Here is a 144179-nt window from a genome sequence, read left to right as displayed (position 1 = left end):
TATAAAAATCACCCAACTCTCCGGAATGATGTCCATTAAACAATATGAACACCTCGAGAGGCTTTTTCTCTTAGTAAATGCATGTATTTTTGGCAAAAATCATATTTGCAATTGGATTTCATCAAATTTTGCACCATCTCCTTTCTCTAGCCTCTATTGTAGAATGAGTTAACTGAGAATCGGTCAGCGAGCTTGTTCTGAGGGAGGGTTAACTTGAGCTCTGTTCACATGGGCATTTAATGTGTCAATTTTTTTTTTCTTTGGCGCAAACAGAATTGACATCCAAAATGAATCCGTTGCTTAACTCGTGTAAATGAAAGCACATGGGCCAATTAGACCATTATGGGGTTTATCTGGGATCTGTTACATGCAAGTTCTCAAAATAAAAATAAAATTCTGCATGATGCAATTTGATCAATAAACAGACACAATAAAAGGAGGACCATGGGTGTGAAGCTCTGGTCAGAATGAGCTCAGATAACTCATTCTGCAGACTGAAGTTGAATCTGCAACACAGGCTGTAGAAGAAAAACACTGCTACATTTTTAATGAATCCCAGTTGCAAAAGTTATTTTTAGCCAAAAATACATTAGATTTAAAAAGCTTTTCCAATGGGCGCAAGGATGTGAATATATACACACACTCATTAGTCCGGAGCCCTCTTGAGCTGTCTACGGAGACATGCAGGTCATAGACAGTTGAATAAAATGATAAAGATCCGACGCTTTCATTCCAGAGACATTATGTATGTAAATGAGCTGTTAGATCTATGGGCCGAACATAGATCTCCCTGAGAATCTGTCTCCAGAGCTTGTTTTATATGAAAGGAGTCGTTTCCCAGTGTGAGACATGTAATGACTGAGTCTGCTCTCCTGATCTACGTGTCTCATACTGGTAACGCTCCCTTTCATTTACAATAAGCGCTGGAGACATTCTCTGGAAGATCTATGTCCCGCCCATAGAGCTTGACAGCTTATTTACATATTAATAAAAACATTGATTTCTCTGGAACAATACATCGAAATGCAGATATCATTTTATTCATCTTCCCATGACCATCATGCCCATATAGACGGCTTAACAAATAAAGCAGCACTCTGTAGCGCTAAGTATGCAAATATGAAATCTATTAAATCTGAATAGCATTACTGCTGTAGAAAATAGAAATTGAGAAATCTTAGCGCATAAGTTGGCCGATTCATGTGTACCTGACCACTCCGCCTCTAGGCCACAGGCGGTTTTAATTACAGCAGGTTCTTACCTTCCCATATACATGCAGACGTTGGCCTCTAAAAGAGGAAACATTGGTAGGTCCTGGTATCGAGAAACACCTTATCGTGGCTACAAGTTACACATGAATTGGCCAATTTATTTGCTAAGATTTCTCTATTTCTATTTTCTAAAGCAGTAATGCTTCAGATTTAATATATTTCATGTTTGCATACTATAGCGCTACAGAGTGCTACTTTATATGTTCGTTTTACATGGAGATGGCTACTCTTAGTAAGCACCTGTACACACCAGTTTTCTGTTTTAAATGTGCAGGCCAGTTTTTTTTCGTTCCTAAGACGGCTTAGGAGGGCTGATCCTACTGACAGATTCCCTTTAAGGGTAGTAGAGGGGATACTTAAAAGTAAAATCCAGGAGGCTCATGTGCAAGCCTTGCCTACCTTTCAGTTGAAGCCTTTTCTGGGTTGTCGGACATCTTTATTTCTTTCCCTTAAGCTGGTTGCCCAAGTTCATACTATAGCCACTGATACCTCTTGCTTTGCAGGTGGCTGGAGTACTATCATACAGCACTTACTGTGTCCCAAGATCACAGACTGCATTGTGAGTGTGGGGACTGTTTTTGTGTGTATCATGTGATGCAACTCATCTCCTCTGCCTCCTGCTGTTTCTCCCTGTCAGCCCTTACAAGCAGGTGGCAGGGAAAAAAAAAACAGACTGGAGCTGAACCACAATAGTGCTGTATGTGTTTAGGCTACAGAGCATCCTCAGTATGAACATCTAATGTAGGTCAGGGGAGACCTGTTATTCTGCAGATATCTAGGAGGGTATGTAAAATATAAGGCAGAACCAATATCCTCAACTTTAATGGATGTGCATCTGCACAAGGAAGGTGGGACGAGGAGACATCAGTGAACATTATACAGAGAATTCCCCAGTGACCGAAAACGATAAGCTGAACTGCAGTCCTTGGCAGCAGCCACTACACCATATCATATGGAGCTGTCCCCGATCAGGTCACACCTGGATGCTGTTGGGGGGGGAGGGGTTTAAAAAAATAGTGGATGTGCCAGGTGACAAACCCAACAATTCATGAGCAGGTTAATATCACAGCGCTGAACCCCTTTTAACTGTATGCCACACCAGCCAGAGCCCCTTTGGCCTCCCATCTGAAAATGCTGAATTTTATGCCAGGGCATTTCAAGTCTGCCAACTTGAAACCACCAATTAGTATTCACCATATAATAAAGTCCAAAATTAAGTCTATAGGATAACAGACCAAGCTGGCCCATGAAGCCAACAAGCTTAAAGCCACTATGGCTTCCAAAAACCTCATGTATCGACAATTCTTGAGTCTCTCCCCTTTCTCAAACATTTAACTCCCTCCACCTTCCACCACCGTGCAAATACCGCTTCAGTTCTCCAGCGAGTTCTAGAATATGAACACACCGCTTAAGCAGGGCTTCTCCGGTGAAGATAGGCGAGAACTTAAGGATCGATTGAGGTCTGGCTGCTGGGACGATCAGCAATACGAGAGCTTTGGATCCCATTGGAATTGAGAGCTGCACTCAAGCTTTCTCAACAGACCCATAAGAGAATTAATGGAGTGGTGGTAGAGGATGCACGGCCACGCCATAATAATTGGAATAGACGTTGCCCAATTCTGCTGTTCTGTGCGGGTCCAAGTCGTCAAATCTATAGGTTATCACTAGTGATGAGTGAGCACTAAAATGCTCCGGTCGAGCACATTGGAATACTCGGGTGCTCGACCCGAGCAACAAGCCCAATGTAAGTCTATGGGAAACTCAAGCATTTTTCTGGTGGTCCCTCCCGGCGGTCTGCAGGTGGTCAAAAATTGCCCACATCGACGGGAACGGTGCTCAATTAAACGTCAAGTAGGCAGAATATATAGGCAGACAGGCAGGGTATATAGGAGAGTGCATGAAAAACATAGGAGGGCACTTGGAACACACTAGTGCCCTCCGATTTTCATGCACCCCTCTTTAAAAAAGCCGGCCGGCAATTCATCAGCGGTATACACCGGTACCTGACAATTTAGAACAGAAAAGAGAATAGAGCATCACACATAGATTAGATAGAAACATGTCAGTCACATATAATAAGTACAGTGACAGTGTTGATTACTGTACTTGTCATTTAGTGTTAAAATAAAGGATTAAAAAAAAAAAAAAAAAAAACTGGCGTGAGGTTCCCCGTAATTTTAGCCTTTAGTGGAGGTTAAGCAGATGGCTGGGGCAGATGTTTGAAGCCTGGGAAGGGGGCAATACCCACGGAGCTTCCCAGGATACTAATATCAGCCCCCAGCGGAATACCTAGCCTTTACTAGCTATTAAAATGGGGGACCCCCCAAAAAAAGTGACATGGGGTCCCCTCTATTTTAATAGTTAGCAAAGGCTAGGCAGACAGCAGGGGGCTGATATTAATAGCCCAGGAAGGGTGCGATGAATATTGGCCCCCTCCCAGGCTAGAAACACCAGCCGTCAGCCGCCCCAGAAATGGCGCATCGCTGACGGCTGGTGTTTCTAGCCTGGGAGGGGGCCAATATTCATGGTACCCTTCCTGGGCTATTAATATCAGCCCCCAGCTGTCTGCCTAGCCTTTGATAAGTATTAAAATAGGGGAGACCCCCACGTCTTTTTTTTGGGGGGGGGGTCCCCCATTTTAATAGCTAGTAAAGGCTAGGTATTCCGCTGGGGGCTGATATTAGCAGCCTGGGAAGCTCCGTGGGTATTACCCCCTTCCCAGGCTTCAAACATCTGCCCCAGCCATCTGCTTAACCTCCGCTAGAGACTAAAATTACGGGGAACCGCACGCCAATTTTTTTTTTTTTTTAATAAATCCTTTATTTTAACACTAAATGACAAGTACAGTAAGCAACACTATCACTGTACTTATTATATATGTGACTGACATGTTTCTATGTATCTAATCTATGTGTGATGCTCTAATCTTTGTTCTAAATTGTCTGGTACCAGTGTATGCTGCTGCTGAATTGCCGGACAGCTTTTTTTAAAGAGACTGGTGCATGAATACACTATTATTTTTTTAATAAATCCTTTATTTTAACACTAAACAAGTACAGTAACCAACACTGTCACTGTACTTATATATGTGACTGACATGTTTCTATCTAATCTATGTGATGCTCTATTCCTTCTGTTCTAAATTGTCGGGTACCGGTGTATGCCGCTGCTGAATTGCCGGCTTTTCATGTTTCACTGCGAGCACTGTTCCCATCGATTTGGGTAACCACTGTAATACCACAACCACCATGGCTGCGGCATTACAGTGAGTGGCAGACAATCCCTGCATGATTGGTGCTCTAAAGAGCGCCAAATATGCAGGACGGGGACCCGAGCTCTCGCCCGAGCATCTCGAAAGTACTCGGCGAGCTCCGAGTATCTCGAGTACTGAGATGCTCGGGCGAGTACGCTCGCTCATCACTAGTTATCACCCATCACCCCAGAGCTGATGGGGTGAGATGTGAACAAACCCATATCCCAGATATTCTCTACTCACCGATAGCCCCTTACCTCTAATGATTATTTTTACCATATGGGTAGAAGAAGCCAAAAAAAAGGTGAAGAACCTCATTAAAACCTTGGATTTTTCTTTCAGCCCCCAACTTCCAAAATATATTCAAAAAGCTCAATAAAAACCACAGAAACTTTTAATAAAATGTATTTGGGCATTTTACATCAAATCTTTTCTTGCAAGTTTTAAACACAAGTTAGAAAAAGAGAGAACAATTTATTCCTATAAATAATGGACAAAACTGAAAATTAAGTCACAATATAAAAAACCTGCAGCAATAACCCAAATTGAATTCTAAACAAAACCTGAAAAAAAAATAAAAATGGTGTCCGAACTTTAAACTACCATAGAAAAGATAATGGCAGATAACTATGAAATAAGGCTTTGTGGAGAGTCTTTTTTGCTGAGTTTTGAAAGCAGAAAATCAAAAGTTTGAGGAGTTTGGAAAGTTTCTGCTCCAAAGACCCCATGTGCACAGACTAAGGGGGATTCTGATGCCAAAAATGTTTGTGTGATCTCCTTATCCAATTATTCATAGGTTGGTTTAGGTCTTCTCCCATAGAATATTTAGAGCATGGTCAGCACTAAATTTGTGCATTGATGGAAAGTTTTTGCACTACAAATATCATCCCAGAGTCATACATCATGTCCATCCAAGAAGTGAATAGTTATGGAAAATAAAAAAAAGTAAGGTCTTATTGTCGATTCTAAAACAAGGAAACCATGACCAAGTACCACATCATTCATAGGCTCTAAAAGGAAGGCACCACAGCCTTTTTTTGGCATGTTCTAGTTTATAAGCATCAGATTTTGGCTTTTCAGCTCTTTAAAGAAAAGTTTTGGTGCCATAATGCACATAAGATTGTCAAGCATGAAAGCGAGGATAAAAAACAAAAACATGCGTGTAGTGGTTCAAGGTACAACTATACAAAGTGGAAAGTCTTCAGTTTGGCTTGAAAATGGGGGAAAAAAAAAAAGTTGGATGGACCAGAGTTTAAGGCGATGTGGTAGAAGTTCTAGTATGGCAGTCCCGTTCCTACAAGCTATTCTTCATCTCCTCCGTACATATCTGCTAATTTCCGGAAGCGAGGACCCCATTCTTTGAGACAGTCGTAATCATGGTCGGCACCCGAACTGGAAGAGTTTATGGAACTAAGAGAAGGGGCTTCTGAACCGCTTCCTTCGTAGTCGAACACGAGGAGGGAGTCATAGGGTGGAGCGGTGGGGTCGTTGTCAGCCGCATGGAGGTTCTGTAAGAGAAAATAAAAGAAGTCAGTTTAGTTTGTATCATGGCAGCAGATTTAGTAGCAAACAATCTAACAATAGAAGAGCAGAGTCCTCCAGAACATTAGGCCGGAATGTTCCGTCAGCTTGTTTAGAGGTAATTTCTGCCTTTAATGAGCTGGAGAATCCATTAAGCAGCTTCCCGTATAAGCAGCTATGGAAGCTCACTAATGTCCACTCATGGGAAAATGATGACTAGGCAATTTAACCCTAGCCAGTTGACCTGGCTAGCCAGCCAGTAGAGCCCTTCTCATTAACCCTAGCCAGTAGAGCCCTTCTCATTACCCATTTGAACCTCCACACCTTAACGTACCTCATCAATGAAATTTCCAATTTCATCAGGGTTTGAGGGACGGGGTCTGTACTGTGGAGCAGGCATCAGGGTAGGCACCACATCATTCCTCATAATGTCAGGTCGTGCATCTAGCCCACGGTGGAGCTGACTCAGATCATAATCCTAAATATAAAAACCGTCAAATTACTCTGCACAAGTTTTGTGATGGCAGACATTACTTCATTTTTGGTCACAGTAGACCTCACCTGATCTTCCTCTCCTCCTCCCTCTTCACCATAATAGAAGATATTGTCCCTCGTCTCATCCTCCGGAAGCAGCAAAGGTTCCTTCACCACCTTCTTTCTCCTCAAGAACAGCAATAGCAGCAGGATGAGAACTTGGGAGAGAAATGAAGATATTAATGAAGCCACCTAAGCAGCCAGGATGGGGTAAGCAATCATAGCGAAAGCCACCAACAAAACTAGCAACCCTGAATATTATAGGGTATATTATGGGAAACATTTCTGGGTCTTTGTACACATTGCACTGGTTGACCATTTTTATTTAGTGTATATAAATTTATTACTTTTGCACTTGGCAAATTAGAACCAAGATGGTTTTGAAGACTTTTTTGCAAAGGTGCAAGTCAAGAGAACTTACTCAGAAGTGCCAAAACGGATCCCAGAATGACCAGTATGATTGGCAGATTGAAACCAGCAGCAATCTTATCTTGACATGACACTGTGCTGCCTTCACAGTTGCACACTGTGGCATTGACGACCGTGACTTGAGCTCGCCTCTGAGCGTCAAACAAGCGGATGTACAGACTGTGGTCTCCAACCTTCAGCTCTTCTTTGGGCTGGAGTAACAAAACATCTGAAAAAAAATAAAAAATAAATAGTATGCAATGTGAAGAAAAACTATCTGGATAGATTGTAGTCTAAAAGTGGCCACACACATTAGCCAATAATTTTCTATCCCCAACACCACATCCCGTCACTGGGGTAAGAGTTGTACACTCACAAAAACAATGGTTGTGCCAAAATCTGTGTACGACCACTTTCTAGCATCCATAATACCATGTGGTGACCCCAGGAGCTGCAGATGTTGCATGTGGAATATGAATGCTAAAAAAACCTGTATTACAGCACCATTACTTCATTCACTTGCCTATTCCCTTAATCTCAGCTGTCCAGGTCATCTCGGTGCCATGTGTGAGCTCCACCTCATACGGGTAGGTGTTCGGGGGAATGTCGGCATCGGTCACCATGAACTCGTACGGCTCTGGGTTGCGGCTGCATATGGTGAAAGCACGAGGACTGGGGACGGGGCCATTATCATTGACATCGAGCACTTGCAGAACAAGGGTACCGGTGCCAGTAGCAAATGGAATCCCTGAAGAGAGACAATATATTACCATTGGGAAACACCAAAAAGTCCAAATCATGAACCCAGTGTGAACAGAGATCAACAAAAATTCCACTTACCGTCATCAATCACCATCACAATGATCGTGTAATTGTTGTTCTTGACAAATTCCGACTCTCTATCCAGGTTGCCATTTCCAGTGACAATGCCGGTTTCCTCATTTACACTGACCCACCGAGCGGGATCATTACCAATTCTGTACCTGCATTGCAAGATTTAACCAATATGAGAACAGATGTAATATATTCTAGTTATAGGCGGTCAGGACTGCCAACATCAACCCACCATGTCAGCAGCTGCCACCCAGTCTGACCTACCGAAGCTTTTGGTTCTGCTGCTTGTCCGGATCCTGGGCCACCAGAGCCGTGATCTTCTGCCCACGTGGCAAGTCCTCTGACACCTCGGCCAAGCTGACCTGTGGGACGAAGAATGGCGCCTCGTTCACGTCCTCCACGTTCACAGTCACGGTAGCAGTGGAGGTCGGCAGAGTGACGGAAAAGCGTTCTTCATTCTCCACAGTGATCTGCAGCACAAACTGTTTCCTGGTCTCAAAATCCAAACCCTTCAAGAAAAAAAAAAAAAGAGGGGTTAAGAAAGAAAACCCAACAACTGGACGGCCACTATATGTGGAGGAACGCCATTGAAGAGCACCTTGTGCAATTGCTATGAAGTGAATAGAAGCAAGTTACCCTACACTGCCTCCTAACCCCAAAAGGCTTTATTACTAGGCTGCATTTACCATGTTGGCACACCTGGACCGCCAGGTACTCTGTCAGTGGAAAACTGGGTAATGAATGGCTTTCAGAAAAGACACCATCAGCCACTACCTCTTCCAAAAGAGAAGGCGGTTATATTGTAGTAGGCTTACTGGGAATCTGTCCGTAAAGGTGCCCATATAATGTTTATTCAATGGGGAGATTGATGCAAGGTACTGCCAGGACTGGGCATTGAAATTCAACATGCCCAGTCCTCCTTTCTGCCCCGACATGAGTGGGGGAAAGATTAGGAGGTCCACCATACATATTACATAGCTGCTCAGGCCTGCTGAAATTGGAGGATTAAGACAACTTTGCGCTAAAGTGCATGGCCTCCTTAAAGGATTTGTCTGGTGCTGCTCCCTTCTGCATCGGGAGACAGGAACAAGGACATAGTGTCTACAGACCCGTGCATTAAAAAAAAAAAATAAATCCATTTTCTTCAAAAAACAGAATCACCCTTTATTCGTGTCTAGTATTGCATTTCAGCGCTACCGAATGGGCTGAGCCACAAAACTTTTGGCAGCGCCTTCTTTTTATGCAAGGAACCATCCTGTACGCTCCTCCTTAAATGGGACCGGACCACTCTTGAAATTTTATCCAACAGCTTCATTTTGCCCATACTCACACAGAGGACCATGATCAAATTACTCATCCCTACAATTTTTTTTTTTTTTTTTTAAATGTGACTACAACACTTTAATAAAGTTCCATAACACGATTACATCTGCACATTATATTGCAATGTTGCATTATCTGAAGAGATTCCGGAACAGATTAAGAGAAAAAAAATCTTCTTGATTGAATAGAAGTAGTATTGAATGACAGAAGTCAGCTGTTCATCCTGCCGGACATAGATGATCATATAATGCAATCAGCTAAGGATTCTGTGAAAGGGCAGCTTGTGTTCAATACAAGCAGTTACACATTTTGTCCACCAGGGGGCAGGATTTTAACAGAACTGCAGACAGTTTTGTGCAGTTAACTTTAGTTCCCCCCCCCCCCCCTTTTTGTTTTAATAAACATCAGCTGGGATCAGACTGCAAGGTCACAGGCGCTGGATGGTCAGGTGGGAGTCAGAGGATACAGACAAGCTACTGTTTTATTTCATCATCTGCATGGAAAAAAAAATTAAGACACCAAACATCTCACTGTTTTGGGTTACATTCCTCAAACAATTAGCCTTATAACCTCCCGGCAGTGTTCCCATACAGGAGTTCAGGCACCAACCTTGGCTGTAGTCAGGATGCCTTCATTTGTGTCTTTGTCTGTGGTAATTGAGAAAAATCCACCTTCGTTCCCCTTGATCTTGTACACGGCACGCCACGCAGGAGAATGCATTTCGTCCTCATCCGTTACAGACAACCGCTTCACTTCAAACCCGACTTCGTTTTCTGGCACAAGGGCTTCATACTGCACAGAAGATGTATGTATTTTTGCACCATGAATAAAAAGGATGACGCATTAGTTTAGAATGCGATTAGGTGCCCCAAGTTTAATGGATGCATACATCTGCCTGACGCAGACTGGCCGAGGGTCTCCTGGACCTGAACTTCAGTCTCGTCTATATTGCTTATGAGGTCGTCGAATTCGAGGCAGAAGAACCATGGCCGTTCTGTGCGTGGCGGGCCGAGATTGGATCTCAAAACATGAATGTGTGAATTTGGCTTAAGGGCAAGTGCATTCATGCAGTTTAAGGAGCAAGATCTCTGCACCCCCCCCCCCCCCCCCCACCATCTAGACATTGTAGAAGTGGTGCACAGCACAGAAGAGGAGACAGGAGAGTTCTAATGGTGCCAGGAGTAACCCTCTTGTTGCCTCATATCAGCAGAATGGGGTCAAGGGTTAAGAAGTGCCTGTCTGTCCAGTAAATTTATGAAATTGTGTAATGCTGCACTCTTAAAAGTTAAACTACAAGGGACAGGGGGCTCCTGGGACAGTGAGGGCCCCCCCTACCCCTTTACCCTAAATTGGAGGAGATTGGGAGTCACATTCTCGCTGGTGGGAACCCTGCACACACAATGTATAGGTTACACAGTGGACAAATAAGAGTTAAAGTTAATAGAAACTTACAGTCAAAGGATCGAAAACTGGGGCGTTATCGTTGGCGTCCAAGATTTTGATAACTGCTTTTGCAGTGGCGGACAGACCCGTGCCCTCCATGTCAGCCGCTTGCACAGTCAGTGTATACTCTGGGATTTTCTAGAGATACAGAATTGGGGGTTAGCCAGTTGACAAATTGTGTCAATTCTAACAGTATGCAAGGGAGAAGGCGCCCACCTCTCTGTCCAGTCCGGTCCCAATCACACTGATGACACCAGTCTCACTATTGATGGTAAAGAGTCCAGCTGATGGGTCCTCGGGCTCCTGCTTTAGTATGGAATAACCAAGAATTGCGTTTGCCGTTTCTGGGTCATCGTCATCTGTTGCAGTGACGTTCATTACGGGCGTTCCTAAGGAAAGATATTTAAAGCCAGTTAATTTTCCCAACATTAGCCAAAAAATAAAAATTTGGCAGAAATCCGCCTCACCTGGTGGAACGCCTTCTTTCACTGAACCTCTGAACACTTGTTCTGTAAACACAGGTTTGTTGTCATTCTGATCAATAACCTCGATGATGATGTCCATGGGCTCCTCCACAGATTGGCCGTTCGCAGACACCGCGTGAGACTTAAGCTGTGTCGGAAATAAAACTGGTTAAATAAACCGAACATAGCGTCTGCAGATCGGGCAGGTTTATTTTAATGGTGGCGGAACTAGTCACTGTCAAACTCCTCGGGCAGCTGCTCATCTCTAATCGGAAGGAAGAATTGGGTATGTTTCATTGTGACTTGTAGGATTGCTGCTTCCAATAGGTGGCGCTATAGAGTACAAGACCTTTTTTTCTCTGAAGAGGCAATTTGCATATTAAACTTTTTAAAAACTTGTGCATCAGTGAAGATCGGACTGCTGGGACCCCCACAGATCTTGAGGAATAAGGCTCAAAGAATACAGTAGTGCCCACACATGCCACCTTTGTTCATCTTTGACTGTCAATCCCAAAGAATAAATGGAGCAGAGGAGCACATATACCACACCATCAGAGTACAGCAGTAGCCGCAAACGTACATCTCCGATCCATCTATTCTGTATGGAAGTGGCATGGTCTCGTCCCTACACTTACAGGGCATTTCAGAGAACTGTTCTTTGGATCAGTAGGTGTCAGTGTGGAGGGTGTGACTGTTGAAAATAACCTATTTATTGGCCTTCAGCTCGATCTCAAGCCATGGCAACCTGATGAACGATCTTTAGGCTTGCATAAGATTAATCTTCCTAGATAGGTCCACCAGGGTCTTCGCAATTATCTTGATGGTATACGATTGGGTCGCTGGTCTCCCTCTACAGATCGTTTTTTCTATTCTGGCAAAGCAGACAAGTTGTAACTTGGCGATCCTTGCTTCCAGTGACAGGTTTTGCTTGATTTGTTCCAAAATAGTTTGTTCTTGCCATCCATAGTATTGAGAATATCCTTCTCCAGCACCACATTTCAAAGACATCAATTCTTCTTTCGTCTTGTTTCTTTATCACCCAGGTTTCACATCCATATGTTACTACAGAAAAGACCAAACTATGTATAAGTCTCGTGTCTTTGCCACCAGTGAAATGCTCCTCAATTTGAAGACCTTCTCCAATGACCTAATAGTTTTTTTTGCCCATAGCTATTCTCCTATTAACTTCTGGTTTCGTTGCTGCGTCGAGTGATCGATCCCAGTAGGTTGAAGACCTTTACAACTTCCAGTTAGTCGTCGGCATTATGTTCTATTCCACCTTTACTTGTTGGACCACCAAGTATCAACTATTTGCACCAAACTAGTACTCAGCGATAGTCTCAACTGTGAGATTTATAAGGATCATTGGTCATAATGTACATAGGCAACCAAAATTAAAAAAAAAAAAAAAAAGAAAGGGAACAGGCCAAGTCCAAATACTTACAATGTATGTTGCAAGTTTTTCACGGTCCAAAGGTTTAGTCACCAACAGCCAGCCAGTCTCCTTCTCAATGGTGAAAACTCCCTCCGGTGGGGTATCGGCACCCTGTCCGGTAATGCTGTAGTAAATCTTCGTAACCTTGTTGGATTTAATCTAGAAGTAAAAAAAAAAAAAAAAAAAAAAAAAGTTATAAAACCACAAAAGTTTCTTAAATTCATCCATCAGCAGTCCCAAGTGCACAGCTCAGGAACTAGCATGCCATAAGCTGGGAATATGGAGACGTGTCCTTACCTGAACCAGTTTTTTGGGAAAAGGACCCCGGTCATTCTCAGACAGATGGATGGGTGGAATGACCCAATCCCTTTTCCTCCTCTTTAGGCCAGTTTGTTTCTCAGGGAAAGTCAGTAATGGTAGTTTGCTGTTGCGGTGAGATTTCTTCAAAATAAAAGATCAGAGATTATAAAAGGAATCCCGGCATGAAGCCCACACAATCTCATCAGCCGCCACTCACCTCTTTATGCCGCTGCAGCCTTTTTATAATAACCGCTGTGGAATATTTGTTTCCATGGGCATCCCATGTATTGATGAGAAACTTGATGTCTTGGCCATTAAGCTTTACATGTCGTTTTGTAATTAGTTCTCCGTCTGCGCGCACCAAGAATCGGGGATCTCCAACATCAAATTTACCATGTTTCCGAGCAGTGCAGTCCACAAACTTTACTGCAAGAGACAAAAAAGTTGCTATATGAGAACCATTTCCTTCTGACACAATATGCACGCTGAACTGAGCGGTGGCCAGACATTTCTGGTGGCATCTCAAGAACAAAATGGGTTTGGCATTAATTTCCTTGACACCATCTAGATTGGGATTGACCCTCTGTATAGGGGAATGTCCATCTCTTGACCTGCCCAAAGTCAAGAATGAAGGTCAATCCAGCACTGCAGCCTTTCCGTACGCATTTCATGTAAACAATGGTACAGCGGTCTCAGGGAGCACCAAAGGAATACTGGACAAGTAAATGGATAACCGACCTTTATTCTTCCTCCAATGCCACTGCCACAACGCGTTTCGACAGTCTAAATCAGGTGGGGTCCCCACTGATGTAGACTGCTTAGACCGCCGAAACACGTTGTGGCAGTGGCATTGGAGGAAGAATAAAGGTCTGTTATCCATTTACTTGCCCAGTATTCCTTTGGCGCTCCCTGAGACCGCTGCACCATTGTTTACATGTGAAATATCTCCATAAGGAGCCTAAGCGGCAGGAGCAGCCGGGCAAATTTGGAGGTTTGAAGACCTGCGGTTACCCAGCCACCGGGAAAAACGACTGAGGACCTGCGATGACGTGGTAGCCGGTCCGGCGGGATCGTGTAACCATCCGAGGAGCACGGAGTTGCGACAAACACAGACAGGACGGCATTACAAACAGTGAGAGGCGACCCGGAGCCCTTCTAACTACACGCTTAATCTTGGTTGTGTAGACGTACACAACCATTATAGGTGAGTGCACTGGCACTTTTAATTTATACAAACAGCCCTGTGTGTCTACACATGCGCCCTTTCCCTTTTTCTGTATGCATTGGCACAAAGGACAGATGGGGCACAGGTGCCATATTAGCCAACACCCTGGCACTGGCTTTGCTAGGCAGGAAGCGAGTCTAGGTTTAGTCTACACCTTCTATGAACAAATCTGTATAGGTGGCAAAATGCACAAGTGCAAAGTAGCCGCCCCATAAAATCACATCAAGTGTGTAAAGGAGGTGACGGAGAATGGAAAACTAATCACGAGTTTGCGTTTGAGGGATACCCGTGCAAGAACTATGACAGGGGTCCCCAAATTGCATATATAGCATGCATACCCAAGTAGGAAAGATCTATAATAATAAACAGCTCAGGCAGGGGCACCCTCTATGCCCATAGCATTAATCCGCTTTTCGATGGGCTGCGAGTCAGATGGACACCGGAAGCAGAGCAGGATTTTCTACCTCAATGAGTTATCCCCCTTGCCCAAAAACATCCTGAAAGTGATTCGTTGTTGATCCTATTAAAAGCCTATGGAAGGGGTGCAATGGCCCGAGGCTCAAGCTCTGCTTAATTGCATGACTGTGTGAAGGGAGTAAGGAGCTGTTTGCACTACAAACATGGGAGAGGGTCTTCAATAAATCCACTAACCAAGAGACGGTTCTGTGGATGCTGGGCTTTGTAGGCCAATAGCAAAAGTACAGGACTAGAAATTTTATTTTTTTTTTTAAGTATTTTTTATTTCAACGAACATAAAGCAGTTGTCAGGGTGTAGCTGAAACCAGTCCCAACACATTAAGAGATGAAAATTCTGCTTTTGATGCAAAATCGTCACATGTTCCAGGCCGGTACAGACATGAACTTGTATTAAAGCTTAGGAGACACAGCGGTCCAAAGAGAATTTTCCTTCGGGGGCGTTTATGATCTTTCATCAGACTCCACGGTAAAACCAATCTTCCGAACGAAGTACAAGTGACAATGGCGGAAGACATGCAGGCAGTCCATGTAACACTGCCACTACTGTGAACATCCCATAGGACACCTCAGGCCATCAATCTGACTCGTGCCCCGAGTAATGAGCCGTTGAAAGGAAAACACATCATACCTGGAGGCCATCTTTGGCTAGGACGGGGGTTCAGCCGCGTTCAGACTAGAATTGTCTGTCTGTTGTAAACTTGCAAATTTTAAACTTTGCAACTTGAACAGTAAAAAGTAATAAGTTCTGCTCCATCAGTGGATCCAGAATAAGTCAACTCATCAGGTCTTAGCACATCAGCTGAAGGCCATGTTCACACGATCAGTATAAGCCAAAATCAGGAGTGGGTGAAAAATGCAGAAGTGGCGCACATACTTTTCCTCTGGTTGTTCCACTTTTGATTTTGAATTACAAATCTTGAACATGGCCAAGAGGTAATATACTTTCCATAGTTAAAAGATTGTGAATCTTCTCAAATTCCAGTCAGGACCAAATCGCTCATTATGGAATTAGGAAGCGGAGATGTGCCGCATTTTGATGGGGTCCTTAACATGGCCGTTTTAGCCGACCCTTTGATCAGTGACCAGGAATAATAATAATTTTTAATTATATAGCGCCAACATATTCCACAGCACTTTACAATTAAGCGGGGACATGTACAAACAATAAAGGCAGTAAGGCAAACATTGGAAAAGAGAAGGGCGACCCAATAAAACAGCCTGCCAAAGTAGACCAATTAAGGCTAGGCTTTAATATGCATTTACGTCTGACCATTAGGATTTTGTAGGACATGCGAGACAACATCAAACCATTCAATTTGAAGGAGTCTGGATGTTTCCAGTCCACCCATCCCATGAAGAAAGGAGAGGGGAGAAAAAAATAATTTGAATGCGTGATAAGAAAGTGACCCCCACAGCGCTGACTTTGAAGTGTGAATACAGAATTCATTCTACACCAAGCACGAGATCAGGGGAGACCGGAGGATTCGACTCATCATCCAGAACTTCTGAAAGCCGGAGTGTCTGGAAGGCCAAACCTTGTGTCTAATGTGGATGGGGGGGGGGAAGGGGTTTGTCCCTCTAACTGCAGGGTGAAGGACGATCAGACATGCTCAATGTCAACATGTCCCATCCTTATATAGACAGTGTCTGGCAGCAGCTTTTTCAGCTTTACAGATTAATACCAGCCAAACTAAATGCGCAGGTTAAAAAATAAATAAAAAAAATAATGAAAAGACAACTATCCACCCCCCACACTCATACACATGCATGCTCAGCTTGGCTGAGTGGTTGTGTTCTCAATGTGGGGAGAAGAGTGAACCCAAAAATCATCAGGCATGTTGAAACCTAAACATTATAAGATACAACTGGCCGATCAGTTGTCCTGACTAATTGTCCATGTAATGTGTACAACGCCGCTGCACTGGAGACATCACAGAGTGTAATCATGGATGACAGGGAGACTTCGTATCCATAACTCTGCTGAAGATTAATAAATATTCGGCCTGTCCACAGCTGATAACAGGGAACAATAGAACTCAATTTCTGACAGTCCAATGTTAAGCAACTTAATGCCCAATAGATCTAACTAGAGAATATTTAGAGTCCAATCTACTGTCCTGCGTGTGATGTAGAGAAGTTATCATGCAGTTATTTAAGACTTTTGTTCTGCATCCAGATTTCCAGGCTAGATCTGCTGACCGCTTCCCTGCGGGCAGACATGTGACAAGGCCGAGTACAGAGCAAGTGGGCCAACAATGAGGGGTTTTATCCTGAGTCCCCCTCCGTAGCAGCAGTAACATAACTAGTGCCCAGTGTTACAGAACCTCAGCTCTGCCCCCTCATTGCCAAGTACAGACTAAACAGCACAGGATGTCCCGTTCTACTAATAGGCAGACTAAGTGGCAGTCTTTACTGCAGCTCTCCCATTCTATTCATGATCAGAAGGAAGAGCTACAAGCCCATACCCAAAAAGATCATGCAACTGTAGGAGGGCAAGAATATAGAGTTCACAGATCCTCCTGAATACCCATTATGGAACTGACTACCGATTTGGTGCGTCCATCGGCTACTTGCCAGCAAGTCTTAATTGCATTTTAATATCTAAAAATTAAACAGGCATGATACCTGGCAAAAGTCACATCAGATGTAGAAGTGGGGGGCACCGGTTGACCCCTTATTAGTTTCCAATTCTAGAAAATTGATGGCCTTCCCAATAATCGATCAGCTGTGTAAGATTTCTAGTGGATAGGACAAAGCTGCAGGCGGCGCGGAAGGGAACGGCAGCACCTACCCATCTGTGCGCAATAGGACCCATTCAAAAACAGATGATAGGAAGGGATGCCAAGAGTCAGACAACTGCTGACAAGTCCCAAGACTAGAGACTGGAATGTTTGAAAATTCACTTATTGCCCAAAAAAACATAAATAACCCCACTATCATTACTGTAACACTGTAGGATTCTAGTTGCAGTAGAAGTCCCCCATTACTCACTGATGACCAGTTCAAGACCAGTATTAATGATCTCCTCCCCCACAGTTCCCAGGAGTCTACAAAGTAAAACAAACTATTCAGTCCTGTCCTGGGCAGAGCAGCGGGTGGACGGCCATTCACATCACACTTCATTGAGAAGAGGAGGTCACATCCTGCCGACAGGTCTCATTGCATCAGATTAAGCACACCGATAAATATGGCAGCCAGGAAACACAAAAAGGCATGGAAGGATTTACACAGGGGCCGCAGAGCTGAACGATCGCCGATTGGAGGTCAATTAATAGGGAGTTTAAACTGGATTTACATGGATTGTCAGGAGAGAGAGCTGGGCTAAGGTTTGCTTTTTAGTGTTCTCTAGGGGCCGCTTTTCTTCTAGGACATCGGTCAAGGGTACAATTGGGAAGCCCCCTACAAACACTTGCTGGCCAATACTACAAAAATTGGTGTTTGGACTTGAGTATAAAAACTTTGATGGAAGGGTTTTAATATATTGCAGTCATACAGCAATGTGCACTTACAATTGCTCATTTTCACTTTCTACCCAGCAAATTATGCTCTATGTAGAAACAGGAAGTCTCTTGTCCCAAAATTTATCATCCCCTTTTCAACTCTTGACCCAGCTGCCTCCCTCCTGCCAGGGACTTTTGCAGTGACTCATGACCTCATCTTACCACATAGGGCTTAGAAGGATTCAGCTAGTCAGTTTTTAATCACTTGATGTCACACAATGGAAAAGAGAATTAACTGGGTAGAAAGGCAAAATGAGCAATTGTAAGTACACAGTGCTGTATAATATGATGACTGCAATATATTAAAGAGAATAAAAAAATAAATGTTGATGGAGGAGTGCTTAAGTCATTTCATAATTAGGACTCAGGATTTATCAAACATGCCCAAAAGATTACGATCCGCCAGAACGCTTGTACAAAAGGTCCCACCAGGAACATGGCGGACCAAGCACACAAGTCGTGTGCTTTAACAAAGCACCAAAAGGGAAGTTAGTTAATGGCACCATACATGCGCTTAAGAGTTGAATAGTTTTTTTTTTAAATTTTTACTTTGGTGAGTTTGATGGCTTCAAAATTTTTTAAAAATGGGCAGAGCTTAGAAAAGGGGGAGGGGTGGGGAAAACAGGATTTAGTGGCCCATCAGATTCACTATACTGTAGATCTGTGCCATAAAATAGCGCAACTTACACCAGAAACCTACTCCAGTCCATGACTGGAGTACACAGGGAATGTCTCTTCATAAATTTAACACATTTGTCTCCAGAAGTCTCTGGACCAAGACTGGCATATAAAGTGTTATCCAACATTTTTTAATGGATTTCTTGATCCAGAAGACATTAGGACAAAGTCCACTACGAGAGCATTTCTCCAAAAGTGAGGACTACCCAAAAGAGCATGTCAATACAGTACTCAAATATGAGGTGGGTGTGGGATTAGTTCTTCCACCTTCTTTCTTCTTGTAGTTGGTCATTTATAGTTGAAAGACCATTGCAAGTGAACTGGAAAAAGACTTTCCAGATTAAGCCCAAAATCAAGAATGTAGAATAAATGGAAACTGAAGTGTCCAAGAACCAGATAAATGTACTCACCAGTTATGGCCGCGTACATCTAAATTCCACCTACCATTAGTGAAGGATATTTAGTGCTGGTAGACCAGGACATGAGCGGCTGCCTAATATACAGGTAACTTACAGACCTCCAGGGCTGGTAAATGGAAAAAGAAAACCCACAGATGGTTAAGGATAGAAATGTGTTAAATATTCATAAACCTGCTTCTACGTCGGCTCTAGAGCTTTTCAATTTTTCCATTAGTTCCATGACATATTATAGGGGTTACTCAGAGATGTCAAAGTCTTGCAGCCATAAATACAGTTACAGGAAAAGACTCATGTCACCGATTCTGCCTCAATCATGGCAGACAGCAAGTCCAGATCTAAAAGTCATTTATTAGATCAGGTAAAGGTTGTTTATTTGTACTAGACATTTAAAGGGGATGTCCAGAACAAAGTCTTAATTAAAGGCCTTAAAATACCCTGCAGATGGGACCTGGATCCCAACCAGTCGCTCAAAACACCGCTCAGTAGTGGGCAGCTCAGTGAGCATAGATTGAATAGTTTCAGGATCCCCCCAATAAATCTATAGGAAAAAAAAAAAAAAAGTTAAAAATGACCAAGTTGTACAACTTATATTGAGGACATGTCTAAAATAGTAACATGTGCGCCCCAAGTGCACTCAGTTTTCGAAAACCCTATAGAGGAGATTGGTGAACCACACGTGCATGGTGACCGCTTCCATTGAGTGGCATGAGAGGTGACCCGTTTGAGAAAGATTGAGGTCCCATCTATCAGATTTATGGCATATTCTGAGGCTGTGCTGTCCCTTTAATATACTTCAGTTAATGAAGTAGTCACCAACCTGAAGAAATCCTCCCAGTAGGTTCAATTTTCAGATTGTGCACTATACAGGACAGCTTTTCCGGTGCTACCATGTCATCACTGCTGTGTGTGAAGGGGGCTGGCTGGCAGCTTGCTTGTTTCAATAGCCAAGTCAGTCACCCTGGCCCTGACAGAAGGGGTCTGGCTTGGCCATCACAGCCAACATCCTTAATTAATCATCATTGGTTCGATTTGTGGTAATTTAGTCACAGCAGAAATTCCATATTTTAGGCCAAGGATATAACTTGCATGCTTCAGCAAGGGCTGAGAAGCTCATTTAGCTGAACTTGAGCATGGCAGGGTAAAGACATTGTAGGACGAAGCTCTGCCTGCATGGAAAGGAATGTGTTTGGGTTATGCTACAATGCATCTTTCAGGTCATCAGTTAACTATTCCAAAGCAGAAAGAGAGCACATACTATGCAGAAACTGGAGGAGGTCACATTCAGATGAGTTCCGGGTGCAAAGAATACCAAAAGACCAAGCCCCGTGCCACTCGCTCCAAAGGGCCTGTACTTGGCATTAAGACTGGGATGGAGCGTTGCTTTAATTCCGATTTAGAACTTGGAAATCACCGTTCATCAAAAACTAAACTGTTCTCCCTGTTGCTGGTTTCATCGCTGTCCAAAAAACTAATATATCAATTCCATACTGCTTGCAAAATCTGATTTACAGCAACATGCGTCATATTGGAAATTTCTTCCAGTAATTATAGGAGACCACTTAACGGTGTCATTAAAACCCATATTTGTGCATTTTGCTAACAAAAGCAGACAAGGTCATTAGATAACATTTCCTGTAACGCTCATTCGCCACGTCAAGGTTAATACACTGCTCGTTACTGTGCAACAATTCCCCAGGTTACAGTTTAGAAGGTCTCCGCAGAAAGCTCCACAATCCGAGCCAAGAAAGGCCCTCAGCAAAGCAACACTTTCCTCCCGATCACAAACCGCTGGTGATTAACCTCCAGGACCTTTAGAAGAGGCACCAATTGTGGAGCTTTCACCAATTACAGAATTACAGAGAAGTCAGTGCCACAGTCTCAAAGGATAAACTGTAGGGTCATAACTAACCTGTATGATCAAGCAAGTCTGCCAACTGCAATAGATGCATGGTAGTCTGACATTACCCACCCTGAGGTGCTTGGTAAGGGCGGACGAATTGAGTAATTTTAGCCTCTTAAAGAATAAGTTGGCATCTAAAGTCGAGGAGGATGGCTAAAAAGGTTCTTTTAAGAATATTTTGAGAGGGGAAGAATGCACAATTGCCAACCCAAAGAAGAAGGAAAAAAAAAAAAAAAAAAAAAAAGGGAAAACATCAAACTGACCAAGTATTTGAAAATAACTTTAGGTTCCTCATCCATTGTATTGTTCTACTGATTGTTTTCAATAGTCTTTCCTCATGGTAGATTCTGCTGGCTGTGGTCAATGACCCATTGTTTAAAAAAAAAAACCAATGGGTCATTGATCACAATTTTGGAAAATGCACGTGTGCATTAGCAGCACTGAGAAGACTGACACCCCCTCCCCATCTTTTGTATTGAAGCATTTAATGAGTGTGTGCAAAGGCCATTGTGAAGGGAGGAGTAGGGGACCTGTGACATTGCTTGTGTGATCAGCTGTGCATAGAGGTGCTACCTGTCATTGTAATCCTGCCTCTGATGATAATGAGGCTGCTGAAAACTCTTGAAATGACCGGAAATATTTAAGCGAGGGGGGAGCAGAATCAGTCTATTGCAATTGGTGGATCCTGTGATATCAGCTGTGTATAGAAGAGTTCAGTGTTTTAACCCTACCTCTGCTGAAAACTCAAATCAGAAAGAAGTCTATAAAAGCACTAGTGAAAGATGGAAGTTTACCAATTTTGTTTCTTGGGTATATTTTTACACTTTTTTTTTTTAAATACATGCAGTGCAAAAACCTAAAAAAAATTCTGCTAAAGTCTGTGTGTGGGGGTGTTTAAGTCCTACAAAGCAGTCAGCAACACCTCCGCAAAGTTCTTAGACAGAATGGAGCTTCTACACTTCCTTTTACATTAAAAATAGAGGAAAATATACACTGAGAAGGTTATGATCTATTTTGCATGGCTACAGTGCTTCCTCTTTACCAGTGCATGACCTATTCTGTAATCTGGTCTCATGCCTGCTGTATGTTTGTCAGTCCCATCTCATCATATGACTGTACAGATTAAAGACGAGAGCCAAGAAAGCTTTGGTAATGAAAACAGGAAAGATGTTTTACTTCCAGTACTTGATACCGATACCTAATGCAAAGTCACAACAAGTTCATGTTTAGGCTGTGTTCACTTGCTGAAAGCTTAATTATGTTTTTGCTTTAATGTTTGGCACCAAAAATAAAATATTTGTGGAATATTAGTGACAATAAATATGGATACACTTAGTGTATGCATTCTCCAAGCAGGAAAGTATCCCAGCGATCAAATCATTTGCATACATATATGAACATTAGCATCTCCTTCGTAAGCCGGTGGACTTCTATGTAGTTGCCCTTTAAGAAGGTACACAACTTCTGTTAATGGGCCCTTTCCATTAATAACTTCGCTCTGAGGTCAGTATTGATTTGTACTAATACACACTTGTATAGACGTGGTATACAGGACAAAAAGTAGCCAATTGCAAAAAAAAAATATGTGACTTGTGATTTTACTGCAGCATTTACGGAGCACCTGGGCAATATGGCGACATTAATTTCATCTATTAAAACAGAATAAAAAAAATGATATCTCCCTGGATCCAGCGCACACCTTCATCCCTGCAGTAATAGCCATCCCATAGCGAGATCCAGCATGTCGGCTGTTTTTCCATCGCCTGTCAGGCCTGAGCGTCTTAGGTAGGGTAGAGTGGGCTTTACCAGCTGTAATGAGGCCCAAATGATTGTTTGCGGAGGACGTTGGCCAACTGTCTAAACACATTAGGATTAACACCGCAGCATAAGTCAGCGCAAGAGAAAATAAAGCCTGACAAGTGACATAGCAGATGTATGGACGATTACCACATTGCTTCTCAAAAAGGTACCCAAAGTTGTCAGGGTGCACCCAATATTCAGTAATCCGAACATACCCATTCATAGAAGGAAATTGCATGTAAATTAGTTTCCAAAATATGCATCCTACACAAGCAAGAGGTGACCTGATAAGCACAGCCATGCATAATGCAAAAAGTCAAACGTGTCTGCCAGGAATTGACAGTTTTAGGACCACCTATGTCTCCAGGAGTGCGATTTTTGGGGAGCTGGGGCCAGGCAAGTTCAGTTCATAGCAATTAAGTTTCCAGTCTGAGATGTTGCACAAGTGGCAAATATAGAAAAATCAGATGAGCACCCAACTATGATGATTGGGATGCCATGTTCTACCATGAGAGAAAAGGTTCATTGCCCTCACCATTCTCTACAGAAATGCCAAAACAAATAGGACCCTTGTTCTCCAGACCTTTGCAGATCCCTGCAAATTGGACTGGACCACAGCACTGAAAAAAAGTCACATGTGAACATATACTAAAAATGGGTTTTCTGGTTCCAGTGTGATTAAAGAAAAACCTGGACTTTATTTACCCTCACCAGGTCCAGTGCTTAGTCTCTGCCATGCTGATGTTAACAAGAGCCACTTGTGCCATCTAGTTGGGCAGAACCACTGAACTCACCAGTTGGCTCTAGCGGAAGTGAAGGCAGAGCTGCAGGCAATATATGACACCAGGAGCATCAGTGCTGGACCTGGGGAGGGCGAGTAACGCAATTATGCTTACTTACACAGCGCCATCATATTCTACAGCACTTTAATGGGGCTTAATCTAAATTCCCTATCAGTATGTCTTTGGAGTGTGTAAGGAAACCAACAAACACAGGGAGAACATCCTTGCAGATGTTGCACTTTTGTGGGATTTGAACCCGGGACCACAGTGCTACAAAGCAACAGTGCTAACCACTGAGCCACCATGCTTAAGCAAATTGCAGCTGTGGAACAAAACCTCTTTATTAGCATTAGATGAAGACATGCATCTTGTAGACTGCGCCCTCAGCAGGGTCCTCTCTCCTCTTGTACCAGTCGGTGACTCGTTTTGTTCCAATTTGTACTTTTTTTTTTTTTTAAAAGGTATACCTCTCTTTCACATAAAGCGCCATGAAATAAATGGTGCTATAGAATAGAGACATTAAAAATATTGCAAACTTATTTAAAAAGTGCACCCATGCAGGAAACACTGCAAGCATCCCAGGCATTCTAACACTTAATGGAACATGCTGGGAGTTGTAGTTTATGAATAGCTGGTAGAGCCTTAGTTTCCGACTTGGGTGTCAATGCTTGCAGTGAGCTTTAGGTTTCATTCCAAAAAAATAAATATATATATATATATATATATATATATATATATATATATATATATATATATATATATATATATATATATATATATATATATATATATATATATATATATATATATATATATATATATATATATATTAGCTTATTAATGGACAATACAAAACTTTTGATTACAGATGCCCTTTACCCCCTTCAACATACCAGGCAGTATATACACACACACACACATGCACAGTTGTAAACATGCATCCCTCATTACAAATATGGAGATCACCCAGCTGCACGATAGTAACTAGATACCCGATCTGGTGCGTGTTTGAACAGGTGAAGCCTTAGGGATGGGGAGGGGGTGTTCTCACTGCTCCGCCAACACAAAGACGACACAAACATCGAACAAAAAGGGAAGAGAAAGACCTTAATAGGGCAGGAGACCGAGCAGGCGATAGACTTGTCACATAACAGCGATAATTATTATTTCTGCTGACTAACCAAAATATAAAAAGTTGGGATCAGATTAGGAGCAGAGTTAAGGGTCCATTACAAGACCTCAGGACTTGCGTGGAGCACTTAGATGATGGACGCAGATGAGTATACAACCACAACATGCCATTAACCGTGCATCATATCTGCAAATCAATTCAGGAAATAGAAATGAAGACAACTGCACAAAGCTGACACAGCTACATCCATAGACACTGCTACTAATGGCGAAGTGGGAGCTCCCTATATATAGCTGGACAAAGCCCGGGGAGGCGCCATCAACACCTTCAGCGGTTCAGGTCTCTAGTGTTTCAAAGGACCATGTCAGAAACCAAGGTAAAAAGAATTACTGGTTGTCAAAGTCCACAACTGGTACCATCAATGATCCAATTACAAATAAGACAGAATTCAGATATCCACAAAACATGGTTCATGTATGGACCAGGATGTCCATGCAGACCGTAGGACTCCTGACCCAAACTCAGCCTCAAAAGGGGAATATATAAGGCTACAGATGACCCAAACTCAGCCTCAAAGGCTACAGAGTTTGGGTCAGGAGACCTATTGTCAGTCCTCCTTTGAATATCTAAATTCAGCCTAAGGACCAAAAGTCATAATATCTTGCACGATTGGGTTTTCTTAAGACTACAGGCAATTTAGGATACAGTCAGATCTAGACAACCATAACGAAGGAACCAAAATAGTGCCCATAATTAATAAGTCTGATTAAAGATTGGAAGAGTCGTGGCAACAGTTCCAAACTAGACCTTCTTACGTAGGCCACTTGTTCCCGAACCTCATATACAGATCAGAGTAGCAGGGTTTTGCTGTAGGTCTGGGACCACTATCATTTATGACCACAGCAGACAAACCTACAGGTCATAGATAAGAGTCACCCAGCCTGATCTTCCAGTCTACAGTCCTTCACAAATAACCTTGAAAAACGCAGACAGTAAATACTAATTTAGATGCGGGTCATAGTGTAAAGACCCCCATACATTATATAAAAGCAGTCTTTAGATGGGGAACTGCAATCCTTGGCTTAAGACCTCACTCACATGTACATGACCCCAAAAAAAAATAAAAAAATCCTGTATCAATGTTGTCCATCAGTGCAGTCATTGGGGTTTTTCATGGATACAGACATTACAGATCTCCCATACTTTGGATGACCTCTGTATGATGTCAAGGTTTAACATTGCAAAGTTTTGTTTCAGCTTTCCAAAAGTACGTCAAAGCTGCTGCCATTTTATTTTGACAATAAAAGACGCAGCACAGCAGCAATGTGTGAACGCAGCTTAAAAGGAGGACAGAGATTGTGATCATTGATCACATGCCATTTTAGCTCATAAAAGCATTTAACATGTCTGACTTTTTATGTCTTGGTCATTGGTCTGCAAAAGGACACCCAGACACTAATCAGGTGAACAAATTTGTTCCAGACAGCAGAAATCTGGGAGAAAAAGGATCAGGCTGCTGGACGTTAAGGCCAACGTACCCATTAGATAAGTCAGACAAACATGCAGATTTGAGTAGCATTGGCCTACTGTCAAACATGGGTGGGGACTACCAACGGTAAAGTAGTATCTAGACACTGGAATTGTAACTCTTTGATCTCAAAATAGACAAGACACCACAAGAGGTGCCTGCATGCATTTGTATAGGGGGCACGGATAGGACAATTTTGTAATTTCAGGTTATGAGACCACCTTCTGAAGACACAATTGTACTGTACACTAATAAATATGCAAAGTATCTTTTGGTGGTGTTACCCTTTTCGTTTTTGCAACCAGTCCTAGGAATAGGTCACAAATAGAAAAAGTGACAAATGCAGGATAAGTTTCCATTTAGGACCTGCAGCCTACGAGTTCAGGAGGCGTTTCTTACACTGAACTACTCACGCACCTGGGCAAGAAGAACAATAATGCTTTTGTTAAAACCCGTAGAAGAAGAGTTAGGTACTAGAGAAAAAAAAAATATGAAGTTTCAGTCGAGTTTCAGTTACAGGGAGATGCAGGTATAAAAGTGAACAAGTCCTGTGCAAACACAGACACAAAGGGACATCTCACAGGACAGGGTAGTGACCACCACCAGAAGCAATTTACACCACCAGGAGGATGGCCAGCACCCATGGAGAGAGGGGGATGGGAACAAGACCTATCAGGATCCAGGACAATGGCACCCTGGTGATTGCCTGGAACTATCCCAACTACTATTACCACTTCAAAAGGTCGTCACCATTCACATGGATTTAGTGTTTCTCTGTTCTAGTAACAAGATGCAGAAGGAGAGTTACAATTCTTGATCTTTTCTCCAGGTTGGGAGCTAAATGGCAACTTTTGTAGCATTTTCCTGTGGCTGCACATTACAGGAATTGCACACCATAGTTTTGCATTACATTTTTCAGTTTCATAGAAGTCAATGAGAAAAGTCTTGATTCCAAACTAATCAGTGGAATCTGACTGTTGTATGAGGATTTTGGTTTGCACAAGAGCAGCCATCAGCTAAAAACTTAAAAAAAAAAAAAAATAAAGTAACCTTACTTTATGACGCCATCTCTATTGGCAATCACATGTTAATTTATTATGCTTTGCTTATGAAGCACCATCATATTCCACAGTGCTTTAAAAAAACATCCCTGTCCCCATTGGGGCTCAAAATCTAAATTCCCTATCAGTTTGTCTTTAGAGAGTGGGAAGAAACCAACGCAAAAATGTGGCAGAACATACAAACTCCTTGCAGATGTCCTTGGTGGGATTTGAACCCAGGGCTATAAAGCAACAGTGCTAACCACCAAGCCATCATCCTACCCAAGGTAGCAGCATTGCACAGTCTTTGGTTGTGCAACACAACGATCGCCAGCTTAAAGGGGAGTTTCCCATTAAGATGACTTGCTCTAAAGCAGAACCCTGGACTATGGTTATATTGCCAGCATTTGGGCCATGAGAACCAACCCTCAGCAATCATCTGTTATTGTTAGGTTAACCACAGGTATTTCGTAACCTACAGCACCCAAGCAAATACATAATATTGCCAAAGCCTAGAGGGCCAGACTGCAGAGCCTCTCAGAGGAACAAGCCTTGATTGGTTGGGGGGGCGCCATACACATTAGTAGGCCGACTGCTGAACTAACATTGAACGTACGATCGTCTAGTGAACGATCCCACACTAAGTCCGTATTGACCATATGTTGATCTTTTCTTCAACTACCAAAGGAAAAACTTTGCACCTTCACAACTTTTTAGACCGTGAGGGTCTTATCGATCAGGTTTCAAAATAATTTAGTTCTAAAAAACAAACAAAAAAAACAAAACAAAAACAGTCATCCGGCAAACATTTGCGTCAACAGAAAGTGACGATTTTGGCAAAACCATCTAATGTCTACAGGCGAAGAGAAGGATTGGGTGCGTCGCATTACAGGCGATGTCTGGTGCAGCTTAAACCATTGCCCAAGGTGAACACATGCACACTTGGCTCGGTGGAGCATGCATGTAAATTGGGGGTGGAGGTCAGCAGACTGCTAGGGCATATCAGCAACACTTCAATGAAAGGTGCTAAATATACTTACAGAGTGTGATACCATTCACCATATTTGCTACATTGTAAACAGTGAACATTTGCAGGATTGCCCATTGTATGCAGGAGCCAGTCCCAAGTAAAATCCAGGCTGCCAGAAGAAATAAATTATATTACATTCCCAAACAATGATAAGATAAGACCTGTGCAAACAGCTCACAAGGCCAGAGACTCCTAACCTGACCCCGCTCATGCTGCAGGAATGCAGCTAAGACCCTCAGGAATCCCATATTATTTATATTAAAACACAGCAGAACCTGAAACCCGGATGTCACAACCTGCAAGAGGCAGCGGGATATAATGTATCAGGCTGGGAAATAAGACACAACAGAAACTAGGTGACAAAACATCTGTTTATAAAGGAAGGAGAGGATAAGAAAGACCTGGCAGGTAACCTGAGCCCTGGTATGCATGGAGGTGGGGAGGGGGATGGGTGTGATCTAGGCAGGTTGTGATGCCTTATAGTCAGGGAGAAGAGACAACCCACAATGCAATTCTTCAATATTTTTTTAAAAATTCTCTCAACGCTCATTACAGAAGAGACAAGGTGCAACATTCTGCACCGACTATATCAACGCTGCATACCATAAAGCAGTGCACAACAGAAATGGACAGGTCACGATCTTATATTCTGACGACAGTACTTGGAAACATGGAAGGAAATCATTAAAAACCTATTGGAGACAGGACACATGTGCTTCTGTACACTGGAGAATAGAGACTCTGCCAAGATCAATCATTAAATGGACGTCCAATTCCTTTCTTTGGTGGCAGAATATATGATACAATGCAAAAAATATAGGAGAACAAAAGTACTCCATCTGCAGGGATCATCACTTATTAAAAAGTAGTACGTGATCCCGTAGGAGTATAGCACTATGCACAGGCAGGGATGCCCGAAAACAAACAGTACAGCAAGGAAGGTGTTAACACGTTGCAACATGAGAGAAGCTGCGCCATTTATTAACTGTAACGCTGCCAGGTACCTTGCGCAAGCAGTTCCCAGGACTTTAAAGGAATCAAAACGGGAAGGGCCATATCCACCGAAAAGGTAGATAGGGGGTTAATGCCACACTAGGGTGGGAGGCATGCACAGGGCGTTGCGCCATACCTGTTCCAAGCTTTCTATCCTTCTTCAGCTCCCTGCGGTCCGCAGCAATGATATACTTGTTGGAAGAAAAGCCAGGCTGACAGGCCAGAGAGCTGGTGGTCACAAAGGTCAGCACCTAGGAAGAGAGACAGGAATGTAAGAAAACAGATCCGCATGTCTGGTGGGCTCACGTGAATTGGTCAATCTGTGCAACAAGAACCTTCATTGTATAGGTATAGAAGTAATGCAGGTAAGGTTTTACATATACTGTTTGCAAACATCTTAGCACATACAGCACAAAAGAAAACAAAGCTGCATATATATTTTATTCCAATTATATTGATTATTCAGCTAATGAATTTTTAAAGTAGATTTTGTGTAGAGGTTTTACTGCCCACATACATATTGTAACAACTCCAGAAATAAAACCCCCACAAAACACCCTGACTTTGTAGCCAATTTTTCCAGTTGTACCATAAAATATGCGTAACAGGCATTTTCTTTGAAAAGCTACCCACCCCCTTGAAGGTAGATTGTGGGTAGCAATATATCTTATCAGTTCCTCCTCAATTTTTATAATGGAGTAACAGTTTATTGAGTAGTTTAAAATACCAAAAGGGACTTATAAATATATTTGCAGAAATAAAAAATACATTTATTGACATTAAAACACCCCAAAAAATTATATTATAATATATATATATATATATATATATATATATATATATATATATATATATATATATATATATATATATATATATATATATATATATATATTTTACATACACAGTTTTGTTTTTTTAAACAATAAAAATTTGACACCCTTTTTAATTGCTGTTAACATCCCCATTATAATTTGTGATTATCACTCCACAATTCATAAGGGAAATAAGGATAACCCCATTAATAAAATGGGTGTCAAGCATTAAAAAAAACCTGCATGATTCCAGTCCAAATACTTTCTTGCAAATAAAGGGTTAAGAAAAAAAAAAAAAAAAAAAAAAAAAGACCAGAAAGTAGCAAAAAAAATTAATACAAAACAATTCGCCCCAAACTGATGAATAAGCCGTAAAGCAGCAAAGTCCCCGACAACGCGTGCGAGGACGCTGCCCGCTCACAGCTCCAGCCAAACACACCCGAAAAACACGCCCGACATTGAAGAGGGGGTAACTAACTTACCTGTAAAGTACAAAGTAAAGCCCAAGGGCGCCAGCCCGGGAAGGGTAACCCGTGTGCCCCCATGTGTGTGGTAGCGCCCGCTCTCGGCCCCGGCAGTCACACACCCGTCCGGCTCCTCACTCGCTATAACTCTGAGGCTCTGACTCCAGGCGCAGGTGAGCCCGGCAGAGCGTGACGTAGGCAGGTGAGCGTGTGGATTGGCTGACTCAAACGTCAATCATCAACGTTCGGCCCCCTTTTTTTATCCTTTGCCCCGCCCCTGGGTGTGAGGACCACGTGACCAGGGGATATCACTCAGGAGAGGAATCCCAGCAGCGCGGTTGTTTCTTCTGAGGAGATTTTTATTTTTATTTTTTTTGCTTTTTCTGAGATTTTCTTTTTTTATTTTCTTTGCACGTCAGTATTCATTCTGATTTAGTCCTCAAAGTAAACTTTTATATGGTATCTGGAAAAGTTAAGGGAGCACAAATATGGCCGCCACAGGGTCCTGAGCACCAAACAACATAGCAGGTTTTATTGTGATAAAAATTGGCTAATTAATAATTAGAAATTACCCATAATGCATCAACGATTCGTGTACCTACTGCCCCCTTACCGTCCATGTGCGCCCACCAAACTAATGACCATACAGGACACTACAGCCCCACAGATTATAGTGTGGGGCCCTCAGACTCCCAGGGACCCCCATTCACTTTCGATTTTCCCTCCTCTCCTTCGAAGAGCAATAACTTTCTTGTTTTCTGCAAACAAGCTGAAGTTTTGTTATTTTTTATCATTTTGGGGTCTGCACTTTTTATCCCATTTATTTTATTTATGCTTATAAACTTTTATATTGTTCATTATTTATTTTACTTTTTTATTAGGGGATTTGAACCTGTGATCACTTTTTTTTTTCTTTTTTTAAATACTTTTTTTTTTATTTTTATTAGGGGATTTATTGCTGTCCTCGGGAGAAGGGGCTTAAAGGAGCTTTATGTTTTTGAGAAAATTTCTGTCTGGTTTCAAAACCCCTATCCTTTACTCCCCCTCCTCAGGTCCAGCGCTGAGTCTCCTCCGGTGCTCCCGGTATCCATTATTATCTGTAATGATTACGTTAGTTCAACAATAGCAACTTGTGCCATCTTATTGGGCAGAGCTCACTGATTGACTGCAGCGGTGGTGAAGTGACGTCAGCGCTGCAGATGATAACTGACATCGGGAGCAGCGGTTGAGACCAAGGGTTTGTTTTTTTCATTAAACTGCAGCCGTTCAAAACCCCTTCATTTTACACAGACAGCGCTGCAGCCAATCAGTGAGCTCAGCAGCTCTGCCCAAGTTGGCGGCAGGAGTCGCAGAGCTCACTGTTTGACCGCAGCAATGTGACAATAACTGGCACCGTGAGCAGCGCTGTACTGTATTTATAGGATAACTTACTGATCGCTGAGGTCCAATCTCTGAGACCAACAATGATCCCGAGTATGGGGCTCTACACATTCTCTAAGGGGCTCCCAGAAAAAGTTTAGCGCAGCACTCTGCAATTTCTGGCACCGCTCCTTTCAAGACTAGCTCTGCAGAGCCTGGTTCAAGACCTCAATGGGTCCCATGGGATCTCTGGGGGTCCCATTGATCAGATCCCCACTAATTAGTGAGTTATTCCTTAGCTAAGTATCTTGAGAATAATAATGGTGCGCCTATAGGGTATCAATGCCATAAAACCAGGGGGACAACGTGCGGAATTGGGAGCCTTTGTGGGCTGCTATATGTCTATTATGAGCAGTTCTATTGGACTGACAGGTCGGCTGTTGCTGTCCGCTGTCGCTCTCTGATCACCCCCATAAATATGCAGCAAAGTGTGCTGCCTTAGGGCTCGTGCAGACGACCGTATTTTCGGTCCGAGCACGATCTGACAAAACATCTAATCGCTCCCGGACCAATGTTATTCTATGGGGCCGTGCATAGAGCCGGTCCGGGCAAAAAATCGCAGCATGCCCCAGTTGGATCTGATATTTGGATCGCACTCGGCCATAGAAGTCAATGAGTCCGTGGAAAACATTGGGCTGCACACGGGTGGCATCTGAGTGCAGTCCAATTTTCATGGACTAATATAATGGAGAAGATGGAGAAAAAAATTTTCTCCATCTTCTCATCTGAGTGAATCGGATCACACTCTGATCAGAGATTGATTAGCAAAATCGATCCGATTCTCTCAGCTGAGAGGATATACGCTCGTCTGCACCTGCCCTTAAAGGGGTTTAGCCAACTTTGGATACCCCATCACTTTTTGATCGGTGGTGGTTTAACCTCTTGAACCTCCACCAATCCTGATAAAGAAGGAGCCAAAGTATTGATTAAGCGCTGCATCCCCTTTTAAGTGCAACCATTGGCTTGCATGGGTTGTGCTGCAGTTCCCAGCATGGTGGGTGGCTTGTGTGCCACTGTGTGGAGGAAAACAGTAAAGAGGACACATTGCTAAACAGGCACTTTCCCCCCTTTTTCTCAGGTCTAACCTGAGATCATAGAACTGTGGTAGATCCTAGTGATCACTTTTTAAGGTGGGACAATGAGGAGAGGGAGATAAGTGGCTGCCCAGCTCCTCGCCAGCCGGGGCACAGTCAGCACAACTCCATGCAGGTTAGATTGTTCCCAGATGTTGCCGAATCTGGTGGGATTGACTTCAAACTCCATGACCATTCAAGGTCACCCATAATAAAATTAATACCGTGATGCGATTTCAATGGAAATGTCAGCTGTGCCTCATAGAAGGTCCACAATGGTGTTCTTTCCTCTGCAATGTCCTTATATCCTAAAGGAGAATATGGAAAGCCCCTTTAAGTAGATTTCCACATTTTAGCAATCCCTTTATGGCAGACGTGTGCACAAATCTAGAGTTTCACATCCAGCAGTTAAGAAAACGATATAAATCCATATGATCAGAAAAGGAAGTGGGAAACCTAAAGTCACGGTGTGAAAACCATTAATTAACGTTGGTCAGATTTGGGACTTTCCTGCCCTCTTACCATAGAGGTTTATATATTAATATTCATTATTACTTTTTTTTTATACTAAATTTGTATAGAAATAGAGTAAAGTGACATCCAGGAACTTGGGGTCTGGATTATTAGATGTGTTCTGGACTGTTGGACCGTCATGAAAAATTATATAACACATACATGTAATGAAAGAAAACCCGATGGATCACCCGTAACTTTATAGCGGAGGGGTTTTTAATTATTGGGTGGTTTGCAGGGTTCTTCTACGGGCGGAGGGGTCTCTTCTGTATTCTAAAGTTGACAATATGTTGGTACAGATATCTTTTCCAATTGCACCCCAGCCTGTCTCCTCTCTGCCAGTGAGGCGTTGCACATCACTGCGGCCAGTGATTGACTGCAGGGGTCACACAACGACCCCTGGATAAGCTTTAGGATCACATCAGTGTATGAATGACCCTATCCTCAGATGTGATCCTACCCTTACAATCGCCTGTTTTCTTCTTCCGTTAGCTTAAGGTGCGGACCTACACTTGTAACGGTACTAGATTATGGGACACATTTTTACAGGAAAGTTTTGTTTCATGAATTCTCTGAGGGTCACTTATTGAAAGGTAATTCAACTGTAGATCATACTACTGTCTGAATAGCTGAGGACACTTTTTTTTGCTGTGAGTCCCAGTTTAGGGCTCGAGCACACGACCGTATTTTCGGTTCCAATGTTGTTCTATGTATGGGGCCGTGTCATATTTTTTCCTCGGACCGAGCCGGTCCAAGGGAAAAAAAAATCACAGCATGCCCGAGTTTGATTTGACATTCGGATCGCACTCAGCCATGCAAGTTAATGCGTACATACCATGGAAACCATAGGACTGCACTTGGATGACATCTGAGTGCAGTCCAATTTTCCCAGGACTGACACAATGGAGAAGATGGAGAATCTTTTTTTTCCCATCTTCTCCTCATCCGAGTGAATTAGATCAGAGTGTGATTAGCATATTTGACTCAATTCTTTTGGATGAGAGAATATACTCTGGTGTGACCCTAGCCTAGCCTTAGTCTCAGTTCCCTTTTGTCTCTAAATATAAAACACATGATTATATAAAATGCTGCACACGTCTCATCAGCTGTATTATGCATGGGTTTTGGCGCCATGACTTTAGATCTGTACAAGATCTGAAAATTAACTCTTTTTTTTTTTTTTTAACACAAAATGTTGGAGCCTTTACTTGATATCGTTGCCGTCTTTTATGTTCTACAGTTGCGGAAGCTTTCATTTTATTTATCTGATTACAGAAGAATTTAGAATATTAAGTTATGAATTTTTCTTAACTTTGCAAAAGTAGACCAGATACCTTGAGGGCAAATTCCCATGGAAATTACTTACTGCAGACCTCCCGCAGCAGAGGTATCCGAGCCCCGGTGATATCCGCACGGTATTTACCACTACAGATAGAGTCGCACGTTGCATCCTCTGCACCTAGATCCACACAATAAGTTGAACTCTCAAACCCTCAGCTCTTGTGGATATACTGTATTTTGCATCATGTGTATGAGATTTCTTAAAATCCAATGCACTGTAAAATGCAGCGGATTTTCCGCAATTGTAAAATCCGCTGCATTTTCGCTCTGTGAGAACGTGCGCTAAAGGTTTTCTTCTCGATTTTTGCAGGATGTGCAGCTGACTTAATATGCATTAGTATCTCATCACAGTATCTCAAAATGTTAATTTTAATGACTATTAATCTGGCCATACATTTTCAATGGCATTCGGGCAAATGCTCACCCATATATATGCATAATCTGTTCTGCTCGGCGGACAGCTATCCCCCCCAGACTCCCCAATACAGATTGCATGTCATCAGCCAAGCAAGAATTTGTTCTGATGTTGGGATAATCCACTGCAAGATTGAGGTGATTTATCTCACTTGAGAGCAAAAGGATCAGGCATGTTGAAATCCAACATGCCCAATCCTTCTTTCCCCAACATGCTCAATGGCTCTGGAACAAAGCGCTGCATTAAATATTTTTTGTGACAAATAACAAGTACTGGTGCTGTGACGCTGCCAGTGTGTAACTGAACATGAAATCATATGCTCCTTTGAAACAACAGTACAGGAGTGCGAAGGAGAGTGGCGCTGTGTCAGGCTCAGTACATGGAATCACTAGTATTTATTTTGAAGAGGTAGGGGAAAACCAAATGTTTAGTCTTTCACTGTTATTTTAAGGTGAAAATCCCCTTTAAATGATATTTAAAGGAGATTTCCAGCTCCTATTTTTTTTTTTTTAATTTTAACCAAAAGCCTAGATTGGAAGAAAATAAGAAACAAAATGATTCTTTTTTTTTGTAAAAATCTGATGTGCCAGTCATGAGAAATCTAGCATAGAAGCCATGTGCAAATCAGGCTGGAAGTGCTCCCATGCTAACTTGTCCTCCACTTCAAGGTAAGGATGAGTAAATTCTTCCCTTGAAAGGAAAGTATCTTTCCTCCAAGCTGTTAATCTGCAGTCTGTCCATGAGATGATTAACTGAGTCATTGCGCATGTGGGAAGTTTTACTAATTATCAGGCATCTTAGTGAATTACATTGAGGTTGGTGGTGAAGTTACGGGACTCTGGAGGGTGGCGGTTTAGGGTGGGAAAAGTGGGTCACAGCCATGACTCCCACATCCATTGAGGCCACGGTTGCCTTTTTCAGTGATACCGTGAGCCCAGTGTTTATGACTCTGCTACATGTGACAGATGTGAATGTCCCCAAGCGTGTTTCCATATGACCTGTTTGTTCTCTTTGAGAAAAAGCTTACTTCATATGGAAACCTCTGTAATCTCATTAAAGGGATATAAAATCTAAATCGATGTTGAAATCCCTCCTCTTACCCCTTGGGTCGTCCTGTTCATTCTTCTCCTTAGGTTTCTTTATGATACTTTTTTAGTGCTTGTTTACACAGGTTTTTTTACTTTGCACCCCTCTATACAGTGTGATGTCCCCACAGCTCCCCTCTATACAGTATAATGTCCCCACAGCTCCCCTCTATACAGTATAATGTCCCCACAGCTTCCCTCTATACAATATTATGTACCCACAGCTTCACTATACACATTATGATGTCCCCACATCTCCAATCTATACAGTATTGTGTCCCCACAGCTCCCCTATACACAGTATGATGTCCCCACATTTCCACTATACTTATTATGATGTCCCTATATCTCCTCTCTATACAGTATGATGTCCCCACAGCTCCCCTGTACACAGTATGATGAACCCACATCTCTTGTATACATAGTATGATGTCTCCACAGCTTCTATATACACAGTATGATGGACCCACGGCTTCTGTATACACAGTATGATGTTCCCACATCTCCTCTATACATAGTATGATGTCCCCACATCTCTCCTATACATAGTATGATGTCTCCACTGCTCCCCTATACATAGTATGATGTCTCCACAGCTCCCCTATACATAGTATGATCTCTCCACAGCTTCTATATACACAGTATGATGTTCCCACAGTTCCTCTATACATAGTATGATGTCTCCACTGCTCCCCTATACATAGTATGATGTCTGCACAGCTTCTATATACACAGTATAATGTTCCCACAGCTCCTCTATACATAGTATGATGTCTCCACTGCTCCCCTATACATAGTATGATGTCTCCACAGCTCCCCTATACATAGTATGATCTCTCCACAGCTTCTATATACACAGTATGATGTTCCCACAGCTCCTCTATACATAGTATGATGTCTCCACTGCTCCCCTATACATAGTATGATGTCTGCACAGCTCACCTATACATAGTATGATCTCTCCACAGCTTCTATATACACAGTATGATGGACCCACAGCTTCTATATACACAGTATGATGGACCCACAGCTTCTATATACACAGTATGATGGACCCACAGCTCCCTCTATACGTAATGACGTATCCCCTTTATGGCGTAATCACACTGGGTCTCTGATGTCATGTACACGTTCCGCTCTGCAGGCCTAAACCAAACTGTGGCCTACAGAACGGAGAGCGGTAGTTCTGGGAGACCATGAACAGTGATACAGTTAAGGGTAGTGGTCGCTCCGGTAGGACCCGCCAAGTCAGGGGACCAGGGCAACTGTACCCTCTGCTCCCCTGGTAGCAATGGTCTATTGTATGTATGATATGTGGGAAAGAAGGTTCAGCCATGTTGAATATCAGAGACCTATTCTTTATTCTCAGGAGATGTGATGTGTCTGGTGTCAGCAGCTTACTTTCCTCTGCCCATTGAAAACACATGTACACTTAGCTAACCGAGCATGCCTGTGAAAAGAGGTCTGTTGGATATAACTGTCTGCTGCACAAGTGTGAATGGGCACCTTTAGGCACAACATTTACATGGTCCTGCTGCAGATGTAACCTATTATAGTACCTTTGTGGCCTGCGGCCTTTTGAAGTGAAGTTGGGCAGGGTCTTTAATAATAGATAAGGATGATACATTACAATAGATTATTCTCCAAGCAAACAACCAGCAAATCTCCCAACCCTACTGCAGTAAGAACCTGGAGAAAAATACGTAATAATGCAGCGTCCAGGATGTCCACACTGGTGACACCGGACACCACCTGTGCCCATGGACATAGGACCACAGCTGTACACACCATCTGTGGCATGAAGGTCCCAGTGGCCCTGGATCTATGTGGGGGCACTAATATGCGGACATTATGTATTGGGGGCATTGTGACTGACTATACCATACAGAGTTGCCTTTGTTATGGGGTCACTGGTTGGTGTTTTTATGAGATAACAGTTATTGGAGCATTGTAGCTGGTAATCTTATGAGAGGACTATAGAGGGCACTGCAGCCAGCTCTGTTATGGGAGCACTGGAGGTTACTGTTGTATGAGGGTGCTGGGGTTGGCACTGTTATGGAGGCATGTCAGCTGGCCCTTTTATGTGGGCACTGTAGTTAGCTATTGTATAAGGACATTGTGTCTGGCACTGTTATAGGGCACTATTGTTAGCTATTGTATGTGGCCTAATGAGTCAATTTTGGCTGGCACTGTTATGGGGGCACTGTGTTTAGATATTGTATAAGGGCTTTGTGGCTGGCACTGTTATAGAGGCATTGTATTTAGATATTGTATGGGGGCATTGTGGCTGACACTATTATGGGGCACTGTATTTAGATATTGTATGGGGGTATTGTGTCTGGCACTGTTATGGGGGCACTGCATTTAGATATTGTATAAGGGCATTTTGTCTGGCACTGCCATGGGGCTCTGTATTTAGCTATTGTATGGGGACATTCTGGCTGGCACTGTTATCAGGCTCTGTATTTAGCTATTGTATGGGGACATTGTGGCTGGCACTGTTATCAGGCTCTGTATTTAGCTATTGTATGAGGACATTGTGTCTGGCACTGTTTTGGGGGCACTGTAATTAGCTATTGTATGTGGGCAGTGGGCATTGGGGCTGGCACTGATGTTATGTGGGCACTGTAATTAGCTATTGTATGGGGGCACTGTGACTTACACTGTTATGAGGCACTGCATTTCGTTATTGTATAAGGGCATTGTGGCTGACACTGTTATGAGGACACTGCATTTAGTTTTTTTATGAGGGCATGGTGGCTGGCACTGTTTGGACACTGTAATTAGATATTGTATGGGGGCCTTGTGGCTGGCATTGTTATGTGGGCACTGTAATAAGCTATTGTATGGGGGCACTGTGACTTACACTGCTATGAGGCACTGTATTTCGTTATTGTATAAGGGCATTGTGGCTGACACTGTTATGAGGACACTGTATTTCGTTATTGTACGAGGGCATGGTGGCTGGCGCTGTTTGGACTCTGTAATTAGATATGGTATGGGGGCCTTGTGGCTGGCATTGTTATGTGGGCACTGTAATAAGCTATTGTATGAGGGCATTGGGGCTGGCATAGTTATGTGGGCACTGTATTTAGATATTGTATAAAGGCATTGCGGCTGACACTGTTATGGGAACACTGTATTTCGTTATTGTATGAGGGCATGGTGGCTGGCACTGTTTGGACACTGTAATTAGATATTGTATGGGGGCCTTGTGACTGGCACAGTTATGTGGGCACTGTATTTAGATATTGTGTAAGGGCATTTGTATCTGACACTCTTATGGGTGCACTGTAATAAGCTATTGTATGGGGGCCTTGTGACTGGCACAGTTATGTGGGCACTGTATTTAGATATTGTATAAAGGCATTGTGGCTGACACTGTTATGGGGACACTGTATTTCGTTATTGTATGAGGGCATGGTGGCTGGCACTGTTTGGACACTGTAATTAGATATTGTATGGGGGCCTTGTGACTGTCACGGTTATGTGGGCACTGTATTTAGATATTGTGTAAGGGCATTTGTATCTGACACTGTTATGGGGGCACTGATAGTAGCATAGCTTTAGAGATTTTAGTGGCTGCTGGGCCTCGTTGTCCTAGACGCCCACAGTCCTTATCATCAGGCCTCATATCACAGTCCTTCAAATGTACATACAGATAGATAGAACCATATGATAAAACCATGGATGACATTCATCCTCCTCCACAAAATGTTGCACCATGACTCGTAAGCCATAAGAGAAATCTCCCTCCCTGCTGTTGGTTCACACAACCTCTCTCATCCCAAGCTGTGATGACGTGACATTTTTTCTCTCCCTCTTCCCCTTTAGGAGAGCGTTAAATGATAACTCATGGAGCAGATCCTCCCCCTCATTCTCAAAAGTAGTATTCTTATGAAAACCTTACAATTTCCAATAAAAAGCAGAGGTAGAAGGGAGATTTTACCAAAACTGAGCGGAGAGAAGATGACACCATCGTAGTATCATTTTCTTTTGTCACTTCCTCATTTTTGGGGATTTGTGTGAAATTATGTCCAATTTGCCCTTTTTCTCTGTGTATTTTTGTGTTGTTCCAATACACACAAAGGAAATAAACACGTGTATAACAAAACATGTGTAATTGCAATCATTTTCTGGGAGAAATACTTCATTTTTTGGAGCAAGATCAAGGGTGGCAACACCTTCGACCATGAGATATATATATTATCGTAGGACTATTCTGGACACATCTACGGTAACACCTGGTTGGTGCTGTCTGTATGTTGCACTTTTACAACCTTGTTGTTCTTTGCTCTCCGCTCAGCTAGTAACCAACAAAAACAATCTCATTGACAAATTAACTTTTATTTCCAAGTTGAATTTTTTTCTATTAGTCTCATAACTTCATGTTTGGGATGTAGTCACTTTGCAGCATTAAGGTCCTGAGCTCCAGAGTTGTCCATGGAAATTGGATCTCCGTCTCTTGATGTTGTAGGTTACGTCCTGTGGGCTTCTGATAGACGGGTGACCTGGATTTAGAAGGAAACTATTAAGTGGGGAACCCTTCTTTATGATGTCCTCACACATTATTCATGCCTCTTTTGTATATGTACATACACGTCCAGGCTTGGACTGGCCCACAGGAGAACCGGAGAATCCTCTGGTGGGCCCCTCTTATATGAGTAGTACTTGGCACTATATAATTGAATCACTATATACAGATAAAGGCATCATTTTATTCATTTACTAATCTACCCAGTTCATTCTTATATAAATTTGTGATTGAGGATAAAGTCACATTTGCATGTAGCTGAAAAGTATGGCCCTGGAGTTGGTTACCGGTGGGCCCTTGGCACCCCAGTCTGACACTGTACATGTCAATGGTAGAAATACCCCCTTCAACCTCAAGTGAGTCACTTAAAGAGGTTTTCCAGGACTTAGATATTGATGACTTATGTACGCTGCGCACATCCAGCTCTCGCAGGACCAGGTGACAGCTGCTTGGTGGGGTTGATGGGTGTCGGACCCTCACCAATTTGGAATTGGTGACTTGTCCTAAAGCTAGATCATGCATATAATAGTCATAGAAGCCTCTTCAATATGCCATATATGATTTCAGCATTTAGTTGACAACTGTATAAATCGGACTGCAATGCTCGGACTGGCTGCAGCTCTCGGAGAGCCGCTGGCCAGTCCGAGCATTGCAGTCCAATTTATATGGTCGTCTGACTGCGCTCTTAAGGGTATTAAGGTTGAATTCACTCTGCATTTACAGAGTCCATTTTATTGATGCACTGGGAAAGTTCTCAGCACCCGACTCAGACTTTTCGAAAGATTTCCATTCATTCAACGAAGGCAAAAAGAGCATCAACTTTGTGATTTTTATGGACTGATGCAGTTTGCCGTGCTGCACAGTGGAGCCTGTGGCTGGCATGCAGTATGCCGCTGTCTTTCAATGCAGTGATATACGTCGGTGGCATACATTGTAAAGTCTTCCCAACATATACCTCTGACTTGTACTGTCAACGCAAAGTGAATTGACGCTAATAAAGTAAGTCAGTCCCAAAAAGAAAACTAATGCCGGGTTTTGGTCTTTTGTGGATCTCTACTGCAGACTTGCCCAAGTGCTGTAATGTAAAGTTGACGCTTGTTGATCACTGGATATTAGTTATTTTAACCAACCCTTATTCTGGATTTAGAAGGAAATGAGTAATGGGAAACCTCAATGAGTCTTGTGGTATTTCAACACCAAAAGCATCAGGACTGTTCTGGTATCCATGGTAAACAGCGGGTTACTAGGGGCACACGCGCACTTAGTAACCCGATATTTACCATAGTTACCAGCCTGCTCATGCTTAAGCAGCAGGCTGGTAACGGGAGCAGGACATCGTGGAACGATTCTTTCCACGATATCGCTGCTCCCCTCATCGCTGGTGAGCCTGCCTGTTTGACAGCTCACCAGCGATGTATTAGCGATGCAGCAACGATCCCTGACAGGTCGTATCGTTGTCGGGATCGCTGCTGCATCGCTTAGTGTGACGGGGCCCTTAGGAAGGGGTTGATGATGAATCATTAATTGCACTATCTTTTACCCCTCCCTTGGACTAGCCTAACCCTATCTTGTCTTATGTTTCTCTCTCATTATATTTGTTCCTTTTTAAAGAGATTTTTTTGTGTTTTTTTTTTTTTAATTCACATGCTGGTAAAAGAAGAGAAGAAGCTATACTCACCCTAGGAATCCGCTTCCTGGTCCAGCGCCACCGGGAAATTGATGACGTCTCGGCCACCAGTCGCCTGATTGCCATCATGGAAACGTCACCGCTGAACTGGGGCATGGATTCCCGGAGAGAGTATAGTTTTTTCTTTTTTTTTGTTAGCATGGCTCTCCAATGTGAATTTTAAAACAGGCAGAAAACCCCTTTAATGGTCTGCGGAGCGTATAACCCCTATGGGCTCATTTGCAGATTATTCCTCATGCAGGATTCTGTGCTATATCTGGTTGATGTACTAAAGCAATAGCTGAACCTAGCAAGCTCTCTGCCTGCAGACACTGGACCAGCAGGGACTGCTGGGAGATTTCAGCTCCGATATCACCAGAACAGCGAATGCTGCTGTGAGAGAGATAGGCAGTAAGTCCCTAACTTAAATAGGAATATCTATTGCAAATTGCATCTGAGTATGAGCTGCAATCTGATGTTCGGTGGTGAATCTAAGCTGTAAATGTACATTTTGGAAATGTTTCCTGCAGCCTCGTCTGCCTCCTCTTACACAGCCAGCATCTCGTGTAGAAGATGATTTCTTGGTAACTCACCGTTTGAAGTTGACATATAAATGATGGGTATTGGCTGCGGATGATCAGTGATGGCGTTGTAGGCTGGAAACAGAGACATGTTCAGTGAGAGGCGCATCTTCTACATATTAATAAGGAAAGCGGACAGTATGTGAAGCTATAGGGCCCCAATGGAGTGGCATAGCCTGGGGCAAGGCACCCCCTATTCCAGTAATAATGACACCCCCACAAAAAAAGGTAAAATTTACTACTACTCCTCTTCTCCTCTGCACCCAGGGGGCTCAGCGCAGTGATGTCATTGTGCCTCCTGTGCTGGGACACTTTTTGGCCTACAGGAGAGTGTGGCTTCCTCCTCTGTCACATGTGATGCGGCTCTTGCCCAGATATTCAGGTCACCTGGCCAGAAGTCCTGGGTATACAGTATGTGCACTGCACACTTTTTTATTTTGCACCCCGGAGAATTTGTCTCTCTCTCGTGACCCTCCCCCCAATCATTTTACCCAGGACCCGCAACAATCACACACTTTATATTATATTGTGATCCAAAATAGCTCCCCTCCAGAAGGAAGAAAACTGCCTCTCTAGTGCCACCTACAGGTAGCTGCAATATAAACCAATGCCCGGCTCTGAATTCTTGTTCTTCATTAGTAATACGGTGCTGTCTACGGGCAGCTGACATCCCAAGTCATATCCTAAGCCTTTGATTATATAGGTGGCTCTATAGAGACAGTTTTCTTCCTTCTGGAGGAAAGTTACTTTGCATACGTTTGCCAGGGAGCACTGCCATCTTCCCATAGAGAAATCCCTTGACTCCCCCTGCTAACTCTGCAGAGAAAGGGATTTCAAGGTCACGCAACCTATAAGATCTCCATGGGGCTACTATGATACCCCAAAGAAGAAAACACATGTGAAATTCAGTGCCGTATTAAATTAGTGTCCGAATGGTGGACGGGTTCAGTAACTCTGTGAACGCTATGCTGAGTAACCTACCAATGATCATGGTGCAGATGGTGGCCACCACTGCAAGGACAGTGAAGGTTACAACAGAGGTGAGGGCAGCTAGCTTTGACAGAGCCCCCTGATCACCCTCCTGGCCTGTAATGGAAATGATCGATAATCATTGGGTCAGTTGGAGATGAAAACACAAAGTATCATTCACTGTTATTTTACGGATACATCCGTGATCTCCAGCTGCTGCACAACTACAACACTTATCGTGCTCTGCCACCTGCGGCCATCTGGAAATGCTAGGAGTTGTAGTTTTCCAATAGCTGGTGAACAACTGTGATACAAGGAAATGGAGGCAGCATGAATAATATTATGCAGATGCATAAATAACAATTACTAAATGTGCAAATAGAGTATATATAAAACCATTGACATGTTACAGAGGCATGGCAGAAATTTTGATTAGTCGTCATTCAGGTACTAAGACCCCCACTGATCGCAGAAGCTCTGAAGTTGGGTCAATAGTTACATAGGTTGAAAAAAAGATATAAGTCCATCAAGTTCAACCTTTCTCTAAAATCTATTAGACTGTTTTCGGTCTCAGAAAAGAGCGCTATTCAGTCCAGCGCTTCTTCCACTGGGGGGGGGCTCAGCACTTGGACCGCTACCAATTAAAACTTTAAACATTTCAAAAGTTTTGTGAGGGCACAGCTACTCCATAGTCTTAGGGTTCAAGTGGTCAGCAAGTTTACAAGTTTTCAGTACAGCTAGACTCTGCTGCCATCTAGTGGCCACTTCTGCTTATGGCAATGCGGCACCAAAATCTGTAGAATCTGCTAAATATTGCACAAGCTAAAGTAGTAAGTGACATCAAACTGACCTTCTGGTGCAAACATCACTGACAGCACCATGTGCTGAGCTGTCAGGGCACATGAGATATTAATAGTCAGGGGCACTGGGAATAACTGGATGGATGTGAGGTCCAGAATAGAGACGGGGAAGAGGAACAGTCCTGTGTGTTTTTCTGAAGCTATTGCGTTCCCAAGCAAGAAGTCTGGGAAACTTGACACTATCTGCAGGTAAAAGAAAGTGACTTTGGTTTGTGGTCTCTCCAATTTGTAAAAGAAATGCCCCTCTAAAATTAGAAAAAGTGGCAACCAGCATCATGGCCGCCTTTACATTTTGCCACCCTGTGGTCATCGTATGCTTGTAACATTTTAGAAGATGAGTGGATAAGGTGCAGATACCTCCACATTCTTTATGACTTCGCTGGTCCCATAGATCCTGATATGATCGTCCAGATCATTGCTACTGAAAATCAGCTCAGACTGGTTCATATGGAAGGCTGGATGGAAAGGGGCATGGACGAGCCCCATTGCTCCATTCAGAGAGGCTCTTATATCCACCGAGGTCTCCGCTGTGCTCAGGGTTTGCATCTCCACGTCTGTCAGTGGTCGGATGGAGATCTCACAAATGTATTGTCCTAGAAATGCAACATATGTCAGAGTATAAAGCCTCCTTTCAGAATTAGCCGTCCTATGTGCATATAGGAGGAACAACACTATTTCTACCCTTTATATCCTGCATTTATCACAATTTTCCCCCTCTGCAGGCTCTGTCTCAGAGCTGGTGGGTGGAGATGAGCTGCTATGATGTCTCCCATACACAGACATGGGGTATTCTAGTTCTCCTGTCTCTACAGCACATGATCACAAGCAGCAGCATAGTGGACAATATGCAGAAGTACTGAGCAGTGTAGCTGTGAATCCAGATTTTGGCTGTGATAAAACACTTACAAGAAAGCAGCAACCTCTGTGTGTTATCTTTGCCTCGCTTTCTCATTCTGCTGCTCGCTCCCCGTCCCCTTTCCATAGACTTTAATAAGCAGTAAGTTTGCATGCTGTGGGCTGAGTTAAAACACTTACAAAAAAAACCAGCTCCATCTGTGTGCGTCTTTCCTCTCTCTCTTTGCTGATCACTCTTCTTCCCCTTCCCCTCTCCATAGACTTTAATAGGCAGTTGTAACCTGATCCTTCAATGAGCTGACATGCTATTTTTTTTAACAAGACTGATGTGAGCAGATTTTCACAATGAATGATGACTTCAGGAGGTGGAGAAGAAGTGGAGAAAGAGGTATATTTCCCTGATAAGATATAATGTTTCTTATATCCACTTCTTCTTCTCACTTGTGCAGAGTTTGTTGAAATGACAGTGACAACTTAAAGGGGTTATCCAGGACTATTTTTTTTTTTACTATGGCCTTAAAAAGCAACTACCTGCCTGTTCTGCCCAGTGCCAATCTCTGGCGGCTGCTTAACATCAACAGAGCAGCTTTTCTTCTTCTGGGCTGCTTTGTCGACAGGGCGTGACTGCCGACACCATGCTTATTGACATCTGGCTCCCCGCAGTTAGGCAGTAGGGAGCCGGCTGTCAATCAGCATGACATCAGCAGTCACGCGCCATAAATAGTGCAGCTCTTCTTCTTCTGGGCTGCTTTGTTGACGGGGCATGACTTCTGACACCATGCTTATTGACATCTGGCTCCCCGCAATTAGGCAGTAGGGAGCCGGCTGTCAATCAGCATGGCATCAGCATTCACGCGCCACAAATAGTGACGCTCTTCTTCTTCTGGGCTGCTTTGTTGACGGGGCGTGACTGCTGACACCATGCTGATTGACATCTGGCTCCCCGCAGTTAGGCAGCAGGAAGCCTGCTGTCAATCAGGATGACATCAGTAGTCACTCCCAATCAATAGAGCACAGCGGAAGAGAAGTCGCTGCCCTGTCGACGTGCCACCAATGGAAGCTGCAGAATCGCCGACAGAGATCGGCGCCGAGCACAATAGCCAGGTAGGTATATTGTAACTTGAGCTCCTGTTATGGAGACTTTTCAATCAGTGTCCTACTTTGCGTCTGACCATTTCCGTACCTGTCTCCATACTGAACTCTGTCCTGATCTGGAACACCTTGGAGGCCGGGATGGGACAGGACTGGTCACTGAACTGCACCGAGCAGAGCAGGTGATTGGCAGATGTCAGCATATCCTGCGCCGCCTCCATCTGGGCATTGCTGCACTGACCTGACCAATAAAAAAAAATAAAGACCGTGCAACAACAAAAAAGTGCTGGCATGAATATACAGATGAAGGTGTTCAATGAGAAATAAGCACTTGCAGAACTATGTAAAGCAGTGTGTGATCAGCCATTTGTCTTTTCTCCAATGTCCGGTGATCTCAGCTGGAAAGAACCTCCGAAAAGTCATGAAAAAAGTTTTTTGAAGTAATAGATGTAAACCAGATTACCAGGACTAGGACTAGAGGATTACCAACTACTGCTGGTCTGGTGGGACACCTGTAGATATGTCCCATTCTTACCTTTTATGATGGGCTCCGTGAGACTGAAAGCGACGAGCACGCTATACTGACGTGTGGACGGGAAGTTAGTGACGTGACTTTGGGATGCGAGTCTCATAATGAGGGACTTGGAAGATTCGATTGTGATCTGAAATGAAAAATTACGGGATTATTACCCTCTAAACTATGGAGAACCCAATTAAAATGTCTCATACAGGGCCACATATCGTAATCCATAATGGTGGACAACTAATTGATCGCAGACAATGGAGAACTGCCAATACACCATTGCTCTAGCCTTGCAGCCAAAGCCCCTGCTATTCGAGGGATTATACACCTTCAGGGACAATTTTGTTTTCTTAAATACATATAATTTTGGCTAAAAACATGTTTGTAATTGGGTTACATTAAAAAATCTGCACCGTTTTTCTTCTACATCCTCTGTGTTGCAGTGTCTGTTGCTGGCTGTAGAATGAGTTAACTGAGAGTCCATCAGTGAGCTTATTCTGACAGTCCAATGGGAAAGTTTCTTTTTCTGTATTTTTTTTTAGCTTCACTCAGCTCATTTATGACCACAGACCCCATCAAAGTTGAATGTGCAGGAAAACAAAGAGCCTGTAAAACCCAAGCGGAGCAAGCAAATTTTAAAAATGTATATTTACTCCCAAATATGTGCATTTAAGTAAAATAGATTGATCCCAGAGGTGGACAATTCCTTTAACATATATTTTCTAGATTTGTCACATGTGTATTTTCCTATATACCAGTGACTCTCACCTGCTTGTATGTGGTGAACATCCCAGTAATGATGTAGAAGACATTGGTGATCCCTTTACAGCGAGCTACAGCTGCACCTGTCACTGCGTCTACCTGCAGGAATGGACCTGGTGACGACTGCCAGACCCCCGGCTCATCTGGTGAAGGACAAGAAGGAATTGCTGTGGTCTTCATTAACTAAAGAGTGTTGAGCATCAATTGCCCGTAGGCATTAGATTATGTTGGCTGATGCCACTAATTTTGGCACTGGCTGAACATCTAATGTGTATTGGCGCCTCCTGACAAATGATGTTCCTTGGGAATTAAGCTGCTATCAGAGGTGCCTTGTTGTGGCTTTCTCCATTATCCTCTCCAGCACACATGCACACACTTATGGACTCAGTGTCCATGTTTATGAGAGATTGGAAGGTATACTTGTCTGCCAAGGGAGCAGATATCTGTTGTCCATCTGTCCCAGCGCCAGACCCTGCCTCTTCCTTCCCTAGGTATGGCTCCCTCTGTGCTAGTCCACGCCGGGTTACCAATGCAGACCGGCATGCACTCTGATGTCGTCATCCAAGGCCTTTCATGACTTGCTAAGGCAACTGCACACCACCTGAGTATTCAGGTAGTAATACACGCTGGAGCCATGCAACACTTGGCTCTGCTACAGCCAGTGCCTGATTATCTACTCAGCTGCTACTGAGTGCTATCAGTTTCCTTCTCTTACTACCAAATTCAGCCCTGCTGTTTCTGGTGCACACTTAACCCTAATGTATCAAGGTTCCTGCCAAGCTACTTATCTCTGCTATTCCAAGGTGTTGTCTGCACCCTCAGCTTTCCTGCAACAAGTTTTCTAGTTGTCTATTCACCTCTACTCTTCCTCTGTTCTTTCCATATTTCTTGCATTAACGTGCTGCCCGCACATTTTGCTCTGCTGCATCTAGTACTTCCAGCACTGCTGATGCACCTACTATCTTGCATATTCAGTTCTACTGTTCCTCACTGTTCAACATAACATCAGCATCCGGTTGTCCTTCTCTGCTGCATCAACAGGGTCCATGCTGCTATCTCTGACCTATGACTTTGAGAATCTACCTCACCCCTTGAGCCCATAATGGCATCTGATTGTATGGCCAGCTTATGGCTTCTGAAAAATGTTATTGGATGTCAGCGATAATAAAATCTCACCATTACTGTTGACCAGCTCTGTACTGAAGCAAATTACTTCTCCTACTGCAATGGGCTGTTTAAGCTCTGGTGATACGGCATCTTCTACAGATATTGCCATGAAATCTGCCATTCCTGGATGTCCTCCATCCCAGACTCTCAGGAGGGTATCTCCTTGCATTACTGTCGTTATCAGGAAGGTGTAATTCTTAATACCAGGTTCGATTAGTAGGAGGTCATCTCTGAAAGAGAGGTAAAAAAACAAAGAGTAATGCCTGACTATGTGAAGACCAACCCACTTGGGCAGTGTTCTTTGAGATGAGGTGATAAAGGTCCCCATGTTTTCTATTTTTCTCCATAGTCTACAATTTTCAGGTACCTGTTTGTTGCAAAACGAAGTTGGGTTTTCTGGGCGTGGAATCTTTCACCAATGCTAGAGTAAAAGTGCACAGTGAGCTCCAAAGTTATACCGACCGGAAACGAGGCCAGCGGATGGCCACTTCTGGTATGGAGCTTGGGTTTGACGTCAATTCTTAGGTAGGAGACAGGAGCCACCTGGAAAAGGTTGAGAGTAAGAGTAAGAGAAAATTACTTTATACTCATGTTCCTGAGTATTGCCTCCTACCTGTACACCAATGACAAGGTTCTGGGTAATTCCAAATGGTTCCACGGCTGTGATCTTTAGGATGCCGGATCCTGTAATGCCTCCAGCTCTCAGGTGACCCTGCCCATCTTCTTCAATCACCGAAGAGTTGGGAAAGGACTGAAGCATGTAAGAAGTCACGGAAGCTCCTCCATCTCTACATGACAAGAGTAGAATTACTGTAACGTCATCCACTTGTTATAAAGCAATGACTGGAAATGTTATGTGCTCCTTACTTGTTTGTAGTTACAGTGAGATAAGAATTTGGAGCCATTAGGATCTGCTGAGCTGAACATTTGGGGAACACCAAAGAGAAGTGACGTAAAACCTTTTTTTTCCCGGAAAGAAAAAACGAACAGTCTAAGACTTGGAAATTTCATCTTCTAAAAGAAGAACCGTAAGAGCCAGACTCACCACGACTTGTACTTGGTCTCTTAGCTCCGTGGTATTGCCCTCAAACTGGCCACCAGACACAGTGCGTACTGTTACTTTGATGCTTACCCGGCCAATGGCCCAAGTCCGAACCAACTGAGCAAAGTTTAACTCTGGCCGCAACTGTATGGATGCCTGAAAATAAATTAAATAAATTCTTGCTTATCATGAAAATATCTACAGGAGAGATGTGTGTCACATTTTTTTTATCACCTCAGTCATACGCGGCTCCAGGGTCACCACATCTCTTTTATTTAACGACCAGTAGAATTGCAAAGGAGGCTTTGAATTACTAAAGGAAAATGGTGTCTGTGTGCTGGAGACCCCCATCACATACATGGGCATCTGCAGCGTGGAAGAGATTTCACAGTTATTGTGACCATTTATGGGAACCATTGACCTACGCTTAGACGTAGATGCATTAATCTAACATCTACACTAAACAAGTTGCCTGAATAATTTATGGCGATGGCCTGGAGCTGCGGTACAAACCTCCGATGGTGTAATTAGACGGGTCATCGGGACGTGGATCCTGATCGCTTTCAGATAAACGACCTCAACCACGATCTCATCCTATAGGATAAAACAGACGGTGATATAGACTTAATAGGTCATGTTTTATATGGATTACAGCAATATTGGGCGAAACTGACTACTTTATGTGTATGCGGGGGCCTTTTGACTTTCCCTCCACAGATGATCTCAGGAGAAAGAAGAATTGCTCATATTGAATTCTAAGACCCAATTCTTTTCTCAGAGGAGATAAGACGATCCCACAACTGTCGGGCTGCAGGTTACTACACACATGCACATTCACGCAGTAGATTGAACGAGCGTCTTGCTGACGACATATGATCAACTTAATGGCTAAAGATGAAAATCACATAATTGTGGATAGGTTCACATTTATCCTGTGCTCTTCGCTGAGCACTGCTTCAAGGTTTCCGTCTATCACCCTAAAAACAGGATTTAGACAGGATTTAAGCTATTCCATATAATCGGCCAAACTTTGGTTCTGGCGGTGTCCTGTCTTTTTTGGCAGGCACAAAGGTATGATCTACATACATTATTGCTCAACTGAACACTCATGGCTCCACTATAGTAAAGAAGCTGTCTATAAGGGCTTATAATTGAGGGACCCTTCAATCCAGACAATTACTTCATTAAAGAGGTTTTCCGGTTTTAGAAAACCCCTGGTGTGAAAAGTGGTATAATGCATAATGTTGTGAAGGTGATTTGACTGGCTACATACTGTAGGGACAAGCATAGTTAAAGTTTGGGAGTCAGTTTTTTTTCCACAAATTGAAAACCCCTTTAACACAATAAAAATCTTCCAATGAAAATTACTTTATTTTTTTTCTACAATCTGTATAAAGTCATTACCTGAGAAAACACCATGGATTGACCATTATCTTCTCTTGTGGCTTGAACAGTTCCTCTGATTTTTGTGGTTCCGATGGCTAATCCAGTCACCTGACCCACTTCATTTATGGTGGCCACGCTGTCATTAATGATGGAAAATTGGATGACGGACTGTGGCTGCGGTCCTCCCTCGGACGTAACCTGCAAAAGATCAATCCATATGAAGAACTAGTCAAAATGATAAGAGGTCCGAGTCTGGGGTAGGGTGAACCCAATATATTGACCAAAGATGAGTAAATATGTTGATGATCTGTGGAGCAGATACTGTATGCCATGTGTGATGCTGGCAGAATCATTCAGTGTTGGGTGACCCTTATGGGATTTACTAGTGAGCTCTTTCTCGTTACAGTTCAGACATCACGGTCCATTGCTTCATGTCTTTATATACTTTATAGATATTGGATTTTTTCTTTCATCTTTCCAGAAGCATGCAGATTTTTTATGGCACAAATAAAAAGATGTCATCGTATAATCTATTGATAAAAGTTCATACCTGCATCATATTGTAAGGGATCAGTGTCAGCTTCTCTGGGACCAGTCGGAAAGGTGCAAATATCTACGAAGAAACCCAGCATGTATGTATGGTACATAATAGGAGAATATTGGACATTTATTGGAGCAGGTATTACTCTCCGGCACCAATGCTGGCCATCACACCTCCACCGGATAGGGGTCTGATGTTATCCTCCTCCCGGCTTTGTCATATGCGGTCGCTACCAGGGTTGCCTGTCCTACATCAGTACCATGAAGGAGGTAACTCCAGGAGAACTTGTCACGTTCAGGTAGTTGTCTGAAAAAGAAAGGTTTACGCAGAAAGTACAAACACATCGTGAAAAATATAAGTGATATTTTTCCCAGCTACTAATTAACATGGGACCAAATTACAAAAAAACAAATTCAGTATCTGTGTGAAATAATTGGTTTTGATGATTTGCAAGGTCAAAACTGATCCCTACCAATTTCTAGAATGAATGCCACCACGTTACAACAAGTGCCCTGCCCCATCATCTTCTAGCTCAGACGTCTTTGGATCTCTGCGCCTGTAGTCAGAATCTCCAATTTGGCACAATTGGGGATCGGTCACAGACCCGACCAAAGGGACGTTTTGTGATTTGTCCCAAGTTGTTTTCCGGTTACCTTCTGTTTTAGTGTTTGCAATAGTGCTGAACTTTTCACATAGATTTGACCTGTGGTCAATGGTGGAGGAATGATTTGGAATGAGGGAAAAGAAGAAGAGTAGGGATCTATGAAATATTGGGATGGATGAGAACCTCTCTGGTTGTCACCGAAGGGTTTTGGAGGGGAAGGGGATTGTTTACTTGAGAATAACGATAGAACTGGAGCTCTGGACCCTCAATTGCATGATGTCAAAGTATTTATTCAGGAATGGCCTATGGGAAGAATCCCAGACTTTCACCGAGACGTCTACAGACTTTCCAACTTCCACCTGGAGAAAAACACAAAAAGTGAAAATATGTATACTATGAGTCACAGGTAAGGAACATTGCAAGGATCCTACAAGATGACAAAGAAACAGTGTTACTCCAAAGTTAGAGTCTCATGCAATAGAATAAAGGTGGCCATACATGTCAAACTCTGGTCCGTGAGCCAAATCTGGTTACGTTTGTCCTGCAACACCAGAGCAGCCACCCCTGCGTGGAAGCCATTATTCTGTATGGAGGACTATGTGAGACCCATTATTCTGTATGGAGGACTATGTGGGGCCCATTATACTGTATGGAGGACTATGTGGGGCCCATTATTCTGTATGGAGGACTATGTGGGGCCCATTATTCTGTATGGAGGACTATGTGGGGCCATTATTCTGCATTGAGGACTATGTGGGACCCTTTATATTGTATACTGGTTGGCTCGTGACTTTGTCCAACTTTTTCATTTTGTCCCTCTGTGTGTTTGAGTTTGACATCCCTACATTAGGCTTGTGTCGGCCGAAACTGCCACTATCGACGGGTTTGGCTGACTGTCTAATGTGTATGGAGGTGCTGGCCAAATGATGGTCGTGAGTGATGTCAATCAGGTATGTCCGATTTTAGACTGCCGATCGCATTGTTCTCCCTGAGATAAGGCGCCGGATGTCGTGTCAGTTGGGTGGCTTTCTCATACAGAACTCAAGAGTGATCAGCCGCATGAGCACTCCTGTGTATGGAAGAGTATGGGAACGATCTTTTTGCCAACAGCCATTTAATGTTTATGGCCGGCCTAAAGGTGACCATACCAGTTTATTCAGCCATCAGCAATCATTCAAGATCCCCCCATACACTTACATGCTCAGTTCTGCTCCAATCATGTATGTGCTTTCGATCAGGGAAATGTTATAAGCAGAATCCTTTTTTTTAGGTGGTCAAAAACTCCAGTGGAAACAACTTCTTAAAATGCTCCATCTTTGGGGAATTTTTTTAACTTCCAAAAGTAGTTTTAAAGCATTTTTGCAGAGTTTTTTCCCTTAAGTGTTTTATGCAGTCTCTTGATTGCAGAATGCCTAGTTTGGAGTATACTCCACCAGAAGCCGCTTCAAAGAAATGATATGTACTATATTTTTTTCACCAAGTATTTTTCAAGCAGTTTTCCTTCCGGCGTTTTTTTGAGTATACCAGCTCCAAAAACTTGATGCACAAACCCTACGCATCCTAGATCCTACACTGAGTGTCCCAGCTCCTACACTGACTTCATCCATCTGCTTCGGGACCTGTGGTTAGCTGATCAGTAGGGATGCCACCTGTCGGACCCCAACCGTTCTGATATTGGCGACCTTTCCTAAGGATGGGTCATCAATGCCTAGGATAAACCCATTAACTTCATTAGAGCTTCTTAGAGTTGAAGAACATTCTTTTATTAGCTGGTGTGACTGAATAGTGTGGATAGTGGGTGACAACACAAAAGCAATATAATGAAAATATTACCTTATCGACCAAATTAATATCCAAGTTATGGATGTTGGAGATGTGGATGGTGGCGTGGTTTGTGGATGGGATACAGAGGTCATATACCTCCAATGTCAGAGTCCCAGGGTGCAGAGGGATCATCTGGAGAAAGATGCAGAGGTCTTTTGGTTTGCTCTTCTATTCACACTGTATAGAGGTGTAGACTCTAGTACTAACAGTATAGAGTTACGTTTCTCAGCCTCACTGATGAGGCAATTTTCCTTGTCAGTAAATTGGAGGTATCTGCTAAAATGCAAAAACTCTCACTATAGTCAGTGGGAACTCATTAGTCATCAAAAGTGATTGTGGCTTTGCAATAAAAAAAAATAAACCTTCATTTTCTGTCGTGTATGCAGAATATGCATTTAATATCGATATCTGCATCAGATCCCTGTTACCTGCATCTTGTTTTCAGCTTCTGCATACACAGAATTTGCAATCCGGGGATCACTAACGTTCACTAGAAAATATCCCGATCCTTCCACAAAGTTAAATATTTCCTACAAAATAAAAAAAAATAATATTTTTAATATAATTACATAAAAATTCAATATTTCTATCAAAGAACATAATACAACACACAACTTGGTTAAAATGCCCCATTAGAAACCAGACATGGCTTTTAGCATGACGTCTTTTCGCACTTTTGACATGAACGTCAAACTCACCTCCACGTTCCAGTGATTGAATACAGTGATGTTGTTGGGTGAAATGGACACGTCATCGACCATAGATAGTTCCATCATGGTGGTGATGAGAATCGATGATGTGTCCTGTTATTAGAAAGGTCTTGGTGATATGTGTCGCCTAAGCTCCGCAACGTTAGGAAATATTTTTTTCACTTACTTCGACCTGAACCCAGGACTTGTATCCGGCACAGGTGACACTGATGGAAGCTGTCCCTTTTATGTTCTTCACTTCTAGAAGATGCTGACCTATGGGAAGCCATTACCATCATATGATTATATCTTGGCTCTCATTGTTGTTTGAAGGTAGCCAGTGCCAATAAAAAGGTTGCAAGAGGCATTTACCCTTCTGCCGTCCACCATACCAATTCATGCAACAATCCTTTGAAGATTGTGTTGTTACCAACCAACTCTACTGCTTCCTTCAGCTGATTTGAAGCTATACTGATACCTTTCTTATGGCACTAGTTCCAACTCATCATTAAGATGTGGCACATTTGGAGAAAATTATTGAAACGTCTTGACATCAGCTTGCTCGTATGTTGTGTAACTGAAGCCTAAACACTCACCGTGTAACCATGTCTGTCCAGTGCCATCACTCTTTGGTATCTCCTGCATGCCCTGGCTATAAGATAGATGAGCGTTGGTCTCGTTGGAGGAGGACCAATCTATTGCCAGTGAGCTGAAGTTATCGAATTTCCTCTTGTGCTGGTCTAAAATGATCAGCTCCAGTTTTGTGTCCCTCAACATGGACACGGTCATCTAGATGAAGAATATCGACAGGCTGTACAAAGACTGGACTCAGGTCTGATATCTTCTCCAAAGACCATTTATGTCTTATATTCTATGTCTACAGAAGGAATTGATCAAGAACAAAGGTCTTACAAGTTGCTTGCTATGTTTCGGGATGGGACATGGCGGCGCTCCATCGAGTGCAGAATACACTGGATACAAGGACATGCTCACAGGAAGAGCACAGATAAGATTGACTTCTACCATTTCCACCGATGGTCTCGGATTTAGAATTCCAGGATTATTTCCCAATTGTAATGTTAGAATCTGCATGATAAAGGTTACATTTTACCTCGGCCATTCATATGTCCAACACTGTCGCAGTTTTCTGTCGGTCGCTCACCTGTTCTCCTAGCTTAGCGCACTGGACCTGATACCTGTGTAATTTCTGCTTTGCCTTAGCAGGATCTCCAATTTGGCGAATCTGAACGCTGCTCCAGTTTTCAGCAGTGAGCCACATAAAGAAGCTGGTTGGCTCGAGAAGCCATGGGCCTGGACCACCTTCAAAAACCATGACCTTGGTGGAATGGAGGGAAAGTACAGAGGTGTGCACTGGATCCACTGCCTGCAAAAAACAAGCGATTTACAGAAAAACTGAGTAGCAACCAGGTGAAAGCTAAGTGTGTGCAAAAGCATCAAAGTGTGGGAATCCCAGGATCATGCAGCTTATAAACGTACCTTAAGAGGGCTATAGGCTGAGAACATGGTGCTGTTGTGGTATTCCCCATCATCTGTTGTTACACTGACTTTGAAGACAATGTGTCCGGGGTTTTGTGCAAGTATCTTCAAGCAGGAACATGATGGAGGCACAAACGTGCATCTATCTATTGCCAAGGAAGATATATTCTCAAATTAGTAGCAAAAGGAGCCCTTATTATCCAAGAAGTTGCCAACCAGAGTGAAGCTCTTCATTCCATTATCCCAAGGCACCACTCGCAGACCCCACTTCTTTTAACTTTAATGGTGCTTACGCCAACTTTATTAGAAAACAAAACTTTTCGCAGCACACACAGCCTATTCTTCTTACCATCTGCTTGCCCTATTCTGGCTCCTAATTCAGGACCGACAGCACAGCCGTGCCCTCCCATATGACTGCTGCCCCAATTGGCCTTGTAATAGTGCCTTGACATCAAGAGAAGTGCCAAGATTCATACAGAAATTTACACCCAGAACAACTTTACCAAACCATGTGAGAGGGGTGGGCAAAATCAAAAAAACATTTTGACGTCCCCCCACCTTGCTAATAAAAATATTCAGTTAACCACTCCAACTTTATGCGTCTGGCTCAATTGTGGACCCTTATAATTCACCTAAAAGTGTCTTTATGTCACAGAAAACTAACACCTCCCATTACTTGTACCACCATGACTATCAATTTAACCCAGAAACCATTACCCTCCAGCGCTGGCACCCCTTATTGCTTATTATACAAAGTTCCTCTACATTTGTAGCTTTTCATGTGGGAAATAACACTGGTATACATGGATTTTTCAACTCTGCTTTTTTATTGCTCAAATGTTTTTTCTGTTTTTTCTTTTTATTTTTTGCTGCCAAGTAGAAACTTATAGGAGTTATCTGAAATTACTTATTTTTTTTACAATGGGCATGCGTACTAACATGTATGTAGCTGCCTGTTGTGCCCGGTGCTGATCTCCGCCAGCAAAGAGCGATCACTGACCGTTCCTGCCGGTGATTCAGCGGCTTCCTCTGCCATCACGTCAACAGAGCAATGGCTTCTCTTCCTCTCTGCTCTGTTGATGGGGCATGACTGCCGTTATCCTGCTGCCTAACTGCGGGGAGCCGGCTGTCAATCAGCATGATGTCAGCAGTCACGCCTCATCGACAGAGCGGAGAGGAAGAGGAAGAGCTGCTTCATTGACATGGAGCTGCTGAATCACCGGCAGGAGCGATCAATGACGCAGTAACTTTGGCCATGAAAACCATTGCGCATTGCGACACCTATACTACTGTGACAAGCAAGTCACAAAAAAATAAGGCGCGGCTGGATTTTTTGCGACTTGCTTGTCGTGGTCACGGTAGTGTAGGTATTGCAGTGTGGACCCACTCTCTTGTATAGCGCTGCAATGTAGCAGCGGAACCAAGTGAACTTCGGTCATGGCCAAAGTTGCCGTGTAGCCCTAGCCTAAAGGGAACCTTTCAGATCCCCGCACTGTCTCCCGCCACTAATACAACAATATACATGATAATAGGGAACAGTCAGACAATCTGATCGGTTCCCTATAAGGAGAGAAGAGAACAGCGATCAATCATACATAGTTGTTGGTATACGGTATATCTCACCTTCTTGGAGAGTGAACACTCCACCCTTGTCCATGCTGATGTGCAGTGGAAGCAGAGAGCAGTTTATGAAGGGAATACTGGTGTCCTGATATTTTCCGTACACAACCACAGGAATATTTATCTCCCGGCCAACCTGTGTGTCAGCATTGGATGGAAGGAGCTCCAGAAAGGTGACCGGGAGCACCAAAACCTGGATGAGGATGAATGCACAACTCAAGACCACAACATAGAACTTAAGAAAAGTTGAAAGAAGTTGTAGAGGGCAAAAAAGTTTTTGTACCTTTTCAGGATTGGGAAAAAAAGTCAACATTAGGGATCTGTTTTGTCAGTCTGGGCAGTGTAATACAAATGTCCAACATAAGAAGTCCTGGCTTACTTACGTGGCTCTGACTGCTGTGTAGCGGGTTCATGATGTCATTCGCCTGGATCAGACAGTGGCCAGGTTGTCCTCTCGTGATGACGCTGCCTCTGGTGTTAATACTTGCCATGCTCTTGTTTGTGGAAAACCAGGAGACGTTCCCGCTGCCTCCCTCGGCCTAAGGAGAACATTTTGTGCAAAGTTTTGTGTATATTACACCTTCCACCATCAGATGCCACCTCTCCTATTAGCTGTTAGTGCACGTATATGTGACTACAGCTGCTTTCATTGTCTATAGGACTGATGGAGAAGGTCAGATCCAGCGCTCGGCTATCTCTGTCAGTCCCTTAGGCAGTAGATGGAGAAGTGCTATTGAATGTGCACCTCCACTCCATGTACACAGTGGGTAAAGACACCTTCGTCCTAACCTGTGGGGGTCCCAGTAGTCAAAACTCCATAGTTCGGCCATTTATCCGCTCTTCTGTGGAGAGGTAACAAATTGCAATCATGGGATGGGAGTTAAGTTGTTAATTTATCCACAGGATAGAGGATGGGATCCCAAAGTTTCTGAGAGAACACCACTGCTCCATTCATTGCCTATGGGACTTCCAAAGATAGCCGAGCCGTGGGTATCTCCAGCAGTTCTATAGACAATGAATGGAGTGGAGGTGCGCATGTTCTTGGGAACGGTGGAGGGTCCAGCGGTCAATATCCCCTATCTTATAAATTGGGGACAATGTACATACTTGTTACTGACCATTTAAGTTACATACTATGTGTATTAATTAGTATGTTTGAACATTACTAGGAAAATATAATCTATGCAAATACTTCTAAGCCTCAAATAAGGAGTGATACCTTTATTGGCTAACCAGAAAATATATATTTTTCTGTTTAACCAATAAAGATAACACTTTTAGAATAATTTTGTCTTTTTTGGGGGCTTAAAAGTACTTACATAGATGTTTCTGAGTAACACGCAACCACAATATAATTTTTTATTGTTTGTCATAAAAAAGAGGTGTGCGTACAAAAGGTTTTTCCCAGTCTCACCTTTACTCTGTACGTGTGTGAGGCATTTCTTGGGTAAGCGGGTAATGCCAGCGTTTGAGGAGACAGGGTAATGGGCAAGAAAATCTTCACTTCTTGTTTCTGGGAAATTGGGCTTGAAAACGTCCAGAGTTCACCCTGCCGATGACACAAGAAATATTTAATTTCTGGAAGACCCGAGGATCCAGAGCAATGTCCGTGTCTATGACCATGCTGGATTCGGTGGACATCAGTAGACACAGTAGTCTTGCCACCATCTCTGCTTTGTAATACCTTGGGTGTAAGGTTATGTCTCTGATCTTACCTCGGGGTCGACACCAATAAGTGAAGCATTGACGGTCGTGATACCTGTATGGATGGCGCGTACCACGTGGTATGACCCGTTTTTAGAGGAAGATGTCAAACTGAAACATTCGGAGGGAAATTGAACGCTGATCTGTAGGTTCTGTTAACATCAATAGAAGAAGAAATAAAATTGACTGAGGATCTTAATGAATATTGAGCTTATGTGTTTTGAACGCTGTAGTAGAGGTGTAAATGCCGCTGTTCTACTGAATCCGGGGATGTTTGTCTTTTGTTCCTGTGCCTCTCTGTTCCGGAGATATGGCCCCTTCTTCCCTGTGTATAAATCTAGTCTTGTTATCCAAGTGGGCGTTTTCCTCAATAAGATGCCCACAGAGAAAACCTGATGACTACGCCCACTTAGATACTAAGACTAGACTTATATACAGGGAAGAAGAGGCCATATCTCAGGAATGGAGAGGAGCAGGAAGAAAAGAAAAACATCTCCGGATTCAGGAGAACAGCGGCATTTACACTGGGTAAAAATATTACAGATTTATTGCCATTCACGGATCCTTATTAAGATGCTGGAGCTTGGATGTACTTATTACATTAGTCATGAGTCCATACCTGTGAAGGATAGACCCAACGACTGCTTATCTTGTCATACACCTCAATGGTGACCTCGTACAATTTATCTACTTCCAAAATCCAGAGATCTCCAGGACTTATGGAAAACCCTGAGGGAAGTAACATAGTCATTATATGCTATATGTTTCTCACTGATCTTGGTCTGTAAAAAGCGGTGCGACCCTTACCGAGAAATCCCGGCTCCACCACACACACTGTGCAGTTAGGAAGACTGGAACCGCCATGCATGGGAATATCTAACGGCACGTTGAGTTTTATCAGTAACACGCTTTATGTCTGATTCTTACAAGGATGGGGACGACGAGCCCACCAGGGGACATAAGAACACTGGAACAGAGTGTCCGCACAGGTTTAAAGAGTAAGTAAACTTTTGTTTTTGATTTTTTTTCTTTTTTACAATGTCTCTAGCATGGAAAGTTATCAAACTTTGAAAATCTTATTATTTGGGTATTTGTCTTCATTCCTGTTAAAAAAAATGCATGTTAGTGGCTTCTAATCCCCGGCTTATCCCCAATCTATTCACCTTCCATTAGCTGCATTAATATTACAACGTACTCATTTGGAGTACAGATGATGGCAGTGATGGTTCACCCCCTGTCTCCTCTTCTGGCCTGTGCAATATTGTGGAGACATGTGCAATATTTATCTGAGTGTCAAATCAAACTCGACCATTCAGTGAGAATATCGGATGCAATCCGTGTGCCGTCCGTTTTTCACTGACTGCTATATAGGAGAAAGTGGTGAAACTTTTTGTTTGCTTGTTTCTCATCTGAGAAAAACTAACAAAACTCGGATAAAAATCTGATCAGGAACACTGATGAAACTCGGACCGATTTTCTTGTACGAGAAAAATCACTGACGTGTGCGTGAGGCCTTAGTACAGGAGCTGACCCATCACTGCCATCGTCTGTACTCCAAATGCGTCCATTCAGATATCAATGCAGCTGAAGGCAGAAAAATAGTCTGGGGAAAAGCCAGGATTCGGAAGCTACTCACATGCCATATTTTGCATGAATAAAGACAAATCCCCTGATAAAGTGATTTGCAAAGTTTCAGAACTTTCCATGCTGGACAAAATTAATAAAAAAAAAAAGTTTAGTAACTTTTTAATCAATGATCTGGCCATATAGGAATAACCCAAGATAATATATTGCAGGAATCCTAAATTAGTGGCGTAGGATACTCTTGTGGGTAAAGATCAGGTTGGCGCAGCCCAGTTGGAGAGCCTGAACTGTAAGGGAGGCTTCATCAAGTTCAGCCACAGGAAAGTCGGGGTCGCCTCCTGGCAATAGCTCCTGGTTCTTCAGCTGCACTATATAATTTCTCAAAGGTGGATCCATACCTGCAAGTACAAAAATGTGAATATTAGTGAGAGATCATCTTCAATAGCTTCATTTAGTCTTTAGGGCAAGTTGCCATTGACCACTATTGTCTTGTTATACCCTGGGCACCTGTAACTTTATGCTCCACCAGTCTCCGCACTTGGAAGTGGACACGAGCCATCACTAGCAGGAGGACCTCGCAGCACGGAGTCAGGAATATCTTCTCCAGGACCACCAGGCGTATACTGGTAACCGGCATGTGCTGGGGGAAACAAAGCCAATGCCAACTGTGAGCCTGAGATACTAAGAATATAAAGACCGCAGCACGGTGCCGCCAAAGTCATTGGATCTCACCTTGTAAAATTCACCTTCTATCCGCACTTTGACAACACTGGCCCCTGTGCTGTCTCCTGACACCAGAACAATATCTCCCTGTTTTCCAGCTTTTTCCATCAATGTGATATACTCAGGAATATAATACTGTGTTTCCGTATAACGCAGAATCCTAAAGGGAAAAAACACCAATATTCATAGAATGACGTCAGTGATACATCATCCAATTACAGCCAATTTAAGGGGTAAGTAATTGCTCAAAATGCCATATGCAATTGTTTATCTTTTTCCTCGCCTGATCTTTGTAGAAGTTTCGGGGATTCCTGTAGATTCATCCATCATCACCATCCACTGGAAGCTTATCCCATCCAAACTGCTGAAGATATTACCTGTCAATTACAAAGCATGGAAGCTCAATGTCACAAACAGATGATTTCTGATTGCCTGTTGCTAGTGATTAAATCGTATTTCCATTTTTTCCTCTAAGTTTCTTATAGTGGAAGTTTCTTATGTCTTTCGGCCACCAGTAAGCACCATCTATCTGTTGGCCACCATTACGCACCGTCTATCTGTTGGCCATCATCAGGCACCATCTATTTGTTGGCCACTATTGCACACCGTCTATCTGTTAGCCACCATTAAGCATCGTCTGTCTGTTGGCCACCATTACGCACTGTCTATCTGTTGACCACCATTAAGCATCGTCTATCTGATGGCCACCATCAGGGACCATCTATCTGTTGGTCACCATTACGCACCGTCTATCTGTTGGCCACCATTAAATATCGTCTATCTGTTGGCCACCATTAGGCACCGTCTATCTGTTGGCCACCATTACGCACCGTCTATCTATTGGCAACCATTACACACGTCTGTCTGTTGGCCACCATTAAGCATCATCTATCTGTTGGCCATCATCAGGCACCATCTATCTGTTGGCCACCATTACGCACCATCTATTTGTTGGCCACTATTGCACACCGTCTATCTGTTAGCCACCATTAAGCACCGTCTATCTGTTGGCCACCATTATGCACTGTCTATCTGTTGGCCACCATTACTCATCGTCTAACTGTTGGCCACCATTACGCACCGTCTATCTGTTGGCCACCATTAAGCATCGTCTATCTGTTGGCCATCATTACGCACCGCCTATCTGTTGGCCACCATCAAGGACCTTCTATCTGTTGGCCACCATCAGGCACTGTCTATCTGTTGGCCACCATTAAGCACCGACTGTTGGCCACCATCAGGGACCATCTATCTGTTGGCCACTACCAGGCACCATCTATCTGTTGGCCACCATCAGGCACTGTCTATCTGTTGGCCACCATCAGGCACCGTCTATCTGTTGGCCACCATTAGGCACCGCCTATCTGTTGGCCACCATCAGGCACCATCTATCTGTTGGCCACCATTAGGCACCGTCTATCTATAAGAAATGTACAATATACGTACACTATAAGAAACGTACACTATAAGAAACGTACACTATACGTACACTGGTAAAAATCTAATATGTATTTGTCACAGAATCCGCAGCAACAATCCGAGGCTGATTAATTCATGGGGCTAATCCATGTGCTGCGTTTTCCGCTCAGAATTCATGTAATATTTCATGCAAAAGTTTTCATTACGTATGAACTGTGGCATTATGTGGGTTTCCAGTACTGTGGGCAGAGCAAGTATTCTGGCCTATTCTGAGCTTTTGGTGACTTTTTGATGTTGCAGATTTTCTGCACCTATTAAGTAAAATAGGTTACTTAAATTTTTTAGAAAATACACAGCATAAAAAACTCATTGTGGGAACATAGGCTAAAAAGTATTAATGCCTTAAAAAGTAATGAAAACTCCCTTCAAAACCAAGAATACCACCTTTATTCCACCCTCTGCAAAAAAAATAAAGTTTATGCTCACCCAATCTGAGTGACTATGTTCTCTTCTCTCATGCACACAGAAGGGGTTTGCACAGGTGGCGCAATGCAGGAAAGTTGTTGTGCCGCCAGTACCACATAAGCCTACAGCAACCGTGGTCTACAGGATGGAGTGTGAGATCAACGGTAACGGTGCCATATTGCCTCCGATACAGTTAACACTCGCCCAGTAAAATCGGGGCACTCCCCCAGAAGTCCGAGGCTTGTGCGCTGGACCTTCAGCGCTAACAACACCATTTCTTTGGAGTGCAAAACTAAAAAAAAATGTATTACACAAAGTTGATTGAAATGGATAGTTAAAGAAAGGGATTGTCTCAACATCAAGAATGGTTAAAATTACAAGGGGCTTATAAAAACAAGCAAATTTGCAGTTTTAATATTATTAAAATCCTCCCTGTTGACAAGAATGGAGGTATTATTTTTTAATTTTATTGTTTAATGCTCGTTGGCCAAGCATTCACAGCGCTTATGTGGCGCCCTGCTGTGCATTGGTGCCACAGATCCCAGAGGGGTGCATGGACGGATTTCTCCACAAGAGGCCCTCACAGCATACATACACCTCCACCCTACCACCTCAGACCACCAGAGGGAGCCCGGATAGGGTTATATATACTGGAGGGTGGAGTTAGGTAGGCAGTTCCCGCAGAAAGTGATCCTGAGAGAGCTCAGTCTGCAGTGGAGCTCAGTCCAAGTCTGCTCCAGAACACAGTCAGTTTTAGTTCAGACTCAGTGAGCTCCAGTTAGTGAGCATAAGGCATGCCGACGCCATAAGAGCGGTGAAGCGCAGCAAGCCTGCTGCTAGTCTGTAGCCTAGTGAGGGCCCCGAGTAGGCCGAAGGCTAGTGGCGTGAGTAACCTAGGGGACAGAGGAGCTTTACAAGCTCACCCCAGAAAACATATACCGGACACCGGGTCCGCGTCTACAGGGTCCAATATCCCCTGTAGAGACAACCAGAACCCCTGGGAGACTTCAAGTCCCAGATTCACCTGAAGCTGATACGTACCAGAGCTAGGAGTCACAGAGGCCCCGCTACCAGGGAGAGTGATCTCCAACCAAAGGCCCTATCACAAGATCAGCCGGTGCAAGACAGAAACCAAGTTAGGCCTAGCTTCAGGCAGGTCAGAAACTTACCAAGGAAAGGCAAAGTACAGGAGGCCCTACACCCGCTCACTGGGGAGAGTCCTGATATGCACCCTTCACCCTTCATTGCTCCGGAACATGCCTGAAATAACACCAGTAAAGGTACTGAAGTGAACTGTGTGTTTGCCTATCCTTCTTCCGACCCGGCTGGGTCCCCTCTGTCTTGCACCCCTGCACCTACGTTGCCCTGAGGCCCTGCTCCGCCTGTGGGGAGCTACACCATCTAAGCTGCCTCAACATCGGCCTCAGAGGACTGCTGCAGCGCTGGTGGTCCTCACCAGACACCACAGGTGGCGTCACGAACTTTCATTATTCCCTTTCTTTTAAAAGAGACCCCAGGGTACGGGCCCGGGAGCCGACTACCCCCAAGACCAGGCATCAAGGTCCGGGCGCCGAGTAATCCCCATCCCCTGGGCGCTACATCTCTCTTTCCTGGCGTCATGAACAGGATATCGTGCCCACGGCAATGACAGAGTGTTGTGCCCAGGGCCGGCTCCAGGTTTTTCTGGGCCCCGGGCAAAAGAGTCTCAGTGGGCCCCTTTAATACATACCACGATTCATGATGCACAGATACCGCAGAGAAATATATATATATATAGTACAATGCAAAGATTTCACTTCTTACATTACATGAGCGATATCTATTGTAAATTCCACAATAGCTCAGAAACCAGTGAATCGCTCCACACAGAATACCGGCCCCCATATAAGGCCCCATACGGAATACTGGCCCCCATATAAGGCCCCATACGGAATACCGGCCCCCATATAAGGCCCCATACGGAATACTGGCCCCCATATAAGGCCCCATACGGAATACTGGCCCCCATATAAGGCTCCATACGGAATACTGGCCCCCATATAAGGCTCCATACGGAATACTGGCCCCCATATAAGGCTCCATACGGAATACTGGCCTCCATATAAGGCTCCATACGGAATACTGGCCCCCATATAAGGCTCCATACAGAATACTGGCCCCCATATAACGCTCCATACAGGATACTGGTCCCCTTATAAAGCTCCATACAGGATACTGGTCCCCTTATAACGCTCCATACAGGATACTGGCCCCCATATAATGCTCCATGCAGGCTGTTACACCCCACATAATGCCCCATACAGGCTGACCCCCCCCCTGTATAATGCTCCATGCAGGCTGTTCCCCCCACATAAAGCACTATGCAGGCTGTTCCCCACCCCTTATAATGCCCCATGCAGGCTGTTACCCCCCTTATAATGCCCCATGCAGGCTGTCACCCCTCCTCTTTATAATGCCCCATGCAGGATGTACCCCCCCTCTTTATAAGGCCCCATGAAGGATGTCACCCCCTCTCTTTATAATGCCCCATGCAGGATGTCACCCCCCCTCTCTTTATAATGCCCCATGCAGGATGTCACCACCCTCTCTTTATAATGCCCCATGCAGGATGTCACCCCCTCTCTTTATAATGCCCCATGCGGATGTCACCCCCTCTCTTTATAATGCCCCATGCAGGATGTCACCCCCCCTTTCTCTATAATGCCCCATGCAGGATGTCACCCCCCCTCTCTCTATAATGCCCCATGCAGGATGTCACCCCCTCTCTCTATAATGCCCCATGCAGGATGTCACCCCCCCTCTCTTTATAATGCCCCATGCAGGATGTCACCAACCTCTCTTTATAATGCCCCATGCAGGATGTCACCCCCCTCTCTTTATAATGCCCCATGTAGGATGTCACCCCCATCTCTTTATAATGCCCCATGCAGGATGTCACCCCCTCTCTTTATAAGGCCACATGCAGGATGTCACCCCCCCTGTCTTTATAATGCCCCATGCAGGATGTCACCCCCCCTCTCTTTATAATGCCCCATGCAGGATGTCACCCCCCCTCTCTTTATAATACCCCATGCAGGATGTCACCCCCCCTCTTTATAATGCCCCATGCAGGATGTCACCCCCTCTCTCTTTATAATGCCCCATGCAGGATGTCACCCCCCCTCTCTTTATAATGCCGAATGCAGGATGTCACCCCCCCCCTCTCTTTATAATGCTCCATGCAGGATGTCACCCCCCTCCCTCTCTTTATAATGCCCCATTCAGGATGTCACCCCCTCTCTTTATAAGGCCCCATGCAGGATGTCACCCCCCCTTTATAATGCCCCATGCAGGATGTCAGCCCCCCCCATATTATGCCCCATGCAGGATGTCACACCCCCATATAATGCCCCATGCCTCCATACATTAAAAAAAAAATCAAATACTCACCTCACTCCTCCTCACCTGCTACAGCTGCTAGGGTCCGGACTCCAGCGTCGCCGGTATCTTCCCGCTCTGCGCTCCCTGTGACGGCTCAGGGGAGCGCGCGGTGGAAAGACGTCACCGCACCCTCTGACCTGAGATGTCACAGGGAGCGCAGAGCAGGAAGACAGCGGATCTGCGGAGGCACAGGGAGAGGTAAGTATCCGGCTGCCGGGGCCCTGAGCAAGCGGGAGAGAAGGGCGGGAGCTGACACCGCTCTCCTCCGTCCATAGCCCGGCGGGGTGCGCGACCGCCAGTGGGTCCCTCTGCCTGCTCAGGGCCCCGGCACTTGCCCGGGTGCGCCAGGTGCTGACGCCGGCCCTGGTTGTGCCCGTTGCCACCGGGTACTGTGCGCCTTTGATAACGAACTGTATATTGAGCTGTGGCGAAGATTGCCGCCATTGTTGCGTCACCTCGCAAGAAGAAGGGTGTAACCGCGGGAAAACGAAGAGACGTACCTGAAAGAAGCGCGCGAAGTCCCAGGCACGCCCCACGCACTGACGCAGCGTCAGGTCCTGGCAGGAAGCCCCAGTGAGTGCTCTGACGGAGGACATAAAGCGACGCAAGGTCCTAGCAAAAAGACCGTCACCTGCGGAGCTGCGGCCTACAGAAAAGAAGGTAGGCCACGGTTCGCTAGGGGGGCGCCACAATGTCGGAAGAGCAGCCCGATGCCGGGGCCCAGGTTAACAGCCCCGATAATCCACCCGCGCTCAACGCTGCGCAGGCTGAAGCAACCGCTCCACCAGCAGGGCCTGTAACCCTGTCATGCCCGTGGCCCTACCGTACATCCCTGGAGCGAAGTGGCTCCCCCAGTACAGCGGCAAACCAGATACCCTGTCTGGATTCAAGCGGAAGATATGCGGTATATTGGACATGTACTCTATGACGGGCAAGCAGAGAGCCGCTGTTGTTTTGGGACAATTGACTGGTGCTGCGGAGCGGGAAGTAGAAACTTGGTCGGCCGCAGACCAGGAGTCAGTGTCCGCAATCTTTAAAAAGTTACAGACTGTATTTGAGGATCGCACTGAGACAGACCTCTGGATGAGGTTCTACAACTGCTCTCAGAAACCGGAGGACAGTGTTCGGGACTATGCCTGGCGTTTACAAGGGGCCCTACGAGCTCTGAAACAGGTTAGTCCAACCAGCATAATTGATGAAAATAAAATGCTAAAAGAACAGTTTGTCCGGGGGCTGAGGTCCCAAGAAGAGAGCAGGACTGTGCATTGGTGGTCCTTGGATCATCCAGATGCCACCTTTGACACCCTTAAGGACATGGCTATCAAGGGACTGCAACCCCTGGAAACAGATACTGCTATCCAACGTTACCAGGGTGGGGCCACTCCAACGCCCGCAGCGCCCACCTTTTCCCCACTGGCTGCTGAAGCTAAAGTGCAAGCAGCGCCCCCTAGTGAGCTGGACAGTCTGCGCTCAGAAGTGCGCCTGCTGACTAAAAACCTGGCCACTGTGATGAGTGCCCTGCAGCTACGGACGGAGCCAGAGACGGAAGAAAGGATCCTGCTAGCCGACAGCCCTGAGGATGTCCCATGAATGAGCCGGAGGAGGAGGACAACGCCACCCCGGAGGAGGACAACGCCGCCCCAGAGGAGGACAACGCCACCCCGTAGAAGGACACCCTCAAAGGGAGTTCATCTGCCAACGCTGCCAGAAGGCAGGCCATACGGTGCGTAACTGTCCTTTAAACGAGCAAACCCTGGGGCTGAGGGCCAACCCCCAGGAGTAGACTCAGCAGGCCCCTCAGACTGGCACCGCAGGTTCGTGGGAGGAAGACCTTTCCTGTCCATTATACTGGACGGCATTGCGATACCTGCCTTGCTGGACACTGGATCTCAGGTAACCATCATGCCTGATGTCCTCTACAAAAGATTCTGGTCCATGGACGATCTCCACCCCCCAAATCCAGATCTTTCCATATATGCCTCTAACGGCCTCCCCATTAACCTGATAGGGGTTAAGGATGTGGCGGTAAAGGTGGGGAGAGTGGAGCTGAAGGACCAGGGACTCATTGTAGTAGAGACTATCTCTGATGAAACTGGACTGTATATGATACTAGGCACTAACATTGTTGGTAACTGTTTGGAGGAAGTGTTGTTTTTGCTCCAACAGCTAGCTGACGCTGCCAGACCGGGGCAGAGGAGAGCGCTCCAGAAAGAGATCCGAGCCCTGATGTAGCAGCCGCAAGTAAAGTTATCCGGTGGTGAGATTGGTAATGTGCGGGTAACAGACCCCATACCCATTGTGATTCCCCCAATGAGTGAAATGCTTATTTGGTGTAGAGCAGCAATAGGTCTCAAAGGGCAGAGCTACCAGGCGGTAGTAGAACCCCTTAGCTCAGAACACAGACCTACACTCTTAATTGCCAGATGGGTAGTGGATGTACGCAATGGGAGGGTTCCTGTCCGTCTTTTAAACTATGGGGAAGACGAGGTCAGATTACCACGCTATGCCACTGTTGCTAAACTACATATTGTAGATAACAACTCCATTCACACGGCGGAGTCCTTAACCTCACCAGATCAAGTGGAGGATAATGACCCAGCAACCCAGGTGGAGGATTGGTGTCAACAGATCCATGTTGGGACAGACACCACGCCTGCCCACCAGAAACAGGGGGTACACCGGGTGGTACAGGAATACGCACAGGTATTCAGCAAGCACCCACTTGACTTTGGGAGGATTAAAGGGGTACAACACCATATCCCCACAGGCAACCATCCACCCATCAAAGAACGTTACAGGCCTATACCACCAGCACGCTACCAGAAGGCAAAGGAGATGTTGCACGACATGAAGAAGGCAGGGGTAGTAAGGAATAGTTGTAGTCCCTGGGCAGCTCCCCTAGTGCTAGTCAGGAAAAAGGATGGAAGCATGAGAATGTGTGTAGATTACAGACAAGTAAATCGCATTACACATAAAGATGCATACCCTTTACCACGTATAGAGGAATCCCTGGCTGCCTTAAAGTCTGCAAATTACTTCTCCACCCTTGACCTCACTAGTGGGTACTGGCAAGTAGCTGTTGCTGAGGAGGATCGGGAGAAGACTGCCTTCACCACCCCGATGGGACTCTGCGAGTTCAACAGTATGCCGTTTGGACTCTGCAATGCCCCCGGAACGTTCCAGAGATTGATGGAGTGCTGCCTGGGACACCGCAATTTCGTGACTGTACTACTATACCTGGATGACGTGATAGTGTATTCCAAGACGTATGAGGACCACTTGAAGCACCTGGCGGAGGTATTTGAGTCGCTGTCCCGGTATGGGATGAAGCTGAAGCCCTCAAAATGCCACCTGCTCAAGAGAAAGGTACAGTACCTGGGGCACATTGTCAGTCGAGAAGGAGTAGCACCAGACCCGGGGAAGGTCACTGCCATCCAGAAATGGCCGGAGCCGAAGAACCTCAAGGAGGTACGTCAGTTCCTGGGACTAGTAGGATACTACCGGAGGTTTGTGAAAGATTACACCAAGAAAGCAGCGCCTCTGCAAGAGTTCCTGGTAGGACAGTCCCCCAAAGGCAGAAATCCCCCGTTCCATTGGGGTAAGGAGCAAGCTGAATCGTTTAAAGAGATGAAGGAGATCCAGACCGGCGAGGAGATCCTAGCCTACCCTGACTACAGCCAACCGTTCCTGCTGTATACTGATGCCAGCAACGAAGGATTAGGAGCTGTCCTAAGTCAGAAGCAGAATGGCCAAGAGAAGGTGATCGCATATGCAAGCAGGAAGCTCCGCCCGACCGAGAGGAACCCAGAGAACTATAGCAGCTTCAAGTTGGAGTTCCTGGCCCTGGTCTGGGCAATCACCGAACGGTTCAAGCGCTACTTAGCCTCCAGCAAGTTCACTGCCTACACTGACAATAACCCCTTGACCCATCTTGAAACAGCCAAGCTAGGAGCCATGGAGCAACGGTGGATGGCTCGGCTGTCAAACTACCAATTCACAATTAAGTACCGGGCGGGCCGCAAGAACGCCAACGTCGATGCCCTGTCTAGGATGCCTCACCAGTCAGACACTGAAGAAGAAGTGGATGACCTGGAAGAGATTGAGCTACCCGCCTTTCACCGGAATGGGATGGTCCATGAGCAACGAGCCTCCAGGAGGCAGCATGGTAAGACGTTAAACCCTTTGCCTCACCACAGAGACCCAGGACAGCGACCCGGTTGTCAGCCGTATCAAAGAGCTGATAACCCAAGAAGGTTCCTCCCTGGAGAAAGATGCGTGTCTTCAGGCCAAGCAGCTGTGGAACGAGAGAAGCCGGCTGTTTATCTATCGAGAGAAGCTGTGCCGGAGGTACGTCAATCCCAGGACCCATGAGATGGTGTGGCAGATCGTAGTGCCCAAGACAGACATCCAGATGGTGTTGGAGGCCTACCACGATCAGGCGGGACACTTTGGCTGGAAAAAGCTAGAGACCCTGCTGAAGTGTCGATTTTACTGGGTGGGAATGCGCAGCTCCATTGAGAGGTGGTGCCGAAACTGTGGACCCTGTAGCCTCAGAAGAAAAGACTACAGCAGCCAGAAGGCACCCCTGCAACCCATCAAGACGACTCGACCCTTGGAGATCGTGGCCCTGGACCATGTCAAGCTGTCAGCCAGCAGGTCAGGATATTCCTATGCCCTGACCATGGTGGATCATTACTCCCGGTTCCTGGTGGTCACCCCCGTCAAAGATCTGACGGCAGAGACAGCAGCAAAAACGTTCCAAGCTTACTTATGCAGACCCCATGGATACCCTGAGCAGGTACTGACGGACCAAGGCCCAGCCTTCGAGGCCGAGCTGTTCAAAGAGTTCTGCCATCTGTACGGGTGTAAAAAGATAAGAACTACACCGTACCACCCCTAAACTAATGGTCTCTGTGAAAAGATGATCAACATCGTCATCGACCTGCTGAAGACCTTACCACTTGAGGAGAGAAATCAGTGGCCAGATCTACTACCTGACCTGGTAGATCTGTACAACCACATACCTGTGAGTTCCACCAATTGCACTCCAGCATATCTCATGCGAGCAAGACCCGGAAAGTTGCCCATGGACCTGGAGCTTGGTGTTGTAGAACCAGAAGCAGATATGTCCACTGAGGACTGGGACACGACCAGACAGGAGCAGTACAGAAGAGTACAGGCCTGTGTCGAAGACAGTCTCACTCGGGTGAGAGACAAGCAGGAAGCCCACTACAAAAAGAGTGCGCCCTCAGAACCCTTCACACCAGGAGAAGTGGTGTTAAAGAGAAAGAGAAGAAACCACAAACTTGATGACCAGTGGGAGAGAGAACCCTACAATGTGTTGAATTCAAGGTTTGATAACAAAAAGACCTGTGTGATTAGCAAAGATGGAGGAAGAACGACTGCAGCGGTATCTAGAGACCACCTGAAGTTGTGTCCAGACCTGCTAAAGCCCCAAGAAGAAGTTCCTCTCATCATACCGGAGGAGCCTAAAGAACCAGTAATACATACTGACTTAGGAGATTTCCCGACAGATTGGCCTCAGCTAGGAGGAGCAGTGATAATCCCTGTAATCCACTTCTTCCAACAGCCAGAAGACCCTCCACAGCAAGTAGAACCTGTAAGTGCTCCAGAAGAGCCTGCTCAAGTAACCTCACAGGAAGAGACTTGGACTTTCGAGGTTGCTTATTACATTGCACATATGTACATATATATTTATTTGTGTTTTATATGCAACGTTTAAGAAACCGAGCCTCCCATAAAGGGAAGATTTGTTATTGTTACTGTTATTGTTTATAAAACGTGCTTCAGCCCGGGAATGCTGAGTTTTGCTAGGGGGGAATGTGGCGCCCTGCTGCGCATTGGTACCACAATGTCACGCTGTCTCTGTATACTGGAGGTAGGGGGCCTAAGCTGACCCTAAGCTGGGGCCCTGACTAATCCCTCAACCTGGAGGTACTGTTAAAGGTACAGAGGTCCAGGCCGCCAGCGTAACCCCTACCTCCTGAGGATCCCTGCACCTAAGTAATCTAGTCCTGAGAAGGACCCCGATCACAACAAAAGAGGACAAGTAATAATATGCCCACACACAGTACTTAGACGAACGAGACAGTACAAGGGAAAAACCAAAACCACCTTGCATACAAAAACTACACAACTACAACAGAGGGAACACGAACGGGAAAGGAGATAAATGATAAAGCGAGGAAGGGAAAATACACTCCAAATACACTTATCTCAGAAACTCCAAATACCACGATCCACTCTGTAAGTCTGTATGAAATGCTTTCACCGACACTTCCCAAACAGACCAGGAGGCATTTGAAGGAGACTCACTACAGCAGCATTGATTGCAGCTGGGCGAGGCTGGACCTCGTCTAGCACAGAGAGAGAGAGAATTAACTCCCTCACTGCCGAAAACACAAAGCACCAAAAAGTCAGCTGCGAGAAGTCAGGCTGTGTAATCGTGACGATCTTCGTGGCGACACACCCGTGACAGTACCCCCCCTTCTACGAGGGGCCTCCGGACCCTCAGGGCCAGGTTTATCCGGGTGAGTCGTGTGGAAGGCCCGAACTAATCGGTCTGCGTTAATATCCGACGCAGGAACCCACATCCTCTCCTCAGGACCATACCCTTTCCAATGAACCAGGTACTGAAGGGACCGACGATTAAAACGTGAATCGATGACCCTTGATACCTGGAACTCCAAGTTACCATTGACCACCACTGGAGGGGGAGGTAAAGGTGACGGTACCACCGGCGCCACATACCTCTTAAGCAACGATCTGTGGAACACGTTGTGAATTTTAAACGTAGGGGGGAGGTCAAGACGGAATGCCACCGGATTAATAATAGAACTGATTCTGTACGGCCCGATGAACCTGGGACCCAGTTTCCAGGAGGGAACCTTAAGTTTAATATTCCTGGTAGACAACCATACCCGATCGTTCACACTTAGGTCCGGACCAGACACTCTCCTCCTATCAGCCATACGTTTGTATCGGTTCCCCATAGTATTCAGATTCTTCAGCACCCCTCTCCATACTGAAGCGAGTGATGAGGAAAATCGTTCCTCCTCAGGAACCCCCGAAGAGCCCCCCCTACTGAAAGTACAAAACTGGGGTGAAAACCATATGCCCCAAAAAACGGGGACTTACCAGTGGACTCGCTCCGCCTATTATTGAGAGCAAACTCTGCCAGAGGTAAGAAAGAAGCCCAGTCCTCCTGGTTCTCTGACACAAAACACCGGAGATATGTCTCCAAGCTCTGGTTCATACGTTCCGTCTGACCATTGGTCTGAGGGTGAAAAGCCGATGAGAATGACAAATGCATCCCCCGCCGTGCACAAAACGCCTTCCAGAACTTGGACACAAACTGAGACCCCCGATCAGACACCACATCGGAGGGTACCCCGTGAAGCCTCACAATCTCCCCAATGAACACCTGCGCAAGAGTTTTAGCATTAGGGAGAGCCGGAAGAGCGATAAAATGTGCCATCTTGCTGAACCTGTCCACTACAACGAGTATGACCGTTTTACCCCAAGACGGAGCGAGGTCCGTAATAAAGTCCATAGACAGATGAGTCCAAGGACGCTCCGGGATCTTCAAAGGTAAGAGGGCCCCAGACGGACAGGTATGTGAGGTCTTAGAGCGCGCACAAACCCCACAGGACGCGACAAAAGTTACCACCTCCTTATGTAAGTTAGGCCACCAAAACCGACGCGAGAGAAGATCCACAGTTGCTTTACTCCCCGGGTGTCCTGCCAAAACTGAGTTATGGTGTGCCTCGATCACCTTTTGTCGCAACTGATCTGGAACAAACAGTCTCCCCGGAGGTCCAACAGGGGCGTCCCCCTGAGCCTCCAATACCTCCTCCTCCAGCTCAGAGCATACTGCCGAAACCACCACCCCCTCCTGAAGGATAGGAATCGGGTCGTCCGTATTCCCGGCCCCAGGGAAACTACGAGATAAGGCATCCGCCTTTACATTTTTTGACCCAGGACGATATGTAACGACAAAATTAAACCTGGTAAAAAACAATGACCACCTAGCTTGTCTGGGATTCAGACGTTTCGCGGACTCCAGATATAGCAGGTTCTTGTGATCGGTGATGACGGTGACCGGATGGACTGCCCCCTCCAAAAAATGGCGCCACTCCTCAAAAGCTAACTTAATGGCTAAGAGTTCCCTATTGCCGACATCGTAATTCCTCTCAGCGGACGACAATTTTTTAGAGAAAAAGGCGCACGGATGCCACTTACCAGGGGACGAACCTTGTGACAATACTGCTCCCACCCCTACCTCGGAAGCGTCTACCTCTACAATGAATGGCTGTGACGCATCAGGTTGAATGAGTATGGGTGCCGAGGCAAAACATTTTTTCAAGCAGGAGAATGCTTGACAAGCCTTGTCAGACCACCTAGAAAAATCCGTCCCCTTTTTAGTCATGTCTGTGAGAGGCTTAACCATGGACGAGAAATTACGAATGAACTTCCGGTAATAATTAGCAAACCCCAGGAAACGTTGTAGTGCCTTAAGATTCTCTGGCCGATCCCACTCAAGAACTGCCCGCACTTTCCCAGGGTCCATACGAAAACCGGACGCTGAAACCAGGAAGCCTAAAAACTGGAGTTCCTGTACGGCGAACACACACTTTTCCCATTTGGCATACAGTTTATTATCCCGCAAGATCTGTAACACCTGCCTAACGTGCTCCTGATGAGACACCAGATCCGGCGAGTAAATTAAGATATCATCCAGATATATGACAACAAACTGTCCCACCAGGCGGTGAAAAATGTCATTAACAAAGTGTTGGAACACCGCCGGGGCATTAGTCAGACCGAATGGCATGACAAGGTTCTCATAATGCCCCTCCGGAGTGTTAAACGCCGTCTTCCACTCATCCCCCTCCTTCATCCTAATCAGATTGTACGCCCCCCTGAGATCCAACTTAGAGAACCATTTGGCGCCCACGATCTGATTAAAGAGATCGGGAATAAGTGGGAGTGGATACGGATCTCGGACTGTAATCCGATTAAGTTCACGGAAATCCAGGCAAGGGCGTAGGCCTCCATCTTTCTTCTTAACAAAGAAGAACCCCGCAGCCACCGGTGAAGATGAAGGTCTAATATGCCCCTTAGCCAGACTTTCTGAAATATAATCCTTCATGGCCTGCCTCTCAGGACCAGAAAGGTTATACAACCTAGCTTTAGGTAACTTGGCCTCAGGGAGCAGTTTTACAGAACAGTCATACTCGCGATGAGGAGGTAGTTCCTGACACCCTTTCTCCGAGAATACATCCTCAAAGTCCGCCAGAAATGGAGGTAAGACCCAAGGAGTAACCGCACCGATGACCGTGTTCATGCAGTTTTTATTACAGAATTTACTCCATTGGCTTATCTCTCTGGTTTGCCAATTAATAACCGGGTTATGCTTAGTTAACCAAGGAAGGCCCAACACTATAGGAGTGGGAAGACCCTCCAACACGTAGCAAGACAACAGTTCTTTATGTATCGCCCCCACTTGAAGTTTTACGTCATGCACAGCTTGCAAAAAACTTCCCTGACCGAGAGGCCTGGCATCGATCGAGAATATGGGGATGGGTTTAGCCAACTCACTCAATCGCATACCTTGAACCCGGGCAAACCGAGCATCAACCAGATTAGCCCCGGCCCCACTATCCAGAAGAACAGATATCCTCTCAGTTCTCGTACCCACCACCACCTCCGCCGGTACGAGAAACTGAGACGAACCTAGGGACGAAATACCTACTCCCAGATTGCCGTCCACCACACAACCTGGGATCAACAGTTTTCCGACGACTCTTCACTCTGCAAGGGACGGGATGGACACCCCCCAATAAAATGTCCCTTTCTCCCGCAGAAGAAACACCTTCCTGTCTTATGGCGCACCACTGGTCCCCTCCCCCGAAATGATGTCCCTCCTAATTGCATAGGCTCCTCTGGACTGACCAGGGGAACCACCATATGAGGGGACCTTGTAGGAGGTGGAGTCATCACAGGGGGTCGAGTTATCCCGCACCTCTCCCGAAGCCGTCTGTCAACGCGAATAGCCAGGGCCATAGCGGCTTCCAATGACGCGGGAGAGTCATACTGTGCCAACACATCCTGTAATTTGTCGGATAAACCTTGACAAAACTGGCTCCTAAGAGCCGGGTCATTCCACTGGGTGTCCGTGGCCCACCTACGGAACTCCGAACAGAATTCCTCCGCCGGACGATCTCCCTGCTGGATCCTACGTAACTTAGACTCAGCAAGGGAGATCCGATCTGGGTCATCATATACGAGTCCCAGAGCAGCGAAAAACCTATCCACTGACTGGAGAGCCGGGGAGCCCGGGGGAAGAGAGAACGCCCAAGATTGTGGGTCCCCTTGTAGGAGCGAGATGACAATTCCCACTCTTTGTTCTTCACTCCCCGATGACCGAGGCCGCAGCCGAAAGTACAATTTGCATGCCTCCCGGAAAACAAAAAACTTGTCCCGCCCCCCAGTGAACCTGTCAGGGAGAGCTACTTTAGGTTCTGGTCCGGCTTGCTCCAGAGGATGCAAAACCTTGGACCTAACGTCCGCCAGCTCCATGGACAAACTCTGCAACTGCCGAGCTAGACCGGCTACTGGATCCATGGTAGCTGGAGAAAAACTAAGTGGGTCGGTGAAAATGTCACGCTGTCTCTGTATACTGGAGGTAGGGGGCCTAAGCTGACCCTAAGCTGGGGCCCTGACTAATCCCTCAACCTGGAGGTACTGTTAAAGGTACAGAGGTCCAGGCCGCCAGCGTAACCCCTACCTCCTGAGGATCCCTGCACCTAAGTAATCTAGTCCTGAGAAGGACCCCGATCACAACAAAAGAGGACAAGTAATAATATGCCCACACACAGTACTTAGACGAACGAGACAGTACAAGGGAAAAACCAAAACCACCTTGCATACAAAAACTACACAACTACAACAGAGGGAACACGAACGGGAAAGGAGATAAATGATAAAGCGAGGAAGGGAAAATACACTCCAAATACACTTATCTCAGAAACTCCAAATACCACGATCCCCTCTGTAAGTCTGTATGAAATGCTTTCACCGACACTTCCCAAACAGACCAGCAGGCATTTGAAGGAGACTCACTACAGCAGCATTGATTGCAGCTGGGCGAGGCTGGACCTCGTCTAGCACAGAGAGAGAGAGAATTAACTCCCTCACTGCCGAAAACACAAAGCACCAAAAAGTCAGCTGCGAGAAGTCAGGCTGTGTAATCGTGACGATCTTCGTGGCGACACACCCGTGACACACAGATCCCAGAGGGGTGCATGGATGGATTTCTCCACAAGAGGCCCTCACAGCATACATACACCTCCACCCTACCACCTCAGACCACCAGAGGGAGCCCGGATAAGATTATATATACTGGAGGGTGGAGTTAGGCAGGCAGTTCCTGCAGAAAGTGATCCTGAGAGAGGTCAGTCTGCAGTGGAACTCAGTTCAAGTCTGCTCCAGAACAGAGTCAGTTTTAGTTCAGACTCAGTGAGCTCCAGTTAGTGAGCATAAGGCGTGCCGACGCGATAAGAGCGGTGAAGCGCAGCAAGCCTGCTGCTAGTCTGTAGCCTAGTGAGGGCCCCGAGTAGGCCGAAGGCTAGTGGAGTGAGTAACCTAGGGGGCAGATGAGCTTTACAAGCTCACCCCAGAAAACATATACCAGACACCAGGTCCACGTCTACAGGGTCCAATATCCCCTGTAGAGACAACCGGAACCCCTGGAAGACTTCAAGTCCCAGGTTCACCAGAAGCTGATACGTACCAGAGCCAGGAGTCACAGAGGCCCCGCTACCAGGGAGAGTGATCTCCAACCAAAGGCCCTATCACAAGATCAGCCGGTGCAAGACAGAAACCAAGTTAGGCCTAGCTTCAGGCAGGTCAGAAACTTACCAAGGAAAGGCAAAGTACAGGAGTCCCTACACCCACTCACTGGGGAGAGTCCTGATATGCACCCTTCACCCTACAGTGCTCCGGAACGTGCCTGAAATAACACCAGTAAAGGTACTGAAGTGAACTGTGTGTTTGCTTATCCTTCTTCCGACCCGGCTGGGTCCCCTCTGTCCTGCACCCCTGCACTTATACTGCTCTGAGGCCCTGCTCCGCCTGTGGGGAGCTACACCATCTAAGCTGCCTCAACATCGGCCTCAGAGGACTGCTGCAGACACCACAGGTGGCGTCACTAACTTTCATTATTCCCTTTCTTTTAAAAGAGACCCCAGGGTACGGGCCCGGGAGCCGACTACCGCGACATCCCCCAAGACCAGGCATCAAGGCCCGGGCGCCGAGTAATCCCCATCCCCTGGGCGCTACACTTACAAGTTCTTTTCAATAGAGCCTTGCAAGCACTGAATTATAGCTGGCCGTAGAGGTAGGTTTAATCTTCCTGTGCTCTTCCGATGCTGACGCCAAAGTTTGGAATAATGGCGCAACCAAGCCGCAGGTTGGTACTGTCCTTCTTCAAGAGCGCATCATTCCCCGGCAAGCAGGGAGCCAGGAAAAATCAGAGGTGCCCTTAAGAGTAAAGTATGTTAGTATGAAGTTATTAAAATTATATATTGATAATAGCACACCTTCTTTATCTAACCCAGCAACAGTAAGTTCCACCGGAGCGTCGTCCACATACAGCTCTCGAGTCCGCGATTCAATCTCCAGGGTCACTATGAGATCCACAATCACATCACAACGCAAGACTTGTCCTGTTACTGCAGGTAAAACAGGCTTGTAAGTTATTGCATTTTGAAGAAGGTAAAACAGGGGTTGTCCACTTTTGGAGGCATTTTTAAAAAAAAACAGTCTGTCTGTCGGCCGCCATTAGGCACAGTCTATCTGTCGGCCGCCATTAGGCACAGTCTGTCTGTTGGCCGCCATTAGGCACAGTCTGTCTGTCGGCCGCCATTAGGCACAGTCTGTCTGTCGGCCGCCATTAGGCACAGTCTGTCTGTCGGCCGCCATTAGGCACAGTCTGTCTGTTGGCCGCCATTAGGCACAGTCTGTCTGTTGACCGCCATTAGGCACAGTCTGTCTGTCGGCCGCCATTAGGCACAGTCTGTCTGTTGGCCGCCATTAGGCACAGTCTGTCTGTCGGCCGCCATTTGGAACAGTCTGTTTGTTGGCCGCCATTAGGCACAGTCTGTCTGTTGGTTACAATTAGGCACAGTCTGTCGGCCGCCATTAGGCACAGTCTGTCTGTCGGCCACCATTTGGCACAGTCTGTCTGTTGGCCGCCATTAGGCACAGTCTGTCTGTCGGCCGCCATTTGGAACAGTCTGTTTGTTGGCCGCCATTAGGCACAGTCTGTCTGTTGGTTACAATTAGGCACAGTCTGTCGGCCGCCATTAGGCACAGTCTGTCTGTCGGCCGCCATTTGGCACAGTCTGTTTGTTGGCCGCCATTAGGTGCAGTCTGTCTGTTGGTCACCATTAGGCACAGTCTGTCTGTTGGTTACAATTAGGCACAGTCTGTCTGTTGGCCGCCATTAGGCACAGTATGTCTGTTGGCCGCCATTAGGCACAGTCTGTCTGTTGGCCGCCATTAGGCAAAGTCTGTCTGTTGGCCACCATTAGGCACAGTCTGTCTGTTGGCCGCCATTAGGCACAGTCTGTCTGTTGGCCGCCATTAGGCACAGTCTGTCTGTTGGCCGCCATTAGGCACAGTCTGTCTGTTGGCCGCCATTAGACACAGTCTGTTTGTTGGCCGCCATTAGGCACAGTCTGTCTGTTGGCCGCCATTAGGCACAGTCTGTATGCTGGCCACCATTAGGCACAATCTTTCTGTTGGCCGCCAGTAGGCACATTCTGTATGCAGGCCGCCATTAGGCACAGTCTGTCTGTTGGCCGCCATTAGGCACAGTCTGTCTGTTGGTTACAATTAGGCACAGTCTGTCTGTTGGCCGCCATTAGGCACAGTCTGTATGCTGGCCGCCATTAGGCACAGTCTGTCTGTTGGCCACCATTAGGCACAGTCTGTCTGTTGGCCGCCATTAGGCACAGTCTGTCTGTCGGCCGCCATTAGGCACAGTCTGTCTGTTGGCCGCCATTAGGCACAGTCTGTCTGTTGACCGCCATTAGGCACAGTCTGTCTGTTGGTTACAATTAGGCACAGTCTGTCTGTTGGCCGCCATTAGGCACAGTCTGTCTGTTGGCCGCCATTAGGCACAGTCTGTCTGTTGGTTGCCATTAGGCACAGTCTGTCTGTTGGTCAGAATTAGGCACAGTCTGTCTGTCGGCCGCCATTAGGCACAGTCTGTCTGTCGGCCGCCATTAGGCACAGTCTGTCTGTTGGCCGCCATTAGGCACAGTCTGTCTGTTGGTTGCCATTAGGCACAGTCTGTCTGTTGGTTAGAATTAGGCACAGTCTGTCTGTCGGCCGCCATTAGGCACAGTCTGTCTGTTGGCCGCCATTAGGCACAGTCTGTCTGTTGGCCGCCATTAGGCGCAGTCTGTCTGTTGGTTACAATTAGGCACAGTCTGTCTGTCGGCCGCCATTAGGCACAGTCTGTCTGTTGGCCGCCTTTAGGCACAGTCTGTCTGTCGGCCGCCATTTGGCACAGTCTGTTTGTTGGCCGCCATTAGGCGCAGTCTGTCTGTTGGTTACAATTAGGCACAGTCTGTCTATCGGCCGCCATTAGGCACAGTCTGTATGTCGGTCGCCATTAGGCACAGTCTTTTTGTCGGCCGCCATTTGGCACAGTCTGTTTGTTGGCCGCCATTAGGCACAGTCTGTCTGTTGGTTACAATTAGGCACAGTCTGTCTGTTGGTTACAATTAGGCACAGTGTGTCTGTTGGTCACCATTAGGCACAGTCTGTCTGTTGGCCGCCATTAGGCACAGTCTGTCTGTTGGCCGCCATTAGGCACAGTCTGTCTGTTGGCCGCCATTAGGCACAGTCTGTCTGTTGGCCGCCATTAGGCACAGTCTGTCTGTAGGCCGCCATTAGGCACAGTCTGTCTGTTGGCCACCATTAGACACAGTCTGTCTGTTGGCCGCCATTAGGCACAGTCTGTTTGTTGGCCGCCATTAGGCACAGTCTGTCTGTTGGCCGCCATTAGGCACAGTCTGTATGCTGGCCACCATTAGGCACAATCTTTCTGTTGGCCGCCATTAGGCACATTCTGTATGCTGGTCGCCATTAGGCACAGTCTGTCTGTTGGCCGCCATTAGGCACAGTCTGTCTGTTGGTTACAATTAGGCACAGTCTGTCTGTTGGCCGCCATTAGGCACAGTCTGTATGCTGGCCGCCATTAGGCACAATCTGTCTGTTGGCCACCATTAGGCACAGTCTGTTTGTTGGCCGCCATTAGGCACAGTCTGTCTGTTGGCCGCCATTAGGCACAGTCTGTCTGTTGGTTACAATTAGGCACAGTCTGTCTGTTGGCCGCCATTAGGCACAGTCTGTCTGTTGGTTACAATTAGGCACAGTCTGTCTGTTGGCCGCCATTAGGCACAATCTGTCTGTTGGCCGCCATTAGGCACAGTCTGTTTGTTGGCCGCCATTAGGCACAGTCTGTCTGTTGGCCGCCATTAGGCACAGTCTGTCTGTTGGTTACAATTAGGCACAGTCTGTCTGTTGGCCGCCATTAGGCACAGTCTGTATGCTGGCCGCCATTAGGCACAATCTGTCTGTTGGCCACCATTAGGCACAGTCTGTCTGTTAGTTAATATTAGGCACAGTCTGTGTGTTTGCCACCATTAGCCGCAGTCTGTCTGTTGGCCGCCATTAGGCACAGTCTGTCTGTTGGTTACAATTATGCACAGTCTGTCTGTTGGCCGCCATTAGGCACAGTCTGTATGCTGGCCACCATTAGGCACAATCTGTCTGTTGGCCACCATTAGGCACAGTCTGTCTGTTAGTTAATATTAGGCACAGTCTGTTTGTTTGCCACCATTAGCCGCAGTGTGTATGCTGGCTACCATTACGCACGGTCTGTCTGCTGGCCATCATTGGGCACAGTCTATCTTTTGGCCACTATTAGGCCAGCCTGTCTTTTGGTCGCCATTAGGCACAGTCTGTCTGTAGCCACCATTTGGCACAGTCTATTTCTAGTACCTACCTATCTCCTTGGCAATCACTACTGTGGTCTGACGCTTGGGCTGTTCTGATTTGCATTTTAAGACGGCTTTCTGGGAGCATAGGGTGTTGTTCTCAAATATTGGTGTCACTGAGATGATCTCAGGGTGGTGAACGTACCTACAGGTAAACATCATGTTCACATTAGGAATGGCACATTTTGGCACATAGACCTGGCTTTATGGCCAGAAGATTTGGGATGAGAAGACCTTATGCTGCATGCAAATTGAGCTGGCACAAGTAGGGGATATTGGTTATGCCTCGTATTGACCCCCTACACCTCTGTCAAACCAGTAAGACAATGACAAAGGGTAGGAAGGCGAGCTAGGGTGCATTGCTAGGTTGGAGCGTCAAACTCCACAGTTTAATCAGTGGGAGTTATCAAGAAATTCTGCTTTGGTTTTGACACCAGAATGTCTATGGGATTATTACCAGATTTACCAAAAGCAATTTCCCTACAATGGCACAGAAGAATACGACTTACCAGGTATAACATCCTTCGCCAGCCTCAATGGTATAAGGGACCTCCAACCCTGGGAAGAAGGGCAGGAGAACTTTTGGGACAGACAACTTGGAGGCCTCGGTGGTCTCTAGCAGAATGACGAAGAGGCCGGTGTACAATGAGATGTATACGTGGGATCTCATCTCTCCAGTCACAAGGAAAAGCTTAAAAAAAAGATCAAATGGAGCACAAGCTGACCAATACATTAACACAAACAAGTTAAGAAGTAAGACCTCGTTCAGACATCAGGGTTTTTTGGGAAAAGGCCCAGTGTGAACATACCCTTAGATGATCAGAGCTCATTCAGCCGACTATATTCCACTTTAACAAGCAGTATCCCATTAATTAAAAGTATCAAATAAGGGTCTTGTGACCCATGTATGGCCAGTCCGACACATTTCGATCCCATCGTTCTACATCCATTAGGATTAGGTTACTCTTGCACTTATTTTTTGTAGGACTCATTGCCGATCACACTAATCCCTGCACCTCACACAGGTAAGCATATGTACATAAGACGCCATCCCATAGTGGTGACATGTCCTTTATGGCTGACCATATGGTCGCCCCCCAAGGCGAATGGAAGAACTGATCTTGGCCCCTACTTACCCCCTAAACTTTATAATGTTATTTTTTTTCTATTTGGTAATTTCTAATCCTCCTACAAACAGCAAAAATCAGTTCACATTAGTGCGACCACCCATCGCCATTAATCACGTCGTCCTCGGTGAGCGATGCGATCGGAGGTGACAGTTGGGCTGGGTCATTCCACGCAGCAGATGGAAAATGGAAAAATGGTACGTTCCAGGAAAAAAAAAAAGCGTCATACACAAGAGCCAATCACATTGTAGACTGAAGTGGACAGAGCAATCTGATTGGCTGCTGTGTGAAGTACACTGATCTCATGTACAAAACTAGATGGAAGTCACTTTAGCCTTTTTGCAAAATCACAATCAGCCACCACATACACGTCTGACGACCGCACATTATGTCCTGCCTATACCCCACAATCACCAGCACACTTTCTCTCCTATGGGTCCTATATGTAATACCAATTTTGGCAACTATCTGATCGGTATAGGGGGGTCTAGATTTGCCCCTGATGTTGGTAGAAAGAAAGATTGGGCTGGTGGCTTTCAACATGCCCAATCCTTTCATACTCAGGAAAAATAAGCCCACTAACAGGGGGCTATGACAGCAGTTTATTTTCCTCTTCTCATAAAGAAGACTTGGGTGGATGCTCAGTTGAGTATTTGTATGGAAAATCTGGAAGTTGGGGGCAAAAGAAAGTCACTTTAAGAAGTCTAGGTCCAGCACTGTTTTGATCTTTGATCTCAGACTAAGGTGTTCCCTAAGAGTCCCAGTTTCGGCAACTATATGATCTGCATGGGAGTGTCTAAACCTGCCCCTGATGTTGGCAGAAAAGGATTGGGCTGTTGGCTTTCAACATGCCCAATCCTTTCACTCTCAGAGAAGATACGCCACTACTAGTGGGGTATGGAAGCAGTTTAGTTTCCTCTTCTCATGAAGAACACATGGATGATCAGCCGAACATGTGTATGGGGTAGTCGGGAGATATAACCGTAGGACATAGACCAAATCTCCACCATTCCAGCAGAATAGTAAGAAATGTGCCCGGAGCAGAACACAAGTCTGAATTTGCAGCTGCATCTCTCCACCTTCAGGTTACATATGGGGGCAGCACATCCCTCCTCCTCACTACAGTTATATACAGTCTATAGACAATGCTTTTGCGGTTAGTAGAGGTTCCGTGTTCTCCCCCTTTAACAGATCTGCAGCAGTAATCTCTGCCCCCCGCCTGATAGTTTGCTGCAATGTCTCAGCGCAGTTAATAATCCTGGCTATTCAGATCATTGAGGATTGTCCAGACTGGATACAACTGTAACAAACCTTCAGGGGTCAGAAGTATTTGCTCTGCACAGATGTTTGGCCTCTGGATATAAACTACAATGTGCCCATTCACTGACAGCAAACAGAGATCCTGAAACAATACAGATGAGTAAATCAATTCCAGTTGAGTATAACTTTTGTTTTTGCACATTTTCAAAGAGTATAAAATGCACATTTAATGAGAATTTCACTTCTTGGCTAAATTCGAATTTTGGCAGATTCACTCATCACTGATAAAGTTTATTAGAAAGTTATAAAACTTTTTTTTATTCTATAGCAGTTAGGATTACTTGTCTTTTTTATGTATTTTAGCTTTTGGCTCAGCTTTTTTGAACATCTGGAAATACTTAATCCGCTGTAGGCGATGGTGACCACACCCAGTGTGATGAGGAGGAGGAGGAGAAGGGATGGACTGGACATTTCCCACTTTACCCAAAAGCTGCAGTAGACAAGAACTCTGGAAAACTTTGGAACAATGAGATTGATATATCCGGCATTAATTATCCTCCTTGTAAAGGTAAAAGACATTATGTGGGTAGAAGAGGGGCTTTATAGATTTATATTGGGCGCTCACTGGGCATCTAGCCAATATCTGAAGGACAGTATAATAGCATAGCTGGGGTGGGACTACAAGTTGCAGAATACAACTGCCAAAGTTACATATCAAACGGTGTCTTCATTTTGCAGGTGTCCCTGGTGGTCTTGGAGGACCCAGAACAATGTGTGCCCGGCTTCAGTGAGCAGCGCTACGCTTTTACTGTGCCCCGTAAGATCCTGGAGAGAGGCCGAGCTGTGGGCAAAGGTAAAGGAGTTCTGCAAGTCCAGCACCGATTCTTCTGTGGCCGGCATCCTCAGCCTGGCATCTTCTGGGCACCAAGACAAAGGGGCCCAGGATGCCGGCCACAGAAGAAGTCATAACTTGGTATTGGGGGACCTTTTTGCTCTTCTGCACAATACACCATCACTTTATTGGAGGGATATACTGTATTCCTAAATCTGAACATCTCACTAATAAATTCCATAGAAACCTCAGAAGGAAATCGCTTACATTCCACAGTTCTCCAGAGCCGGATAGAAAATGTGTACTAAATTCTGAGACTTGTTGACCAGTTTGGGGATTTGCATTTTCTTTTTTAATTGACACAAAAGAACAATGGAAGCTGGGACAAAATTATTAAATAGGGGCGCAAAGAGGGCATTATTACCATATGGAGGGGTGGGTATTAATATATGGGGGCATTATCACTTGGAGCCAGACACAAAGGGGGATGTATTCATATAAGGAGGCACAAAAGAGGGTCTTCTCAGTATATGGAGGCACAAATGGTGGTGGGGTTGGGTGGGACAAGTCCAAAAGTTGCCCTGGGTCCCAAACTACTCAAGCAGGAGCTATGCTGTTATGTTGCACAATGATGATGTCATTATATAAATCTTCATTCTTATGTATGATCCATAAACGATGATGTCATCATATGCAGCAAATTTCGTGCTGGACCTGGGAGTCGCTTTGCAGGGGTCCGCTAGTGTCACTCTGCATCTCCGGTGACGTACACTATATATCATGAGTCATGACGAGACATTCAGTGATTTGAGCTGCTAGTTATAAAATGTTTTTGTCGTTTTTAGTGACCTTCACATCCTGCTCAGTTAATAATGGGGCGCTGTACTCGCCTGAAGACACCCGCTTCAGAGTGTTTCCCGATGGTAAAGTGGCGGTGAAGAGGCAGATCATCCTCCATGATGGATCTGTCAGTTTTGTATTGAATGCATGGGATGCCAAAGGAACGCGACACTCTGTGCCCATTACATTATGGAATGAAAGAGAACAGCAGGTATTGTGAATCCTTATGGCGGTTTTTTGTAAGATTCATTATAAGATCAGAGCTTCTAAGCTGCAAGAGCCGCATGTGGCAAAACCCACGACTGTATGCAGTGCAGGCTGCAAAATCATGCCACCAGCTACAGCTGTAGAATTGGCTGCATGCAGCTTCCATAACTGGTTCATTCGTTATGTGAAGTGTTACGTCTGTACAAATGTTCCACGGTTTGACTTCATCCACCGACAGCAAGCTGAGTTGTTGAAAATGAGGAATCAAAACTGATTTACCATAGTATAAAAACTTGTTAGAGAAAGATTGCACCAAAAATAACCATGTCATATATTACTTTTAAAGCTTTATCTACCATCTCATATTACATAGGTTCCAAATTACTTGATGGTTGTTGTGTAGTATATCATTATAAGGTTTTATACAGGAATAAAGTAAATAAAAAATAAATATATATGTATAGATACCTATATAGTTGTGTATATATATAGTTGTGGATTACTACTGCCACCACTAGAGGGAACTTACTGAAGACAGATTTATTATGTCAGTGGTAACTATTTACATCTGAGCTCGCCCTAGTGGTAAATGCAGGCAGTAGGAAGAGAAGCAGGTTATAATTGTCTAATCCCGATGAGGATTACTAACAGCTTGAATGTCTTGGAAGTTTTCTTTTATCGTTATGGCTGAGCATTAATTTAAAATGTTTAATTTTCTGTTTGTTTTTCTTTCTTCTGAACTACTAGGCGGCAGATCAGTCTTTTGGAAGGTTCTAATCTAGTGTGTCTACCTGGCTGTTACTTACTTTTTCTGATCTCTTCTACCATTTGTATGAATAAATGATTTTTGTTTACCTGGCAGAGTGTTTTTTATTTCTATTTTTTTTTTTTGTAAAAAAAAATATTTTCCCTAACTCCATACATCAGGCATTTGTGCAATTCATGCTTGACATGTGCCCTCTCATATGTTCATACAATTATTACCGTGCACCTACAATCTGCTATGGGGGAATGAGGCGTACTGGTAGGTACAGATGACAAGGGCGACCCTTCTAGCACTTTGGCATCCAGGTGTCCTCAATCTACTTTTTCTTAGCGCTTGTCCTTTTCAGGATCCAAACCTAGTACCTGTGGTATGGAAGGCAGCAACTCTTAACAGTGATCCACAGGCTGTATGAGAGAAACCTAAATCGTATTATACTTTAAAGGGAACCTATCCTAAGGTTCATGCTGCCCGTGGCAAACGATGGATGTGTGATTGCAGTCAAGTATGTTTTACTCTGGAACACTGCTGCGTTTCATAGTAAACACACTTTGAATAGACGGCCGGCTTCTCCTTACTCCTCTATAGTTGACTGACTGGTCTCTCCCTATTTATATGTCTAGGAAGAGACAGTTGGCTGCAATCACGCAACCAGGGTCTGATTCACATGTTGTCGAGTAAACATATTATTTATGGATAGCAATATATAAACATAACAGAACAGTTTTTTTTTTCTGCCCATAATAATATGGTATAGATATGGCTGCACAGGAGCAAGAAAGAGCTTGAGTCTGAGCAGTAGTCTGTGAAGTCTTTCCCTGATGGAGGAGATCAGCCCATCTGAGCAAAAGATCTGCCGTTAGTTGGGGGAGAACCTGTAAGCGTTGAGAATATAACCATCTATAAGGGGCAAGATTGGCCACACCAGAGGAGGCTGATGTCTGAGTGTCATGCCAGAGACTGCTAGGAGACTGCTTCCAGTGTGCGAGAGAGAGTGGCGTGGTATCCCTGAGTGGTCAAGGACCACTCTACCATCAAGGGCCACTACATCCTATTATATCCCTGACAGCTCTTCTTATGCAGAAGTTTGCCCAATACACAACACCAAACCAACCAACCAGTCCCTATTGAGTAACCGTGTTGCCCTGTTGGCTCATTATTGTGTTAGTATGGGCTCAGCAAAGAGAGAAGATCGAACCCTTGCCTGGTGCACCTCAGATGTGAGATGGCTGGTCTCCTTGTTGGTTCTGGTCTGTATAGTTTTTGACCAAAACAGGAGTAAACGCCATCAGAGACGAGCCGGAAAAATTAGTCTGTGATGGGATCTGCTTCTGCGTGAATGTGACAGATCCTAATTTGTAAGACTTCACGTATTAAACGGAAGATCCACTTCTTCCTGAGAATGTCCTAACAATGTATCTGACGTAGGTGAGGAGGAGTCCTTCGATGGAAAATAACAAAAGACCTAAACAATTTTGTGGGTCATTTGACTTCACATAATCTGTACAGCGGTGCCCTTATGTAGAAACTGAATTAAGTATCAGAAAAGATGCTCTGTCCCTTCATTTAAATGTATGTAGCAGAAAGTATCGTAGGAATCACTTGACTTTGACAACTAGATTTGTGGTTCACAGGCCCAGTCTTCTGCTGGAAATAAGGATATTGAGAAAACCAGTCCTCTCCTGAGAAGAAAGAAAAGATCTTGGATTATACCACCAGTCCGCATTCCTGAGAATGATAGGGGTCCATTTCCAAAACGAATTATCCAGGTATGGTGTCTACAAGAAGAGAAACAGCTGGAGGGATAGATAGACTCTGCTATTCAAGTCTATGTACAACCATCAAAAAAATGGGTAAAAAAATGCACAGCTCAACACAACTAATGTAACAAGTGTTTTTTTTTTCAAAACTCAGCACAAAATGCCACATCTACTGCAGCCTCAGAATTATTCACCCCCTTCAAGACCAGCTTCTCTAGTACTTAGTAGATCTCCTCTGGCAGTTTTGACCTGCTGCCCCTCTGGCTGTTATGACCTACTGTAGACATGATGCATATCTAGACAGCTGCTTCTGACAGCGTTCCTGGGGAATCTTAGCCCATTCTTCATGGGCAATTGCCTCCAGGTCGCTAAAATTCTTGGGCTCCTGCGCTACAACCACCTTCTTCAGATCTGACCAAGAATTTCTATGGGGTTCAAGTCTTCCGACTGTGACAGCCACGGTAGAATTTTCTAGGACTTCTACAGAAAACCAAGCCTTGGTGGACTGTGAGATATGCTGGGGATCATATGCATCCCAAACACTAAGCCAATTCCATACTTCACTGTAGGCATCACCGACCCACCACCATCCTTCACTGTAGGCATTACCGAGCCACTGCTATGCTTTACTGTAGACATCACTGAGTCACCACCTTTCTTCACTGTAGGCATCACTGAGCCACTGCTTTTCTTCACTGAAGGCATCACAAGCCCCCTCATGCTTCACTATAGGCATCATCGAGCCACCACCATGCTAAATTGTAGGCAGGGTTTTCTTTTCCTCATCCGTTTCATTTTTCCTCCTCCAGACGTACAATCCAAAGGTCTGAAAAATTCCAGATTTGTTTCATTGCTCCAAACAGAAGCCCAGTGATACCTCCTTTGTGATCTCTGCTTCCAGCTATATCTCCAGGAGCATTCAATGTCTTTGTACCCTTGTTTGAATAAGACATTGATTTCTTAACTTTTCGGACCCCTCTCTTGTCCTATTTATAGCCTGCAATCAAATGTCCCATTTAGCCAGGCCAGGTAATTGATGTGTTTTATCTCAAGCAAACCTGGTGAAATTAATGAAGTTCTTGGTTACTGCATCAAGTCCTGGAGACAAAAGTGGGCTCTTATTGGGGAATTCTATTCACGGGGTGAATAATTCTGAGACTGCATAAGTCAGTAATACTGGAGGAACTTCTTGTTATATTAGTTGTGTTGAGATATTAACATTTATTGCAAAAAGCTGAAAGTTTGTAAATTTTGCTAATAAACAACATTTTCAGTGGGGGTGAATAACTATAATTAGATAAAGTCAGATACAAGTTCTACCACCTACAATTGATTTTTGAAGCACATTCATTTTGCCATCTCCACAGGTGAAATCGAATTTGGCCTCTACTATGAAAGTCATTTATACTATATCCGGCCCCGGAGCTGATTCAGAACCCATTGGGGTATTTACTATGGACAGCACTGGTTGGCTGATGGTGACCCGACCCCTGGACAGGGAAAAGATTGCAAAGTACAATGTAAGTACATGGCCATTCTGTAGTCCCTGCTTACACTATTATTAGGGGGCCCCAGAGGTGTAACATAGAGTTACCAGACTTCAAAGCAAAATCTGAACTGCCATTTTAGTACTGCTGCCACCAGGTCCTAGATAGGATGCTATCTGTACCTCTGTACCTGCTGGGGGCAGCAATTTCATTAACATTGATGGCGTTAATGGGGGCACTCTGGCTGCTGCAATAAAAAGCAATCAAAATGTTGTACGTCTCCCAAAATGGTACCACTAAAAACAACAGCTCGCCATGCAAAAGAAACAAAGAAGTCCTGACACCTCTCCATAAATTAACAAAAAAATATATATATATATAAATATATATATACATAATATATAAAATACTGGTTACAGAAAATGGTGACACAAATCCTATTATTTATTTATATATACAGTACAGACCAAAAGTTTGGACACACTTTCTCATTTAAAGATTTTTCTGTATTTTCATGACTATGAAAATTGTACATTCACACTGAAGGCATCAAAACTATAAATTAACACATGTGGAATTATATACTTAACAAAAAAGTGTGAAACAACTGAAAATATGTCTTATATTCTAGGTTCTTCAAAGTAGCCACCTTTTGCTTGGATGACTGCTTTGCACACTCTTGGCATTCTCTTGATGAGCTTCAAGAGGTAGTCACCGGACATGGTTTTCACTTCACAGGTGTGCCCTGTAAGTTTTAATAAGTTTCATGACAATTTTCATAGTCATGAAAACACAGAAAAATCTTTAAATGAGAAGGTGTGTCCAAACTTTTGGTCTGTACTGTATATATATTTACAAATTTCTGAATTTCTTTTCTTTGACTCTTACATAATAAAAAACAATGTAAGTTTGGGACGGCTGGGACAAGGGATAGACAGGGTAGGCACCTGCCTAGGGCGCTACCTCTTGCCTACACAAGGGGTGTGCACTTTGAAAAAAAACTGAATGCCTGCGGCCACCTGGTGTCTTCCTAAAGCCGCATGCATTCAGCATAGTGACGGCCAAGGCGCAGGCACACAGGGGAGCAGTGTCAGTCACTGATACTGTTCACCACTCTCTCTGGCTGTGCTTCGGTCGTCGCTCCTTCCCTGCGCTCAATTTTAATTGCATCTGTCAGACCAGATTACAACTGATGTTGGCGCCTCCCAGGACAGAAGCAGAGGAGCTGTAATTTGTCTCCTGCTCTGCCAGGAACTCCAGCAAGATGCAGGCCACTTGCAGCCTGCGCCTTGCTGCAGAAGGCGCACGCAGGGGACATCAGATGGCGCAATGCAGTGATGTCTTCGTGCCATCAAGCGCTCACTACTATTCAATATAAAAGAGGAGACGGTGGACGGGGAGCCTGGATTAGGTGAGTATAAGCTGTGCGAGGGGGACAGGGGTGAGCATAAACTAAAGGTATGAGTGGCTGGACAGTGGTGGCATACAATGAGGGGCTGTGCAGGATGGGCATAAAATGAGGGGATAAGGGGCTGTGCAAGGGAAGAATAAAATGAGGGGCTGTGCAGGGGGGGGGCATAAAATGAGGGGATAAGGGGCTGTGCAAGGGAATAATAAAATGAGGGGCTGTGCAGGGGGGGGCATAAAATGAGGGGATAAGGGGCTGTGCAAGGGAATAATAAAATGAGGGGCTGTGCAGGGGGGGCATAAAATGAGGGGATATGGGGCTGTGCAAGGGAAGAATAAAATGAGGGGCTGTGCAGGGGGGGGCATAAAATGAGTGGCTGTGCAGGGGGGGCATAAAACGAGGGCATGAGGGTCTGTGCAGTGGGTGGCATAAAATTAGGGGATAAGGGGCTGTGCAAGGGAAGAATAAAATGAGTGGCAGTGGCTGTGCGGGGTGGCATAAAATGAGGGGATGAACGGCTGTGAGGGGTGGGCATAAAACAAGGGGATGAGGGTCTGCTCAGTGGACGGCATAAAATGAGGGACTGTGCAGGGGGGCATAAAATGAAGGGATGAGGGGCTTCCAGGGGGGGCTAAAATTCCATCCCACCCCACGCCTCCACTATATATTTTATACTGGTTTCAATGCCAACACCTTTTTTGTTATTTTAAATGGCGACACAATATTAATACATATAAACATTTATGATTACAGGTTAAAATATTTACTATATCAGAGTCAGGACAAACTTTGGAAGGTCCAGAGGAATTCAACATTCATGTTGCAGACCAGAATGACAACAAGCCGGTATTCACACAGACATATTATGATGCAGGAGTAAAGGAGGATGCTTTACCCAGTAAGTGTCATGTTTTGCACTAGATATACTATTAAATCACACGTCTTTTAAAGGGTTATTTCAATTTTTATAGATGGGTATCGTTGGATAGACTTTTGAAAATCACTATTTATCATCATTTTGTATCTATTCTTGAGACGCGTCTTATTATGCAAATGTTTTAGGCAAAAAAAAGCTGCAAAGTAAAAATGCGTTCAAAAATAGAAGTGTTAATAGTTTATTTTTATTAATTAACAAAATGCAAAGTGAATCAGCAGAAGAAAAATCAATATTTGGTGTTGTCATTACTTCTCCTCGATACTTGTCACTTGCACGGAGTTTTTGAAGGAACTCGGCAGGAGGTTGTTCCAAACATCTTGGAGAACTGACCACAGATCTTGTGTGGATGTCACTTGTGAAAATCCTTATGTCTCTTCATGTGATCCCAGACAGACTGGATGATGGGAGATCAGGGCTCTGTGAGGCCGGATCATCACTTCTTGGACTCCTCGTTCTTCTTTGTACTTCTTTGGAAAATAAATGACATAAAAACAACACAAAAACAAGGACATGTTAAAAATTGTACATAAAAAAACAGGTCAAGAGGAAGAAGGGTATACCCCAAAAAATATTATATTGTATCAAGCCTTTACAATTAAATATATTGCCAGAATAAGATAAATGCATCTGGAATTAGTTATGCACATTCACATCACGAATTTCATATAGTTATAATACTTGTACAGTGACAACATATTCAATGATTGCTAATGTGCATATCAGTAGTTAACTGCAAAGTGTAACGGGTCTGGGAGGCGGAACCTCTGAGCTACTATACAAGGGGGCAGTCCTTGTAAGGGAGCGGGTGGCGACCAGGGAAGACGGGCAGGCAGTCACAGCAGGTGACCGGGACAGTTTCTGAGTGAACGGGCTGGAGGTCACGGCAAGTGACCGGGGCAGTCTCTGGATGAACGGGCAGGAGGTCACGGCAAGTGACCGGGGCAGTCTCTGGATGAACGGGCAGGAGGTCACGGCAAGTGACCGGGGCAGTCTCTGGGTAAAGGGTAGGTACGACCTGTGATGGCAGAGCCTCCAGGTAGGCTAGCAGGCAGATGGTAGATGTGTGCTCCCAGGTGAGCAAGCGAGAGTCTCTGGAATGGCAGGTGGTCACAGCACGTGACGGCGGAGCCTCCAGGTAGGCTAGCAGGCAGGTAACAGGTGTGCGCTCCCAGGTGAGCGGGCAGGAGTCTCTGGAATGGCAGGTGGTCACAGCACGTGACGGCGGAGCCTCCAGGTAGGCTAGCAGGCAGGTAGCAGGTGTGCGCTCCCAGGTGAGCGGGCAGGAGTCTCTGGAATGGCAGGTGGTCACAGCACGTGACGACGGAGCCTCCAGGTAGGCTAGCAGGCAGGTAGCAGATGTGCGCTCCCAGGTGAGCGGGCAAGCTGGTCCATAGACAGACTGACAGGAGTTGGAGGGCAGACCGTCGGACCTCAGGCTAGCAGGCAGGTAGCAGAAGAGCGCTCCCAGGTGAGCGGGCAAGCTGGTCCTTAGACAGACTGACAGGAGTCGGTAGGCAGACCGTCGGACCTCAGGCTAGTAGGCAGGTAAGCGGAATATCAGGCAGGAATCAGACAGCAAACTGGCAGGAATCTGGCAGGTAACTGGCAACGGGACCTGAGGGCTGAAGCAGAGTAGTGAACAGTGCAACAACATTGCTCGGGCACCTCCATTTTGGAGGAGGTGTCTTATATATGGCCGGGGACTCCTTAGGACGGCGCGCGCGGCCCCTTTAAGAGGGAGGGAGCGCGCGCGCGCGTGCGCGCCCTAAGCACAGTGGCCGGGAAGGAGCGCGCGCTGCCAGCAGAGCGGGAGGAGGACGCCGGGCTCGGAGCAGAGGGGTGAGGGGAACAGCGTCCCTGCCTAGCAGAGGGCAGGGACGCCAGCGCTACACAAAGTAGTATATAACTGATTATACAAATATACATGACTATGCCATCAAAGATAACACAAAGTGCAATTGTGCAATAAATGTACAATGCTAAGGGCTCATTTTAGCAAGTCAGAAAATAATAATTGAAGATGCACAAATAAATAGCATTAACAATGTAATGAGGACATACCACAACCACCTCACATAACTCCAACGCCGTTTCGTTATTTCTTCATCCGGGAGTGTGGTGGAGGGGGGAAAACATCGTACACTGCTCAAAAAAAATAAAGGGAACACTTAAACAACAGAATATAACTCCAAGTAAATCAAACTTCTGTGAAATCAAACTGTCCACTTAGGAAGCAACACTGATTGACAATCAATTTCACATGCTGTTGTGCAAATAGAATAGACAATAGATGGAAATTATTGGCAATTATCAAGACATCCTCAATAAAGGAGTGGTTCTGCAGGTGGGGACCACAGACCACATCTCAGTACCAATGCTTTCTGGCTGATGTTTTGGTCACTTCTGAATGTTGGTTGTGCTTTCACACTCGTGGTAGCATGAGACGGACTCTACAACCCACAGAAGTTGCTCAGGTAGTGCAGCTCATCCAGGATGGCACATCAATGCGAGCTGTGGCAAGAAGGTTTGCTGTGTCTGTCAGCGTAGTGTCCAGAGGCTGGAGGCGCTACCAGGAGACAGGCCAGTACAGCAGGAGACGTGGAGGGGGCCGTAGGAGGGCAACAACCCAGCAGCATGACCGCTACCTCTGCCTTTGTGCAAGGAGGAACAGGAGGAGCACTGCCAGAGCCCTGCAAAATGACCTCCAGCAGGCCACAAATGTGCATGTGTCTGCACAAACGGTTAGAAACCGACTCCATGAGGGTGGTATGAGGGCCCAACATCCACAGATGGGGGTTGTGCTCACAGCCCAACACCGTGCAGGACGCTTGGCATTTGCCACAGACACCAGGATTGGCAAAGTCGCCACTGGCGCCCTGTGCTCTTCACAGATGAAAGCAGGTTCACACTGAGCACTTGTGACAGACATGACAAGAGTCTGGAGACGCCGTGGAGAGCGATCTGCTGCCTGCAACATCCTTCAGCATGACCGGTTTGGCAGTGGGTCAGTAATGGTGCGGGGTGGCATTTCTTTGGAGGGCCGCACAGCCCTCCATGTGCTCGCCAGAGGTAGCCTGACTGCCATTAGGTACCGAGATGAGATCCTCAGACCCCTTGTGAGACCATATGCTGATGCGGTTGGCCCTGGGTTCCTCCTAATGCAGGACAATGCCAGACCTCATGTGGCTGGAGTGTGTCAGCAGTTCCTGCAAGATGAAGGCATTGAAGCTATGGACTGGCCCGCCCGTTCCCCAGACCTGAATCCGATTGAGCACATCTGGGACATCATGTCTCGCTCCATCCACCAACGTCACGTTGCACCACAGACTGTCCAGGAGTTGGCGGATGCTTAAGTCCAGGTCTGGGAGGAGATCCCACAGGAGACCATCCGCAACCTCATCAGGAGCATGCCCAGACATTGTAGGGAGGTCATACAGGCACGTGGAGGCCACACACAATATTGAGCCTCATTCTGACTTGTTTTAAGGACATTACATCAAAGTTGGATCAGCCTGTAGTGTTTTTTTCCACTTTAATTTTGGGGGTGACTCCAAATCCAGGCCTCCATTGGTTAATAAATTTGATTTCCATTGATGATTTTTATGTGATTTTGTTGTCAGCATATTCAACTTTGTACAGAACAAAGTATTCAATGAGAATATTTCATTCATTCAGATCTAGGATGTGTGATTTGAGTGTTCCCTTTATTTTTTTGAGCCGTGTATATATAGTAGAGCGGCAGCTGCCCATAATTACTAAAGAGGAAAAGCCATAGTACCAGGAGCAACTATTCACGCAAGTGCATGGCAATCGCATCTGGAGTGGAGGGCAAGGCACACGTCACTGAAGGGCATGATGCCATTCATGACGTGCCACCGAGTCAGTCCACTGCGCATGCTCGCTGTGTTCCCCGCAGCCATCTTAAGGGAAGAATGCAAGTGCATAAAGGAGTGAACTAGAATGAAAGTGCTAGTGCATATAGGCATCCGTGCTATGTGCAAATGAACTGTTAAAACATATGAATGTAAGATATAAATGTTAACCAAATAATTAATAGGATAAAGTGATGAATTGATATGTAATGAGAATAAAATGTGCAAAACTGATAAGTGATATTGCTAACCATAAGTAATCATGATTACGATTCAAATGAGTGAAAATTTGTATATAAATATAAGTGATAGTGAAAAATAAATAACTCTACATGTATAAAGCATATTATAAATATATAAATGAAAAATGTGTCAGAAAATGAATAAGCAAGAAAATAAATTAATAAAGAAAATGAATATGAAATATAAAAATGAAATAAAAAATGATGATATAAATAATAAATAAAAAATATAATAAATATGCATAAAAATGTAATAAAAAAATAAAAAGTATTTGCACACCAAACCCTCCAAAAAAGGGGGCGTAAGAGGAGACAATATGCCCTGAAATAGAAAAACAGTTAATTATACGATGTTAAACCCAGAAGAGAAAGGAAAGAAAGAGAAATTAATTTTTTAAAAATATGGGCAGAGCATATGATGAAAGGATAATAGTATACCAATGATCAAGACAATCCTTAATATATAAATCAAGGGCGTCAATAGATGTGAAATAAAAAGGAAGTACAAAATCTTATGAGAAACTTACAAAGCCCTGCTGTTGATTCAAACCTTTGGGTTTCATACATTTCAGCAACATGATCCACTTACATTCTAACTGGGCTAATTTTTTAGACAAGTTCCCTTTTCTATTGGCCGAATATAAGCCATCAATCCCCCTGGAGTGGAGTAAATGTCCTTGATGTGGATGAAATTCCCTAAAGTATCTCGCCAATGGTTTTAGTTTTCCAATGGCATCAGGTTCATCCTGCGATACTTTCTCTGCTGCTTTCATATCCTATATATTATCCTTTCATCATATGCTCTGCCCATATTTAAAAAAAAAGAATTTCTCTTTCTTTCCTTTCGGTTGAATATCGTACAATTAACTATTTTCTATTTCAGGGTATATTGTCTCCTCTTAAGCCCCCTTTTTTTGGAGGGTTTGGTGTTCAAATACTTTTTATTTTTTATATGCATATATTTTTTATGCAGGTGTATTATATTTTTTACTTTTTTATTCATTTTTTATTTATTCATTTTTCATATTCATTTTTTTATTAATTTACAGTTAGGTCCATATATATTTGGACAGAGACAATATGTTTCTAATTTTGGTTCTAGACATTACCACAATGAATTTTAAACAAAACAATTCAGATGCAGTTGAAGGTCAGACTTCCAGCTTTCATTTGAGGGTATCCACATTAAAATTGGATGAAGGGTTTAGGAGTTTCAGCTCCGTAACATGTGCCACCCTATTTTTAAAGGGACCAAACGTAATTGGACAATTGACTCCAATGCCAATTCGTGGACAGGTGTGGGCAATCCCTTCGCTATGTCATTCTCAATTAAGCAGATAAAAGGCCTGGAGTTGATTTGAGGTGTGGTGCTTGCATTTGGAAGGTTTTGCTGTGAAGTAAACATGCGGTCAAAGGAGCTCTCCATGCAGGTGAAACAAGCCATCCTTAAGCTGCAAAAAACAGAAAACCCATCTGAGAAATTGCTACAATATTAGGAGTGGCAAAATCTACAGTTTGGTACATCCTGAGAAAGAAAGAAAGCACTGGTGAACTCATCAATGCAAAAAGACCTGGGAGCCCACGGAAGACAACAGTGGTGGATGATCGCAGAATAATCTCCATGATGAAGAGAAACTCCTTCACAACAGCCAACCAAGTGAACAACACTCTCCAGGAGGTAGGCGTATCAATATCCAAATCTACCATAAAGAGAAGACTGCATCAAGGTAAATACAGAGGGTTCACTGCACGGTGCAAGCCACTCATAAGCATCAAGAAGAAAAAGGCTAGACTGGACTTTGCTAAAAAACATCTAAAAAAGCCAGCACAATTCTGGAAGAACATTCTTTGGACAGATGAAACCAAGATAAACCTCTACCAGAATGATGGAAAGAGAAAAGTATGGCGAAGGCGTGGTACAGCTCATGATCCAAAGCATACCACATCATCTGTAAAACACGGCGGAGGCAGTGTGATGGCTTGGGCATGCATGGCTGCCAGTGGCACTAGGTCACTAGTGTTTATTGATGATGTGACACAGGACAGAAGCAGCCGAATGAATTCTGATGTATTCAGAGCCAGACTGTGTGCTCAGATCCAGCCAAACTGATTGGTCGTCGTTTCATACTACAGATGGACAATGACCCAAAATATAAAGCCAAAGCAACCCAGGAGTTTATTAAAGCAAAGAAGTGGAATATTCTTGAATGGCCAAGTCAGTCACCTGATCTCAACCCAATTGAGCATGCATTTCACTTGTTAAAGACTAAACTTCAGACAGAAAGGCCAACAAACAAAGAGCAGCTGAAAACCACCGCAGTGAAGGCCAGGCAGAGCATCAAAAAGGAGGAAACACAGCAAGTGATGTCCATGAGTTCAAGACTTCAGGCAGTCATTGCCAACAAAGGGTTTTCAACCAAGCACTAGAAATGAACATTTTATTTACAATTATTTAATCTGTCCAATTACGTTTGGTCCCTTTAAAAACAGGGTGGCACATGTTAAGGAGCTGAAACTCCTAAACCCTTCATCCAATTTTAATGTGGATACCCTCAAATGAAAGCGGAAAGTCTGAACTTCAACTGCATCTGAATTGTTTTGTTTAAAATTCATTGTGGTAATGTCTAGAACCAAAATTAGAAAAATGTTGTCTTTGTCCAAATATATATGGACCTAACTGTATTTTCCTTTTTTTGCTTATTTATTTGCTGTCACATTTTAAATTGATATATTTCTAATATATGTAGAATTATATACTTTTTACTATCACTTATATTTATATACACATTTTCACGCATTTGAATCATAGTGTAACATACCTGATGGCGTCCTTGCATAGTGGTCCATCTCCCACTGTGCAAGAGCGCGCACTTGATCTCCAATCCAGAATGTCTCTCTGGTTTCCCTCCATGCTGTCTGTTTGATTCTGTTTCTGCTGCTTAAGGGCGGCGCCCGATCACTTCCTGTTTCTTGTACCTGCTGCGGGCACACCCCTTGTGCGTCCTCAGCCTATTGCTGTCTGTCACCTGGTATTTAAACCAGCTGCTCCAATTAACCCATGCCTGAGCATTGTGTTTCATTCAGTGTGCTCTTTCACTCTGAATGTGCCAGGTCCCCTTCTGTGTTTGCTTGCCTGCCCTTCCTGGAGGCTGTATTTCCAGGCCTGTCTGAACACGCTCCTTGCCTGTTCGTTCTGCCTTCTAGGGGCCACATACCTAGATCCGCTCGTGTATCTTGTCTGTCCTGTCTGAACACGCTCCTAGCCTGTTCCTCCCGCCTTCTAGGGGCTGCATACCTAGACCCGCTCCTGTATCTTGCTACTGTGTCTGTTCTTGTCTGTATACTCTTCTAGCCTGTTTCCTGTGTCTGTACCTTTCCTTTTTCTGCAGAGTCTGAACTCGTACCTTACTCCTGCTCGTTGTCACTGTACTTCCGTTTGTGAGTTTGTGGTCCACTCGCTACTTCACTGTAAGTACCCTGTGGGTATCTGGTTCTGCCTTTCCCTTCCTGCCTGTTCCGTGTGTACAGTGCCCTGTCCCCCCTGCTCTGCCTTGCTCACCGCTCCGGCGGTTCTAGCCTGCTCTGCCTTGCTCACCGCTCCGGCGGTTCTAGCCTGCTCTGCCTTGCTCACCGCTCCGGCGGTTCTAGCCTGCTCTGACCCTTTGCTCACTGCTCCGGCGGTTCTGGCCTGCTCTGACCCTTTGCTCACTGCTCCGGCAGTCTCGCTCTGCTCTGACTACTCTTGCTCACTGCTCCAGGCAGCCTCGTCCTGCTCTACTCTTGCTCACCGCTCCAGGCGGTCTCGTCCTGCTCTACTCTCGTTCACCGCTCCAGGCGGCCTCGTCCTGCTCTACTTTCGCTCACCGCTCCAGGCGGCCTCGTCCTGCTCTACTCTCGCTCACCGCTCCAGGCGGCCTCGTCCTGCTCTACTCTCGCTCACCGCTCCAGGCGGCCTCGTCCTGCTCTACTCTCGCTCACCGCTCTAGGCGGTCTCGTCTTGCCCTGCTCTCGCTCACCACTCTGGGCGGCCTTACTCTGCTGTGTTTGTCCGCCACATCTGTGGTTCTGTTCCTGAGTCCCAGTGTGTACTGGGTCCTATCCCGCCTGTGTGTCTACCTGCTAGTGCCTCCCTGTCTGTACTCTAGCCGTGCTTGCCTGTACCCCCCTGCCTGCATACCCGCCTGCCTGCATACCAGTCGTGCCTGCCTATACCCACCAGTCTGTGTGCCAGCCTAACCTATCTGTTCCTGTATTCCCCTGTGTGGGTCAACAGCCGTGTCCGGGGTCTGTCCTGGAGTAGCACCTGGTCCCTCTGCTCGGTTCCTCCTTGGTGCACTGGCGTCGTATGCCGTCGTGCGACCCTGGTCGGATCGGGTGAATACCTAGTTACGCCCCTCCAGGCATTCACTCTCCGGCACGGTCCAGTGGAATCACACGCACACGCCGCTCAGCCCGGGCGTGTGCATTACAGCATGCTCAGGCCATGGTTCCCATTGAGCCCCACGGCCTTCGCTCTCTGAGACGTTTTCCAGCGAATACGTGCATTAAAAATAAATAAAAAAAAATATATATATATTTTTTTCTTTAGCTGAGTTCCAGGCGAATTACGCACCCGTCCAGATGGATCTTTCTGCACTCGTTCCTGCGGATCCGCCACGGTACTATGGGGATCCAAGACAGAGTAGTGCATTTGTGGAGCAATGCATGCTACACTTCAAGTTCTACCCTCTTTGTTTTCCCACCGATCGGGCTAAGGTGGGATTCATGATGTCTTACCTAGCGGGTGATGCCTTGAAATGGATCACCCCCCTATGGGACGCACAGGATCCTATCGTCCTGGACATAATGGCCTTCCTGGTGGCCTTTCTAATGGTCTTCGATGATCCTAACCCGGAGGCTCCTGCTGAAGCTTCACTTCCCAATATCCCGGAGCAGCCCCGATGGGTAATGTGTGTGGGTAGCGCACTAGTCCTCCTGCCCGAAGAGACTACTGCCCATCCAGAATCCACACAGGATGACTACGCTCTTCGGAATACTTCTCCCAACCTCAAGAGGCAGTCCAGACGTTCTAGGCGTAGAGGCAAGCCGTCACGCCTGGGTCTGTTCTCCCAAAGACCTCCTGATCCCAACCTTGAAGTCCCTGCTGAAGCTTCATTTCCCTGTATCCCGGAGCAGCCCCTACGGGTAATATGCGTGGGTAGCGCACCAGTTCTCTTGCCCGAAGAGACTTCTGCCCACCTAGAATCCTCCGGGATACCACCTGATGACAAATGGAGAGAGACTTCCCTACACCCGGTACCCGATACTTCGTCCGCTCCGTCCTGTGAGCCTGACAATGGGTACCTCAAAGCGGTAGTTAACCCCGAGTCTCTACACCCCTCCGACCAGGCGGAGGACCTCCAGTTGTCTCCTGAACCCTTCGGGGTGCTACCTGATAGCGAATGGACAGAGACTCTCCTATACTCGGTACCTGATACCTCGCCCGCTTCTTCCAGTGAGTCCGACCTAGTGTACTCCGAAGCAGAGGTTATCCCCGAGTCTCTACACCCCTCCGACCAGGCGGAGGACCTCCAGTTGTCTCCTGAACCCTTTGGGGTGCTACCTGATAGCGAATGGACAGAGACTCTCCTATACTCGGTACCTGATACCTCGCCCGCTTCTTCCAGTGAGTCCGACCTAGTGTACTCCGAAGCAGAGGTTACCCCCGAGTGTTTGCACTCTTCCGACCCGGCGGAGGACCCCCAGTTGTTTCCTGAATCCTCCGGGGTACCACCTGATAACAAAGAGACAGTGACTTTTCTACTCCTTGTACCTGATACCTCGCCCATTTCATCCTGTGAGCTTGACAAGATGTACCCCGAAGCAGAGGTTACCCCCGAGTCTCTGCACCCCTCCAACCCGACGGAGGGCTTCCAGTTGTCTCCTGAACCCTCTGGGGTGCTACCTGATAAAAAGTGGAGAGAGACTTCCTTGTGTGCTGTTCCTGGTACTCCACCCGTTTCGTCTGTTGCTGAGGATGGCTGGATAGGAGGTAGCATCCTAGCTACCCAGAGGAGACCAGTTTTTCTGGTGGACAATGGAAGTGATCTCCTTGAAGTGAAGGATTGGCCCTCGAATTCCCTGCGGAACATTCTGGCAGGCCTGAAGAAGAGGGGGCGTAAGGGGTGGGGTACTGTAACATACCTGGCGGTGTCCTTGCATAGTGGTCCATCTCCCACTGTGCAAGAGCGCGCACTTGATCTCCAATCCAGAATGTCTCTCTGGCTTCCCTCCATGCTGTCTGTTTGATTCTGTTTCTGCTGATTAAGGGCGGTGCCCGATCACTTCCTGTTTCTTGTACCTGCTGCGGGCACACCCCTTGTGCGTCCTCAGCCTATTGCTGTCTGTCACCTGGTATTTAAACCAGCTGCTCCAATTAACCCATGCCTGAGCATTGTGTTTCATTCAGTGTGCTCTCTCACTCTGAATGTGCCAGGTCCCCTTCTGTTTGCTTGCCTGCCCTTCCTGGAGGCTGTATTTCCAGGCCTGTCTGAACACGCTCCTTGCCTGTTCGTTCCGCCTTCTAGGGGCCACATACCTAGACCCGCTCGTGTATCTTGTCTGTCCTGTCTGAACACGCTCCTAGCCTGTTCCTCCCGCCTTCTAGGGGCTGCATACCTAGACCCGCTCCTGTATCTTGCTACTGTGTCTGTTCTTGTCTGTATACTCTTCTAGCCTGTTTCCTGTGTCTGTACCTTTCCTTTTTCTGCAGAGTCTGAACTCGTACCTTACTCCTGCTCGTTGTCACTGTACTTCCGTTTGTGAGTTTGTGGTCCACTCGCTACTTCACTGTAAGTACCCTGTGGGTATCTGGTTCTGCCTTTCCCTTCCTGCCTGTTCCGTGTGTACAGAGCCCTGTCCCCCCTGCTCTGCCTTGCTCACCGCTCCGGCGGTTCTAGTCTGCTCTGCCTTGCTCACCGCTCCGGCGGTTCTAGCCTGCTCTGCCTTGCTCACCGCTCTGGCGGTTCTAGCCTGCTCTGACCCTTTGCTCACCGCTCCGGCGGTTCTGGCTTGCTCTGACCCTTTGCTCACTGCTCCGGCAGTCTTGCTCTGCTCTGACCCTTTGCTCACTGCTCCGGCAGTCTTGCTCCACTCTGACCCTTTGCTCACTGCTCCGGCAGTCTTGCTCCGCTCTGACCATTTGCTCACTGCTCCGGCAGTCTCGCTCCGCTCTGACCCTTTGCTCACTGCTCCGGCAGTCTCGCTCCGCTCTGACCATTTGCTCACTGCTCTGGCAGTCTCGCTCCACTCTGACCCTTTGCTCACTGCTCCGGCAGTCTTGCTCCGCTCTGACCCTTTGCTCACTGCTCCGGCAGTCTTGCTCCGCTCTGACCCTTTGCTCACTGCTCCGGCAGTCTTGCTCCGCTCTGACCCTTTGCTCACTGCTCCGGCAGTCTTGCTCCGCTCTGACCCTTTGCTCACTGCTCCGGCAGTCTCGCTCCGCTCTGACCCTTTGCTCACTGCTCCGGCAGTCTCGCTCCGCTCTGACCCTTTGCTCACTGCTCCGGCAGTCTCGCTCCGCTCTGACCCTTTGCTCACTGCTCCGGCAGTCTCGCTCCGCTCTGACCCTTTGCTCACTGCTCCGGCAGTCTCGCTCTGCTCTGACCCTTTGCTCACCGCTCCGGCAGTCTTGCTCTGCTCTGACTACTCTTGCTCACCGCTTCAGGCAGCCTCGTCCTGCTCTACTCTTGCTCACCGCTCCAGGCGGTCTCGTCCTGCTTTACTCTCGCTCACCGCTCCAGGCGGCCTCGTCCTGCTCTACTCTCGCTCACCGCTCCAGGAGGCCGCGTCCTGCTCTACTCTCGCTCACCGCTCCAGGCGGCCTCGTCCTGCTCTACTCTCGCTCACCGCTCTAGGCGGTCTCGTCTTGCCCTGCTCTCGCTCACCACTCTGGGCGGCCTTACTCTGCTGTGTTTGTCCGCCACATCTGTGGTTCTGTTCCTGAGTCCCAGTGTGTACTGGGTCCTATCCCGCCTGTGTTCCTACCTGCTAGTGCCTCCCTGTCTGTACTCTAGCCGTGCTTACCTGTACCCCCCTGCCTGCATACCCGCCTGCCTGCATACCAGTCATGCCTGCCTATACCCACCAGTCTGTGTGCCAGCCTAACCTGTCTGTTCCTGTATTCCCCTGTGTGGGTCAACAGCCGTGTCCGGGGTCTGTCCTGGAGTAGCACCTGGTCCCTCTGCTCGGTTCCTCCTTGGTGCACTGGCGTCGTATGCCGTCGTGCGACCCTGGTCGGATCGGGTGAATACCTAGTTACGCCCCTCCAGGCATTCACTCTCCAGCACAGTCCAGTGGAATCACACGCACACGCCGCTCAGCCCGGGCGTGTGCATTACACATAGTCATGGTTACTTATGGTTAGCAACAGAAAAAACTGTCGGCACGTCCAGAACAAGAAATAGGTGTGAACAGGTGCTTACTAGGAGCCGCTACCTCCATATACAAATAACAAACAAAGTAGCACTCTGTAACGCTAAGTATGCGAACATGAAATATGAATAGCATTACTGCTGTAGAAAATAGAAATAAATGAGAAATCTTAGCGCATAAATTGGCCAATTCATGTGTACCTGGTAGCAACGTTAAGGCGTCTCTCAAAACACGAGGTTAGCAATATCACTTGTTATCAATTTTGCACATTTTATTCTCCTCACATATCAATTCATCGCTGTATCCTTTTAATTCTTTATTTAACATTGATATCTTACATTCATATATTTTCACAGTCAATTTGAACACATCACACACTCCTATATGCACTAGCACTTTGTTTCTTGCACATGGCACTCTTTGCCAGGATAAAATAATCAAACATCTTGCCATTCTATCCTTCATTAAGATGGCTGCGGGGAAAGCAGCGCGCATGCACCTGGCTCGCATCTGCAGTGGACTGGCTTGGCGGCATGTCATGAATGGCATCAAGCCCTTCAGTGACGTACGTGTGCTTGGTCCTCCGCTCCGGATGTGATTGCCATGCACATGCATGAATCGCGGCGCCCGGTCCTATGGCGCTTCCTCTTTGGTAATTATAGGCAGCTGCCATTCTACAACCCCTGGCAAAAATTATGGAATCCCCGGGCTCGGAGGATGTTCATTCAGTTGTTTAATGTCGATGAAAAAAAAGCAGATCACAGACATGGCACAAAACTAAAGTCATTTCAAATGGCAACTTTAGGGCTTTAACCGGTTCCCGACCGCCCACTGTAGATAAACGTCGGCGCTTGCCGGGCTCTGTGCAGTGCCGACGTTTAAAAACGGTGGGTGGTCTCGCAGTGCTCAGGACCCCCAGGGTCCTGGAAGCGCTGCGATTCCGATGCAGAGCGTTAGCTCTGACAGGGTACATCATCGGGACCTGATTAGATCAGGTCCCAGTGATGTTAACCCTTTGCTGTCTTCTATATGCTGTGATCTATAGTGATCACGGCATATAGGAGACAGCAGGAACAGAGGGGGTCGTCATACTTACCTCCGAAGACCTCCGTTTCCTTCCAGGACCTGGGGTTGCTATGGCAGCTGGAGGTCACATGACCGCCTCCAGCTCTGCCATATATGGTGTCCTTCCTGTCTGACTTCAGCCTGTATGTAGCTGATGCCAGACAGGAAACTGACTGAAACAGTCAGTGAAGATCTCATATAATGTAATATATGTGTATTACATTACATGAGATCAGTGATCAGAAAAATAAAAATTAATGTCCCATACAGGGACTAAGTAAAAATGTAAAAAAAAGTAAAAAAAAAGTTTTTAAACTATTAAAAAAAAAAATCACAAAATAAATAAAAATAAATAAATAAAATATTAAACCAATAAATCCGTAAATTATTACAAAACCAAAAAAAGTACACATATTTGGTATCGCCGCGTCCGAAACAACCCGAGCTATAAAACTGTCACACTAATTAACTCCTTCTGTGCACACCGTAATAAAAATAAATAAAAAACGAAGAAAAAAAATATGCTTTTTCATCATATCGCCAAACAAAAAGTGGAAAAAAATGCAATCAAAAAGCAGAATAGAAATAAAAATGGTACCACTGAAAACGTCATCTTGTTCTGCAAAAAAAAGCCGCCATACAGCTCCATCAGCCAAAAAATAAAAAAGTTATAGCGCTCAGAATAAAGCAATGCAAAAAAAATTTTTTTTTTTCTATAAAATTGTTTTATTGTGTAAAAGCGCCAAAACATGAAAAAAATACAGTAAGTGTAGTATCGCTGTAAACGTACTGACCCGAAGAATAACGCTGCCTGATCACTTTTACCACACGCAGAACGGCATAAAAAAAACCTCAAAAAACAATTCCTGAAGTGTTTGTTTTTGTTAACTTTACCTCCCAAAAAACGGAATAGAAAGCGATCAAAAAATGTCACGTGCCCAAAAATGGTTCCAATAAAAATTTCAACTCGTCCCGCAAAAAACAAGCCATCACATGACTCTATCGGCCGAAATATGGAAAAATTATAGCTCTCAAAATATGGTGATGCAAAAACTAGATTTTGCAAAAAAAAGCGTATTTTAGTGTGTGACAGCTGTCAGTCATAAAAACCCGATATAAATCTGGTATCTCTGTAATCGCACCGACCCGAAGAATAAAGTAATCTAATCAGTTATATCACACTAGGAACGGCATAAAAAATAAATAAAACAAATATTCTTCACCTGCTACTGATTTGTTTATTATGTCCCCAAAGATCCCAGTAAGGCTCTGCTCACATTTATCCTGTGTTCTGCGCTGAGCACTTACACCAGAGTTTCCGTGTAAATCTCTGAAATACGTGATTCAGCCAGAACCCATGACGGTAGATTCCCTGTAATGAGGCAGATATAGGCCACTGTGGACGCCGTCTAGCCTGGGATCCCACGGTGTCATTTGTTTTAGGCGTGCATAAAAGTGCGGTTGGCCACAGTTTTGTGCACTTCTGAAAAAAAGGACACCGCTAAACAGAGGCCAGACGGAGTCCAGAGTAACTCTGCTGCCTCATTACAGTGAATGGATCCTGCAGGGGTTTCATCTGAATTACATCACTTGGAAAATTAGATGGAAACCCCGATGTAAGTGCTCAGCCTAGAGCGCCGGATAAATGTTACGTAAAATGTTCCCAATAAAAGCTTCAACTCAGTCCTCAAAAAAAGCTAGTCCCCACTCAGGTCCATCATCTGTTAAAAATATAAGGGACTTCCAAGTTACTGGTAGCAGAAAGGCTCTGGAAAAGCAAAATGGTCCTTGCCCCCCAAAAGAAATTCAGAAAATTTTGTGCTCCCAAATCCAAATGCCTATTCTACAATAATTTGTTCTCCAATTGTCAAATAGCGCTCCTTCCCCCTCAAATCTCACCGTATGGCTAAGTGGTACGATACAGCCACATATGGGGTATTGACACTTTTAGAAGAAATTGTGTGACACATTTCGGCACCATTTTTACCCATTGCTCTGTGTGAAAATGTAAAATCTGAGGGTAAAACATTTTTTTGTGGTAAAAATATAATTATGCTTTTTTCACTGCCCAATGGTATAAATTTAAAAATTAAAAAATGCTCACTACTTCCCTAGATGAATTCCTTGAGAGGTGTAGTTTACAAAATGGGGTCACTTGTGGGGGTTTCTGCTGTTTTGGCATGTCAGCGACTCTTCAAATGTGACATGGCGTCTGTGCCTATCCCAGCCAACATAGCGCTTCTTTCTCTTCCGAACCCTGCCGTACACCAAAGCAGTGATTTTCACCCACATATGGGGTATCGGCGTGTTCAGGAGAAATTGCACAACAAATTTCATGGTGCAATTTTTCATGTTACCCTTATGATAATACAAAATTAGGGAATGAAAAACATTTTTTGAGGGAAAAATGTGAAAATTTTATTTTTACGGCTCAATATTATAAACTTCTGTGAAGTAGCTGGGGGTGCAAGGTGCACACCACACATCTAGATAAGTTCCCTAAGGGGTCTAGTTTCCAAAATGGTGGCACTTGTGGGGGGTTTCCACTGTTTAGGCACATTAGGGGCTCCCCAAATGTGACACGGCGTCCGCTAATTATTCAAACAAATTTTACATTCAAAAAGTCAAATGGCGCTCCTTCCCTTTCAAACCCTGCCATGCGCCCAAACAGTAATTTGCCTCCACATATGGGGTATCGGCGTGTTCAGGAGAAATTGCACAACAAATTTCATGGTGCAATTTTTCCTGTTACCCTTATGATAATACAAAATTAGGGAATGAAAAACATTTTTTGAGGGAAAAATGTGAAAATTTTATTTTTACGGCTCAATATTATAAACTTCTGTGAAGCAGCTGGGGGTGCAAGGTGCTCACCACACATCTAGATAAGTTCCCTAAGGGGTCTAGTTTCCAAAATGGTGGCACTTGTGGGGGGGTTTCCGCTGTTTAGGCACATTAGGGGCTCCCCAAATGTGACATGGCGTCCGCTAATTATTCAAACAAATTTTACATTCAAAAAGTCAAATGGCGCTCCTTCCCTTTCAAACCCTGACATGTGCCCAAACAGTAATTTGCCTCCACATATGGGGTATCGGCGTGTTCAGGAGAAATTGCACAACAAATTTCATGGTGCAATTTATCCTGTTACCCTTATGATAATACAAAATTAGGGAATGAAAAACATTTTTTGAGGGAAAAATGTGAAAATTTTATTTTTACGGCTCAATATTATAAACTTCTGTGAAGCAGCTGGGGGTGCAAGGTGCTCACCACACATCTAGATAAGTTCCCTAAGGGGTCTAGTTTCCAAAATGGTGGCACTTGTGGGGGGTTTCCACTGTTTAGGCACATCAGGAGCTCTCCAAACGCAACATGGCGTCCGCTAATTATTCAGACAAATTTTACATTCAAAAAGTCTAATGGCGCTCCTTCCCTTCCGAACCCTGCCGTGCGCCCAAACAGTGGTTTTCCCTCACATATGGGGTATCAGCACGCTCAAGAGAAATTGCACAAAAAAATTTGGGGTCCATTTTTTCATGTTACCCCTGTGAAAATAAAAAAATTGGGTCTAAAGTAACATTTTTGTGAAAAAAGTTAAATGTTAATTTTTTTCTTCCACATTCCAAAAATTCCTGTGAATCACCTGAAGGGTTAATAAAGTTCTTGAATGTGGTTTTGAGCACCTTGAGGGGTGCAGTTTTTAGAATGGTGTCACTTTTGGGTATTTTCTGTCATAAAGACCCCTCAAAGTGACTTCAAATGTGATGTGGTCCCTAAAAAAATGGTTTTGTAAATTTTGTTGGAAAAATGAGAAATCGCTGGTCAACTTTTAACCCTTATAGCTCCCTAACAAAAAAAATTTGGGTTCCAAAATTGTGCTGATGTAAAGTAGACATGTGGGAAATGTTATTTATTAACTATTTTGTGTGACATCTCTCTCTGATTTAAGGGCATGAAAATTCAAAGTTTGAAAATTGCAAAATTTTCAAAATTTTCGCCAAATTTCCGATTTTTTCACAAATAAACGCAAGTGATATCGAAGAAATTTTACCACTATCATGAAGTACAATATGTCACGAAAAAACAATGTCTGAATCAGGGGAATACGTTGAAGCGTTCCAGGGTAATTACTTCATAAACTGGCAGTGGTCAGAATTGAAAAAATTGGCCCGGTCACGAAGGCAAAAACAGGCTCTGGTGCGAAGTGGTTAAGAAACACTAAAAGAAATCAAGATTAAAAATGTGGTACTCAGTAAGGATATTTTTTTTCAGACCAAGCAGAGGGAAAAAAAATATGGAATCACTCAATTCTGAGGAAAAAATTATGGAATCACCCTGTAAATGTTCATTTCCAAAACTAACACATGCATCAAATTAGAGCTGCTCATTTAGTCTACATCTAAAAAGGAGTGATCACACCTTGGAGAGCTGTTGCACCAAGTGGACTGGCATGAATCATGGCTCCAACACGAGAGATGTCAATTGAAACAAAGGGGTTGTATATATATGATGTTTTCCCCTCTCCACCACACTCCCTGATGAAGCGATAGCGAAACGGCGTTGAAGTGGGGTGAGGTGGTTGTAGTATGTCCTCATTACATTGTTAATGCTATTTATTGTTGCATCTTCCATTATTATTTTCTGACTTGCTAAAATGAGTCCTTAGCCTTGTAAATTAATTGCACTTTATGTTATGTTTTTTGGCAGTCTTTGCATCAGTCATGTATATTTGTATGACCAATTATATACTACTGTATGTTGCAGCTAACTAGTGATATGCACATTAGCAATCATTGAATATGTTGTCACTGTACAAGTATTATAACTGTATGAAATTTGTGATGGGAATGTGCATAACTAATTATCGATGCATTTATCTTATTCAGGTGATATATTTTAATCGGAAAGGCTTGATTTATTATAATATTTTTTGGACATACCCCTCCCCCTCCCGAGCTGTTTTTTTATATACTATTTTTAATATGTCCTTGTTTTTATGTCATTTATATTCCAAATAAAGTGATTATTATGTATATTTGACATTATTGTCTCTGTCCCTTTCAGTGAGTACCTCCTTTTGGGTTTCTCTGCTTTGTAATCTTTGCCTGGGAGACACCTTGCTGATGCAGTATAACTACCTTGTTGTACTCAGTCTTGACATGACATGACATGAGCTGTGGCATGAAACTTTCTTACTCACCTTTGTAGCAGACTTTGGTTGTTTCTCACCCAGGTCCACTTTTAGGAATTGCTTATAAACGGTACGTCTCATCCATGAGGCTGCTCAATACACATGATGCATCCTTACATATCTATTTAGCTCATAGATTGAATAATGCTGTAACAAACTGTCAGCTGTGAGAGCTTGTAATCATATCAATGTAAAAAAATACTATTCATTTACTGACAGCTGTCACGGGTGTGTCAGAAGTGACAGACAGTCGCCCTGCAGTTGGTTGCAGGAGATCTCTTGGTTTGGCATTACAGACACCTTCTTAGAGGCTGTCTCTCTAGGACCCAGCGGCTACCTTCCTCCTGCTAATTAACACCCTGACCTTGGTGTATAAATAGCTGCTGTCTGCTAGAGGGAGGTGCCAACGATATTCACATTACCCCTTGTGAAGGCACGGAGCAATGCATTACTTCTATGAGGACAGGTGTACTGTTCACCTCTCTGAAGTCGACTAAAAGCTAAGCTATCTTCCCTTGTTTGTTCCCCCTTGTTGTCTTTGGTTGTCAGTGGGGATCGACTAGCACTTACCCCCTCCCTTCCCTAGCCAGGGCCAAACTCCAGGGAAAGACAGGGCGAGGTTCGTGTGCGGCAATTGGTGAAGAACCAATATAGGGGCGTTAGTGGAGACAGGGTGATATTAGATCAGCCTAGGAGGTCTCCACTCCCCCTTTCCCTAGAGTCTGGGCTTCTTTTCCCCCTTCCCTTTGTGTTGCACTAAGTCTTTCCCACACCTTGCGTGACAACAGCAAGCAGGGTAAAAAACTGATTCAAAAAGTATAAATAAAAAAGTTTAAAAGTTTTTCATTACATAATGATTGTGCAGTGTTATATAGAAAACCCCTGTAGACCAGAAGGTGCATGCTGGACGGACTCTGATTGTGTCTCTGGTAAAGGTACTCCTGTGGTGAAGGTATTGGCGACTGATGCTGATGATGATACTGAGTCCTCGAATGGGATAATACGATATTCAATAACTGCTCAGACACCCGACGTGCCCAACAATAATATGTTTCGTATTGATCCTGAAACCGGGCTGATCAGCGTGGACAAGCTCGGATTAAGCTACGAGGTTTGTGCTTTATCTTCCTAAATGTATTTTGTGCATTGATTTTATCATAAACTTGACAAGACAAAGTTAAGCTGAACTTCAGTGTCTCCTGTACTCAGAAATCAGCACAGAGGAGCTCAGAAGAAGAAAGATAAAAAAAAAGTCCCAAACTCTCCATCAGAACAAGCTCACTGACAGATTCCCAGTTAACTCATTTTTGTAGCCAGAAAAGTGCCAGGAAACAGAATGCCAAATGATGCAAACATTTTTAATGAAATCCTATTGCAAAATTTATTTTTAGCCCAAAATACAGAGGCTTAATGATCGCAGTCACAGAGGGTGCGATTGCGACCTGGCCTGTCAAAAAAAAAAAGAAAAAAAGAGCAGATTTAGTTGTTTCCTGTGGCTTTCACCCCCCATAAATAATAAAGCTGAGTATAAATATTTTGTCAGCTATAAGGTTTCACATGCACCTGATGAAGGCTCTAGGAGCAGAAACGCGGTGTGTGAATAGTTTGACCAATTTTAATGTATAGCAGCGATCCTCTCATGATCGCATATTTTTAATAAATCCAGATTTTTTAATCTCTTGTGGTCATTCCAATATCCGGACCATGTAAAATACTAGAAGTCCCATTACCCACTAAAGAACTCATTATTCCATGGGAGCGTCTCCTGGATCAAATTCCTCGATTTTTCTTGCAAAGCATCCATATGACATACTGTACATTACATACTGTAATTCTGTCATTTAAAGCTAGTTTACAAACTAATAAAGCAATCGTATATACAGATATGGATCGATTAAATAGTATAGATGTCCTGTAGCTATTTAATGTCACAAGCCCCCTACATATAATAAAGTAGCTCCCTTTAGTGTCTTTCATATGGCACTAAAGGATGTTTAGCCTTATTTAACCTATTAAATAATAAGTTAAAAAATGGCGTGGGGTCCCCCTTATTTTTAATAACCAGCTAAGGGAAAGCAGACAGCTGTGAGCTGGTGTTATTATTCTGAGAAGGGGAATAACAATGCAAGTTTTGTGCAACTAAAATAGTCAGGATACAGCAAGGTGCAGACAAGTCACACAATATTTGATCTGCATGGAGAGGTGGACTAGAAGGTGGGCATGGACCCCAGAGGTCATCCTCTCTATGGGCTCAGTCGTGGCATCAATGGTATGGGTGGTATTTTTGTACCGATGTTCTCAGTCATGATGAATGATCTACATTTTTTTTTTCCAGAAAAACAAAAACTACGTTCTAACAGTCAGCGCTGCAGATCAGGAAGGGCACGGATTAACTACTACTTGTAAAGTTGCCATCTCTGTGCTTCCGGCTGGAGGAAATCAGGTAAGTCATACGGGTTACACCTGACATTGACTCCACGGCTTGTTACTTTAATTGCATCCACATAATACAGGATATAAAAATATTCACGATCTGTAGCAAAATGATCTGGAGGTTTATACGTTAATTACATCCGGCTAATGTTCGGAGTATTATTTCGTCCAAAATTCCCCTGAAGTCTGAAATTTGTCCTAGAGGGCGATAGGAAATATATTGAGGCTTCATGGACAACTTTGTGACTAACGACGCCCATACACATTAAATAAAAGTTGAATTATTTTCAACCATAACAAACGATTGTCATCTGTTTCGGTGAAACTAACGACCGACAAATGTTTCTTATTGGTCCAAATACAGATTGAACACATTGGATTTTTTTGGACAATGATGAAGGGGGTTTCTGGTTTCTAGGAGCAGTTGTTTTGTAACAAACTGTGCTTTATGCAATGAATAAGAACATCAGTCAGAAACCCATCTGCGGTTATTAATATTTGTGGACTTTAAATAAAGAAGAATTTTTTATTGGACCCTTTGCTGGATTTACACGTTTTCTTCAAACGAGACTTTACTCACCCTCCCCAGGTCCTTGTTGCTGCTCCCAATGCCTGGTATTGTCTGCAGTGCTGATGTCGCGTTGACAGCGCTTCAGGCAATCACCTCTGAGCGGCTTGTAGACACTCAGGCAAAGCCAACAATAACAGAAACTCGGAGCAGAGGCAGAGACTCAGGGCTGGACCTAAGGAGGGTGAGTAAAGCACTTTTTATTATTAATTCAAACAAACTGCATCTGAAGAGTAGAAGTTTTCCAAAATTGGAGAACCCCTTTTAAGCGCTGTCTGCATCAATGGCCGAAAATACATCCTACAAGGTCGTTGCGATCTAAGACGTTATTTTTATTCCACCATTATTTGACATCCCAATTTTGCATGGGGTCCATTAGGCCTTTCTATGCAAAGATGGAATAATCCAAAACTATGGCATGTTTCATAGATAATCACCTTCTGTGGATCCAGGTCATGGCATCATTACATTATTTTCCAAGCATCAATGAAGAGATGCAACACAACTCCTCTGTTCTCACAGGTCGTAAAACACAACTTGTGCTGAAATATAAGCACTGCCACCCATCAGTCTAAGATTTTTCTGGCCCTGGTATAACTACAAAACTGGTTTAGCACAAATATTGAAAAATATGGCTACTTTTTTTTTCAGAAACAGTGCCACACCTGACTAATGGTTGTGTGTTGTATTGCATCTATGCTTCAATGACTTGAGCTGTAACATCACACACAACATGTGATCAGGGGCGGCGCTGTTGGAATTGGATACTAGGATACTCATTACCTTTGGGGTCAGTGATCTGTCATGAAAACAAGGGCATGCATGTTGGTTAATGTTAACCAGGACCCCCCTGGGGCACAGGAGCTTTTCAGTACAAAGGTCCAGGCTCAGAAACACTGGTTCCTTTACTATGAGCAGGAAGCGATTGCAGCTCATTCAGCAGCACCTCCAGGGCAATCAGGTAAGGATCTGCCGCATGTGCTGACACTTCTGTGGGCATGACGGGATCACACCCCTCCTATCATTTCAGCAGGTCGGTGGCATCCGGCAGCAGGAAGTGCTTCTGCTGAACTTCTACGACACAAGTAGGTATATAAGGAGGACAGGCAGCGCAGGGAACGCACGCTCTGCAGCGCAGGGAACGCACGCTCTGCACAGGAGCTGCTGAAGTTGCAACTTCCTAATAGACTTATGTTGCTTTGGGTGTAAGAATAGTTCACGTCTGCTGCAGGCCTGCAAGAAACTAAGAGTACGAAGGGGACGGGACAACCAACAATTGCATAAACGGGGATTCCCTAATATAAACTCATTTACTCTACTAACAAATAGGAGTAATTGCAGAACGGGCTAAATGCAGGAAAGGATTCCCCTACACGGAGGGGTGTTTATAAGTGTATATATTAACAATATAAGCAGAACTCGCTTTTAGATAACAATAATTTAATGGTTTAGGGAATAGCTATTTATGCAATATATTTCTGGGCAGCTGGATATTAGATATTGAGCACAATTCCTTCCATGCAGGCAAAACGGCATTAAAAATCCTGCACTTTTTTTTTTACTTTTTTTCCTCTGTGAATATCGGTTGAAATACAGCGAGCGCCGGTTCTCACACATTCGTGTTTCATGGTCCGGTGATTAGAGACAGCAATGCATGGACTGATCATGGGTCTCATATAAGGAGACCCACAGTCGGTGCGGACATCTTGGTCTGTACTTGGTCGGTGAACGACGGATGGGTGAAATAAATGTGTAAACTGCAAAGCTGAAAAAGTCATAGCAAAATGCACAATTTTTATGCACTGAATTCTCACGTAAATGTACTAATAAATAGGAAATAATGAGAAATATTCATATATTTTAGGACATGTCGGGGGGCAGTGACAGCCTGCTGAGCACACATGTCCTAAATACAGCGCAGGGGATTCCTGCAAAGGGCCTGACCATCACCCTGTCCAAGCTGGATGCCAGCCAAACTAAATGGGCACAAGTGAGCAGAAGGTGAGTGCTCAACAGCACCCTGTATGAGACAAATATCTATACACCAAATATAAGTGGACTACAGGAGGTGCTTGTAAGCAACAGCATTGACCAAAATATCTGCACTTGCATTTAATTTTTATAAATTGTTGGTAATTTTTTTTTTTTTTATAAAAAAAAAAAACACCTTTTAGGAAGAGTTTTCAGCGGTCTCATTATCGTCAGAGGCAGGATGACAATGACAGGTGGCACATCTACACACAGCTGATCACACAGGATTCACCAATCACAGTGAGCGATGTCACAGCTCACCTCCTCCTCCTCCCTTTACAATGGCCTCTGCACACGCTCATTAGATGCTTCAATACAAAATGTAGGGTTGGCGTCTGTTTACTGTGCCTAATGTACATGTGATGTCTCTTGAAACAATAGGAAGTAGATGAGTCTAAAAAAGCCCAAGTGACTGATGTGAAAATTCCACAATTTCTAATTTTAATTTTTAATACAAATTATGATATGGGGAAAAAAAACAGGATTTTAAAAACATGGTTGATTTCTTCCAGTGACAGCGCGACACCTGTCAGTGGGTTGTGATCGGTATTACAGCTCAGCTCTCTTAAAGTGAATAGGGCTGCAATACCAAACACAGCCTGTGGCCAGCTGTAGCGCTGTTTTAGGAAGGAAGCGGCCATGTTTTTTTAACTATCACAATATAAATCACATACAAGTACAACTTGTTTTTTTCTAGAAAAAGTTGTATTTAATTAAATTTTCTGTTAATGGAAACCTAATCTTTCTTCTCCAGCGTCACTAATGGGGATGGCCGCTGTCCGGGGCTCCTGCGAGGAGAACCTCTTACTGCCGGGACTTTCCAATTACGTTTTGACACCAAGGACTACTGGAAACAGATGCAGCAGGACAGCTTCTACCCCTATGTGGAGGTACCGGCGTAACCAGTGATAATCAGATATAGAGATTAGAAAATCACATGATTTCTACTGTAACATTCACTGGTCTCTGTGATGGCCGATTCCTCCTGGGATAACAGGGTGGAGGCGCAACGTGAAGCTCCTGGTCCGAAAACAAAATTTATGGCGGCGCCCCAACCTACGATGTGCCCAAAGGTACAGGGGCTGCAGTCGCACCCGGATCATGGAGCCTTGGGAAGCCCAGGTCGCTTTGGCCCATATTAGACCAATACTATTAAATATCTGTGATACTTGGGGGCCCCTGATGGAAAATTTTCATTGGGGCCCATAAGCTTCATGTGCAATTTCTAATATTACTGTCTTCTATGTGTCAGAAGGACTCTTGGACCCTCCAGGTCCTATGTGCCAATGATAGTTCTACATTCTATGTGCCCGGGAAATTGGATTATTTTAAATAGTGTATCAGAATAGATAGATCTTTTCAAGACCCCTACATCATAGCTGATGGCCCCTTGGGCTGGGTTCAGACGGGCATATTTACCAGCCATATAGGACCGCAATGCCCAGTCTGACCGTGGACTTTACAGCCCAATAGGCACGTACGAGGGTGTAAGTTTGGGTTAGTCTGGGCTTGTACAACCATCAGTACCCGACCTTATACAAAGGGCTCCTTTACATCCCCAAAGTCAGTAAGGGAGAACACACAATCCCTCTGTTATATGTACATTTCCATCTTATTTTACAGGTTGTTTTCACCATCTCGGACCCAAAACAGAAGTACCACGTGCCACTCCTGCTGACTCCGTTCTCATACACCACCTACAGAGGGAGTTAATCGGGCAAAGCTTCCGCCATTGTCACTTTGCATCTCTGAGCCTGTATCCTGCATTTCTGAAATACAAGTCATAAAATCAATCAAATAAACCGTGGTTATTGCCCGAGTGAGTGGTACTGCTGTTGTGTGTATGTCCCAGGTCAATTCGCAGAGGTGATGATTTACGACAGTGAATTAGGTCTGAGCACAGAGATAGAGATAGATATATATATATATATATAAAAATATAAATATATATATATAATATGCATTCTCCTTGTGCTCATTATTACCCCGTGCAGAGTAACGCACTTTGTACACGGATGGAAAGTGACAGCTCCCCTTAATGCACTTGTGTATGTCACTGTCGGGCACATACAGACATTTTCTCATTGACTGGTTGTCTTGCCTTCCCCTGGTCCACGGCAGCAGGATAATATGTTGCTTATGTCACCAGGAATATCACAAGCAAAAACAAGACTTTGCTACTGCCCCCTATAGACAAAACATTGCTTTGAGCAGGATGATATCTTTCCTGTCTCATGTAATAGTCATAAGTGTGAGCGAAATTCACTCTCTTCGATGCCTTTTGAACTCCAAATATTAAAGTATGTTCAGATTACAGACATACTGGTACAGTTCAACATACTTAAGGTTTTTCGCACTTGAGCTAAATTTCTTGAGTTGCTATAGTCTACAGATTGTCAAATCCTGACAGTGAGGGGGAGGTTATGTGCCAGCTAGATTTTTTTATCTGCTTTCCTCTGTACTCACGGTCAGGTTTTGCAAATCTGCAGTCACATTTTTGCAGTCACTCTATGCATCTCAAGCCTGGATAACCCCTTTAACGCCAATTGACATGCCTCCTAAAAATAAAAGACGCATCACTGTTATTTTTTTTTTTGTAATGGATGAAAGAATATTTAGTTTTAGAAAGTTAAAGGTTATGTTTAAAAAAATAAATACTCCGTGCCATCTCCGTGTGCAAGTGTTAGGACAGTACGTATCAGATGATACATTGTTCTTCCTCATAGGAAAAATAGGTCTGTACAGCTTTAAGTGCTGGCTGCTACCAGGCCCGCCGGCCCTTGCCCAAAGGTCTGCCCAGGTACCAGGCTCTCCAGTGGCTTAAATCCCAGCTCTTCTACAGGGATTCCAAACGCCCTCATCTTAGCTTCGTACGTCCGGAGAAGATCGTTGTGTGCCTGGGAAGGAGAAGAAAGTTTTTTAAAAAAAACTGGAGCTGATGTTCCGAATCCTAAATATAGGAAAGGGCGAATTATATGACATTAACGGACCAGTCCAGGACCTGTAACTTCCACATAATAGCATCTATAGGACTCTTGGCAAGTATCCTGCATCAATTCTAATAAATAGGATAAGACATGTATATGATACCTGACGTTTTTTTGTTTTTTTGTTTTTTTTTACAGCAGAATCACAGCTCAATTATAGTTGTGTGACAGCAAGTTACTTAAATGCTTTTGATCATGTGTCTATCCCCCGGACTCCTTTAGCAGTGCGGTTCCTTACACACTTCAAATGTCCGACATGTGAAAGTAACTTCTCCCTTTAATTCATTAGGACGTCTGTAGGATGCCTTTCTAGTTGTAGGGTATATTCATACTGAGTTTTTTTAAGGGGATTTTCAATCAGATCAGCTCCAAAATCCACATTAAAAAAAAGCTTCAAATACGTTGAATTTGCTTTGGTGTGGATTCTGCTAGTTGTGAACATACCCATGAAATAAATGCAACGTATCTCCTTGTATCATATATCATGACAACTACTGTGTTACTAGACTAGAGATGATTGCTTCCCCAGTGCTCCCACTGCTATGAATGCTTACCTTACATACTCTGGCCAGTTCATACTGCAGATCCTTAATGGCATTATTCTTGGTATCTAACACATCCTGTGCAAAACAAGAAAAAAAGAAAAAATTTTGTATATAAAAAAATCTGTACAGATCTGTTCTACAGTGAACGAGCGTCTCGTACCTCCAGCTTGCGAGTGACGGTACTCAGAGCGACCGGGTCCAGGTTCGATGCCGCCAGCACCTCGTTGAGTTGCGCTTCCTTCTTCTCCAGAGTATCGCCCAGCGCCTGTAACTTTCTTTCCAGTAGTAAGTTCTTAAAGCCGTTCTTCTGCTGAACCTCTTGAATCGCCGCTGTGAATTTCATGTACAGCTCGTCTCGCTCGCTCTGGATCTACGGAGCAATAAGGAACAAACTGAGCACTCAAAGAAATAAAAGCTAAGCTTAAGGTGTTAAAGCAGCCATGTTTGCCCCTTTCATTGTGGAGTATTCCGATTCACATAAATTGCATCGAAGTCTAGATCTTCTGAATGCAGCATCTTCCTAATGTTATCACTTAACTATTTTACCCAGAATGCCTCGCTGCCTAGACAACTTTTGAGGGCTCCCAATTCCTGTCTATATCATATTGAATTTACACTTTCAGTGCCCAAATGCATCATTTAGGTGTATGTCTACACCTGCCTATGGGTTGACTTTATGAGTCTGCATCAGTCGACTGGAGTCTAAGGGTTAATGTTTCTCCTTGCGGAGAGTGACAAGCCAAGCCTGGCATGTCAGAGTGAGGAGACTTATAAGCCATGTATGCTCCTTTGGGAAATTAAATATGCAAATTGTCTCTTCAGAGAGGAAGAGAACTCAGTAGGTGGCGCTAGAGCGCTAGTCCTCTTCCTCTCTGAAGAGGCAATTTGCACATCAGTCAACTGCAAAGTTTCTGAAACTACAAGCCCCACCATGCTATGAATATTTGCATCGCACATGGTATGTGAAAATTTGCCGCGTTCCTACTCGTGGCATATGGTATTGATTCACACATTGGGTATGCTCACAACACTGTAGGTCCCCATATACACTGAATTAAAGTCGGACGAACCCCATGATTCTGGTCAACCATCTAATGTGTATGGCTTGGAGTTTTCAGATGGATGGAGGTGGAGGAGGCGTCTTACAGAGATCAGTTATCATGGACAATTAACTAGGGAGAGCCTTAAATATAGACTTGGCTAAATGGTAGTACCTGAGATGCGGAGTACATTGTCCTCAGTTACTCCAAAGAGATAAAATAAGCAAGTAATGGCAGACTACATCTCCGCATATAGCACGCCACGTCACATTCTTCGCCTCGAGAGCTGACACTCACCTTCTGGAACCTTTGCATTAATACTTCATGCTCCCATTTCAGATCATCTAGTTCTTTCTCTGCTGATTTCAGACGCGATTTTGTGCTCTGTATGGAGACAGAAAACAATTAACAATGATTTATTTATGAGCTGCGACCATGTTGCATCAAGATGTTTGCTTTGACAGAGAGTGACAGAAGTCTATAAGGTGATACGACTGGATATACAGTGACTATGTCCTCACTGTCCTCATATGTGTACCACCATCTATAATTAATAGAATAAGAAAGTGTCTCAGGAGAGGAACAGAAAAAATAGCCACCAAAAAGGGAATGGATCTGCAGGTGGTGGCCACTAGTGATAAGCGAGCATGTTGGGTGTTTTCCGAGTATCTTCGGTGTGCTCGAATGTTATGTTTGAGTCACTCCATGTGCATAATTTGCGACTGTTTGACAGCTTTAATACATGTGAGGAATGCCTGTTTGTTAGGCATTCCTCACACGTATTAAAGCTGTCAAACAGTCGCAAATCATGCACACACAGTGACTCAAACATAAGCAAATACTGGGCGACCGTCCGAGTATGCTCACCGAAAGGGTTAACAGAACACGCTCGCTCATCACTAGTGGCAACACATAATTCTTATCTACTTATGCTTCCTGACTAGTTTTTCATTTTGCTCATGTCCTTGTCACTACCGCTACACTGACTGCTGTCAAGTAGAGGAATGAAATCCTCAGAGCCATGGTCAGACCTTACCTTGGTCCAATGGGTCCTGGATTCCTCCAGGTATGAGAAAATGACCGACCTCATGAGGCCAGAGCATAGGCAGCTCCTGGATGATGACAGCAGAGGTGCCATTGATTGATCCTCATGTTCCCTTGACCAGAATCAACCACTAAGGATTCTCAATTTGGAATATATTTCAGATAATATGCAGCATCCAGTTTACACTCTTATATAATACCACAATCCACTTCCCAAATAATACCTCCGCACACCTCTAAATAATACTGGGTGGCTTTACAGCTTGTTCCTACACTTCCAATCCTGGGCAACTGTCCAGTCTGCCACCCCACAACCTGCATTGCTATACAATGCTCTTCTATGGACTTTAATGGGATGAGATGTGACTATATGTGATAAATTACATCCCGCTGTGCTGCAAATATAAGCAGCGATAACATCCTGGCAAATAACTGCTTCACTGAAGAAGGAACGTGACACGAAAAACCCTGGAAATCCATTAAATGTGGATTGCACAGGAAGAAGATCAATGACCAGGGCACAGCATGTACCAACAGGATGACTTCCTTCAAGGCAAACACCCTGTTGAGCCGATCGAAAAGATATTAAACTGCTCCGGATATGGACGTGAGAGCTGAGGGATTACAGCAGGAAATGATGTGTCCCGGTGAGAAGATACAGTACATTACACCGGCAGGGTGAGACACTTACTATCAGAGACGCCTTGTCCTTTTCATAGTTGGTTAGTTGTCTCTGGTGTTCGGCCACCTCCTCGCGAGCCTTCTGCAGGGGCTCAGTGAGCCGACGGTTTTGTTGCTGGAGGTCCGCCATCTCTTTCTCTAAGCGATCTTCCTTTTTCCGCATCTCCTCCATCTGCTCCTGTAATGGGGGATCATAGAAAAGGTTGTTTTATTACCAGGTAAAATACCAAGCCACAAGCAGAAATGATCAGAAATCTGTGACATCGCTTGGTCCACACCTATCTGTATCATATACATGCCTGTGCCGATCAGGTGAATGAGCATGATACTTCTATAGTGAGATAGGGATAAGCAACCACCAGGCACCGCTTATCAGGTTAACCAAATGTGGTTAAAAAAAAAAGGCCAACCATCTCGGCCATCTCTCCCATACACGGGAGTCCTCAATCAGCTGAGCGCTCCTCTGTTCTCCCTGGGACAATCCCTATAAGATGCTATATACATTAAAGGAACATTATCCAAACTCACTGATATCTATGGGCCAGGCAGTGATTGAGCAGCTGGGTTTTAACATGCCTGGTCCTTTGTTTTTAAGAGTGATGAGTTGCCTGGAGTCTGGCTCACTTTGCTATCTGTGCTTTACAGCACGTGCACTCTTGGCCAGGATGAGAGTGCATGTGTATGGGGAATTGGAAGGAATAGCAGTTAGACAGCTATCTAATGTGTATGCACTCTCAACCTAACAGCTATTTCATACAGCTTAGACAGCTATCTGATGTGTAGGTCTAGGCTTAGGGCCCTATAATCTGTAAATGAGAGTTCTCGATTCTCGGCTTGTCTAAACCCGTTGAACAAGCAAGACGATTGTAGGTCGGGTGAAATTATTTTTAAGCTTGCTAAAAATAATCATTCTTGGCAGCACATCACTCCATGTAAACAGGACACGTGTTGCAGAGAACATTGATATTAATGGTATTAACACCATGGAGGTGCACTCAGCCTGCATGATCAGGCTACGAAAGCGACTGCCGATGTTCTGGTCTTTTAATGGCCGCAGGTCAGGAGGTCTAAAGGCAACCATCTAGTGTATGGACCAACCATGTGTCTCCAGTGAAAAGCCAAGTACAGTTGATATGGATCCAAATAGCTACACTAGCCCTTTAAATCCTAGATTAACCTCTAGCTGGGGTTGATTCATAGTGGTGAGTATAGCACGTTTGGATCTACTAGTCAGTTCCTTCCGGGCCACCATCCTGGCAAAGTGACCAGGTTTCAATTAAAATCTATATGGACAATTTATCAGATTACATTTGCTAATAAATATCTATGGAGGCTTCCTTGCTTGTGATACCTTAAGTGAGTTGATTAGGGCCAGGTTGTTGAGAGTGATGTCATTATAGTAGTTCTTGATGTCACTGAAGGCCTTCTCATGGTTCTTCATCAGGGCGTTGATCTGTCCGTTCTTCCTTTCCTCAACCTCGTGAATTTCCGTCTTTCTACGGAGCTCTAGTTCGTCTCGCAGCACTTGCATCTTCTTTTCATATTTGGATTCAATTTCTGCATGTGGGATTGGAGACGTAAAGACTTATTTATAAGTGATTGCAAAAAGAAACAAACTTCATTTAAAAGGAGAAATTCTAGGCTTTGAGAGTCGCTGGGTCAGAGAACAGGCGTTCATAGCGATGGTCTGAAGGTGCAATGCCTTAGAAAAGAAGATCTGAGTTTTTACATCTACCACCTATGGGGCACATAGTTTAATAACCATAGCTGACCTTTTACTTGTCTTTCAAAATCATTCCTCAGGCGTGTGATCTCTTCATCTTGTTTCTAAGAAAAAAAAATTTATTCAAATTTTTACCTAGAAGAAGGATAAAGGATTATACTTCTGCAAAACTATATTTCCTGTACAAGAAAAAAGGTTTTCACGCTTGTATTTGTCTAAAGGAGTTTACATTTCGTCATGTGGTTAGCAGCAGATACAGCCTATAAAAAATAATAAATGGCATCCTAACCTTTGGTAATGCGGATTAGAGCCTACAAATTCTATTAGTCCAACATGAGATTTTCTCTAGCAAATGCAGCCTATAAATTCTAGTAGTGAGATGCCTAACCTGCGATTTTTTTAATGGTGAATACAGCCTATAAATCCTAGTAAACAGGAGTCTTACCTAAGATTTTAAAGGGGTTTCCGGGCTCAAAATAAATGTCTGTTGTTACTCTATGTGACTGCAGACTGCTGAATCGTGACAGTGCGCACAATGCAAACAGGCGGTAATGTAACCCCATGTATGCAATTTGCCAACTAGCCTTATCCGACTTCTCTCAAATCTCTTCTATTAAAAGAAGCCAAACACATCTATCCAGTAATGCAAATCGCAGCCATACAGTCACGTGCTCCCACAGAGAATAATGAAGAATCATGACATTGTGCATACAGCACACTGTCATGAGTTGGAAGCCTCCAATGACTGCAGACTTTTGTTCTCAGCTCAGCCAAACTTTCATGGTGAACACAGCCTATAAATCCTAGAAACAAGGAGTCTAACCTGAGATATTCAATATGGAACACAGCCTAAAACTCCTAAATAATCTGTAGCCTAACCTGAAATTTTCAATAGTGAATACAGCCTATAAATCCTTTTAACCTGCAGATTAATGAGATATTTTTAATAGTGAATATAGCCTATAAATCCTAAATAACCTGTAGCCTAACCCGAGATTTTCAATAGTGAATACATCCTATAAATCCTAATAAGCTGCAGACTACCGAGATATTTTTAACAGTAATACAGCCTAAATCCTAATAACTTGTAGCCTAACATGAGATTTTTTAACGTGAATACAGCCTATAAATCCTAGTAATTTAGAGTCTAAAAAGCAGAAGCAAATATATATAATTTATAAATTCTAATAAATGGTATGTTAACCTGAGATTTTTAACGATGACTACAGCCTAAAAATTACATCACCTAGTAGTAGTCTAACATAAGATTTCAGTAGCAGATAAAGTCTATAAATCCTAATAGCTTGTAGCCTAACCTAAGATTTTTAATATCACATACAGCCTTTAAATCCAAGTAACAAGCAGTCTAGCCTGAGATTTCTAATAGTGAACACAGCCTAAAAATCCTAATGATTTGCATCATAATCTGAGATTTCGAATAGTGAACGCAGCCTAAAAATCCTAATAGAAATCTAAGATTATGCTGCATATTATTAGGATTTTTAGGCTGTGTTCACTATTAGAAATCTCAGATTATGCTGCAAATTAACAGTGAACACAGCCTAAAAATCCAAATAATTTGCAGCAAAACCTGAGATTTCTAATAGTGAATACCGTCTAAAAATCCTAATAATTATTTGCAGTATAACCTGAGATTTCTAGTAGTGAATACAGTTTATAATCCTAATATCTTGTAGTCTAACCTGAGATTTTTAATAGTGAGTACAGCCTATAAACCTTAGTATTTAGGGGAGTGGCCTTAGATTTTCGATAGGATTTCTAGGCTGTAGTTACTAATAATTGGTAGCCTAACCAGAGATTTTTATTAGTGAATACAGCCTATAAAGCCTAATCACCCATGGTCCTAAACATTAATTTTCTCTGGAGCCCTTACTTCACCATTTCTCTTACCATCTTGATGTTCTTCACCACCATCTCGCTGGCCAGCTCCTGCTCCTTGATATCCACTCGCAGACCCCGCATATCTCTGCGTAACACGCTCTCCTGCGTGTGATGCTCCTTCTGTGCCAGCTTCATAGTGACACTGCCCTCTGCTTTCAGCTCTGAAATGTTGTTCTGGTGCTCGTATAGCAGGTGTTTTACTTTCTGCTTGTATACCTAAATCGGGAGAATGAAAATCAGAGGTGAGGGACAAGTAACAGCAAGGATCCGTCACTTCTATGTCCGAATTGGTCGATAGTAGAAACAGTCAGCAAGTTGATGACATAAATATGCCTAACCAAACCAATAAGAGGGCAGAGTATTGTACAGTATCTGGTGTAAAAACTGCAGTATCCAAATCACTAAAGCAAGCAGTGAACATAGGAGGTTTTATACTGCAGAATTGTGAATGCAGCTCTGGAGTATAATACATACTCTTTAAGATATGGATAGAGCTAGTCATCTTAATGTTTCATGGTACGTTGATCTTGCTCATTTATTAGCAGCAGTTTGGTCAAAAGAATAATGTCCTGAGGGAGAAGGAGATTATGATAAATGACAAGCTGGCTTAGTGGGCCAAGGATTAAACGCTGCCTCAGGGAAGTTTCCTTGGTTTCCTGGAAAATGCTGATTTACGGGAGAAGGACTCTCTGTCCCTGCAGTTTCTCAAGACCCAGCACAAAACATAAGCAAGGTAAGCAGTGTAGAGTCTGTGTGCGAGATGGCGACAGACATTATATGACGTAGCCAGAATCATCTGGAAAACTTTGACCGGCACTTTTGTCGTCTCCCCCGTTCCTGCAGATATCTTGCACCGGCATCTTGACTGTCTTAAGTTCTTAAACAGTGTAAAATTGTAAAGTGCTTGGAAAAAAAAAAAAGCAACTTTGCAACTTATCTCCCATTAAAAAAACCTCTCCATTCTCAAGAATGGAGGGATTTAAAATGTTATAAGGTACAGCTCATTTCCTAGGTTACCGGCCACCCTGCAGTTTCCGAGTGGACGGTAACCTGGGTAACGAGCGCGTGTCTCGGATCTCTGCACTGAACACTCTCCAACCATTTCCTTCTGAGCAATCTCCTGATTGGATGATACAGTCGTCACTCAAGATCAGAGGGATCGGGATGCAGAGAGCCCAGAAGAGACCACCCACCAAGCTATCACTGCACAAGGGGAATGTTTCAGCTGTGTTACCAATCTAGTGTAGTCAGCAATCTTAAAGGGTGAAAACTGCTGACAGTCTCCCTTTAATTCCTAGTTCACATATGTTCGTACCTTGATTTCCACCTGGTGTCTCTCCTCCGCCTCCTCCATCTCGCGGTCCTTGTTACGGAGCTCAGATTTCTTCTCTTCCAGCTGCCGGCGGGTGATCTCCCAGAAAGTGTGGATCTTGTCTCTTTCCAGCTGGAAGTAGTTTCTCTCCTCTCGTTCTCGGTCCAGCTCCTCTCGCAGACGTACTATGTGCTCCTCCAGCTAAGAAAAAACACCACACTAACGATTATACGCCACTTATACATCATACAAAGGGATAGAAAAGTGCAGGGCAACAAAGCCTTAAAGGGGTTGTACACTGCTTTAAAAAGTTTTTCTTAGTGGGCCCAGAATGTATACATACATACTGTACATTCATACATACAGGGGGTGAAATAAGTATTGAACATGTCACCAACTTTCTGAGTAAATCTATTTCTAAAGGTACTATTGACATGAAATTCTCACCTGATGTCAGTAACAACCCATCCAATCCACACAGGCAAAGAAATCAAACCTTAGATGTTCATAAATTACATTATGTGTAATAATGACAAATGACACAGGGAAAAAGTATTGAACACATGAAGAAAGAGAGGAGCAAAAAGCCCTGGAAAGTCATGACACCAGCTGCAATCTATCAGTAATTAGAAAGCAATCCTGCCATTTAGTGAAAAATATCAGCTGGTTCAACTGATGGCATATAAAGAGGTGTCTCATTACCAAAGTGCCACACAAGAAACACCTCATGATGGGTAAAACCAGTGAGCTGTCTCAAGACCTTCACAGCCTTATTGATGCAAAACATACTGATGGCATTGGTTACAGAAACATTTCTAAACTACTGAATATTCCAGTGAGCACTGTTGAGGTCATAATCCGGAAGTAGAAAGAAAATCATTTCACTATAAACCGGCATCAAAACTATGAATTAACACATGTGGAATTATATACTTAACAAAAAAGTGTAAAATAACTGAAAATATGTCTTATATTCTAGGTTCTTCAAAGTAGCCACCTTTTGCTTTGATGACTGCTTTGCACACTCTTGGCATTCTCTTGAAGAACCTAGAATATAAGACATATTTTCAGTTGTTTCACACTTTTTTGTTAAGTATATAATTCCACATGTGTTAATTCATAGTTTTGATGCCTTCAGTGTGAATGTACAATTTTCATAGTCATGAAAATACAGAAAAATCTTTAAATGAGAAGGTGTGTCCAAACTTTTGGTCTGTACTGTATATATATATATATATATATATATATATATATATATATATATATATATATATATATATATATATACACATTGTAGCAAAGCCAGGTAGTATCGGTTTAAATCCCAGCACTGCAGTGTTTGATAAAATGCACCTGCAGTGTGTATATATATATACATTGTAGCAAAGCCAGGTATATATGTAATATCTCCACATTCCGGACAGTCTCCGTTCCTCCTCCCTAAATAATGTGTCACCCACTGATCTTCTGGCATCAACATCTGGCAACAGGGAAGAAGTGTCATGTGATTCCTGCTGCAGCCAATCAGCTGCAGCCTTCAATGAAGAGAGACGTTTCTTCCTGCTTGGATAGAATGTGAATGCTGCAGTCGATCAGTGGATTCTGATTGGCTGCAGCAATCACGTGTCGTCTCTTCCCCCTTGAGGTATGTTGATGCCAGTAGACCTTCGGGGGACATAGTACCGAGCACGGAAAAACAGCGCTGGTCCAGGAAGCACGTATAGGTGTTTTGTTTTTTTTACACCACCAAAGTAGTGGAAACACCCCACTGTTAAAATGAATGACCCTAAAATCAAGAAATTCCCTTTCTATACATCACCTGTTCTTTGCTCATTTCTTCAGTGGCCAACCCATCTACCAGCCCAGGACTTTTCTTCCCCTTGGCGGACTTTTTCTTCGGTGAAGCTTTCTTTTTGGGCGGCTGAAAAACAGAACATTACATGTCACACTGAATCCACAGACATTAATATCTAGATAGACTCCATAGCTATTTTATATCCCCATCTCAGACATATTCTCAAATGTCTGGCAGATTCATACAGTCCCTGCATCTATCTACAGAATGGGAACTCTCTCCATTCACTTCTACGGGAGTTTCCAAAACTTTTCCAAAAAAATCGGACATCAGATCATAACCAGTGGTATACTTGTAGGGGGTTGAGTGAGTTTAGAAAAACATGGCTCCTTTCTTCCTGAAAAATCAAGCTCCACAATCATGGGGAAGACTGCTGACTTGACAGATGTCCAGAAGGCAGTCACTGACACTCCACAAGGTCCCAGAGTCTGGAGGAAGAGTGGAGAGGCCACAATCCAAGCTGCTTGAGGTCTAGTGTGAAGTTTCCACAATCAGTGATGGTTTGGGGAGCCATGTCATCTGCTGGTGTAGGTCCACTGTGTTTTATCAAGACCAAAGTCAGCGCAGCCGTCTACCAGGACATTTTAGAGCACTTCATGCTTCCCTCTGCCGACAAGCTTTTTGGAGATGGAAATGTCATTCTCCAGCAGGACTTGGCACCTGTCCACACTGCCAAAAGTACCAATACCTGGTTTACACACAACAGTATCGCTGTGCTTGATTGGCAGCAAACTCGCCTGACCTTAACCCCATAGAGAATCTATTATAGAGAATCTATGGGGTATTGTTAAGAGGAAGAGACCCCAGACCCAACAATGCAGACGAGCTGAAGGCTGCTATCAAAGCAACCTGGGCTTCCATAACACCTCAGCAGTGCCACAGGCTGATCGCCTCCATGCCACATTGCCACATTGATGCAGTAATTGATGCAAAAGGAGCCCGACCAAGTATTGAGGGCATTTACTGAACATACATTTCGGATTTTAAAATCATTTTTCAAGCTGTTATAAAGTATTCTAATTTACTGAGATAATGACTTTTGTGTTTTCATTGGCTGTAATCAACATTAACAGAAATAAACACGTGAAATAGATCACTCTGTTTGTAGCGACTCTACATAATATATGAGGTTCACTTTTTGTATTGTAGAACTGAAATAAATTAACTTTTTGGTGATATTCTAATTTTGTGAGATGCACCTGTAACTATCCATGGCGTTTTTTGCTAGCCGAGGGTTAATGAAGGCGCACGTGTCCGCCATATTTGTACGACTATGAAGTCTGTGGCTAGCCTTTGTAGGAAAATAGTAACATTACAATACATTGCGAAATTACAGCATGGCAGCCTATCGTACAAGTTCTTGTAGGTTCAATAAAAGTGTAAAAATTAAAAAAAAAAAAACTAAATGTTCCCATAGCTCCTTTTCCAAGACCGTAAATAAAATCGAAATAACATGAACATATTTGGGCTCGTCGCGTGCGTAACGATCCGAGCTAATAAAATATCACAATATTTATCCCGTACCATGAAGAAAAAAATCAAAATGGCAAAATCACTGGTTTTTGGTAGCTTCGTCAGCCTAAAAAAATGAATAAGAATAGACCAGAAAGTCGCACAGACCCTGAAATGCCCCAGATACAGCCATAAAGGCCCCTAAAATGCTCCAGATATAGCCGTACGGACCCCAAAATGCCCCACATACAGCCGTACGGACCCCAAAATGCTCCAGACACAGCTGTACAGACCCCAAAACGCTCCAGACACAGCTGTACAGACCCCAAAACGCTCCAGACACAGCCGTACAGACCCCTAAATGCTCCAGATATAGCCGTACAGACCCCAAAATGCTCCAGACACAGCTGTACAGACCCCAAAACGCTCCAGACACAGCCGTACAGACCCCTAAATGCTCCAGATATAGCCGTACAGACCCCAAAATGCTCCAGATACAGCCGTATGGACCCCAACATGCCCCACATACAGCAGTATGGACCCCAAAATGCCCCACATACAGCCATACGGACCCCAAAATTCTCCCGACACAGCTGTATGGACCCCAAAATGCCCCACATACAGCTGTAAGGACCCCAAAATGCCCCACATACAGCTGTACGGACACTAAGATGCCCCAAATACAGCAGTATGGACCCCAAGATTCCCTAGACACAGCTGTACCGACCCCAAAATGCCCCACATTCAGCCGTACGGACCCCAAAATAAAAAAAGGGGTAAAAATCAAAGGCAAAGAGGATTATGATGTATTATATAATGTAATATTAATATAATTGATTATACGGTTCCATTATCTGCTCCTGGGAAAGCTGGGTGACAACTTGTCCCACCTATCGGTATATGGATTGTCAGCCAGCTTTACATTAGTACACTACTAGCTGTGTAGGGCATAAATGTAAATTGTGACCTCTCCCGTACACAGAGGGGCTCTGCAGGTCACCACTCACCATTTTCGTCCTTGTTCCTTTCCCTCGGATACAAAGTAACACGGTCTCCTGGCAACAGAGTCTCGCGCGAGATTTCCCTTCAGCACTTCCGGGTTTCCAGGCGGTCGCTATGGAGACGGTGTACACAGTAACCAGGCCTAGTAAAAGGGGCTGGTAGTAGTCACTCCTGGGTATGCCTGTAGGTGGCAGCACTGCAGTAAACATCCATGATGGAGATCATTGTGTAAATCTGTGTATTAATAAAATGTGCTGTGACCATGAGAACATGGCTGTCTGAGCCCATTCTTGGTCCAAATGTGTCCCTGCAAAAGGGCTGCTTGTATAGCCTAGCCTATATAAGCGCCATGGAATAAATGGCGCTATAATAATAATAAATGAACAACTATGTTCCCTGTATGCTGCCATTAGTGACCATTTCACCTCCAGGCGCCATTCTTCTCAGGAAAAAAACACCCATTAAATAATATTGTCCCCTTGGGAAGTCAGGGTCGCCAACTTTATTTTTGCTTCTAAGCCTAAAAAAAGCCATCACTTTTTTTTTCATCGACATAGCTGTATGTGCATTATTGTTTTTTGCTTTTTGGTTTTTTTTAGATTTTCTTAATTGCCGCCATATTGGAAAAATCCTCCAAAATTTTGTGAGGTAAAAAAAAAAAAGCCGTTCTGCAAAACGACATTTTCCATGCAGCATGGCTGACGTCTTACCTTTATACAATCACATCAATACCACGTCTCTACATTTCTTTATGTTTTATTCGTTTTCTCAGACAAAAACACACGTTTTTTTTTTATATTTTATTTTTTAAGTCAGTCAAAAACAAAGAGTTTTTCAAGGAGAAACCGCTTCAAGAAACCCTCCTTGACTTTTTTTTTATCCTGCAGCTTTTGTTAATGTTTCCTGAGGTGTTTTTGTAAAGGTTTTTTAAGCTTTTTTTTGGCTATTTCTCACATATTTTTGTAAATCTATAAAGCAATGAATAAAACGCCAGCGCCTCAGAAACGCTTCCAGATTGCTGAAAAGGACGTTTTTTCTTCACTGAAGAACGGTCCTCTCACTTCTTTTACACTCTTGGTGTGTTTGGATATCTGAAGATAATAACAAAAAAAAACCTCAAAAGCAACAAACAAGAGGAGTCTTTCTAGCATTTTTTTTAACAATTTTTCAGGCGTTTTTCGGAGCTGACGCTCTCTGTAAGAGTCGTCAAAAAACGAAGTGTGCACATGGCCTTACAGGTTTATATTGTACAGGTCGTTACGGGCACAGCACTAACAATTTTGTTTCCTTTCTTTTCTTTTTATTCCTTTATTTTTTTTATGTTTTGACATTTAAATCCTTATTCAGACATTTGTTGTTGTTTTTTTTTGCATATGAGAAAAATACATGAGTGCATTATTGAATCTTCAGCCTTTTTTCATCCATGTATCAGTTTTTAGCATTGCTGTGTCCTCCATCTAAATCGTATGCGAAATGAAAATGATGGTTTCTACCCATTACGCCTTATTCAGACACGCATTTTAGTCATATTGTCCAGGTTTTTTTTTATCAGATGTAACCATTATATTTTAGGCTTTTTTTCACTAGCCTATTCAAGTCAATGAGTTTGTGAAAAAAAATGAACAGTGCCCAGATTCCATTTGTGTAGCTATCCATTTTTCACTGTCTAATGCAGGGTTCCCCAACTCCAGTCCTCAAGGCCCACCAACAGGTCATGTTTTCAGGATTTCCTTAGTATTGCACAGGTGATGGAATTATTGCCTGTGCAGGTGATGCAATTATCACCTGTGTAATACTAAGGAAATCCTGAAAACATGACCTGTTGGTGGGCCTTGAGGACTGGAGTTGGGGAACCCTGGTCTAATGCATACATGTCAAACCCTGGCCCACAGGTTGATTATATTTGAACCATCTCCCCTATGTGGGGCCATTATACAGTATAAAAGGCAATGTGGGGCCCATTATACTATGAGGAGGACTACAATGTGTACAGAAAGTATTCAGACCCCTTTAAATTTTTCACTCTTTGTTTCATTGCAGCCATTTGGTAAATTCTAAACAGTTCATTTTTTTTTCTCATTAATGTACACTCTGCACCCCATCTTGACTGAAAAAAAACCATAAATGTAGATTTTTTTGTAAATGTATTAAAAAAGAAAAACTGAAATATCACATGGTCATAAGTATTCAGACCCTTTGCTCAGACACTCATATTTAAGTCACATGCTGTCCATTTCCTTGTGATCCTCCTTGAGATGGTTCTACTCCTTCATTGGAGTCCATCTGTGTTTAATTAAACTGATAGGACTTGATTTGGAAAGGCACACACCGGTCTATATAAGACCTCACAGCTCACAGTGCATGTCAGACCAAATGAGAATCATGAGCTCAAAGGAACTGCCAAAGGAGCTCAGAGACAGAATTGTGACAAGGCACAGATCTGGCCAAGGTTACAAAAGAATTCCTGCATTTCTCAAGGTTCCTAAGAGTGCAGTGGCCTCCATAATCCTTAAATGGAAGAAGATTGGGGCCGCCAGAAGTCTTCCTAGACCTGGCCATCCAGCCAAACTGAGCAATCTTGGGAGAAGAGCCTTGGTGAGAGACGTAAAGAAGATCCCCAAGATCACTGTGGCTAAGCTCCAGAGATGCCGTAAGGAGATGGGAGAAAGTTCCACAAAGTCAACTATCACAACAGCCCTCCACCAGTCGGGCCTTTATGGCAGAGTGGCCCGACGGAAGCCTCTCCTCAGTGCAAGACATATGAAAGCCTGTATAGAGTTTGCTCAAAAACACATGAAGGACTCCCAGACTATGAGAAATAAGATTCTCTGGTCTGATGAGGCGAAGATAGAACTTTTTGGTGATAATTCTAAGCAGTATGTTTGGAGAAAACCAAACCTTCCCAATACAATCCCAACAGTGAAACATGGTGGTGGCAGCATCATGCTATGGGGGTGTTTTTCAGCTGCAGGGACAGGATGACTGGTTGTAATTGAAGGAAACATGAATGCGGCCAAGTACAGAGATATCCTGGATGAAAACCTCTTCCAGAGTGCTCTGGACCTCAGACTTTGCCGAAGGTTCACCTTCCAACAAGACAATGACCATAAGCACACAGATAAAATAACAAAGGAGTGGCTTCAGAACAACTCTGTGACCATTCTTGACTGGCCCAGCCAGATCTCTGACCCAAACCCAATTGAGCATCTCTGGAGAGACCTGAAAATGGCTGTCCACCAACGTTCACCATCCAACCTGACGGAACTGGAGAAGATCTGGGAGTAAGAATGGCAGAGGATCCCCAAATCCAGGTGTGAAAAACTTGTTGCATCATTCCCAAGAAGACTCATGGCTGTACTAGCTCAAAAGGGTGCTTCTACTCAATACTGAGCAAAGGGTCTGAATACTTATGACCATGGGATATTTCAGTTTTTCTTTTTTAATAAATTTGCAAAAATTTCGACATTTCTGGGGGGGGGTTTCAGTCAAGATGAGGTGCAGAGTGTACTTTAATGAGAAAAAAATGAACTTTCTAGAATTTATCAAATGGCTGCAATGAAACAAAGAGTGAAAAATTTAAAGGGGTCCGAATACTTATTCTGTATAGAGGACTATGTGGGCCCATTATACTGTATGAAGGACTATGTGGGGCCCATTATACTGTATAGAGGACTATGTGGGGCCCATTATACAGTATGGAGGACTATGTGGGGCCCATTATACTATATGGAGGACTCTGTGGGGCCCATTATACTGCATGGAGGACTATGTGAGGCCCCTTATTCTGTATGGAGGACTATGTGGGGCCCATTATTCTGTATGGAGGACTATATGGGGCTATTATTCGGCATAGAGGACTATGTGGGGCCCATTATACCGTATACTGGTTGGCTCACGACTTTGTCCAAGTTTTTAATTTTGGCCCTCTGTGTGTTTGAGTTAGATATCCCTGGTCTAATAAGTAGGAGAAACTTGGAAACCATTTTTTTTTTTTTTGCATGTGCTAGAAACGGATGCCACGCTGGTGGTAAAGATTGACGGACGTATCAAAAATGAATGAAAATTGGATCCAGGACATGAAAAGCATGATGAAAAGTGGTCATTTTTTTTCTTGTATACTAAAAAAGGCATTTAATAAAAAATTTTTATAAAAAGTGATCAGAAAGTCATATGGATCCCAAAATGGTACCAATACATACTACCGATTGTTTCGACCAAAAGTTGAAAAAAGTCATAGCTCTTGGAGGGTGAGGAAGAAACACCGAAAGCAGAGAGGGACCACTGGTACTCTGCCATCCAAGAGCTGCATGAAGCCAGGAACCATCCCTGACTTCATATCTAATCCAATCTACCATTCAGGAGACCAGGAAAGCAGAGTGACAGCCCCAGTGGGAGCCGTAGTGGTTTTGGTGCCATCAGGACTGTCTGTCGATCTAAAATCTAATCTTTGATCCGCTCTGGATTTTATGAGCTTTTTTCAGACGCAGAGATGAGAAGAGAACATCTCACAGCTGATCATCCGCTTTCACAGCTTCCCCCGAAAGTGACACCATAAGTCACCAGGGCAGAGAGGATTACGCTATTTTTAACTGCTCCTTCCTCTGACTGATGAATAAGTCATAGCGCCCTGACTTCCCCTTTAATTAATACAGACACATGGCAGGATTTCTGGCTTCTGATCCTGGCAGGGCCCCAGCCGGGCAGAGACACGTTAGGAAAAGATGATTATTCCATGTTTCCTTTTTCTGTTTCTGTGGTTTTATCTAGATTATATTAGTGGTCTTTTTTTCTTAACCCCTTACTCACTGATGAGGATTTTTTTTGTATGTGTCTTGTCTCAAAAAAAAAAATTAAAGGGATTCATGAATAATGGTGGCCATCTGTCTGTTCGGGGGTTCACCATGCAGCCCATTAATGCCACACTGTAATAGTGACCAGTCGTGCACCCTGCACATATAAATGTCACACATTTAAGCACAAAACCTTTGTGCTTGCTCAAGGGGCCGTATTGTTTGCAATCGCCACGATGCATTTGAACATAGGCCAATGCATGTAATATGTGGCCCTCGGTTGGAGACATAGGCTACATCTAAGGCATGGTTGACCACCACTGATCATAGTGATCGAAGTGGGCACAATAGGTAGTGTTTCCAAGTTGGTGCTAAGTTGATGTTCATACGTCTAGTTGAACCCAATACCAGAGCAATACAGACAAGGCTCTTCTACAATGGCACACTGTTTTGATGGGCACCATGAAACCAGCTGTTTTTAAAGTAGGTGAACATTAGCATCCCACTGTCCTAAGCACCACCAATAAGCTCTACCATCACCACAAAACTACATTTCAACTTCTGTACAGCAGTCACTCTTAATGCCTATAAGGGGCATGAAGCAGATAACTCTATTTAAAGTGCACTTTAACCTATAGACAGAATTAAAGGGAATCTGTCAGCACATTTTACATATATAAGTAGTCCTATAGTTTCTTCAAATAAAAATGATACATTTTTTTAAGAGATCCGATCTACCAGTCATGAGAAATTTAATGTAGAAGTCATATGCAAATCAGACTGGAAGTGCTCTGGGGGTGTGTCAATGCATTTGTAGCACCCTGAGGATTCGGCTGCTACAGGGGTATTACACCTCAACCCAGAGGTGTGGTATTCCACTCCCGGGTAAGGATGGAGTGTGGAACTGAGCTCAGTAGGCTGCATGCACTACACACATCCCATTTCCGGGGGACAGACCAATGGTACTCCCACTAGAGAAATGTGCAGGTACGACAGTGTCTGTCCCTGGCTAGAGTGGGAGGGGGGTGGAACATCCCAGTAGTGTAGGGGCAGATAGGGGGAGCAGTCTGGGTAATGCTAGGAGCTCATTGGGTGCTGGTCACCTGAGCTCACACATAGAGGGAGTATATAAGGTGGGAACCATCTTAGATCAGGGTCAGTCTGTCAGAGTTGAGTCAGAGAGCAGAGGAGAAGAGCAGCTCCAAGGCCCAGAGAGAGAGAGAGGAGAAAGAAGGACCCAGAGGGGGAGAAGAGAGAACTCCAAGAACCCAAGATTAGATCAGAGGGTGAAGAGTTGGCACAAGGGTACTGGATCCCAAGCTGGTGGAGGGCCCTAATCCTTAGCCAGAGACCGGAGGTCGTGGGCAGGATCTGCCACGACCACCCACTAAATCCACCCGGAAGGCAAACCAAGAATAGGGTCAGGGAACCCAGAGACAAGGGTTTACCAACAAGAGGCCCGAGGGAGCCGGACTTAGGTGGATCCCTGGTGGGGAAGGCCAGAGAGAAGGAACGTCAGAAAGGGAGCTCAGGATCACGCTCCAGAATTACTTGGGAGTTGGCCGAGTCCAGGACCTGGTGGACGCAGCACGGCTCGGGCGGTCACTCAAGGCCGGAGTGACCAGCATAACAGCAGTAAGTAAAGACCCTGAACTGCACAGCCCGACTCTGAGTCTCATTACCATCCTCACTGCACCTCCACAACCACCATCCTCTACACCTGACCCCCTGAGGCTATACCCCTCCCGTTGGGGGTTATACTACCTGAGCTGCACACACATCACCAGCCTCAGCGGACCCTGCTGCAGCAGCGGCCGTATTGACCGCAATTCAACGGGTGGCGTAGTCGACATAAAAGAACATCTAGTAACATCTATAAGGACTGCCACACACTGAGCTTGACACCCTGGGCACGGACCGGGTCACCGCCACTCGGAGACTACAACCCCCATCTGATCCGGCTCCGGGTATCCCCCAAACAACACTGGCCCAGGGGGCGCGTCACATTGACACGCCCCCTTCCTGAATTGCATGTGGCTTCTACATTAGATGTCTCATGACTGGCACATCGTATCTCTACAAATAAGGTATCATTTTGATTAGGGAATAAGTGCCTATACAGCCGTACCACTACTGCAAAGACAGAGCATTTTCCTCTACAACAAATATATCTGCAGTAAGTAAAGTCTCTGTGTCGCCTGCTTCTGTCAAAGCTTCTTTAGAAGTTAGATCCGTTTGTGGGAAAGCTGAATGAAAACTTTGTTTCTGTGCCCACGGGATATTATTATACAAACAATAGATACTCAGATTACAACCAGCCTCAGATGCCCAGATAAGTGCTAACTAAGCCTCAAAATTATTGCCAGACTGCCCGCCACATGTGCCCTTTAAATTGTCACAGCAGGGGAATATCCAGTCGCTTCCTCAGGTGACCCATTAAGCACCAGAAAGCGACTGCTACCAATGCACCCCCTATAGCTACACCCCAGAATATGGATGACCATCCGGGAGCACATACACAGAGAGGGTAACACTGCTCCCACAGAGCTCCTGTTGTTTCTTCCTATATTTGCTTCTTTTCTCTGCTTCTTCTCTACTACTCACCCTGCCTCAGCCCTAGGTTTATATAGGGGAAGTTCTTCCCCTCCCAGGACTGGGCAGGAGGTGTGGCATGCATAGGATCCCTGACCAAGAGACCTCCCACCTGCTCTCAGACATAACATTGCTGTTACTGTGGAAAACCAGACCCCTGGGGTGCCACACATACAGAACATGTATGCACAAACTGATATAGTATCGTACTGACCCACAGTAACAGGAAAAAATATTTTATGTATTTATATTCTCCTAGGCAAAAGGGTTGGGTTTTTGACCTTCACTCCCCGGCAATAAAGGAGTTAAATCGTGCCAGGGCCGTAGAAAATCAGGTGATGACTATGATGATGAATTGTCAGCTCACACCTCTCCTCATGCAGCCGGCGCTTGTGACAATGTGTGATCAGACTCCTAATTTCCAGAACCCCTCCTGCAGCAGAGCGTACAATTATTCCTCCTTCCCATAGAAAAAACATCTGCCCGGGCTGTCAGATCGCTGGCATCACATTAGAATGGTTAGCTGATCCCTTTATACTGCCATCCACCCAGTCTGTAGGGGCACATGAACATGCCGCTGTCCTACCCTGTATGTGCCATATTTAGGAGTGGTATAATGAATGGCACCCGCTTGCTCAGTGCCAACTCCAGGATTATGGTGACCTTTGGATGGCACAGTGACTTTGTCTACCTCACCCATGGCTTTACAAATGTACAGCATGGTTATCCATTTATTCGGCTCGTCATGTGCCCCCAAAGCCCAGCGGGTCCTGGCATCTTCCCAGGCTTGTCTGATTCTGATGCCAGCCATGAGCAAGTTCAAATATTATTTATCGAGATTATCCAGATTATAGGAGGAGGGAAATAAGGTAATTTTACTGGGGCACCCACAATATGGGGACTTCTGCTACCCCTTAACCATCTGTACTGGGGCGTCCACAATATAGGGGCTTCTGCTACCCCATAACCATTTGTACTGGGGCATCCACAATATGGGGACTTCTGCTACCCCATAACCATTTGTACTGGGGCGTCCACAATATAGGGGCTATTGCGTCCCCATAACCATTTGTACTGGGGTGTCCACAATATAGGGGCTTCTACTACTCCTTAACTGTTTGTACTGGGGCCAATTTTCTGGACCCTACTATAATAACATAGAAAGTCGGCTACTGGTATGGGCGCAGTATGGCAGTGCTATTTGGGCACACAATGGTTATATTTTATTCACTGCAGACATATTTTATAAAATTTTTTCCTCTTTTTACACTTACATTATGTTTTATCCATTCTGTCTTATAGAGAAAGCAAAAACTGAAGCTCCAGATAATCCCCTGTGCCAAGACGAGAGCGATACCCCCCTCAGCATTTCGCCCACACCCTGGCAGGCAGCTGGAGGGGCGAGTTGCTCAGTATTACGCCTATAGTACCTGTAATCAAAACTTAACAAAGACAGAACGTCCTCTGTTTTGGAAGGAAATTGAGCTGTCATAGCTTTGACTAATGTCCTTTCTCAGCGCTACGGGCATCTCCGGGTGCCAAGACTCCACGACTTCTTTACCAGTGGTGAATGGTATGGTTTAAGACTGGTCGCCATCCACTAGTGATCTATGCCAGGCCCCTATTATTACTATTGCCATGTATCGCTGTAATATTCTCTGTGATTTTAGTTGAAGTAGCACCCTCGGACATCTTTTCTACATTGTGCAGTTCCTGGAAATGTATGAATAAATGAACAACTGGGCGTTACTATCACCTTTATAGTCCAGGGGGTGTGGCCCTGCCCTGTGAGCACTGATTGGTCCGTTTTTAGACATTTCCCCAACTGGTAAAACATAACTGTAAATTATTCATTAATTTCTAGGAGGATTAACAGAGGAACAGCACAAGGCAGAGTTCTAGAAAAATGTTCCAGAATTGTTATTTTCTGGGGAATACAACTAGTTACTAAAACAGTTGATATTTTCTCTTTTTTTTCATTATCAAATGTCCATTTTCCCCAGAGATGGGCCTATGTGGAGTCTGGAAAAGCTGGGTGACAACCCACACGTATGCCAACTTTTCCAGATGGCACATTACATGCCACAATATATCCCACATGCGGATGTCACATTGGCCGTCACCCAGCTTTCCCAGACCCTGATTGGTACATTATAGCCCATGAGGCAATATGTGATGTATCTACATGCAATGACTGTCTTATTGATTGTCACCCAGCTTTCCCAAACCCTGATTGGCACATTATAAGCCATAAAGCAATATGTGATTTATCCTGAATGCAACAACGGGTCTATTGGCTGTCACCCAGCTTTCCCAGGCCCTGAATGACACATTATAAGCCATAAAGCAATATGTGATATATTTTGAATGCAACAACGTATCTATTGATTGTCACCCAGCTTTCCCAGACCCTGATTGGCACATTAGAAGCCATGAAGTAATATGTGATACATCGCAAATGCAATAACAGTTTTATTGGCTGTCACCCAGCTTTCCCAGACCCTGATTGTCATGCTATAAACCCATGAAGCAATATGAAATATATCCAACATGCCATAACTGTTCTATTGGCTGTCACCCAGCTTTTCCAGACCCTGATTGGCATGTCATAAGCCATAAAGCAATATCTGATATATCTTTAATGGCTGTCACTCAGCTTTCCCAGACCCTGATTGGCATGCTATAAGCCATAAAGCAATTTGTAATATATCTTTATTGGCTGTCACTCAGCTTTCCCAGACCCCGATTAACACATTATAACCCATGAAGTAATATGTAACATA

General features: G+C 44.6%; 4 protein-coding genes across 4 annotated transcripts; 1 reads left to right on the top strand and 3 right to left on the bottom strand.

Annotated features, from left to right (window-relative positions):
* Positions 1-4900: 4900 nt before the first annotated feature.
* On the bottom strand, positions 4901-30760 carry LOC141174345 (blastomere cadherin-like). Its single transcript, XM_073659222.1, has 16 exons — positions 30588-30760; positions 29427-29541; positions 13004-13212; positions 12784-12927; positions 12496-12645; positions 11055-11199; positions 10804-10976; positions 10597-10725; positions 9754-9936; positions 8086-8330; positions 7828-7970; positions 7511-7735; positions 7001-7216; positions 6607-6737; positions 6380-6523; positions 4901-6032 (listed from the first exon to the last, which is right to left on the bottom strand). The coding sequence occupies exons 1-16, from the start codon at positions 30648-30650 to the stop codon at positions 5826-5828; spliced, it is 2622 nt and encodes an 873-aa protein (XP_073515323.1). The 5' UTR covers positions 30651-30760; the 3' UTR covers positions 4901-5825.
* A 12109-nt stretch (positions 30761-42869) lies between these two features.
* Positions 42870-84866, bottom strand: NUP210L (nucleoporin 210 like). Its single transcript, XM_073657948.1, has 41 exons — positions 84846-84866; positions 84546-84727; positions 84045-84181; positions 80566-80697; positions 62922-63015; positions 62648-62798; positions 62414-62555; positions 62155-62313; positions 61139-61207; positions 60951-61060; positions 60343-60483; positions 60042-60176; positions 59011-59166; positions 58631-58862; positions 57008-57153; positions 56673-56894; positions 56423-56596; positions 56107-56299; positions 55698-55786; positions 55520-55624; positions 55250-55351; positions 54831-54953; positions 53229-53356; positions 52567-52699; positions 52403-52465; positions 51871-52050; positions 50980-51060; positions 50701-50832; positions 50470-50622; positions 50292-50383; positions 50038-50212; positions 49792-49967; positions 49434-49654; positions 48264-48400; positions 47508-47634; positions 47064-47213; positions 45383-45618; positions 45016-45208; positions 44178-44282; positions 43166-43271; positions 42870-43008 (listed from the first exon to the last, which is right to left on the bottom strand). The coding sequence occupies exons 1-41, from the start codon at positions 84864-84866 to the stop codon at positions 42870-42872; spliced, it is 5742 nt and encodes a 1913-aa protein (XP_073514049.1).
* Positions 84867-86450: 1584 nt separating this feature from the next.
* Positions 86451-120290, top strand: LOC141174347 (cadherin-1-like). The gene is made up of 12 exons (XM_073659224.1): positions 86451-86597; positions 86787-86991; positions 87162-87276; positions 88101-88306; positions 90700-90834; positions 92193-92345; positions 94474-94618; positions 114375-114550; positions 115775-115882; positions 118305-118441; positions 119226-119361; positions 120095-120290. Exons 2-12 carry the CDS (start codon positions 86950-86952, stop codon positions 120182-120184), a joined length of 1443 nt encoding a protein of 480 aa, XP_073515325.1. The 5' UTR covers positions 86451-86597; positions 86787-86949; the 3' UTR covers positions 120185-120290.
* On the bottom strand, positions 119120-134142 carry DRC4 (dynein regulatory complex subunit 4). The gene is made up of 11 exons (XM_073659223.1): positions 134020-134142; positions 131525-131626; positions 129709-129906; positions 128403-128609; positions 126541-126595; positions 126120-126325; positions 124779-124946; positions 123341-123427; positions 122164-122373; positions 122013-122078; positions 119120-121368 (listed from the first exon to the last, which is right to left on the bottom strand). The coding sequence occupies exons 1-11, from the start codon at positions 134020-134022 to the stop codon at positions 121219-121221; spliced, it is 1452 nt and encodes a 483-aa protein (XP_073515324.1). The 5' UTR covers positions 134023-134142; the 3' UTR covers positions 119120-121218.
* Between the last annotated feature and the right edge of the window lie 10037 nt (positions 134143-144179).

The sequence above is a fragment of the Phyllobates terribilis genome, unplaced genomic scaffold, assembly GCF_046119375.1.
Source record: "Phyllobates terribilis strain yellow unplaced genomic scaffold, ASM4611937v1 Scaffold_13__5_contigs__length_258822181, whole genome shotgun sequence".
NCBI classification, from domain to species: domain Eukaryota; kingdom Metazoa; phylum Chordata; class Amphibia; order Anura; family Dendrobatidae; genus Phyllobates; species Phyllobates terribilis.
Note: the sequence above shows the minus strand (reverse complement) of the source record. Positions and strands in the feature narration are given on the sequence as shown.

Bases quoted from the DNA above. Each gene is read 5' to 3' on its own strand.
- LOC141174345 (XM_073659222.1), bottom strand. From the start codon at position 30,650: ATGGGGGCACACGGGTTACCCTTCCCGGGCTGGCGCCCTTGGGCTTTA. The intron at 10,977-11,054 runs GTGAGGCGGATT...ATCTTTCCTTAG, and splicing joins GAAAGAAGGCGTTCCACCAG to GAACGCCCGTAATGAACGTC. The intron at 7,217-7,510 runs GCAAGTGAATGA...ATTTTTTTTCAG, and splicing joins AGCTGAGATTAAGGGAATAG to ATGTTTTGTTACTCCAGCCC.
- NUP210L (XM_073657948.1), bottom strand. From the start codon at position 84,866: ATGAGCTCTGATCATCTAAGG. The intron at 61,208-62,154 runs GTATCCTACGCC...ACGTGCCGTTAG, and splicing joins CCTGATCTTTACCCACAAGA to ATATTCCCATGCATGGCGGT. The intron at 43,009-43,165 runs GTAAGAGGAGGC...TCTCTCTCACAG, and splicing joins CTACACGAGATGCTGGCTGT to CAGCATTCGCTGTTCTGGTG.
- LOC141174347 (XM_073659224.1), top strand. From the start codon at position 86,950: ATGAGATTGATATATCCGGCATTAATTATCCTCCTTGTAAAG. The intron at 92,346-94,473 runs GTAAGTACATGG...TTATGATTACAG, and splicing joins AAAAGATTGCAAAGTACAAT to GTTAAAATATTTACTATATC. The intron at 118,442-119,225 runs GTGAGTGCTCAA...TTTCTTCTCCAG, and splicing joins TGGGCACAAGTGAGCAGAAG to CGTCACTAATGGGGATGGCC.
- DRC4 (XM_073659223.1), bottom strand. The intron at 129,907-131,524 runs GTGATGTATAGA...GTTTTTTCTTAG, and splicing joins AAGAAATGAGCAAAGAACAG to CTGGAGGAGCACATAGTACG. The intron at 122,079-122,163 runs GTACGAGACGCT...TGTTTTGCACAG, and splicing joins CCGTCACTCGCAAGCTGGAG to GATGTGTTAGATACCAAGAA.